The sequence below is a fragment of the Melitaea cinxia genome, chromosome 26 (assembly GCF_905220565.1).
Source record: "Melitaea cinxia chromosome 26, ilMelCinx1.1, whole genome shotgun sequence".
NCBI classification, from domain to species: domain Eukaryota; kingdom Metazoa; phylum Arthropoda; class Insecta; order Lepidoptera; family Nymphalidae; genus Melitaea; species Melitaea cinxia.
Window position 1 is genome coordinate 7,472,312 of NC_059419.1, and position 144,179 is coordinate 7,616,490.

Here is a 144,179-nt window from a genome sequence, read left to right on the forward strand (position 1 = left end):
TGTTTATTATTTGTAGGACTTTGAACTTTAATGCTCAGAAATAAAAGCTATTTTCATATATTTATTTTTTGTGTTTACGACTATTTGTTTAAATAACAGTAGTAATTAATGTTAACCATTTACTATTGTACTTTGAAAGTTCTCTCAAAGAATCACGATAAAGAGGACCACAGCTAAATAATCCTGCTCCCAAGTAGTGTTCTGTTAATTATTACAAAAACTCATTGATCTGTATATAAATATAGTGGTCTTAATTGTACATGCGCACGATTCTATCGCGGTCTGCGCATCGCAGAGCGTGAAAACTGTACGATTTTTATCTATATGTAGTTAGCACTAATGTATAAAAGATGATTTGTTATAATTGTTACCTTTCGATTTAGATTTATCCGGAATGAAATATTTAAAAAAGAATTTGTAATGACAACCGATGGTAAGTGATTACCGTAGCTTATAGACGCCTGCAACACCAGAAGCATCGCAAGCGCGTTGCCGACCCTACCCTCAATTCCCCCGGGAGCTCTGGTAGCCTTACTAACCAATAGGAATACAACACTGCTTGAAAGCAGTATTATTTAGCTGTGATCATCTGTAAGGTTGAGTTACCTAACCAGTCGGGCTGCTCCAGCTTTTGAGCAGGATATTTTCTGCTCTGCTCTACCTTATATGATCGAATATATTTTATAATTTCTGGCTTTAAACAAAATCAATAACTTTGTAATACTTGCATATGAGTATGTTAAAATATCTGATATTGTATGTGTATGTATATTTACTTCTATTTGTGTTTTAACATTTAAAACATTTATAGTATTTATAGCTGTTTATCATTAGTTATGATATTATAATAAATAGTGATAATATATGTACATCATCTATACATCTTTGATTAACATTTATCGGAAGGATAAAAACCTTTTTAAGAATTTCAGTTGGGACTTTAATATTTCATTTCTATGTTTTTCTTTACTAATGAAACGATTTTTTGTCCAAATTCTAATTTGTAAACTCTATTCTTAAAAAAACAGATTTATAATTTGAGCTTATGGAGAGGTTATCTAAAATAAATTATTAAAGAATTCTCAAAAAAATATATAATATAATTTATATCTAAAAAAATTAAGATATAGCAACAAACAACTTTTCATATCAAATTAATTATTTAAACTCCACTTAATCGATACCGCAACCTTTTAGTATTTATAAAAAAGATAAAAAAAACTAATACTGTACCTACACACCTACAAATACGCTGCATTTGCATTGCATGCAAATTATTTCTTATTTTAAATTTTGTATACGACCTTGTCAAAAGCAATTATGTCTCGATCTTTCTAGACCTATCGTGTATTGTAGGGGTGTGTGATTTAAATATCACTTCCTTTAACAAACGTTATTATTATTTTAAAATAAAAGTTTGTATTAAAAGTTAAATTAATATAAATTGACTTGTCCATTGACGCAGTTTCAAGTGATTCTGTCTTCCGATTCGATGAATTAATCGGAATTTTACTTATTTGTAAAATGGCAATTTGAAAGTGATTTTGAAGATTACACGAATTAAGTAAATTTTGATTTTTGTTTTGAGTGTAATATTTATAAACGTATAATGTAACTATTACATCGAAAAAAAAAAGTATTAATTGGTATATCACTCAGCGGTTATATTATATAAAAACAAACATTATGTAGCTCACCTTAGGTATAACACAGTCGTCGTGTGTGCATGGTAGCATAATTAATTTTTTATATGATACAATAAATTTTTATGCTTCTTTCTTCTCTATATCTAAATATTTTTTATTTGACATGTACAAACTCCTTTGAGTTTTTTTAAATTAAATATTTGTAAGTTTTGCTTCGTAACAATTTATAATGTATAAAAATTATTTTAAACATTAAGAATCACTCAAATATACTCTCATGAATTATTATTACCATTAAAGAAAAAAACTATCAAACCAATTATTTGAGTTATAACTCAGAAATGAAACCAGAATAATAGTTGATCTAATTTCTGTCAGTCAACTGCGATCGTGCGCACGCGCAACGGGACAAGGTGATTTGGTATCGACGTTATAATTCTAGATTCTAGAATTACTAGTGTCTGGAATTTACTGTTTTATCATTTACCACTATTAACTTACCTAGTCCGTCGACGAGCTGCCCGACTTGGGAAGTACTTCGCTTGCAGAAGATCACACCTAAATAAGACTTATTTCAAGCAGTGTGTGTGTGAGTAAGGTGTCCAGAGCTCCTGGGATAAGGGGTAAGGTTGGCAACGCGCTTGCGGAGCTTCCGGTGTTGCAGGGGTATATGAGCTACGGTAATCGCTTACCATTAGGTGAGTTGCTTGTTTGCTGATTGCTGATGCTAGTTGTTTAAACAAAAAATTCTATTTATAAATTGAAATTGATTTAAGATATACTGAGATGTAATATTATTTAGTAAAATTAAGTTAATAGCATATCGGAACAATATAATTATTGTTATAGTGAAAAAAATGATTTCGCACATATAAATATGATTATAATTTTGACAAATAGAAATAAAGAAAAAACAATTCTTGGTATGTCTTGATACAACAATAATACACATAAAATAATACCAAATTCTGCAATAAAATATAATACAAATACACAAAGCTGTATAAAACAATAAACGATATAGTGGTAGTAAGCAATTTATGGTAAAGAATATAATAAAAAATGTCACTTGCAGTGTAATAGGCATTCCATCGCTAGCCAGATGGCATTTCTAAGCACGCGCGGCGCAACGGGACAAAATGAGTTTTTCATTATTCTTTGATACTGTCACGCTAGGAATGCCTGGCTATAATTACATGAAGTACTTATGTGAATAAATAAAATGTATTTTTTATACAAATGCATATGTTATTGATTAACATTTCAATCAATATTTATTGTAACTATCAATGTCTGTAATTTAAATTTATGTTAAATGTTATAAATAGGAATTATTTATTTGTCATCGACTAACTCTGTAGTAACTGACTTTAATGTTTGTTTTAATATTAAAAGTTTTATTATATAGTAACATAGCCATGAGGTATATCAAAGGCATCATTTGCTATAATTGAAATTAATTTCATAATACAGTTCCAATTAAGTTTTACTGTCTTGCACGATACACTATAGTGATGCCTTTGGAATACATGATGGTGGTTTGAATATCATAATATATATATTTCTATCTCTTGATGCTACTTTAAAAATATTTTGTGAAATCTATTCAAGCACTCTGACTCAGTCATGTGAATATGGTTTAGACAGAGATATATCTATGTCGTATATTTCTTTCATTCTTTAGAGTTAATTATTAAGATTAACTGTTACGATGTAACTTTGTTATTGAAAGTAACTGTGGAGTTTCTTGCAAATTCTTATCTTTAGGATCTACCTTCCAAAACGGTTGTAGTTATATATTAACTTTTATTAATTTGTTAATAATACCTATGAGCCAACTCTAAGTTCCGAGTTTCTCCTACATGACGAAAGAGGCCCACGTCCAGCAGTGGGATGTTACAGGCTGAATCATCATCATCCATTTATTAAAAATGAATACCACTTATATTTGTCATTTTAATGACCAATTTTTGCTTTTGATGAAGTTTATTTCATCAGAAATCAGGAAAACTCTAAAATAAAATTAAAATTACAACAGACTTATAAATGACCAGAGCAAAACGCTAATCCGAGTTAACTGTACGCAACGGTAACACAACGTAACACTTATTACGGTAAATATTACGTTTTAACGTAACAGACATTTTCGTTCTGATAACACGCGATGATATTGATCAACAACTGGACACAACCAATATACAACTATTTTAATATAATAAGATCCTATCAGTCCTTTTGGGTTCTCCACTGTTCCCTGGAGATCACTTTAGCCTATCGCAGTCTACTGCTGGACATAGGCTTCCACAAGTTCGCGCCAAAAATGGCTTGTGAACTCACGTGTGTTGCCCATAGTCATCACGCTGGGCAGGTAACCGCAGGGCTGGCTTTGTCGCACCGAAGACGCTGCCCGTCTTCGGCCTGTGTGTTTCAAAGCCAGCAGTTGGATAGTTATCCCGCAATCGGTTAACTTTAGTTCAAATAGTAACCATAGACAACAGGTAGCATCGTTAGTGATAGTAGAACATGTATCCGATAACCCGTAGTAGAGCAACGTGGTGGAATAAGCTCTGACACTTTTCCTACAAGGAGAAATAGGCCCAGTAGTAGGACGTTATAGGCTTAATCAATCAAAGAGATTATATCAATCTTGGTTAATTGAGTTATAGCAAAGGTAAAATATCTTGCTCGTAATCTGGGACAACCTAACTGGGAGTGTACTCCTCCTCCTTTTCCTCATAGAAGATCACAGCCAAATATTACTCTTCGCAAGCAGTATTGTGTGTTGGTAGTCAGAGCTCCTGGTGTTGCAGGCCCTTTGGATACGGAAACCGCTTACCGTCAAGCGGGTCATACCCTTATTGGCTTATCGCCACCCTATTAGTAAAAAAAAAGCTTTCAAATTTTCAGATTTATCTTCGAGGTAGAAAAGCAGAAAGAATATTATTTTAGTCGAACCTACACACGTAATTATATACCTGAATGCAGTTCTAATGCTTAACATACTCAAAAACTAATTTACACAAATGGTTTTTTTCGCATTGTAGTATTATTTATGTGTGATCTTTATCTATATTTTTATTGCAGCTTCACGCGTATTGAGATAGTAATCACTTACTCAAATAATAATTACTGCTTCAAAAGCCATCCTATTTCTTTATATTATCTAACTATCGGACATAGAATATATATTTAAAACTAAGTTGTAATTTAATAATAATATATAAAATTAAGTTAATTTACAAAGATTAATTATGTATGATGAGTTTGCAATAATCCCAAGCAGATGTTATTTGAAAAGATACACTAAAACTAATGATAAGCACGAGATACGAGGACAACGAAAAGTCGTTAACTAGAGTTGAATACATTATCGATAATAATTTATGAAATTAACACTAGTTATGTAGGTAGATGTTAAATAATCGGTGGAGCAGGAAACTCGATTGAGACCAGTCCGAACAGAAAGTAAGGCCGATTCGAGGTCAAGCGAATGTATATAACAATTGTATTTATTTAATATAATACATGTACTTGGTACCGAGTTTGCTTAAAATGTAATTCTCTTATCGCGGGAAATGAACATCGCGTAAAATTTCACAACACTATCGCAGAGTCACATTTTTTGATTAGCCCGTTGGCGCAGTTTGTTCCGTTGTTCTTTCTGCTCCGCGGGTTGTGGGTGCGATTACCGTATTTAGCTATTACAGTCGGCTATTACCTATAACAAGAATTAAGTAGCTTACAATGTTTGAATAATTACCAGTAAACGTAATGATAAGGTTATCAGATTTTTCTTAATACATTAGATCATAGACATCCACAAGCATTTATAGTAACAATGCAGTACAAGCTAAAGTTAGTTGATCCGAAACAGTCTGTGAACTATACATTAATAGAAAAATTCTACTATGTTTCTGGTCATACAGGAAAAAGTTGACAGCTAAAGTAAGGACTTTGCTAGGCAAAAGTCGTTTTACAATTTGTTTTTATGCAACTAGGTTGACAAACAAGCTTACGCTTCACCTCGTAAGCGATTACCCTAGTCTATAGATGCCTACAACACTACAAGCATCGCGAACGCGTTGCCGACCCCCAATCCCCAGGAGCTCTGGATCACAGGAACACAACACTGCTTAAAATGCTGCTTTGTATTATTTAGCTGTGATCTTCTGTAAGGTTAAGTTACCTAACCAGTCGGGCTGTTCCAGCTTTTGAGCAGGATATTTCCTGCTGTGCTTTACCTCAGTTGTAACCATAAAGGAAAGGTACTAGGAAAAATAATAGGTTGATAGGATGCTTAAGATTCTTAACGGTAATTTATAAAAAAAGTTAAGTCTAAGTATTTTCAAACGTTCTGGTGAAACGATCGATGTATATTTAAGAGATTTATTTGTTAAAAGAGTTGAAACTTCATAAAGGTTCGCATGTCCAAATCGGTCAAAGAATAACTAATGAATTCTGACAAATATTTAATATTATAATATGAAAGTTTTTGTTTGTCCTGCTTTCTCGTACCTACGCCTCTGGCTATTTTAGTGAAACTTGACATATAGTTCGAGATGTAGGCTTTTTATGTTGAATGATTTAGTGGAAATTTCACTAGAATGATGTTTGGAATGTTTCTACTGTTCTTATTGTTACTGCATGAACTTTTATACCCTTATAATAAGCCTATTGACGAGATTGGCAGTGACTGTGCATTTCGCTATAAGATTTTTGAATTAATTTTCGCTCCAAGTACCACAAAAATGGCGTGTACTCATGTGTTTTGCTCAAAGTCACCACGCTGGGCAGGCGGGTTGGTGACCGCAGGGCTGGCTTTGTCGCCCTAAGACGCTGCTGCCCGTCTTCGGTCTGTGTATTTCAAAACCAGCAGTTGGATGGTTATCCCGCTATCGGTCGGCTTCATAAGTTCCAAGGTGGTAGTGGAAATGTGTTATCCCTTAGTTGCCTCTTACGACACCCACCGGAAGAGAGGGTGTGGCTATATTCTTTAATGCCGTAGCCACACAGCATAGTGAAAAAAAATGTAGTATGTATGTAAATGGAAATATAGTATGTATAGTATACAATTACAATTTTGTGTACAAATACGGACTTATCTCTAGAAATCTCTTCTAGCTCACTTGCGGCAGTGTGATATAATGTGACAAAACAGGCTAATAAGTGCAGTAGTGCTGTTTTAGTAGTTATTGAATAGATAGTACATAATAAAATATATAGTATGGATATGTTATACGTATATTTGACACACACACATACGATTTTTAAAGGTATTTAGTTTTAGGTATTTTTTTCCTTTCCTTACACGTGTATGTACCTATGGACTTGATAAAATATAATCATATCGAGTAATTTCATTATAATTTGTAAAACAAATTATATTTTTATCGACTTTAATTAAAATTTTACATTTATATTTGTATTTATTTATATGTTATGTTAATATTTATTATTTATAATTGATATTGATTGGTTAAGAAATTAACCATTTCAATGACAATATTTTCTTGTTTACGTGTTTGTTATTAAAATGAATTATATAGTAATCACAAAAAAATACATATATACAAATTTGTACTGCGGTACATTTATTTTTTATCACAAATTTGTAATATGGCAGCCAACTTATCAATAATTTAACTCGAGGGCAATTTTATTACAATAATGTCAAGGCTACTTCATTAACACGATATTTTTTTTTATCCGTGTGTGTGCTTGTGTCAAAAAATATATACTGGTGTGTGTATGTCAATGCCGGTGAAAACGGTGTCCAAATTTTGAATTAAGAACCTGTTCGATTTTCACCCGACCTCGATTTGAATGCGTCAACGAATTTTTGCTCGATTCGCGCGTTGTTCACTTTCGGTTTTGATGGCTTGAGATTATCTGTCTCTTTTTAAATAAAGAACGTTGTGTTCTGAACAAATAGGTTTTACTTTTTATTACGCTATTGACGGCCAGTTATTTTTATGTATTTTTATATAAGATATTTATCTAGTATTTTTTATTTAAATTATTGGAACTGATATAGGTATATTGAAAATTACACGTTTAATTTATATATTTTAAATAAAAACAAACAAGATAAAGAGATTAATAGAAATGAAAATACTTTTTTTGTAACAATATAAAACAATGGTCGTTATTTAAAAAAATATAATGAAACGAATTTCTGAGCATCTGCCAAATAAAGTGTGGGTCGGGGAATGTCAAGTGTCCATATGACATCATTTTACGTTTTATTTAAAAAAATGTAAGTGGATTTTCTTATTTGATTAGAAAAATAAATACAAAAACTCACTAAACCACAAACTGCAATAATTTTAATTATAATTACACTTTCTATATAAAATAGAACGCTTAGGAAATTAATTAATGCAGGTCAACCCGCGTGGCTTAACTTGGTTTGAGTTTCAATATTAGAGTAACATAATTATAATATTATTTCTGCATTGCTATATTCTGTAACAAAACATTATAATTATATAATGTGGTCTTTTCGCAAAATAATTTTAATCTGTATCTTAACTTTCAATATTTGCATGCTTAAACACCACATCAATTAAAATCTCAATTAATTATTACCGTATAAATTATTAAGTTTATAAAAACAATCTCTGTTATTATAATCTTTAATCAATTTATAATCTATATCGTAAAAATTATTATTTATCTGTGTCCTAACTTCAAAAGTTGGCGTAAACATTATATTATTTACTTATTATATAGATTATTAAATCAATTTATGAATACTAATAGTAATACACATTCATCTGTATTCTTCTGAGGACACCTAATACGAAATGCTAATAATCTTTCACCGGTGCTAACGACCTCCATTGGAAAGTGTCCTAAAAATTATTCTATAATCGATTTCATGTACTTGACATTCGAGTCACCTGTCATAGTATCGATAAATGACGTTTAAATTTCAACTTTAAACTATTAGGTGTAAAATTCAAAATCAATTGAATGTTTTTCTGATAAAACAATGCATCAGTTTTGACTTTGATCCGTTTTTTCTTCATTTCGGATTTCGATCTCGCCTTCGAAGCGTCTCTTGAATTCGAATATTGAACTTTCTTTTGCGAATTCGTTTTCTAATTAAATAAAAGAAAATGAATAATCTTAAACATGAAATCCGGATAAGAAAATCATTGCGTATTACAAAAACTTTTATTGAGGTAGGCCTAATTTCGAGCAGGATACATCCTGATTAAAATCTGTACCAACCTGTCTGGGGAAGTACCTTAATCTTACAGATGATGTCATGCTAAATGACACTGCTCTCAACAAGTGTATTGTTCTTGTGGTGAGTAAGGTGGCCAGAGCTCTTGGGGAGGGTCGGGGGTAGAGTCTGCAACGCGCTAGCGCTGCTAAAACTGCGCTAATCTGGTGAACCGTACTCTTGTTTACCGACCTAGTCGTACCTATTATTCTAGATCTTTAAGGACCTACGTACTTAGTTTAATTACAATCGTCTCAATAGCTTTTGCGTGAAAGAGACAGACAACCATAAACCCATTCTTTCGGCTTTAAAAAACTAGTTGTATTACGAAGAAAAACATATTAATTTAATAGATATGGTTGTGCAATTTATTTGTACGAAGCTCAACCAAGATAATAGAAAGTACGCGCACGTAATACAGTGATTTTTTTAAACAAATAGTCTAACTGCTTTAGAAATACGGTTCAAAATGGGTAAAAAAAGTTTACGATGATTTTGTATGACAACATATTTGTAACAAAAGGCAATTTACGCTTGTTATACCGTGAACACATTGACGAATTATCACATTAGCCGTGTGAACATCGCTGAACATGGCTTAGCCGAAGGTGAACTTCCATTTTTAAAATTCAACATAGACTTTCACTGTTGCTTTCTTGGTTTATGTGAATGGTTTAGGAATTTGAATTTTATCTGTGGAATGTTTTGTATTATTTATGGCGGCATTTCTTATTGTAGTCAAGGCTATTAAATTTTTAATTAATGAAATAATTAGTTTTATGCTTACTAAGATGCTGTCATTTTTTATATGTTCTCATTTACCATACAAAATATTTATTTAGGATTAATACAACAGTAAAACTTAATTTACATTTAAAAAAAGATCTATAGGTTGAAATGCATATATTTCCAAACTTAACTTTGATACTTTAAGTTTCATTGCATAGAAATATATTCAATATATTAATTATACAACATATATAATAAAATCGTTAACATCGCTTAAAGTTTCATGAATAAATTCAATTTGTACAAAAAAAGTCGAGTTATAGAAGTCGACCTAATAAAGAAAATGGGTCTTTACTTAAATAAATAATATCTATTGTATATCTGTAAATAGAACCTAACAGCACTATGAAGTTTGACCTAATAAAAAATAGGTCTTTATTAAGACACATATAAGTACTATTGAATCGTATTAAAACGTTTTAGGAAGTGAAAATATAATAGCTCATTATATGCATAGAAGAACATCACAGTTCCCAGCTGTTACCCATGAGATAGCATTGTCAAGAGAATTAGCATACATAGTATTTACAGGGACAATGACCGTAGTACTGGCCATTGTTTTAACCTAATGTACCGAAGGAGGTTATGCGTTTATACATTTTTTTTGTTCCTGTGTATTCGATAAAGTTACCTTAAGTCTTGATCTAAAATAAGTTGTTTGTTACTATTAAAACCAATCCTTTACAAATGATAAACATTTTAAGGATATTATGAAAGTAGAAAAAGCCTTAAGAGTCTGACCATATGCTAGCTTTTCTAGGCGAGACTTAGGACTATTGGTTTGAAGTACCACTATAATAATGAATGCGGTATTGTTAAAAAAAAAATGCATGTTGTTCAAAAATACGTATAACTATGAACCCTAAAGTGGATGTTGCGTCATTAAATAGAATAAAAAAGACAATAAAAATAGGTAAAAAAACTTTTTAAGTTAAACGGTTTTATGTTAAACATACATTGCAATGTTTAAGATAAATGTACTAAAAACCAAAAAATAATAAAATAGATACAGTCGTGGGAATTATAAACATATGCATAGACTAGACTAAAATAAAACCGTGGGGCACGTCAATTGTCTACAATCGTTGATTAAAATGTTTGTTTTGTAATGTTACACTATAATTAGGCAGTTGTTCAACCGACAACGATGGACGTGTGATAAGTAGGGCTAGAATGCGGAAACAAGCTAGCAAGCTCGATTATAAGCGAGTTTTAGGGTTTCATAGTGGTGAGCGAGTAGTACTTTTATCATATGTTTTGTCGATTAAAGACAAACTACGAGCAGTGAAACGATTCCTCGCCAGCCAGCAGTGTGATTGTCCAACGATAAACTAGTTGAAACATCTCTTTTATTTACATGGAGTGTATAACTATTGGAATTTCCATGAGCAAGAAAATAGTAAGTAATTTCCTCATCGTCTGCGGGCCAACTGCCTATTTTAACGACGAATTAAACGATTCTTCTATCGCACATTAAGTCGATAATTTGTAGACAATTGACGTGCCCCACGGTTTTATTTTAGTCTAGTCTATGCATATGTTTATAATTCCCACGACTGTATCTATTTTATTATTTTTTGGTTTTTAGTACATTTATCTTAAACATTGCAATGTATGTTTAACATAAAACCGTTTAACTTAAAAAGTTTTTTTACCTATTTTTATTTTCTAGTTTTTAGTTTTTATTTCGCATTCTGTTTGATTCATTTAGTGCTTCATTATTGCAAGGCCCATCTTAAATATTGAGGTTGTATAGTGCACTGTATTCTTCTTGTCAAGCCCTTTTATTTGATACCCATATTGGTGGGACTGATAAAAAATTGTTATCGGACATTTGGTAGCGGCGGCCAGCTTAGATTTCAATTTTGCATAGTAAATTGTATTCTACTTGTTGAGACCTTTCATTTGATACCCATGTTGATGGGATTGATAAAACCTAAGTTATCCGCCATTTTGTAGAGGCCGCCATCTTGGATTTTAATTTTATATAGTACATTGATTATACTGGTTGAGCACTTTCATTTGATACCCATATTGATGGGATCGATAAAACCTACGTTATCCGCCATTTTGTAGCGGCCGCCATCTTGTATTTCAATTTTTTATAGTATATTGTATTCTGCTTGTTGAGCCCTTTCATTTGATACCCATATTGATGGGATTAATAAAACATAAATTATCCGCCATTTTGTAGCGGCGGCCATCTTGAATTTATAATGATAATGAATAAACATAATTGTATTGTCACCAAAATCCAAAGTGTATACAAAATTTCAGATTAATCGGTTGACAGGAAGAGGGTGAAATTCGAATTACTAAATTTGACCCAAGAATAAATAATGAAAAATAAATAAAACAAACGGGGTGAGCTAAATAAAACCGTTTAAAAAAGACATTGTGACAGTCAGTCACTGTAAACGTAGATCACATCTTTTCTCACGATCAAAACCACCTAAACGAAAAACCATTCAAAACTGTCAAATCATTTAAACCTCCTTAATTAGCCATTAACAAATAGTGTTGTAATGCTTTTTTTCGTAACATAATTCGTCTTGCACATCACTACGTTACGATTTTTTTTTTAATTGTGAGATTTCGTTTCGTAAAATACGGCTTAGACTTACAAGTCTTTTTACTAAGTTAATTGTAACGATTTCATACAGTGTTTATATTATGTACATATGTATAATTGAAATTCTTACGAAAATCGTAAATTTTCCTATCGTTTTAAATAAGGATATGAGTAATTTATACTAATAATATAAAGTTAAAGAGTTTGTTTGTTTGAACGCGTTAAACTGAGTAACGATTGGTTCGAATTAAAAAAAAGGATATAATCTTTTGGTAGGTGAAACCGCAGAGCGCAGCTAGTAAATATATATTTAAGAAGTGTTTTAGATGTGTTAGTTAATTTAGAAAGTAATTAGGTTGTTCGTCATAGTACGTGAGTGTTATGAGATTAGTATTTCAAAATGGGTCCAGTTTTGTTGTGCAAACCGATCCGGTGTATACCGGTGTTAACTGGTTCTGATAGGCTTTCTAGTGACCGTAGGTCTTGGACGACCTTGCTGTTGATAAGTGGACTCGGCTTGCGGATATATTTGCTTATTTATTTAATATAATTGTAAAACAACAGTTTTTTTAATGTTTAACTGCGTAGTTTCTTGCCGATTTTTTTCTCCAAAATGTACATTCCGAATCAGTGGTTGCTTTAGATATCACTACAATCAATTAATTAAAACTGATATAATTTTAATTTGTAAAATGACGATTCAAAAGTGGAACTTAAATAATAATTTAAGTTATCCTGAATATAGTAATAAAATATATTTAATATATAAGTAATAATAATAATACCAATTGAGAAGTGATTTAACTATTCAATACGTTATTTTGTGATGGCGGAAAAAATTATAGCTTAAACCCCATCTAATGGTAAACGGCTCGTGTAGCTTATAGACTTGTGCAACACCAGAAGCATCGTAAACGCTTTACCGACCCTACCCCTGACCCCTCGCAGTAGCTCTGGCCACCTTATTCGCCACAGGACCACAATACTGATGAGACCAGTATTATTTAGCTATGATCTACAGTTGAAGTACTTCTCCAGTCGGGCTGTTCTAAATTCTGGGCAGGATTTTTTACCGCTGTGTTCTATCTCAATAGAAAACAATATAAATTATTCAAACATTAATTATAACTTTTTTAACCGACTTCAAAAAAAGGAGGAGGTTACTCAGTTCGACCGAGACTCGAGTTTTAATTTAATCGAAAGTCGATGTTTATCATGTGGTCACATTTAAATTTCATTGAGATCTGATTACAAATTTTGGAGTAATCTTTGATATTGCGTATTTACTTGACAATTTTTTTGTCTACCTACGTTGTATTACTTGTCGATATAATTGAAGGCGGTTTTTCTTCGTTTGCCTGCAAACACAATTATAAATTATTATTCCGTTCTTGTTTATTGTCAAATGTTAATGTTTGTCACGGCAAATTGAACAGTCTAATCGCTAAACGAGATGTTGTTTAGCGATCGGAAATGTTTGAAATTGCATCTATTGTTCCAAGATCTTATATAACTACGATTAATTTCCTGCCATTCATTGATGTTTGAACCTCTAAATCCGTTTTATTACTATTAAATTTGTATTTTACTATTAAAAGAACTTTAGTAGTGGTTTTTGATTGCAGGTTAGTTTATTTTTTTGATCGACTTCAAAAAAGGAGACGTGTGGTCCCATTTTAATTGGATCGAGATTTGACGCGTACTTTTTTGGTTATGCTTAATAATGCGTATTTAATTGTTAAAAAAAATCGAAGGTGGCTTTTTTTCATTTGCGAGCAAATACAGTTATTCAAAGTGTATACGTCGCATATAATATTTCTAAACAAACAAATTTTAGACAATAACAAAAAGTTTAAATTGTAATAACATTAAATAAAAAAGCTGTAACTAAAATTGAGTCTTAAAACTGATAATTTTGCAAATGAATACAATGTTGTGTTTATATCTTTTACCTTTAAAAATAGTTTTTACTTTTGGAAGTAACAAAATATATATCAAAAATTAATTAACAGTTATGTAAATGTTAATTTGGTTGTTTTAGATGAAGCTCAACATTTATTTCTGCACTATAAACTCTAAAACCATGACGATACGAAATTGTTTGACCAACAATTAGCGAATCGTTTAAAGCAATTATTGCAAAAAATGCAATTATGTATTGTTTAATTCATATATAGCGATTTCATCACAAAATATGTAATTTTGAAATCTATTCCAAATGCATAAAGTTTATTATTAAATGTACTTTCATATAAAAAAATGTTTTTATTGATATACCCTACACATTCTTCTAGCGATTTTGAACTATAATTCCAGGTATTTAAGTTTAAAATATATCAAATTTATCAGCTGTCGGCAGTAACGCAACTTGCAACTGCAAAAGTGCATTGACTCACCCACTGACATAGATACTTATCTCTGTCGTACTTGCAGAAACTCCATATGTTGTCCTTGTCATTTTTACGACTTAGCTATAAAGTTTGACATACAAAGATATTTTACACAGAATATGGTAAGTATGAGTGTTTAAATTCTTAAGAGTGTACCCTACCTCAAATTGCTTATTTTCCACTCGGCAGGATGTCCATATCTTCCAAACTACTGAATATTTAAGTTTGAAATTTATGTATGGTAAAGTTCAGGACATAAACTATCTTTCATATGTTTCGAAAACACGATTCCATAAAATTTTCTCGATAGAAAAAAATCGCAAAGTTACCTCTATTTTTGTATTAAAACCTTAATATCTCAATAAATATAGAAGTTATGGACTTGAGATTAAGCATGGTAATTGAAATAAGTATGACGAACATTTTATATGTTGCGTTTTTAAAAAAATAACTATTGATAATGTTTGTGGGGAGAAAATACATATAATTCGCGTGATGAACAACCAAGCGCTCTCAATTCTCATGTGTATTTAGTACGGGTGAAATCTGAATTCGAGCTGAGGTAGGGTAGACCCTTAATATCCATTCTTCAAAAATGGCGTTTGACATATACGTGACATATCTTAAAACTACAGACTAAAAATGGCGCTAAAAATGCTAAAAGTAAATTCAATTAAATGTTGATACTTTTTAATAAAGTATCGAAATATATCTATACTAATATTGTCAAGATGAGGAATTCGTTTGCCTGTTTGAACGCCCTAATTTCAAGACATACTGATTCAAATTAAAAAAAAAAAACTTTCTGCGTTTGATAGGCCATTTACTGAGGAAGGCTATAGAGTATAGACTATATAATATTTTAGACGGTTTTTCTCAAAATATCTCGGATAAAACCACGCGGTACAGCTGGTACTTTCATATTTATAAAACCAAATAGTTACTATTGCAAAAAAAGTCTACAGAGTATTGAATTTGTTAAGGTGTTATTCGACACTCGATCTAAAAAACCCATTCACTTTCATTTCAAGCGAGTTGGTAAAAGTGAAACCAATCAAAAAATAAATAAAAGCGATATGAAAGATAACCTTAAAAATCTAAATTTAAACATAAAATTGCATGTATTTCTTTATCTGTATTTGGTTCAATGTTAGATCTTTTTTTAACTTCCAGAAGAAGACAAGGAGATTGTATTTTTTTTACTTTTTATGTATAAAAATTACCTCAGAACTTTTGACTGGGTGGACCGATTTTGATGATTTTTATTTTAATCGAAAGGTGGTGCGTATTATGGACCACTCATTCAAATTTAATTGCGATCTAAAATTTACTTTTCAAGTTATATCTAATAATACGCATTTACTTGACTATTTTTTTCTTCGACCTACGTTGTATTATATCGCATAACTTTTCACTGAGTATACTGATTTTAATGATTCTTGTTTTATTCAAAAGCTGATACTTGTTTTGTATTTCAACTTAATTGAGATCTGATCAATACTTTTTGAGTAATCACGCGTATTTACTTGACTATTATGTCGGCTACTTACGTTGTACATTTCGGCTATATATGTTGTACTTGTCGATGCATTTGAAGTCGGCTTTTTTTTTCGTTTGCAATTAAACACAATTATCTCTATTGATAGAAATGGGGTTGCCTGTCAGAGACCACAATGAGTAATAAGACCGTCTTTGCAGTTTTGTAAGTTAGAATATTATTACTATTCTCAATTTAATAAAAAAATGTACAATAAATATTAAGTAAGTATTAAATAAATTAATTAATAAATCGCTAAATGTAGTTGTTATTCCATAGTTTTCATTGTCATCACATCATCACAGCAGCCTTTCGCAGTCCACTACTGGACATAGGCCTCCATAAGTTCACGACAAAAATGGCGTGAATTCATGTGTTTTGGCCATAGTCACCACGCTGAGCAGGCGGGTTGGTGACCGCAGGGCTGGCTTTGTCGCACCGAAGACGCTTGTTATTCCATAGTTTTCATTGTCATCACATCATCACAGCAGCCTTTCGCAGTCCACTACTGGACATAGACCTCCATAAGTTCACGCCAAAAATGGCGTGAATTCATGTGTTTTGGCCATAGTCACCACGCTGAGCAGGCGGGTTGGTAAACGCAGGGCTGGCTTTGTCGCACCGAAGACGCTGCTGCCCGTTTTCGGCCTGTGTATTTCAAAGCCAGCAGTTGTATGGTTATCCCGCCATCGGTCGGCTTTTTAAGTTCCAAGGTAGTAGTGGAACTGTGTTATCCCTTAGTCGACTCTTACGACACCCGCGGGAAGAGAGGGGGTGCCTATATTCTTTAATGCCGTAATCACACAGCAGTTTTTATTGTAATAACTTTCAATTCAATAAAAGCTATATAACTGACAAATTCTCGTAATTCTTCTTATTACAACTTCATTTAAATTTAGAACATGATTCATTTCTTACAAATAAAATTGTAAGTAGTATCATCATAGAATAAAAATGAGACCGTGCGAAATATCAACTGTAGATTTAACTCATACATATCAGTGTAAGTGATTAACTGCTTTAATTAACTGGTAATAAAGATTATATTAGCATGATTACTTTGTAATTAGATGCCGAATATTCGAGCAATAACGGATAAGACATTAATGTCAACAATGAGTGACTACTTTTTTTACAGTTACTTTTTTTATAAAAAAAGTTAACGGACAAAGTTTTGTAAAACATATTTTACAATTCCGATCGCGTTTTAAATTAAATAAATGAAGAATGAAATTAATTTTGTATTAATTTGCATTCTCGCGAAATATAGATATATAAAAAAAATTATTTATCTAAAAAAATTGTCAAAATTGAATTTATTATCATTTAGTATTATTAAATTATTTTACTGTTGTTTGTTATTTATTGCGGAAAAAAGAATAATTTATAACATTTATTTTTGTTTTGTTTTTAAAAGGAATTTTTACCCGATAAGTAATTCTCCTAACATTACGACAATGTTTTTCATAATAAATAACGCAGCTGCGACTGACTCAGTCGTGGTCGCTGAAGCCTTATTTAATGCTAAATCTATATGAATTTGGTTTAGTCACGATTCAGTAATAATACAAATATTACATACTTGTATTTATTCTCAAACAAAAAGAAACCGACTTCAATCTATATCGACAAGTATGATACACATAATTAGGGATACCTTAATAACTACACGTCAGATATTTAAATGGTAACCCACGACAACCAGCTTTCGAATAAAAAAAAGAATCAAAAACAATCAGAATCAAGCATATCCAGTAAAAAATAATGAGAACCTCCTCCTGTTTAGCAAGTTGGTTCAAATTGAAATGTATAGTATATACTTACGGTTACGCGCTACGTTTCAGCCTGTTATATCCCACAGCTGGGCAAAGGCCTCTTTCCCTATGTAGGAGAAGGATCAGAGCCTAATCCACCACGTTTCTCCAATGCGGATAGACAAATCTACATACTTAATCAACAATTAATAATAATTTATTGAACGGGTCAGTGAACCCGTAATAACGACACTTGTAGTAGTGCTAAATTATAGGGAACTCAAAATGACCAACAAAAATTATGGTTTATATCCCATTTTATATAGGTACAAATCATAGTGCTAGACCACGAAAGCTTAAAAAATTAGCTTTTGTCACACTATGTCGCTTGAGGTAATTGTCAATTAGTATATGTCTGTATTTTTATCACCACGGTCTTTCAAATTTTTATATACTTTTGTTACTATGGCTAATTATGGAGACATGATTCAGCTTGTAACATCCCACTGTAATAGGCCTCTTTCTTCATGTAGGAAATAGATTTGGCGGATATATTCCCTTATATAAGTAACGATCGCAATCAGGTATAAGGTATGATAACAACCGGGAGCGACAGCTTAACGTTCTCATTGTTGAGTTATTATTTATTAAATAACTGTGAAAGAATTATTAAAATACGTCCCGTAACATGAAATAAAGAAAACTATACTTTTTATAATAATATAAATACGATTGCATTGTTGGCCAACCAAGTTGGTCGTAGTGCATATAAAATCGGTTTTGCGCCAAAAAAGACTGGTCAACCAACTTCCAACTTTTTGTCTAAATTTCTAATTCAATCAAAGACATCTTTACACGAACGAAGTTTCACAAATATCCACGGGTGCGACAGCCAAAGATGTCTGTGAAACGTATTTTGTATTCATTTGACGAAGTTTCCGGATGCCTTGTGTGTAAGTGAAATTCTGTGCTATAAACACGGACCTAGATATAGTCTTAGCATAATACAATCGTAAAATTTATGTTAGCCAATAGTCCACTCGATAGGTAAATTTTTAATCGATGTACAGGCACAACTTTTTTTGATCTTATCGCAGTTTATTAAGTTTTTTGAAACCATGGGACACATCCAGGGGAGGACATCCATTGACCATGGTTCCTATAAAGTATCGGAAACGTCGGGAATTTAGAAAACTTAATAAGCTGCGATAAAATTTTAACAAGTTGTTTCATTATAACGATGTTACAGGTTTCAGTCTGGGCTACGACTGAATGTAGTGCAATTGTGCTTAAAACAAATTTCGTATAATACAATATAAAGCACGAAAACATTTTTGTGGTAACACTAAGAGAAAGGAAAAATATTTGGGTAATTATGTACAATCGAGGAGTGTAATTTAACCCTAACCTATCTAACTTAAAAAGTACAACGTTTGACAGTTTCGTTATTAAAAAAAAAATCCTAACCTATCCATACACTCCTCGATTGTACATAATATCCAATATTTGTATGTAGTGGAATCATGAAACACATTAACGATAGTGTTCATTTTTTATACCACCCGAATGGCAAACATAGGTACAATTCACCTGATGGTAAGCGGATGTTGTAGCCTATAGCCTGTTACACTAGGGTCGTTGCTGGCGCATTACTGACTCTAACCCCGATCCTCCCCAGGAGCGATGGACACCTGATATACATCAGGCATACAAACACTGCTGGAAACTAGTACCCGTAAAAGTTGTTATTTAGGTTTAAAGAATTTATTCTCAAAAAGAAAATTTACTTACGTGAGAACAACATAGTAAATGTATAATAGAAATATTCCGCCAACGCCGCGTTGGCACAACGGTCACAGCCATGGATTGTACCTGTTGCGCTGGCGGTTGCGGGTTGACAAACATTTGTATTGGCCATACAGGTGTTTGCCGTGGTCTGGGTGTTTGTGCAGTCCTTATGGATCTCCCTACCGTGCCTCGGAGAGCACGTTAAGCCGTCGGTCCCGGTTGTTATCATATACACCTGATAGCGATCGTTACTCATAGTAGGGAATATATCCGTCAACCCGCATTGGAGCAGCGTGGTGGATTAAGCTCTGATCCTTCTCCTACATGGGGGAAAGAGGCCTATGACCAGTAGTGGGATATTACAGGCTGAAGCAAGAGAAATATTCGCCTTATAAGTAGGTACTTAGTTAACGGAATATAGTATAATTAACACTTTTTTTTTTTCAATCACTATAAAAATGGCTATTCTCTAAAATATGTTTTGATAGTTGAGACTTAAATCCATTAACTGAGCTTACATTTTTTAATTTAATAAGTTGTGCTCCTCGAAAGTAATATTTTTTTGCAAATTTGGTTCTTATTTTTGGGAGAACTAGTAAGCTTGGTCTACGGGTGCTGCGTTTACTGCTTTGTTTTATAAATATCAAACAGTTAATAATACATTATAGGCAGGCTCAAGGCTCTGTCTGTACAGAAGTAGATAATAATTTGGAATAACTTGTTATTTCTTAAATCCCATTTAAGAACCAAAATAAACTATAAACTAAGTAATATAAGAGTATTAAGTTAATGAGGCTTATATTTCTCACATTTAGCATATCTTTCACCCAACTGTACATCAATGAAACTTGTACGACGACCCACATGAGTAAGTGTGTCATAATTACTATGCGTTCAGCGACTGAGCTTCCGGAGACTAAATGTGTGTGCACGAGTGTGTCAGTGAAATTGTTTCTAGGGCTGTCCGTGACTAAATAGGTTTACCTACTAACTAATAACAATAACTATAGAAAAAAAGAATATGTACAATACAAATCATATCTATACTTAGTATATAGGTGTAGTATATATATATAGGTGTGCACGTATATGATTTAGAAAAAGAAAAAAAAATTTTTTTTTGCACGTTAGTACTCTTAGTATAGAATAGTGTTGGTCAGTGGACTCGCGTCGATTTTTAGAGACTATAAGGCTAGTTCTTAAGTTTTCTAAATTTGCAGTGAAGTACCGATGCATGTTTAAAAAAAATATGGAATAGCAAAAGCACGGGCATTATAAGCCTGTGGATATATCACTTACATTAAAAAAGGTTTACCTTTACGTGTGTTTTACTAATTTACTTAAACTTTACTTTAATGAGTATGATTTAAAAATACAGCTTAATAGTGTTTTTCTTTGAATTGACGTATACTCAAGAGTTGATTTTATGTTTTATGTGTAAATATCACCAGTGACTAGCCCGTTGACGCAGTTAAAAGTGACCCTGCTTTCTGCTCCGAGGGTTGTGGGTTCGATTCCCACCCCGAGTCTGGGTGTAATATAAATACTTATTTATATATTTATTAAACACATGAGTTCATGCCATATTTGGCGCGAAGTTGTAGAGGGCTATGTCCAACAGTGGCCTGTGATAGGCTGAAATGATGATGATGAATGTTGATGATATGTATTATAAGTATGTTTATCAAAAGAAAACAAATATATGTAGCTATTCCAGTCGGCTGTTATCTATAACACAACGACCGTGTGTGTATTATGTAGATATTATATGTATATTTATATTAACTTAATTGCTATTGATGTAATATTGTTCTACAGCTGTGGAATCTTGCTCTAACTCTTAGGAAGAAGGAGGATACAAAATTAAGACGTATACATAATAAATAATTAACAAAATTACTTTTCTCTGTCATAATTATAACTGTTTTTGGTAATATATTATTAATATTCTTTATTGCACCTAAAATTTGGTACAGTAATTATATTTGTGTTAACAATGGTAAACTTACATCTAGAAGAGATCTCCTTCAGCAAACCTGTGATAGTCTAACTAATGGTAAAAATAAGGCATTTAAAAAACGGGGAGTTACATAGAGAGAACCATATTTTCTCAATATTTCAAAGTTCCTAATGTTGTTTTGATTTGAGAAACGAAGTAGTAAGTTTTAAATTCTTTAACATAGACAGGATCTTGTTATAAAAAAATGTGTCCATTTGTAGTGCAACACAGTAATCTTGATACTTACGAACTAGTGGGTCAACGGATGCAACACGAATACACATTACGTTGGCATGAATACCGCGTATCCGATACGACGGTCACATCCGAATTAAACTGGCTTATAAGCATACGATTTGATATTTAAATAAGTAATTAATTAAATTATGAAAGAGTCTTTAACTTCAAATTGTAATCATCGATAGCCGACTAGCCGAACCATAACACCTTGTTATGCACAAATTTGGTTGAAGAATTGAATGGAGTATAATTGTAATTTGATACCTTTATTGTATCAAACCTAATTGCTAGAATTATTGTGAATTATTATAAATTATAATCAATCAATAATTCCCTTTAATTTACCTTGGTGGCCAATTTAAAATTTTAAGAGTATTTCAAAAAAGTTCCCACAGTATCTTTGATAGAATTATTTTTTGTAATATTAATTATATAATATTTGCGAAATAAGCATGGTGTAATACCCTTTGAGAAAAAAAATATCTTGCGTAAAATAAATGAACAACGATGGCGATCAAACAATGCGTGAAAACAGTGAACTTTTCTCACGATTTGAGGATGTTTCCGCAAAAGTCTTACAAAATACGAAGTTGCTTTTGATGTTGACATTGTTGAGATTCTAGCAGTTTCTTTTTAGGAAAATCCAAATTATTATTTCTGTGGTAGATATTCACAGAAATTAATGAATTTTTATTTCGATTTGTAATATGACGATTAAAAAGAGCTTGATTACTCGAAATAAGAAAAATTTAAACTAAAACATATTGAAACTTTTTTCACTAATCGGTGCGATTAGCTACATACCTATCAGTCTTTTTGACGATGTCGTTTAGTTTATATGTATAACAAGCTGTGTTCGTGACTTCGTCCGCGTGAAATAGTGACTTTACATGTTCAACGTGATTCTTTAAATTGGCATCACTTTTTATTTATAAACCGATTGACACGATACAAACATTAAATGTTAAGCTAAGCTTGCCACAATATATTAGTAAAAACTGAATTTAAATCGGATAAGCCGATATCTGAGACAAACAGACAAACATTCTGACAGTCATTGTTTTGGGTGCTATCAGCGTTGATAAAGGTCCCAATAATATTTTTTCTCATATATCTTAAATGTACAGACAGCAACCCATTATATTTTTTTATATGTATTGATTAAGTACAAGCGAATCAACGAATATAGATGGAGAAATAATATTTTTGCTTAATAAGGAACGTTTTAGGCTACCTATAATACATCACTAGGCAGCTTATATCCACATATTTAAACCAATAATGTTCTTAAAGATGGTTTAATAGAGTTAGTTAGAGTTTAGAGTTAGTTTGTGATAATAACACTAAAGAAAGCTATCTTTTTTTTAAATTAATAATTTATCTAACTTAAATACGTAAGACATTGTCACGAATTTTTAATCACATTTTTACTAAGTGATTTCATAATTCTTACGTATGACCTTCGTCTGATACTTTCTACAAAACATCTGGGTTATTTTGATTACGAAATTAAATCGATAGAATGATATGAATTAGTTCATTTTTTATACAATGGCAGTTCAAGTTGTCGAAGGTTTTACGTATTTATTGTTATTTATTATATCATATAAAAGTAGATTTATGTGCAAAGCTATTTCGTGTTCCAAATTACGAAGAGCCTAAGTTGCTTAAGTTAGAACATAGAACTACTATGATTAGATCCTATTAATTAATTTTTAACTCATATATTTGATACTGTTCAATACAAGAATTAAGTATTATCACCTTTTTAATCACAAACAAAGCATAGTTTCATTTTTATTTACGTATATATTTATTTTTGTCATAAAAGAAGCAATTTACAGACATTTTTCAGATCTTCATTAAAAGGAACGTGAGCGTTCTAATGCTAATTCAGAAACCTTCAACCTTCTGCAGATGTTCTGTTATGAAAGCTAATAGAAGGTTTTATTTTGTTACAGATATAATTGAAAATGAATCAATCGATGCATCGAGAATAAAAAGAGAGGGTGTCCTGGATAACAGGGGTGAGTAATTAACGAAACTTATTATCGTATTTATTGTAAATTATATGCCTGCATTTAAATCTAAACTTCGTTTTCTTTAGTTTTGTCTTTTTTATATTATTTTATGTATTTCGATTTCGTTTCTACTAAAATATAATACTTTCAAATATATTCTGTCTTTACTTCATTCTCATTAACATTTCTCTTTTTTAAATTATATTTATGTAAAATAACAATGTTGATTTAAGTTGTTGATTTGTTTTTTATAAAGTTGCCCAAAAAAACTTTAACCATTATACTTAAAAAAGTACAAATCAACGGCTTTGACATTGAAATGAAAGTTGTACAAAATTTAGTGCTAACACATTTGCAAATATACTGTCTCTTTTAGCATCTAAGTATTCTATTCTATCTGTATTGCGTAATTAATTGTATGTTTTTTTCTTTTTCTTTCAAATCTAATCCCCGGGTCGTGGTCAACTCCGAACTCAATGGACCTTGTAAAATATAACGCACCTCCTCCTATCCACGACATGACGGAAAACGACTGAACTATGACATTAGACCTGACTGTGCTGCTCGTGAACGATCAAAAACGAAACGACTATAACACGAAGATTGGCCGATACCACAGCGTCAAACCAGTAATCGGCCTATTGACTTCAACTGCAAGGACGTTTATTCAAGATGGTGTTACGACTGAGTTTGCTACTCAAATCCTCGGCACCACCTTAGACAATGGACGAATTTATGCTCAACTTCTGACTAAATCATCTCTTGTGCTTTATAACAAGCCGTCAAATGTTGAAGAGGCTTTCATTGTTAATCCAACTCGAGTACATTCTGCTTTCGATGGTAAATGGAACGTAAAACAAGATTTAGGTATTATAGATCCGGACAAATTTGTTCTTAAAAATACCGACTATTTAGAACCTAGTAGTAAAATGGAAATCGTTTATGCAAGCAAACCAGCTCAAGATATATTTAAATTTTGGAACCCTTCTGGCTCAACAGAAAATCAGGCCGATAATCAAATTTTAGACGAACCAGTGGCGCGCAAGGTTCCACTTCATAATAATGAACCTAAATTCGAAGTGTACAATTATCTAGATGGACCTTACATTGAAAGCGAGAAAAAAAATGAATTAATTAACCCAAATATCTTAGAAAATGTACATACATTACATCGACAAAGTAAAGCATATGAATCACACATCGAACCTTTTAAAGAAGAAGTAAAAGAAGATATTATTAAGGAATCAGATATTGTTAAAGTTAAACCTAATTATGATTTGCCCACTTTTACTATTAAGAACGAATTTTCACCAATATTTTATTATATTGACAATGTTGAATCTCATCGTTCTCCGCAAAATTCTTTACCTCAAACTAAATCGCCTAAAAAGTTATTCGGACAAAAAAGTGAACCTCGGCCTAAAAAAACTTTTACTTATGCCGGATTCGCTGATTTTACCACTGTAGTTGGTGATACGGTAATAATTTTTACACCTAACACAGAAACAATTCGTCCTCCTAATCCAGACGAGGTAAACGTTTTCCCATCCGCTAAACCAGTAGATAAACTAGCTACCAAAATTACTTTTTTGTCAGCTGACATCCCTGTTGCCACATCAACCTATAAAGCTCATCAAGTTAATGCTGTTACTAAACTCCCAGATACGGTTAGCACTAGTTCGGAAAATCCTATTAATAATGACGAAGAAAATTTGAAAAAAGTTATGTATCAAGTAGATGATAAAATTCCAGATAATGTTAGCGTTCAATATAATAATGGTTTCGATCTCAATCTTGATGTCATACAACCCTCAGAACCCGTTTACACAACGACGGAAAGTACGAGATATACTGAAGATTTAGATAATGCACAAATGAATGATTTTAGTTCTCAAGCAACGGATCCTTTAATTACGTTAAAGCCCTCTGCCACCACTGTTGATGAACCAACTGAATCTACAGTAATAGAAAACAAGGTTAAGGAACCATTTACAAATTCCGAAGAAGAAGCTGACAATACTGCTGCAGAAGTGACTGAAACACCTGAAGAAGAAGAAGAGGAGGAAGAGGAAGAACCAGAGGACGATGAAAGCACACAAGAAACGGAGCATGAAATACTTACTACTACTGAAAGTGGTCACAGTGATGAATCTTATGAGATTGAAACCACAACAGAAAACAAATATAATAAACACGAAGAGGTATTTTGTACTGATGGTCTTGAAACTCAGTCCACTATGACAATGGAGTATAAAACTCTAACGTACTTGACAACTTATTTCATACCATTAGAAAGTACAGAAACAACAACTTCAGTGAAGTCGAATATTGTGGTAGAAAGTAATTTAGGTTATATTACAAATTATATTTGTAAGACGAATCTTAATATAGAACCAACTTCTGTTATATCATCTGAAGTTCAAAGTACTGAACAAAGCAATATTGAATCGCCAGAAATTGTAACCACAATTGTATTGAATACTTCTGTCGACGTAGAAATTAACTCTGAAAGTCCTGCTAAAACTACCCCAATGGAAAAAGAAGTACCTGTCACGTTTACAGAACAGGAAAAACCACCTTCTCCTCAAGAAACTAAAACTGAACATTTAGACGAATCTATTACAGATAAAGCACCTGTAGTTACTACTACTGAGGGTACTGTTACTAGTCAAAGCCACATTGAAGTTTCTGTCAGTACGGAACACACCCCAACAGATAATCCGATAAAGAATGAAGACGATATAAGAGACTCTGAAAATGAAATAGATCTTATATATAAGACACTTTATACCACTTACACATATTTTACTACGTTCTTTGGAGATCAAACTTCTAGCATTGAAAGTCATAAGTCCGTTGTTACAAATATCATTACTTCTACAGTAGATTTGTCGAATCTCGATCCCTCTTTACTGGGTGCCTTTGATGACGGTGAAATTGCACCGACTGGTGTGGGTATAGGAAGACCGACCGAATCATTTGCTATCAACAGTATTATTGATCTTGTTAAAAAGAAAGATGTAATCGAGTCTGTTGAAATCAATAAATCTTATAGCTCTCAGACACCCACACCTAAATTAGATGATGATGTCATAGCTAGTATAAAACCAGATTCTGTGAAAACATATTATACAACATACACATTCTTTACGACTATTTACGTAGGTTCTGATGCTAATGTGTGTAGTAGAAATGAAGTATATACTAATTATGTGGGTCCTGATGAACTGATTCCTACAAAAACTAATCCACTATCTGTTAAAAATACACGAGCCCAATTTGATTTTAGAAATTGTAAGCAAGTGAAAGGAATGACAAAACAAAACTTAGATGACGATAATTCATCTGTTGAAAGCAGTATATCAATAGATCAAAACCAATCTAAAGAAAATAAACAAAAAGAAGGTGTACCACAACCAACACCAATTGAAGTTGATATGTTATTTAGCGTGGAATCAAACCCTCTTGTATCAGAAAATTCTTACGTCACCGATGTTAAGTCATCGTTTTCAAAGGGTGAGTCTAAATATTTAGACAATAACAATATACTTGATGATCAAATAAGCTCTGAGAGTAATATTGATGAAATTCTGCCTTCACCAACGCTCCTATTGCAAACAAGCTATACGACATTTACTTACTTTACAACAATGTATATAGGAAAAGATTCTAGTAAAGTAAAAAGTCATTTGGAGACAATAACCAATGTTGTTACAGAAACAATCACACCTAAAACGGAACCTGAAGATGATAGTAATTTACCAATTACTTATTATACAACCTTTACATATTGGACGACCCTTTACAAAGATAAATCCACGACGATAACCAGTCGTGAAGAAATCGTATCAAATGTAGTTACACCATCAGTTCAGTCTGTACCAACAGTAAGTCCTATCGACACTACACCTATAGATGTAGTAAGTGCTTTACCACCAAAAGACATAGAAGTGGTGTTAAAACCTTCCGCAGTAGACGATAATTTAGAACAAGATGACGGAAAAGCTACATTTTACACAACCTATACTTATTTCACCACATATTACGCTGGGAATACATCTCTAATTAGAAGCAGTTTAGAAACTATAACAAACATCGTTGATAACACAAAAGTCGTTGAAGATAATCAATTAGGAAGAAAGGTTCCGAGTGGTCCAGTTGATAAAAATTTAATTCAAGATGATAAGCCTCATATTATTCCAACAAAATTAAAGGAAGAAATTTTAGCAACTGCTCAACCTAGCCCTTCTAGTGTGACATCAACATTGTTACAAGGAACATATATTGACAACTTATTTGCTGATGTCAAGCCAGTTGAAAACAGTACTTCTAGTGAAAATACGGAGAAAAAGATCCTATTTTCACAAGTTGCTGTAATTTCTGGTGACTCTACTATAGTAACAAGTGACAACAAAACTTTGAGCGAAGAGTTTACAACTACGTCAACTACAACAACAACAGAAAGGTCTATAATTAATACTACACCAGAAGTAATAGAAAGTTCTGTAGCTGATGCTGAAACAACAACAGAGTTGCAATCTGAGGTAGAAGAGGACGAAGATGAATCTAGTTCGAAAAAGAGAGGCCGACTTACCTTTACTACTAAGAAACCATCCTTTACACCTGTTATAATTCCGTTTGCTTCAAGAAATAGGCCAACATTTAGTCCTAAGCGGTTACCTATTCCTAATAGTGCAACAACAATTACTAGAGCAGATTTTACGCCTACTATTACTGCTACTCCAACACTTAAATCAGTCAGGCCTACAGGTGCTTTTAATGGTAATAGAAAACCAGCTGCATTACCTGTCATATCCAGCTCAGGAAGAAGATTTGTTGGTCGTAGTAGTGCTTCTAATACTTTATCAGGAAATATTCCAGCTTCAAGATCTGGAGGTTTTCCTAGAGGCAGCATTACACCTACATCCCGAAGGACTGGTTTTAGGTCGAGTTCTATCCGAAGCAATAGTTTAGACTTCGCAAGTAGATCAGCGATTCCTAGGATTCGACCTACTGCATCATCAAGGTTACGAGGTGGTAGACAATCTAGCACTATTAACTATCCACCAAGTGATCAAAATGAGTCAGAAACTTTTGCAACTCAACAAGAAGAGAGCGTAACTGAATCCTTGGATGAATTTTCTGACACATCTTTGAAACAAACCACTTATAATCCGTTACTTAAATTTAGAAGACCATCTGTGGGCAGGCAACCGGGAACGGCTATTACGCCTAGATTTACGACACCTTCATCTAGACGAAGTTTGACAACTAGGGGTCGTACCACAACAACAAGACGTACAACTACGACGCGTACAACTTCCAATCCGTTACTTGCATTACGCAGACAGAGACCTAATTCTTTGTTTCCTAGAAGAAATCTATTTAAGCAACCAGAACCTGAGCCCGAAGAAGAAAATCAAGAAAACGAAGAGAAGTTTGAAAGTGAAGAAATCTTAGACGAAGAGGGATTCGAAGAAGATAATGATTACGAATCTTCTGATAGAAAGGAACAGCAAGTGGCTTCTCCCTTACCACCGAGAAAAACCTCAAATATAGTTCAAATAAGACCGTTTGCTTTTAAGCGACGGGTTAGGCGACAAGTAGACTACGGAAATAGAAAGTTTACAAATTTCAGAAGACCTGGAATAAAATCTGGTACTACTAAAAGACCTGAGCCAGAACCAGAGACAGAACAACCGGCTCCTTCTATCCAGAAGCAAAAATCTGGACGATATAACTCACGTACAAATACACGAACTACAGTAGCTCCAGCATCCAAGGCATCTTCGAGACAACCGTTCATTATTAGAGGAGAAAGCAGGTCAACAACGACTGCAGCACCAGCTTATAGACGAGGTGCAAAATCAAGAACTTCTTCTAGAACTACAACCCTTTCATCTAGACCAAAAGCTCCTCGTTTATCTGGAAAAACTACTCAGTCTTCAAGGCCTAGCTCCGCACGAACAACTGGTAGATCTCGTTCACGAACCACAACTAGCAGAGCATCAAGTAGACAAAGGACCTCCTTTGAAAATTTGAGTGGTGAAAGATACAACAAATACGATAATATTTTAAATGACGGTAAAATAACTATTACGCACCAGATACCATTGGAGGTTACAATACCAATAGTAAATGGAAAGATCACCGAGTACAAAAACGTACTATCAGCTAAACCCAGCATTGAAACATTATTACTTAATCAAGTGTCAACATCAATTGGTCCTATTGGTAATCAACAATTAGTATTAGTGGTTGATTCAACGGAATTAGCTGAAAACGGTGCTACCAAAATAACAAAATTTGTTTTACATGAAACACCTACAACTACAGTAATCTTTACACCGACAACTATAAGAGGTCGTAAAACATCTTTTGCTCACATTTTACCAAGTACTGTTTACAACGTGGAACCTGTAGTACAAACTATTGCTCCGGAAATTAATGCAAATGTGCCATTAGCTAATTTATTGCTATCACAACTTTTATTAGGTAATCAGCAACCTGCAATAAATCCTCTTCTTGCACTGCAAGGGCAGGGACTGTTACCGCAACAACCAGTAGTACAAACGCCTGTAACAGAGTACAAAACTAAAACAACTACATACGTAACGACAGTAACTGATGCAAGAGAAACCGTTTTACCAATCACATTTAGAGGCACGCCGATATTGACTACGATTGTAGATCCAACTACGAATGTTATAACAGCTACTGAGTTCATCACTGAAACAGTCGTTACTACACCAACTATTTTGGCACCTCCTCCACAGTTTAATTCTTTGTTATTACCACTGCTTCTTCAACAACAACAACAACAACAACAGCAACAAGCACTGGCTTTACAGACAGCAAATCCATTACTTGGATTAGCTCAACCTGATTTTAATCTATTACCAAATAATCTGGTATCGAACAATAATTTGAACAATGATATTTATAGTAACAGCCCTAAACCTAATATATTGTCAGACTTTAGTAGCAATGAAGATTTTTCTGAAGATGTTCAGGACAGCGGGGAAGATGTTCCACCACCTTCACCACCTCCCGCGCGAAAGAAGAATAAACAACGAGCTCATAAGCCTACTCCACCGAAACACACAAGTATAGTTACATTATACGTTTCTGGTAGACATCCAGGAGAATTCAGTACAGTATTGTCTACTGTAATCTCAGATGACACACAGACGGTTAGAAAACGAGAAGCTATATATTATGAGGATGTTAAAATATTGCCATCTTTATTGCCATCTATAGATCGACTTGTAAGTTCACAAGGTGATAATGCGTTAGAAAACTCAATGATTTCAGACATGGACAAATATTTAGCGAATTCTGACATTGTCTCACAAACAGAAACGCAAAGCTTAGAAAGTATAGTAGGTAAAATCAGTGATCATGTGAATTACAATGCCTCACCAACTTATGTTGTAAAATTAGACGTTCCGTCGACTCTTAGAAATTCAGTACAAAGATCTGTCGATGACGTCTCTTGAAATCCGAACAACTGGTTAGGTGTGTAAAGTAATGATTTAGTTATTTATTTACTTTGTATCATAGTAAGTTAACTATGAATAGTGCCTTATAGTTTTAGCATTTAGTTTTAAGATACAAATACTCTTTTGTACTTGAATTTGTAGATAGGACTCACGTTTTAAGAGGTTTATGTGTAAGATCACCAAAAATGTTTTGACGTGTTACCATATATTGAGTTGTAATGTCAAAAGTAAACAAATATTTTTAGGTGAAAATTATCTAATCACTGCCTAAGAATAACTCATAAAATCTTAGAATAAAACTTTAATATAAATACTACCTATAGTAATACTCGATCTGCTTCATTTGTAAATTGCAAATTACGACTTAAAATATTATTATAATAATAAAAATATAATTAAAACAAAGCTTGTTTTATTGATAAATTTTTATTATCGTTAATTTTTTTATCAAATTTTCATTATGAAAATTCCATATTTGTGGCTTCCAAACATGTGAGAAGAAACGAAAAATTGTGTGATTAAAGTTTTCATTTTTGTATAGAAGAAATAATAACAATAATAATTTAAAAAATCCATTTTTTAAAATCATATTCTACTATATATATATATATATATATATATATATATATATATATATATATATATATATATATATATATATTCTAATTACATTCAATATTTATAAAGAAAATAATAATTTACAACATTAAAAGATATAATCCGCCAACCCGCATTAGAGCAGCGTGGTGGATTAATTTCTGATTGTTGTCCCACATAGAGAAAGAGGCCTACGCCCAGCAGTGGGATATTACAGGCTGAGGCGTGAGCGTAAAACATGTTGCAATATAAAAGTTGTGAAGTAAATAAGGAACAAGATATTGAGGTATACTAGACTTGAGCTACACAATCAACTGACTATTCTGACGTAACTGGTGACTGAATGATGACTTGAACAGCCTTTGAAGATCCAAGAATCCAGATGGTTCTATCCCACAATCCGCGTCACCATCCGTCAAAGGAGGTGAGTTTTAATACAATAATAAGATAAAAGTAATCATAAAAATGTATTCCGAAATATAGCCAAACAATTTGATCAGAACTAATGAATCTATAATCAAAATTGAATAATTGCGATTGACTTTATTCTTAAGATTTTAGATGTCATCTACACTGACCAGTTGTTGTACATTGTATTTCGGAACACACTGAAAAAATTTACGCATCTAGATGTAAATTATTGATAATAAAATGGATTTGAATATTAATATATTTTTTTTTACTCAAGTCGACATGAAATCAAAATAAAAATATAATATTTTACTTTATAAATACATCAAGATGATTAAATTAGCTGTAAAAAATATCATTAATATTTAGAAACACGTGTAAATACTTAGTGTAATATTATGTCACATATCGCTATTAGACATTGCACATAGCTTAATATAATTAGTATAGTGTTTTCTAGTCTGTTTCTGAACTACTAACAACTAAATTATTATTACCAAAATTAAAAACTATTAACAAATAAGAACACAAAACATTTTAATTTTTTCCTTAAATTACTATACGTGTTGCATATAAATCCAGTTGTTAGATAATTTTGATAATAATAAAGTATAATAGTATATTTTTAATCTAATACTAGTGTAGATCTAGTACTAAATATATTGCACAGAAAATAAAACTTTTGTTGTTAAATCTAGTATTTTACATGTATTAAAATATATGCACAAATGGGTATTAGTTGTAGAAAAGAAATACTAACATAGTTATAGTCATATAACATAGTTCTATATTCAATTATTATTTTTTATAATAGATATTTCTGTATTTAAAATTTTATTTTGAAAGTTTTACAATGATTTATCGGTGATTAATTCTCAAGGAATAAAAATAAAAAATATATAATAGTTGTAACAGCCTTATGGTCACGTAATAAAGGTCTAACAAGTAAAGTTTACATGCTAACTACTTAAAACATTTTTTGTTAGAAATTTTGCTAAGCATTTAATGAAACAAATTTAACTGTTATCTTATAATATAGGTGATCATTTATTTAAAATCCTAAGGGGGGTGATGATTCAAAAATATATTACTAGCAACACGTATAAAATTTTATTTCGATTTCAGCGTTTAATACAAACGCCATAGTATTTGATAATACTCCATGGAGACCAGGAAGAGATATAGATATCAATAATGGAGCTGAAGATGAGAGAAAGTTGAAGAACTTAGCTACAAGAATTATGTCTAACGGCGTTGAGGTTTTAGTTAGAGATAAAAGTTCAGACGGAAAACAAGAGCAGGTAACCAGATTAAAATACATATTACAAATTTAATTTACACAGGTGTTAATAAATTAACATTTATTATATGCTAATTAATTTGTGTCTCTAATCTTATATTTTTTGTAATTGTTGCTAAGATCATGAGATTTACTCCAACATAAATATGTCTAACAAGTATTTTCTTATTATAGTAATCTCTTTTCTCAGCGAAAAAATAAAGTTATGCAATTATATTCATCGAAAACATCAAAACTTCACGAGAGTTCAACGCTACCAAATAAATCGCTATTATCTTCAGCCGTCGCCACTGTTGTAAATCGTCAACAAATGAGTGCTTTTTTTCCACTGCATCAACTAATGCACCATAACTACATTATAAAAACGTGTATGACCACATACACTTATTTAACTACTGTAGTTCAAAACAAAAGGAGCGCTATATCAACGTTTGAAACAATAGTTTCAGTGGTTACTACAGAATCACTTACAAATCTTTACGCTACCGATGTTTTAGCTGACTTGCAACCAACAAAAGTAAGATTTATAGTTATGGAACCCGATCCAATGGCACACGATGGTCCTGGGTTTTATGGAACCTTTACAGAAATTGCCCGAAACCCGTAAACAATTTACCCAGGTTCACCTGTACGGCGTCTAAATTTCTCTTGAAAACCTATTATTGCTTTTAACATGTTTCCTATGTAATCTACAAAACTCTAACCATTTAAATCCACCAAGTTAATAATATTGACCTTTCTTAATTGTTTTCCAAAACTATCATACGTACACCTAGTTAAAATTTATTTTTTCTTCACGAAAAGCTACTTCAATACAAAATATTAATAATATTTTTCTTTATAATTTCAGACAAAATACATGGAAGTAAAAACTATTCATCCCTCAGCAGTCAGTAATATGTTTTTAAATAATATGCCAAAAATAGAAAAACGAATTGACAATCAAGAAGAGCATAGTTTTGATCTCATACAACCATCTGAAATAAGTCATGCTCCGTGTACAACCTCTTGTCCTTGCAGCCATTCAAAAACAGAAGGTCTAAAAACTAAGTACACAAACTTGAAGCAATCTTCAAGTTACGCCCCGGATAAATATGTTTTAAAAAACACTAAATATGGTGGTACAAAAATTGACGTGAGACCAACTCAAAAAGAATCTATAGATCAAACAGTATATCACCCTTACGAATACGAGACTAGTTCTCACACACCACCCACAGATAAAATTGTCGAGAAATATACTCAGGTCACTGATTATTCTGATGAAAAAGATTCTAATTCAGTAGAAACAAGTGAACTTTTGACAAACGAACAAGCTCCTCCACCAAAAATGAATAGTGTATCTGGAAATAATACTTCTATAAAAAATAAACCAGATAAAACACAGAAAGTAAACAAAAATAAATTTGTTATGGCTGAACTTATAAAATTAGGTTCATTAGGTATTAAAAGTTTATCACAATTAGCACCTGTTTTTGAGAAAATGACTGGTGGCTTCATGAAGCGCCAAGAATCAAATAAGACTGCAACTACTACAACAACTATTAAACCAAATAAACTTTCCTCGTTTATTGCAAGCAAGAGGGTAGATAACGATTTAGAAACAAAAGGAGGAAATTTTCCAATATATATTCCTGTCGATGACATGGAAACTTCTGAATCTCAAATATACTTTAAAAATGTTACTTTACAACAAAATTTTGCATGGGGAACAGAAAACAAACATTCTAAAGCGCATCTTGTGAAGCCTAAAATAGTTTATGAAAGTCCTCTCGTCAATGGTGGTATACCTATTAGCCCAGGTGAAATTATAACAGCTAACTCAGATGTGATCGTCGGTAAACCTGCAGTTGGAGGACCATTAACTTTAGCTGCTAGTGGAATTAAATTACAAAATCCTGTACATCCACCTATAATAGACAATGTTGTTGTAAATAATAATCAATATATAGTAAAAGAGAAACCCATGAATGATCAATCTACGCTAGGTATAAATACTGATGATTCATTTGATTTAAGGCCACCAGAACTGCCTAAATTAAAATCAAAACCAAATAAAAATCTGATTCGTCCTGCTGGAGGTCACTCAATTCAGCAAAATGCTCAACAGTGGCTACCACCTACTTCACATATAACTAATGAACCCATTAAATATTCAGGAATAGTAAAAAATAAACAACCTCTTCTTGTTAACCATGGTAGACCAGCATTTTTAGATTTCATTCCTTCTTTAAACAAGGCTCCACATAATGTTCCCAAAGAACATCAAGCTAATTATAAACCTATTTCTGATGGAATTCAGGAACAAGAAATTCCAGATAATAATCCAAGTTCATCCGAAATAGTGAGTTCTAAAATAACAACAGACGGAGAATATGCTGATATTCAAATTCCTAATTCTGAAAATAAACCGTTTTTAGTCGATATACAACCCTCGAGAGTAGCTAATGTATTAATTCCTCATGGAAGTTCAACAGCTTTAGTCTTTGCTGGCTCTACAGAGCCTCATAAAACCGGAGATTATATTGATGACCCTTTACCATATCCAGAACCTGGATATTTTGGAAGCTTTAGTATTGATGCACCACATATGACCAACGTACATAATGTAATTCTTAATAAAAACCAATTTTTCGTAAAACAAGGCGTAAAATCCACATCTGAATCATATGTAAAAAATGTAACCCCACGCCCATTAACTCAGAAAGAAACGGGAGTTAATATCGACCAAAAACTAAAATGGAATGAAAATAAACGTCCCAAAGACTTCGTGGATATTCCTCCTCCAACAAGCAATCAAGAAACTCATATTCAAATTGGCCCACAAATTACAGCTTATAATCCAGAAATATATAAAGCAGACTTTGAAAAAAATAATAAAATGAATAAAAAACCAAAAGAGGGAAAAGATGTGATTGATAGAGAATATGAGAATTATCTTGCCGTTCCACCACCACCCCCTAAAATGCATTTTAATCAAGACATACGTTACGATAAAAAAAGGTATCAACAACGACCTGCAGTTCATACAAAACCTGTTCAAGATAGTAATACCTTTTTAAACATTCAGCATCCAATACCCAATCAGTTGCCCCCGAAAGTTACATCAGAAATTTATTTCGCTTCTCAGCTACCAAATAATCAAGCAAGTCCAACATATACATTTAAGATACCTCAGTCTTCGACGAGTGGAACTAATACTCAAGCGAAATATCCAAAAACCCCTAATAACCAGATACATAAGCAAGTAACTTCTTCAAACACAGCTGATAAGTCTATAATAACGGGCAATAATAAGGATAATACTTATACAGTGACATTAAATACTGCAACTAATGTGGCAAGTGCAAGTAATACTGGGCATATTGTAGGGTCGAGTATAACGGTACCGATAACCACTACGTCTCTAAATGGACAAATAAATGCAAATATACCTATTGGGACAAACTTTGCTATAAGAGTAGAAGATGACCCAGCTAAGTATGAAAGTGTAGCCTTACACGGTAAAAGACATCCATCACTTACATTTGATAATCACGAAAATGTGGCTAGCGAAAATAATTATGTCTATAAAGGAAATAATTTTGAGTTTAAATCTAATCTAACTCAACCTCAGACTTCTACAAGTGAGATTAAGACTAACATCAATAAAAATATTAGGGACAAAACAATACATAAAGGGCATAGTAACGTACTAGCGCCGTCATTAAACAGTCATGCCAATTTCCCTATGATCAACGAAGATAGAAATTATTATGATAATGTCGATTATGCTATCAGTAAAGAGATTGATTTTGATAATAGACCTTCATCATTTGTTCCGGAATTCGCAAGTAATTCTCATGGATGGTATGCTAGCGTTCTCAATGATGATAATATTAAAAATATTAAAGTTGAAGCAACTACTCGAAAAATAATACCTCTGAACTTTGACAATAGTTCTAATAATTTGCCAGAATTCGGAGAAAAGATCGCAACGGTTGGAAAGCCACCAGCGGAGTTTTGGAATGAAAAGAATAAACAAACAGTTAATAATTTCAGTGTAGGAAAACCATTTTCTAAACCAGATGAAGGATCAAAACCAAACATTTTGCCTTTTACGATTCGACCCAACTATATACCCTCTATTTTCAGCAACACGCAACCTGTATATGATATTCCCGTAAGAGATAATAGTGAGGAAACCTCTACTACAAAAAATAATAATTCGCAATCAAAACCAGTTTATGAAACAGCTGAAGAAATATACGATGGCGAAGAAGAATCTGAAAGTAATAGTGAAGTTGATGGTGAAGTAAGTTCAGAATCTATGAAAATACCAATTATTACCCCATCTTCTGATAAAATAAACTTCTCAAACAGCAATTCTGTATCAATTTCCGAATCAAACCCAAGTCATAATAAGCCGACTGAAGTTGTACAGTTAGTTGACTTTAATCCTGGAACGCAAACAGAAAAGCCATTCAATTCCATTAATAAAACTACATTCCATTCAAACAATATGGTACCTATTTTTGAACATAATTCTTATATGAAACCAAGACCATTTACTGTAAATACAGGGATTCCGTTGGATCATCAATTACAACAGCCACATTGGCAAATCAATCAACTAATGGAAAACAGTACTAATTCATCTTATGAAGATATGGAATTCAATATGGGTGAAGAAAAATATACTCGTACGTCTAGTACTAATCTTCCATACTTTACAAACAAGTCAAAAATTTTCAATGTAATAAGAAATAAACATAATAACCTACAAAACTTTAAAAATTCGACTCAGTCAAATAATACTCGTTTATCAAACGAAAGTAATATAATAACATCTACAATTCAAATTCAAGACAAAAAACCGCTCATTGTTGACGTAGAGGAGAAATCCACTCTTCCGACATTTACAATAAAGACGGAACCGGACATATTGAATAATTCTTCTAGTGAAATAATTGATTTATCACCACCTCCACCATCCATGAATTATAACTTTAAGCCATCGGTTACTGATGAGATAATGGGAATGAGTCCACCTCCACCAAGAAACCCATTACAAAGAATTCCTTCCAGGGCACCTCAAACCCCAAGACCAATTTTACCAATACGAACTCCAGCTCCACATAGGCCTGTGCCTCCAAAGACGTTACCGCCTAGGCAGTCAACACAACGACCTCTGAGGAAGCCAATTAGAGATGAAGTTTCAACATACAGGCCAACTTACGACATTGTTAACAAGGTTAAAAGGCCCAGTTATAACGTGGATCAACCATCTTCACATTTACTTCCCCCTCCAAGAGAACTTCCTACAAAAGTACTATTAATACAAAATAATCCCAAGCCAACAAGTACAGTTTCTTCTGTAGTTGACGGAAACGTAGAAAAAGTTATTTTCCCAACACTAGTTTCTTCAAGTTGGCTCACTTCATCAAACTTCGACTTTTCGTCAAGCTTTAACTTTGGACCAACACCTGTATTTTTCCCAGATAGTGTGCCTACCTCAGTTTCTGAAGATTCCAATAAAGTATTGGAGTCTTCATCTGAATATTCAAATGAATATGAAACATCAAGCGAGACAGTAGACTATAGTGACGAAAAACCTATTAAACAAGACACAATTCCAAAACAGGGTAACAAAACAAAAGAGGAAGACACTCAATTTTCTAATGAAAACACCGAGTCTAGTAAGGAAGAGAGTAGTAAGGAAGATATAAACAAAGATAAAATGAAAGTGATTCCTATTGGAAACAAAAATCGTACACGCAAACCTTATCCAGTGCGCAACGATGATAAGAAACTTAATACTAATAAATTTAAGCTTCCGTCTAAATCTGCACCTGTAATTAGACCTACTCGAACGTTGTATCGACCGGAATTTGCACATTCAACCAGATCAACTTCAATCAAAAAAATTGCACGACCGCTTCCTTCAAGACCACTAGCGGTATTCCCTACAAGTATTATAGAAAGTTCTGAATCTTCTATTGACGAAGAATATATTAAGCCTACTGAAGTTCTCAAAGAAGTTGAAGTGTCAAAAATTGCGTCAGAATTACCAACTGTTATTGAAAAGACGGTCACAACGACCTTTACTATAAGTAAAGATCCAATTGAGTCAAACGTACATAAAACTCATCACGGTGGAAATGAAATAAAGATATCAGATGAAATTATTCCAACAAAGACGGAATTCAAAACAACCATTATCACTCTTACAAAAACGTTATCAGAACCTCCTCAAATAATTTCAAGTATCGGTTACGTAAATTTAACTCACACGTTGACCGTAACTCATACGGAAACTAGTCTAGTCAGTCAATCTGAAGGGGCCATCACAGAAACATTGATATTGACCAATACACAAACGTCTACAATAGTCGACGTCGTGACTGAGGTGTACACAGAAGTGCAACCAACTACCATTGTTGAAACTGTTACTAAACACATTCCTATTGTTCAAATAGAATCAACACCGGTTATCGAGTCTACGTTACCTACAAATATAGCCCTGGACGACATTACTATGTCGTCAGAAGAAAAAGAAAACTTTATTATAAGAGATAATGATGTTACTGAAAATATTCAAAAGATTGAAACAGAAGAAGACAAAGATAATGATACATTCTTTGTCGTTGTGAATAAGTCACAAAACGGTGGCAAATCCCCACCCATTCACACAGACATTGAGACTGGTGATTATGATGGTATTACTAGAACTGAGCAAGTTAACAACAATGGAGTGTCACAAGTATTATTTGGAGAAATATTACTAGCTGGCACGCCATATTTAGAAACTACTAATGTTGGACACCCCACTGGTAAACATTGTTCTTTAATGCATACAAATTAATAACATTATTTTAAAAATTATTTCTACAAGAAAGAAATATTTAATACAATTTATAACATCAGCACTAAATAAATAAATTGTTAATAATGAAACTTAAAATAATTTCTATTCAAGGCACTGGATATGGAAAGGAATGTCAACCAGACTGTAAGGCTTCAAGAAACGAACGATGTCAAAGAATAGACGGCATTATGAAATGTGTATGCAGACCCGGTTTTGCTAGAATGTTCCCAGACAGGCCTTGTAAACGTAAGATTAGAGCTGGTGAAATAGTTTCAAAGGTTTATTATATTTCGACGCTAACCATTTTTATATACTTCTTGTTTTTCAGCTACTTACACATATTCAGTAAGACTAGCTTTGGGATCACAAGGAAATGAACGTTTGAGGTTCCACACAAGCTTATCTGATAACTCAAGCAAGGAATACCATAATTTAGCGGTCGCTACTCACGAAGGTATCAATAGGATGGTGATGCAGTCTGATCTGCGTGATGTTTATCATGGTGTTCATATAACTGGATTCCACCCAATCGAAATGAAGACTTCCCAAGGGGAACGCTATCAGGGCGTTATTAATGACTTCTATGTACAGGTAATGCTTACTACTTATAGTTTAAAAATTATGTTTGTTTTTTCATTTTACGAAACATAGTAGTCTAATTATTTTATATATTTTTTATTTCCAGCTGTCAGATAACGCTCACGAGAGTCGCCTCAAAGAAGTTATAGAAAAATATCTCCGGAACAATAATTACAGCCTTGGTGGCACAGAAGTACACGCAGCCGAAGAGTTTATAGACAGATTAAATGTTACCGGTACGTTTAACGATATGCGTATTATTTATAACACCACCATTATTTTATAATTATAATCTTAAGAAAAAAAATCAAAGGCTAAAATAGGCTTATTAGGCTCCAACCTACAAATTATTTATAGTTTATCAGTGTATTTTGTATTAAAACTTTTAAACAAATATTTATTATGTGTGTTAAAACAAAATTGGCATACAGTTTTCAAAATAATTGTTGACTGGGCATTCTATTCTACAGATTTATCTGATGAATTTGTAATTGTAAGTCACTTCCTAGTCACCTGATATTGATAATATACGTCAGTGGTTCAGTTCAAGTTAGATGTCTTACATGAGAGTTATAATGTTTTTTGTCAGATTTTGATGAGTGTACCAGCACACAGTTCCATGACTGTTCAGAACACGCTCGTTGTTTCAACCTCCGTGGTACTTACACTTGCAGCTGCTTAGAAGGATTTGCAGATCTCAGTGTTAATACTCTGTATCCAGGGCGAATATGTTCCTGTAAGTATAAATCATACTTACACCTATGTATGAGATAACTTGTCATAAATAGTTTAAAAATCATAATTAGTAATACAATATAATAAAAGTAGTATAATAAGTGGTAATACTTACCTAAAAAAATACTGTATTTCAATCTTATACATATTTCCAAAATAAAACTGAACAGATGAAAAAATACACATATTATGTAAGGAAGAAAGAATGAAAATATATTATCAAAATGAGATAACACTTACATTTTAATGTTGGTAAAACTATGATAGTAATCTTGACACTGACAATTTTAAAATAAAATTTAATATTCATTTAACAGTTTTGTATTTCAACTAATGTAAATTACGCAATATAAAACTTTCACGAAATGTAATTCGATTTTTTTTAAACAATATAATTATTATATTTATGAGTATTATATTATTCATTATTTTTTATGGAACGTTATTTAATTTTTATTAGTTTTGAAACTTTTTTTATTATTAGTTCATTGAACTCGTAGTCAGAAAAATTAAAGTAAATACATAAAAATTTGTAAGCACAGAAGGATAAATGTAGGTAATAACTATTCCTACTTATAACCTCTCTATACTTATAACTCTTGCGTTGGTCGCGTTGGTCCCTGTCATTATCATCTACATCTGATATCGATCGTTACTCATAGTAGGGAACATAGGGGGGAATATATCCGCAAACCCGTATTGGAGCAGCGTGGTGAATTAGGCTCTGATCCTTCTCCTACATGGAGAAAGAGGCATTTGCCCAGCAGTGGGATATTAAAGGCTGAAGCGATTGGCCTAATACATTGGCGTTACAGCTGTTTGTCATTGACTGAGCATTTGTGTTTCTATAGTATGTGTGTTTTGGACCCCACTCAGGATTTTATAATACTAGAGGCTATAAAGTGTCATACATTGAATGACTAACTTCATATTTTTTATTGTTAGCTGATGCAGTTGGCTGCTCTACCTGCAACTATCACGGTACCTGTTTCGAACGAGAAAATGCTATGATTTGCGAATGCTTTAAATGGTATGCTGGAAGGACTTGTCAAGTTAATCTTAAAGGTACGTGTGCCATTATATCATTAGTTAATAACGATTCGGTATACCGAATCCTTCATTTTCTTAGGGTAAATAATATTTATAATTGATTTATACATAATCCAAATTAGACAAATATATAACGGCTTAGTATGATGAGATTTTTGTACACTGTTGTCTCCAAAAATTCGTTATTTAATATATAATATGACAAGACAGAAATACCTCTCTATTTATATATAATTTGTAATAGTTAAAAAATCATTAAATTTGGAATTATGAATTCTTTGCATTATTGATTACACCGTTCCTTTTTACTTTATATTTTATGACGAAAAGTAACAAAATTTTAATTTACAGCGGTATTAATAACAGTGACGGTAATTGGATTGGTGATAATTGCTGCGGTGACCATATGGGCGTCGAAGAGATGTTGCTGTCAGAAAGGACCTACCACACAAACTTTTGTCATCGGTTGCATGCAAGGAATGCCTACCTTACATCAGGTAAAGTATATTTAAAATAGCCTATAATTTTATTATGATTTTATATTAATAGTCGAATAACATTAAAGATGTTCTGTAACATAACATATTTGACCTAATGACATTTCATATTATCATCATCAATACGTCGTAATATGTTTGTGCACGCTAATCTCAGAAACGGCTTATTTGATTTAGATGCAACTTTCATTAATATATTATGGCAAGCTTCACTTAATATTTAGTGTTTGTTTCATGTCAATCGGTTTATAAATAAAAAAAGTTATGCCAATTTAAAGAATCACGTTGAACATGTAAATACCCAAACAAGGGGGCTTATAATCCACAATAAACCAAAAGATATATCAAAAAAATGCTGTCCCAAGTCACTATTCCACGCGGATGAAGTCGTGGGCACAGCTAGTGTGTAATATGTTGTACGACGGGCATTACTTGCAACGTCTAAGGAATCTTTGAACATTATATTAGTGACTCAATAATGAACTATAATATTGTATTTAAAAATTAATTAATTAGTTATTAGTTCGGCTGAACCTCAACACTAAAGTGATAAATGCCACGCTATCACGTGCAATATTTCATTGTCAAAATAAACTATTTACTATAATCACTGTTCGAGAAGGGCAGTTTGATACGCAGCTATCGGATAAAATTGCATGAAAATTATTATAAAAAATATTTTTATTTACTATTTCAATATTTACTTCATATCCGTATATTAATCCGCATCCGTTTATCCGTATATTAAGCTGGGTGGTTACGGCAGTAAAGAATACAGCCACCTCTGTCTTCTCGTGGGTGTCGTAAGAGGCGACTAAAGGATAACACAGTTCCACTACCACCTTGGAACCTATAAGGCGGATCGATGTCGAGATAACCATTCAATTGCTGGCTTTCAAATACACAGACCGAAGACGGGCAGCAGTGTCTTCGGTGCGACAAAACCAGCCCTGCGGTCACGAACCCGCCCAACGTGGTGACTAAGGGCAAAACACATGAGAGCTTAGGGAGGCCTATGTCCAGCAGTGGACTGTGATAGGCTGAAGTAATCTGTAAATTTCTATAATGTAAATAATATTGATTACAGGGTAACTTACCTTCAAAGCAAAGAGCGGACAGGCGTGCATTAATAACAGAAAGAATCGAGACAGCTGAAACTTGTAGCGTGCAAAACACTTCTTTGCCTTACATACCTGCTAAGGTAAGTTATAATTATCGGATTAACAGATATATCAAAAGTTTAGGATCTCCGAGATTTAGGAGTCCCTGAGCTAGTGTGCTTTAGAGTCCTTGTATCTAAATGTTTTAGAGTTTTGATTTTGTTAATACTATATCTAGTATGCAAACCAAAAGTTAAGTTTGAATACACTATAGACACTACATTCTACATTAGACGGAAGGTCATTCCTATTTCCTTTTATAATTCACTGACATTTACTTCTATTTAAATCAAACAAAATTATCAATTGAGTAGTACGAGCGTTGTGTTCTATTTACTGAACCATTTCGGGTACGGTTTCTACTGATAAGCACGAAAATCTAATTGATATAAGTAACATTATTTGATTAGCCTGTTGGCGTAGTATGCAAGGATCCTGCTTTCTGCTTAATCAATTTCCGGCTAAATTCTGAGTGTAATATATGTTTTATTTCTATCTATATTTATGAATAGACGACCGGGACCGTATGGTGTATATCAAAGTAAAAAAATAAATAATTAAAAACTATTTTGCTTTAGATCACACGATTGAAGTAAAACTTCTTTAGCAATAGGCCTGGACAATAGGCCTGCACTGTGTATTAGATATACGAAACGTAACTGGCTATGAGAGAAAGAGAGTAAGAAAATGTGTGATCACACTTCTCTCACGACACGCAACATTCTCGTCACGCATTTACCAGCTTACTCCCCAAGGCAAGCGTGCGTAAAGAATTTTTACTTCAAAAATAAACAAATACCCCCGTCCTCAGTCGCGCTCCCGCTCGTGCAGCCGCCACGTGGCATCGCCGCCGCCCGCGCACGCGCCGCCGCCGCCGCCCGCGCCCGCGCTCATGATCCCTCGAGCTCGACTGCACCCACTGCACTCAGACAGGTATAACTGAAGTGATTTTAGCAGCCTATCGATGTAACATAAGAACATAATGATAACAGATGTAACATAACTGGTAACATTTCTCATATATCATATATATTGGAGTTATTGTTTTTCAGTCGATAGAGCCAGGGCCAGTAAAACTACCATATACCCGGAAAACGCATAGCAATTTATTAAAAATATTCTTAAACTATATGTAATTTAGAAAACGAAACGTTAGCGTGTTTAAATACAGGGCAGCGCCATCTAGGTTTACTTTATAGAACTATTCTAACAATTATAACTAAATAATATAATGATTTCCAAATTATACAGTTCTAAACACGCTTTTTATATATCCTATCCATTGAAGTTAAGGTAAGGACATTATCTTCTATAATCGAATGTGACTGATTACTGAGGTACAGTAGGGAATATCCTGCTCAATCTAGAGAAACCGGTATGAAGAAGTATCTCAAGCTTGCAGAAAATCATAGCTAAATAAGTAGTGTTGTGTTCTTGTAGTGGGTAAGGTGGTCAGAGCTCCTGGGGAGGGTCTAAGGTAGCATTTGCAACGCGCTGGTGATCTTGTAGACATAACCGCTTACCATTAGGTGAGCCGTGATTGCTGACCTAGTCGTATAAGAAATAAGCCTAAGCTTTCCATAATTGGTAGTCTTCACTTCGAAGATTCCGCAATGCTTGAAGACAAAAGTTTTCGAGCAATGCGTCCTGCCTGTGTTAACATACGGAGCCGAGACGTGGACACTGACGAAGGGACTGGTCCACAAGTTTAAAGTCGCTCAACGTGCAATGGAACGGGCTATGCTTGGGGTCTCTCTCAAAGACAGGATTAGAAATGAGACTATCCGCGAGAGAACGAAAGTAACCGACATAGCCCACAGAATTAGCAAGTTGAAGTGGCAGTGGGCTGGTCATCTGTGTCGCAGGACCGATGGCCGTTGGAGTAGACGGGTCCTAGAGTGGAGTGGAAAAAAAAAACAAATATCCAAAACTGATTTTATCAAAAACACTCTTTCAATGTTTCGAAACCTTTGGGACATTCAATTGATATATAACTGATGAATTTGTTTAATGTAATGATAAATAAATGTAATAAAAAAATGATGAGACTGCGTCTTGGCAAACGCAGTGTGGGACGTCCTCCGGCCCGATGGACCGACGATCTACGTAAGGTTGCCGGTGTAGGCTGGATGAGGATTGCGAAAGACCGGGATGTGTGGCGCGAACTTGGGGAGGCCTATGTCCAGCAGTGGACTGCGATAGGCTGAAGTGATGAGTGATGAATTGGTAGAAATACAAAACCTATCTAGGATATGTATAGAAAATAAGATAAGGACAAGTTTGTGGGAGATGTGTCCTTTACTAAGCATTGAGTTGTTCAAAACATTTTTTTAGCAAAATATCACTTTTCAATTTATTTATTTTTTGTTTGTTTTAAGAGCTGGCCATGTGACTTTTAATTTCTATTACTTAGATTAATTTATTATATTTAGCAAACACAGATTCACATTGACAACGGTTATATGTAACAGGCAAATAGCGACAGGGACATACATGTAGTATACTTACCGCTTATTCTTTGAATTTTGATAATAACGTGTTTTGTTTTATAGTCGCGATAATTTGTCGAGAAAGAAGAGTTCAGAAATATGTAGCGAAGCGAAGTTGATAAGTTATTTGGAGTCCGGAGCCATTAACACTACAGAAGAAGTAAGTTTTGATAGGGTTTTTGATTTAAACAGTGACAGTGATATTAAATTTAGCTTCATTTGCACTTCATATTTTAATTTTTTATCTTCAGATGCGGAGAAAGCATAGCGTGGAATCATCATATAGCGTTAACAAGGAGAGATCCAACAAACAAGGTAATATTTTTGTTATTGTTTTCTAACGAAGGTAGTGAAATTTATACAAAAATAAGAACGAAACTTAACCAGCTTTATTTGTTTATTTGAATGAGTCCCTATATTTCTAATAGAAAAAAAAAATAAGAAGCTCAAAGTTCAAACAATAATTAACAAAAAATTAATGACTAAAGATTTAACAATTTATTTTTAAATTTTCATCAAAATCTCATTTCAGGAGCATTAGTATCAGCGGGTTTCAAAGTATCAACCACAGTTCGTCCCGAAGAATCTGTGAAGGAAGACAGAGATGATGCGTCATCTATTAACAAGACCGACTTAGAAGCGGAGATGTCACGCTTCGACACGCTGAGGAAGACTTACAGGTAATTAAATATTGAATGAAAAACTTTTTTAATATTTATAGTCTGAAACAAAAACAAACGAAAAAGTGGATCTGAAAAAGCGCGAGAAGTTAAAAAAGAAGCTCTTCCTATCCCTATATCTATAATATTAAGTATTAATTTAAATTGATATTTGAAAAATAATGCTTGAACTTTTTTTTTAATTTCTTGTCTCTTTGATTGGTTGGATGAAATTATGCAATTAATAATGATTTTAATGATTTCATTTGATGTTTTTTTAGAGTTTGTAGCTTTTCACAATCATTATTATAGATTAGCAGTCTTGTTGATATTTTTATATTTCAATTACAGTCAAGAGGACATATCAGAATGGACAGATGCTGAAAGACGGATCGGTGAATTGTAAGTATATAAATGATTTTCATTTATATTGTCTAATATGTACATATTTTGTGCCGTTTAAGCAAGACTTTATTAGAAACATTTTAAAATTCTTTCTCATTTTCGTATATTATATATTTTCTTAGAATGTTGCTCATATCCTTGACCTGAATTGTTACTATGAAATAACTAGTAGCTGAGACTTTTAAAACATTAAATAAACTCGGACCACGTTATATTAATTAAGCATTTTATTTAACAGTTAAAAACTATGTAATTTAACTTAAAAGTTGTAGTTCTCTTGTCTCAATTTTATAAACTATAGACTATTAAACACGTGAAAATTTATTTAGACTATTTATTGTATTACCATGAATATGACTTAATGCGAAACACGATTTTTTTATTTCTTCCAGGACGCTATCAGAAGCTCGGTCGGTAGGTGGAACTCTACCTGCCAGTACAGGTAGAGCTGCTTCATCCACACGACTAACACATCAGGTATTTTGAATAAAATAATACTTTATTGAAACCTTTGCAATACATAAAATCTAATAAGGAACACCTCAATACTTGTCACTCCTTTAATAACCGAATCCCTGGGTTCGATTCCCTTTCATATTTAATACATGTCTTACATCTCGTATTGTTACAATGTCTTTATTTTTCAATGTTAATAAAAATTATGAGCACGTACTAATTCACATTTTATAAAACTATAAAATTTATCACTATTATCTGTTTCTGCGTCCATTCCTGGCACAAACTCGACATACATATAAAAAGAAATAAAGAATTCAGCAATGCATATGAAATATTTTTAAGGAGCTTTCAATTCAGTTGCCTGGTGGCAATTTTTTTATTTCAAAATTTATATATTTTGTTTCAAATCTACATAGATTCATCCAACCATCCAAAACAGACTACTTGCGTACTGTTATCACTAGAAGAATACTATGATGCGTCAAATTACTTATCCCACAGTAGTCGAAGAATTGAAATATGCTTTGTTAGCACCCTTATACGACATCAATCTATTTATACACATACATGACAATATTCTTAGTAATTTAGGAACACCTGTAAAAAAGTAGACAATTATCTAGATACCAATGTTTAATTTATTAACTTTGTATTTGTTGTTGTACTACTTGTTGGTGTTAACTTATGAATAAATAAAAATAAATAAATACTTATTTTTTGAACTTAAAATGTTGTCTAACGTGACTTAAGGTCGTGACAAAAAATTTGTCTTTCGTACGCGACAAACAGACGCGACGTACATATGTATGTCAGAAATAGAGTATGTGCGACAAGAGCGATATTTTTCCGAATGTATAATTTGATACAACGTGACAAGACAACGTGACCAGTCGGATCCGTAAGTCGCGATTGTAAGGCACGTATAATACTTCAAATTTAAATAAATACTTAATATATATTTTTTTGAATTTCGAACGCGACATGTTTATAATTTAACAGTTCTTAGCAAAAACTAATGTTTTTTGAAATGTAGGGACCAGTTTGAAGACGTGTCACTACTTTTTATCCAAGCCCACCACTTATTAACTACTTATTCACAACTTATCCAGGAGGCAAACACAATGGCTGAACGCGATCTCGGCTCCACTTTCCTTCTGCCCCACGTGCACCTCTATAAACCTGATCTTGTGGGTATTTGCACTTTTTAACTGTGTACTAATAAATAATAACATTATTTATTTTAGATGAAGTTGAGTACCTTATAGTCTAGTAATAGTTAATACGTACTGGTGACGGTTGACCCATACTTGTATATATGGGTAAGCTCATATAAGTGTTATGTATAGTTTGTTTCATTGAATTCTGTATTTTTTTAAAAATAACTAGGTCGGCAAACAAGCGTACGGTTCACCTGATGGTAAGCGATTACCGTAGCTTATAGACGCCTGCAATACCAGAAGCATCGCAAGCGCTTTGCCGACCCTATCCCCACTCTCCCAGGAGCTCTGGTTATCTTACTCATTAAAAGGAACACAAAACTACTCGAAAACAGTATTATTTAGCTGTGCTCTTCTGTAAGGTCGAGGTACTGTCCCAGCTGGGCTGCTCCATATTTTGAGCAGGAAATTTCCTGCTGTGCCCTACCTCTGATGATTATGGTCGAGTGCTTCATTTTTATTATTTCTACGTCTATTTTTAACTTATTGTTTGACATTGCCAGTGCTCTGTACATGTCAAACAATAAGTTAACATTATAAAAATAAATCTCATAAAATGTATCTATTAATAGTTCTTAGTAATCTTTAAGAATTTAGTCGCCAAGTGATTATATTTTAAATTATATTTTGCTCTTTTTTTTCAGACTAGCGACGTATCGGAATTCGATTCCCTGTGAAGACTGTTTTTATTAAAGGTTGTTTATTTTAATTAGCGAAAACATTTATTATAGAATGCAGAGGCTATTAAATAATTTATTTTTGATACAAACATTGAATTTGTGAGTTACCAAAATTTTACACAACATATAATTTATTATTGGTTTTCTAAAAATTAATATATAAAGTTGAAAATAAAAATATATTTTGAAGTAATCTAGTTAAAAAATAATATTAAATTGTCTTTATCCAGAAAGTGACGAAAAAGGCTCCATTAAATACTTTTTATTTTGGAAAAAAATCTTTATAAATGAATTTACAATGAAAATATGGTGCCTAAAATGGTGTCTTGAATGTAATATTTTAATAGGTATTAATTTTATACAAGCAAATTTTATTATAATTTAATATAAATCCTGAACATTTTAACAACATTCACCAAGATCAAAAATATATTTCACAAATTTTTAACAATTATAAAACTGCAATTATTTATTTATTATTAAAACGTTACTTATCAAGAAGTCAATTGTGTTAATGTGATATACAAACCAGCAATAAAACACCATTATATGAAAAGTTATATTTTAAAACTGTGTCCAGTCTTGTGTTAAAATAATATTTTTGGTCAGAAACTTTACTTTTTTCTTGGAATTTTATTTATTTATTTATTTTACTCAAAGTTGAATAATCTTTGAAAATATCCCAATACAAAATATGGAATGCCATAATATATGTAAGCGTATTTTTTAGATTTAGGTTTGATAATGAAAATAATTTGAATGGGAAATTAATTAAATGAAACAGATTTCTCGTTTGAAGAATTTTCGTTAATTTTATTTTTAAGAACTCATAAATTATTGTGCAAAATTGTGCCAATAAATATTTGTAGCAGAATTTTTTTCTTGTTAAATATTCTTTGATATAGATATGCTACAATAAATATATTTTGAATACATAGCATGTGAGTATCGTATCTGACAAACACAATTTTTATAATTATTGTAAGTAATTTATATACTTTTGTTAAATTAAATTTTATTATAAAATTTGTTGTTTTACTAACGTACTAAAAAGATATATTTGAACTACCCTACCCCATTTCTTTTATTTTTTTAATTCATGATTACATTTTAAAAAGAAGTTTGTAAGGGTTACCGCACATTCAGAAGTGCGATTGTCTTTGAAATCTAATAACTTTTATATAAATTAATTCAGGTTATTTCTTGTGAAATTACGAGTACTATTTTTCACATACCTTTGATTTCCATAGGATACATATTATGTCTGTACTTACCTATACATATACTCTAATTACCTTAATAAGCTTAGTGTTAGATCAACTTTCATTCGATTTGGTTTACCTCACGACGTTCCCTTACATGTCATCTCTCACTCACACAAACCGTACACCATACAGAGATAAAAATAAATAAAACACCAATATAAATATGAGACATAGCGTTTTTATTTAATATTCAATAATAATTTAGTTTATCGATAGAATATTCATCAATATTACAAATACAACGTGAAACAATTGTAGCAAATTAGTTTTAAACTTAATACAGCAACTAGCATTAAATAATTAACTTTAAGCACACCGATTCTTAAAAATAAATCAACTATTATCTAACAGCATCGATTCATATATTATTAATTAATAGAACGCCGATATGAAAACAATAGCTTTAAAAGACGTGCCATCAAGCTTTGAATCAGCACAATTATCTAAAGTTCTCTTCAGTCTCAAACCATTATAAAGAATTTATAACAAATTCCATATAATCCAAATCCTTACTTTTACAAGTATTCAAAATTCTTATCATTCATTTATAATACGTTTAAAATATTGGAAGTGAGCAAGCGCTGTATTTTTCTAATAATATTCACGATCAACTTTTTAACATCGAAATATATATAAATGTTTATTATATATAAATAAAGATAATGTTCTTAATTCTATCAAAAATTGCTTTACAGTATATGTTATGTAAATGACTAGACAAATTAATAATACAATGAAATTAAAGCGATTCGACTAGACTCGAATATTCATCGTGACCAAACTCTACTTGTACCTTACATTTTGTATTTCTATCTATCTAATTACTTCAGAAATTGTGCAAGAGTAGAAACCAATTTAACGTCCTGTGTTACTAAATGTTTTTCGTTATTAAGGACAGTTTTAGTTCCGTCATCCGATTCTGCTTCTATGATTTTAATATCAAAAACATCAGAAACGATCCTACCTATGCTACGTCTTATAAAATATTTGATATTTTCTACAATGTTAACATCATCGAGTAAGCGATTCTCAAGACTAATAAGCTAAGCGCTATCTATAAACGTTATATATAACGTATTAATAGTTCAAGTAACATGGACTGATGTCGATAAACGACGGTACAGTACAAAAGTTAGTACCAAAATACATCCAAAAAATTTCAATCTATATGTTCCTAAGTACAATCAAATTTTTGGTTATTCGAGTGCCCAGCACATCGTCAAATATTATTTATGGAATATCAGGCTATCTGATTCAACTATTGGAAAAATTTATCGTCATATTCATATTGATATAAAACAAGTTATTGTAGATTTCCATTTTAGTTCAGATGTGAGATGAAGTTGAAATCATCGGCTTAGTGAATAGAAATCTTTTTTAAAGATCGCAAATTTACTCATTGATATTTCCACAACTTAGCTGAGTTGCAGTGCATTTGCTAAGCCTAAGCTGACAAAGTTGAAAGAGTCGTGATACAATATAAAAATTAAAAAAAAAATTAGGTATACAACCTAATTAAAAATGATCTACTTTTTCGAGTCGTCTAAGCTTGATCGCGTTGGCTTCGGAATTATTGAAAGTGACCTGGAAAGAATATTATATTGGGCTATAATTTCACTATCATTAATCATATTTTTTATGGAAATTTTGATTTCTATTTCAATAAAATAAGTAAAAAATTATTTGATTTTTATAAAAAATCAAAATCTCCAAAAAGACAAATGACACGCTAAAACCCTTTCCATGCTAAATGTGATAACAGCAAACCACTCTTATATAAATAAAAAATAAAATTAAACTATATAATATCTAAAACTCACCAAAAAGCATATGATATAAATTAAATATATAATAAGTTTTCAGTTATAATATTGTTGATGTGAACGCAAAAGAACCCAGGAAGCAATACAATATAAACAGTGTACCTATTTGCCGAGTTTTTCTTGCGAGTGACTTAAACAATAGCAGCTGCAATGATAACATTTGCATTTTAGTTGGTATAAATTGAAAGTACACTAAATAACTTGATACTAAGCCGCGGAAAAAATAAAGGAACAAAAATAATGCTTAATGTATTCGAAGTAAATGATAGTTTAGCAACTGTAGTCGATATACTACACAGCAATGAATAAGAATCATATAGGTGAATAGTTTTGAGATACTATAAAAGTTTAGCTAATTCTATGATATTCATTATATAATCTAGGAAGGTACCTTCGCTGTGCGGGTATTGGAGCCGGTGGTTGAGTAGCAGGTGGTAGGGACGCTGGACAACTACCAGATAGCGTAGATGGCTGGCTTTCTTCCTTCTCGTCATCCTCTTTTCTATCTCCTAATCACAAGAAAATGTATAACAATCAATTTAACAAAATCATCAATTAATGATACGATTCAGCCTGTAACATCCTACTGCTGGGCATAGGTATCTCTCTCCTTCAGAAGGATTGGAGCTTAATTGACCACTCTGCTCCACTGCAGGTTGACGGATATGTTCCCTACTATGAGTAACGATCGCTATCAGGTACTTATGATAACAACCGCGACCGACGACTAACTAGCTCTTCGAGGCACGGCGCACACACGTACAAATGCCAATATCCGCCCCAAGCGGGTATCGAATCTACAAACCGTTGGTGTTTTAGGCAACTACACGGACTAGTACTAGATCGATTGTTATGGGTGTGGAAACACAAAATATACAAGCACAAACATGCCCAGGGCACGGCAAATATCTGTGCGGCCAATACAAATGTATGCTATATGCGGAGATCGAACCCGTAACCACCAGCGTAACAGCCATAAGCCAGTGCTGTGACCGTTCTGCTATCGCGTCTTCTTTATAGACTACAAACTAATGAATAAACAATTAAACAAATCTGTTGTTAACATAAATAGTTACTAATCTCCCAGTTTTATTACTTATGTTACTTTTAACATCTCCAAAAATATGTGCACAAAATTTCATGATGATCGGCTAAGTAGTTTTCGCGTAAAAGCGCAATAAACAACCCTACATTCACATTTATAATATTAGTAATTATAAATTATAATATCAAAATAATACCAGCTGTGCCCGCGACTTCGCCCGCGTGGAATTTAATAAATAAGTTATTGTTCAGTTCGCAGAGTTCAAAAATAAATAAATTTCTAAAATAAAAGTAGCCTAAGTAATTCCTTAGTATATTAGCTATCTGCCAGTGAAAGTCCCATTAAAATCGGTCCAACCGTTTCAGAGATTAGCCGGAACAAACAAACAAAATTTATAAAAAATATTTTGGTATATGTACCGTGTATATATGTATACCGTGTATGTGTATATACACATGAATTTAGTTAAAAGTGGTTATTTTAATATTACAAATAGATACTTCAATTTTATTTATTTGTGCAGATAATAATTAACATCGATATGTTAGGGATATGTGCTATGTGGCTACGGCACTAAAGAATTTAGCCACCTCCTCTCTTCTCGTGGGTGTCGTAAGAGGCGACTAAGGGATAACAAGGTTCCACAACCGCCTTGGAACTTAAGAAACCGACCGATGGCGGGATAACCATCCAACTGCTGGCTTTGAAATACACAGGCCGAAGACGGGCAGCAGCGTCTTCGGTGCGACAAAGCCCGTACTACGGTCACCAACCCACCTGCTCAGTGTGGTGACTATGGGCAAAACACATGAGTTCACGTTATTTTTGGCGTAAACTTGTGGAGGCCTATGTCCAGCAGTGGACTGTATAGGCTGAAATGATGATGATGAATGATGTTAGAGATAGGGATGCAGAAATGTACCTCGGACGATCGGTGTATCTCCAATGTAGAAAGTAGCAGCTGGTGCTTCAACAGTAGCCTCTTTAACGGAGCCATCTCCACTAACGGCGCTTAAAGTGTCTGTACTATCAAACATTATTGTGCGTTCCTTTGCTCGAGGGACGCGACTGTCTAATTCCTAAAAATCAAGTAAGTGAAGTGATGAAAATATGACAAATTAACGAATATATAAGTATTGCTAATTTAAAATAAGTACTAAATAATAAGTAATTTTAAAGATATAATAAAATATAATATATAAAAAGATAATAAAATAAGTAATAAGTAATTTTAAAGTAAGTAAGTAAATAGTATAAGTTTTAAATATGTACGTAAAAATAAGAGGCAATGAACTTTTACAACATTTTAAAATTAATAGCAATTACCAGAATGCTTTACTTCTTATATATCAATTTTAAAAATTCAGTCATTTCAATGTTATGTTTCAAGATGTTTTTAACTTAAATATTTTAATAGTGAACATTATAATAAATTTTTATATTTCACTAACCAGTCTTTCTGTGTCAGAATCTGGTTCATGTACTTCATAATCTTGAGAATAGTGTTCACTAGTAGACTGGTGTTCTAAGCTTTCCATCTGTACAGCCGTCACAGGATCCAAAGTGTCAAGCGAGGACACCATGGTGTTCGACCCTGGAGGGCGCGCTACGTTATCTTTCTGATTAGTATCAAGCTTGGCAGAAAGCAGTACAGAAGCTAATGGAATAATGTTTTAATCTTCTTAAAAGCCTTTCATTTAAATGTTATTATATACTTTTTTTCTATATTTTGGTTGTACTCGTAGGTACTTTGTTTTCCGTAATAGTAGTAAGTGATGATTAAAAGAACGAAAAAAAAAACTATTTCAAGTTTGTAATGTACACAATGTAACAAGTGTTACTTTTTTAAATTTACAAGGGTGAAATTGCGGTGTTAAAATTTCTTGTTGAAAGATTAATTCATTAATCCATATGTTTTTATTTATTGAGTGATCCTAAAGCAAGGATGGATATATCTGTAATAATAATGATTTAATTAATGCTAACAGATGAGTCATGCCAAATAGAAGTAAAAATAAAGAGTGATTTTGGATTTTGAATAACTAGTAAATAATAACTTACAATATTGAAGAAAACCACAAATGAAGATAAATTTATTTGAATGTAAAAAATATTGTTATGCTGAAAATATGGAAAGTTATCATCCTAATTAAACGAATTAGAAAAAAAAATGGACACAAATGATTTAAACGACTATTTAAAAATTTTAACATTAATCACTACTACATAAATATGTTCTGTAATTTTACAGGTTCATAATGCTTAGCTAAAAAGCTTTGTTGAATTGTGACCAATCTTATAAATTATAAAATTTATATATATGTGTATGTTATATAGTTAATATTAAGGTTTGTCAAATGGCTTACCTCCAGAAGTAAGGCTACCAGTCATAGGAGTATCCACTTCATAGTTATACGTTGCTCTCGTAGCGTTCGAACTTGTCGCTTCTAGGCTATCCGTACTGCCTAGCATTAGATCAGCACGAGCTCTATAAAATAAAATCCATATAAAAGAGGAATATAAAAAAGAGACAAGGCATTATTTCTTGATTTATTTAAGTTTTTGATTCAGAGTAGGTGACTACACATAACTGAATGTAAGTGATTTGTCTAAGATTAGTTGCGATGATTTTATTTTATAATATTGTTACTTCTAACTTACCGACTGAAACTTCCTGACGAACTTAACTCTTCGTCTTGACAACTCCAAGAACCGCTAGCTGGATCTGTGAAATGTTTTCCAGAGATAATACTGTGAGCCACCGACCTCCCAGAGGAGGGTGACAGCTCACGGACTGCACTTCCTTCTCTTGAGAAATCCAAATCGTCGGGTTTATCTTCAAATCTCTCAGAAGACGTAATTACAGTTTGCTTAGAAAAAGTTACCACTTCACTTTCTGATGGCTGTCTTTCAATTATAGTCATTAAACTGTCCATTTCTGAGGGCTGTGAGGCTAACGAAGAAGACATTTCAGAACTCATAGACATACCACTTTCATCATAAGGTTTAGATCTCGCTGGTATATCTATACCTCCTTCATTATCAAGGCTTGTTATAGTTTCGGATACCTTCTTTCCATCTACAAACTTTTGTTGAATAACTGTTTTAGTTCGTACAAGTTCTATAACACCGCCCGCAGATGTTGAGGTAGAAGTTGGCTTTTGTTCTTCTTCTTTTGTAGACTGTTCCTCTTGGTCTAAAAGTTTCATCATTTCTTCACAATCTCCTGGAATGGATTCTGCAGAACCATCGCTAGGGGCTGCCGCGCAAACGAAAGACGAGGTTTTTTTACATTCTTCAACTACTTCGGTGGTTTTAAGTTCTGATTTTCCAGGTTCCGGTTCAGGTACAAAAAATGATCCTCTTTCATCGAATTTTTTTACTGTTACAATTTTCGGCCGAAATTCTTGCATTTTTTGTTCTAAAGCCAATTGTTGATCAATAATTTTTCGGATTGCCACCGAATCAGCTAAAAGTTTTTGCGATGGACTACCGTAACTTCCTACTTTTTGTGACGGACTGCCACTTTTCTGTGAAGGGCTACCACTTTTTTGAGATGGACTGCCACTTTTATGTCCAGGACTCCCACTCTTAAATGGAGGGCTACTTTCAGAACTACTATCATAAGATCGTTTCTCTTGTTCTAAGAAACTGCTACTAACAACTTTGGGGTCTGCTAGTAATAAAGCTTCCTTTTGTTTTGCTAATAACTCAGCCTTTAAAGCTTCAAGGCAAGCAGTTTCGAGGCCTTCAAATTCTTTAAGGCTTGATACAGATATATCATCCCCTTGACTTTTACTTAAAATGTATCGGCGAGGTAAAGATCCATTTAAGGAATCTTGAGATGATGAAGAATGTTGTTGGTATTGTTCCATTAAAGCTCTTTCGAGGTTTTCGAATTCCTGTAAGGAACTAATAGATATATCATCATTGTCGCCTTTTAATCTAAATCTCATACGTGAGGCCATTTCTGACTCAGAAAGGCTTCCATAGGAATTCCTAAAACTGCCATAACTTCCAATTGATTCTTTCTGAGAACTCAAGCTCCCAATTCGACTGGCATCAAAATCTGTCATTTCTTCCTCTTTAATATCCTCTAAAGGAATCCTTTCATAGTCATACCTAGGATCTCCCTCAAACTGCATTTGTATCCAGCGCTTACCTGCTTCAATTTCAGCTAGTTCTTGAGCTTGCAATCGCTTTTGTTCTAACTCGTATTGTAAAATTTCTTCATCTGATAGTGATCCTGATCCGGAAGCACTACTGACGCTTTCTTGTTTTTTTGATGTTTTCGACAAATATTCTTCAACCTCTGTGTCATGGCGTTTTATATATTTTTGTGCTTTTATTTGCATACTTTTACCTTCAGGATCGGTTTCTTGAGCTTCTTTCGCAACTTCTTCGATAACAACAAAATCGTCCATTTCACTAGGTTTATCAACCATTTCAAATTCGTCACTAGTCGGAGATTCCTGTTCTTTCTCATATGTATGTAAGGTCTTCTCCTCAGTAGTAATGATGAGTTCAGATCTGCTTGTTTCAGTCATAAGTTCCGATTTTAGTTCTGGAGTTTCTGAAATATCATACATATCATCAAGGATATACTCCCGTCCATTATCTGTAGAAAGGGAACTTTGACTTGGTGCAGATAAAGGTGTATGTGGTGTAGAGATATGCTCATGAGATTTTAAGCTTGTTGTTGAGCTTTGCTTGCTTTCTAAATGGTCTTCTGGAGTTCTCAAACCCGATTTCTCTATTTTTGTTTTAGGAACGGATGAATCACTTTTTGATTTCAATATTTCTTCGTACTGTTTTGTACCTACGGGAATTATATCGTCTTCAACATCTACGAACTCTCTTTGACTAGGTGGTTTCTCCGTAAGAGGAAAAGGTATCGCACTTATTTCTGTAACAGTTTTTTTAATACATTCTTCTTGCACTTCTTCTAAAATTTCTGAAATAGAACTTGAAGGCAAGGTTTCATCCTTTTTTACGACAGTTTTTACTATCGGCGTATCATCTTGTAATAATTTGTCTTTTTTTGTGGTTGTACTACCAAATTTCTCAATTTCTTCATACTCTGCCGAGCCTACAGGAATGATTTCACTTTCAATATCAACAAATTCTCTTTGTTGTTTTTCAATTTTTGTAATAGAAAATGGTACTGCATGTTCACTATGCACGGACACTTTGGTAACAACTTCTTGTGTATCATCTTTATCTAAATCGAATTGAGATTGAGGTGACAAAATATCAATTTTTGAAATCGATGAGGATAGAATTTCATCTGTTTTAAGTTGACTGGATATAGTTGTATCCGAACATTCTTTATCTTTTAAGGAATCATCTTCGAATTCAGTACTTTCGGAAGTAGCTTCAAATGGAAAATGTTCGGGAATCATTTCTCTTGGCTGAAATCGCATTTCATGAGATCTTTTCATCTTACCTACAAGTTCAACTTTATCTGTTTTATATTCATCATCTTCACCCGATATTTCTTCATCACTTGTTTCTTTTACCTTTGATACTTGCCCTTTTTCGGGTTCATGAAGAAATTGTTCAACATAAGTACTGCTTTCCATTAATTCTTCTTTTAACTCATTTGCAGATGGAACCAGTGTTTCAGAAGCATCTGAAATGTCTATACTTGCTACATGACTCGAACCATCTGAATCAAGACTTTTCATGCTATCTCTTGAAGCAAGTGAACTACCAGCGGTGAAGTAGTCTTTCGACGTTCTTAATGACTGAGACGAAACATCATGACTAGTAAGTGCCGTTTCATATTCTGTACCACTTTGAGCTGTCATCATAACTTCAACATCCGATGAGAGTGGTCTGCTTTCAGAGTGTTCAAAACTATGATAGTGACTCTCACCTGAACTAGACCATCCTTCTATTTCTGATGCAGATCTTCTTTCTACAACGCCTAATTGTGATTTAACGTACTTTTGAGCTCGGAGCTTTACTTCAGGGCTACCTTTGGATGAACTATTTCTGTCAGATAAAACGAGATCACTCTCAGTTTCTAATATAGAATGAGGACCACTATCAGATTTTATCGATATATCTCCTTCTAAAGGTGGACTAGACTCTTTATGGTGAATTGTTTCTCTATCATCGTCTGAAAACGTTTCTTCTTCTTGTGAGCTTATCTTATGAGATAAGCTATCTGATTTCTGGCTATCTATTAGTTGATCTTCCTTATTTTTCACAACAGTCCTATCAGTATGATCATCAGCATGATGAGGTTCTTCCTTGATCACTTCAGGCATATCTGGGCTAATTAAAATTTTAAACTGAAATTCAGATGGAGATTGTTTATATTTAATACTTCCATCATTCTTTTCACTTATTATTTCAACTTGCGCTGCTTCGAGAGACTGCTTAACTTCATCTATAGTTTTTTCTAAAACTGATAAGTCAGCAAGAGGCTGAGCAGATATCAATGAATCCAAAGTAACCCTTTCAGACTCAAGTTTCATTCCATGAAACTCGGCAGAGGAGAAATCAGTATCATAACCACTACTACAAATATCTTCCGTGCTTTTTTCTTTAATTAACCTAATTTCTTCTCGTTTGTGTTCCGTTCCCGTAAGAAATGCTGAATCTGCTTCCGTTGAAAATTCTGAGGCATGTAATGTTTCGGCACTAACTGTTGAATCCATTGATTTTTGTAAAACTTCACCTTCATGTAACTCTAAAGATTTTAGCATGTATTCAGTATCAATACTCTCACCTGATTTCATCATAACATCTTTAGACGTCATACTTATTTCATCAGAAATTTCAAAAGTACCAGGAGATGTGTCACAGGTTTTTGTAGTTTTTACACTGCTGTCAATTTTGGTATCAATTACTTTAACTTCATCAACACTGTCCTTAGGCGAGTGTGGTGTAGCCGTAGATGTTGAATCAATAAGTTTTTCTTGTGATAAGTCATTAGTAATGCTAACACCATCTTTACAAACGGATACTTCTAATACCAAATCTTGGGATTGAAGGGGTAATTTAACTGGAGATTTGGTTAATTTATCTTTTTTTGGAGTGTCGTTTATTTTGTCATCATGTGGCAATTCTGGTACAACCTCGGATTCTGAGTGTGTATCTTGACTTCCAGTACGACTAAATGTACTTTTGACTGGCGATGTTGAAACTTTAATTTCCTTTATGAAATCGACTTCGTACACTTCGTCATCCTTTTTAAAAGATTTAGACTTACTTTTAGGACTAGTTTCAGTAGAGCCACGTCTATCAGTAGCTTCGCTTTTAAAGCTTGGTACATGAGAAGCATCAGAACTTAGATCGTCATGTTCCTTACTTTCAATAATTGATTCTTCTTTGTGATGTTCAACTTTTGAGCTTACGACTTGACCTTTTTCAGATACTTCAACACTTGAAACCCTTTCATCCTTTTCAACAATTTTTAAGTTAGATTCTAAAAATGCTGTTTTTGATTCATCGTCGTCCTTAACGTCTTCTAATTCTCCTGGTTCAGTGAAATATTCCTTACCCCATTGTTCATGGCACAAATCTCTTTCTGATATTTTCACCTCCTGCTTTTTCTTAATTGTTTCATCTTTGATAGCAGTCATTCTCTCCTCAGATTTAGTTTGCCTTCCAGAGTACAGACCTTGCTCAGAGAATTCCCTTTCCACTTTTACTATATCTGTGTCATCATTACTTTTAGAAACAGTTTTTGTTTCGATATCAGATCTCTTCGCTGTCGCTTCATGAGCCTTCTCCATTTTCTTTTGAGACGTTTCAGTTTGTTCACCATCTCTTTTAACTGTCATCTTTTCCTTAACTTCATGTTCTTGACCTCGCAACTCATGACTTGTTTCAGTCTTAATAATAAGAGAATCATCATCGGATGATGATACTTGCTTAGTTTCAGAGAAATATTCTTGACCTGATATTTTTCTTGTTTCTGTTTCTTTATGTGAAAGTACTGTGCTGTATTCACAAGTAGTTCCAAACTTAGCAATCATGTCCGACATAACAGCCTCAGGATCTATACTTGTAAACTTTAGTTGGGACCCTTCGACAGTTTTATGCACTGATGACGACGACGTAGAAGTTTCAATTCTAGATTCTGAGTAAAAAGTGTCTGAAGAAGTAGATTTTTCTGTCTCTTCTTGCATTTCTCTTTTAATTTGATCGATTACATCCATGCTTTTTTCGATTGTTCGATCAACAAGCTCAATAGCCCCAGTAGTTATTGTTGGTTTGTCAACGTTAATGAATGATAAGTTATCGGCTACGTGCTTTGTTGGTGATTTAGGTCTTGGAGCAGCGCTTAAGGCTTTTGATGCTTCAGTTAATAACTCTGAAAAGAAAATAAAAATGTATACACAGAGAAGATGGTAAATTAAATATTTGTGCATAATAGATTATATAAATATTGTGAGATCGAGTCTTAATTATATCATATATATTTTATTTAACATACTTGTTTCGTGTTAATGTAAACGAAGCGATCAAAACTATGAGTAGTATTTAAAAACGATGAAAGCACATTTTATTTAAAAAAATCAAATTTAGATTTATAATGATCAATAAATTATGATATGAATGTTGGTGAAGAAAGCTGATGTGATGGCATAATTTAAAGAAAAATCAGAAAAGATTCTTGAATCAAAGCGAAACTTTACTCAAAGGTGAACACTGATGTGAAGTGGAAAAAAAAATTGCTAATCAATAACAGAATAAAAAATTAATCTCATTAGAAAATTGAAAAAGCGACATCAATGATTTTTTTTCGTTTTGTGTTCACTTACCTAAGCAATGTGAGGACTCCGCAAGAAACAAAGTTAAAATTTACTGTGCGACAAATATTGGCATAACGTTTGTGACTATTGCAAAATAATCTTAATGTTTTGATTTCTATGATATCTTTATCCTGTATTTTATAATTTATGTATATATTTATTCTACTTTTCTAATCTAAGTGCTCATCGGAACGATAGCTCCATTTTACCGGCGGTGATACGCTTTAAATTTATAAAAAAATAAATTATAAATTACATGCAAGATTCGGCTTAAATAAAAATGTGGCACAAAAATATTTTACTATAATAATGTCTACTAGGTAAGGACTAAGTAATGTTTCGCTATGACTCTACTTTGCCACCATCTAATGCCATATGTCCAAATTAGTATTTATTAAATAATGTCGGTAATATCAAATAAAATACCAACATTAAAATTATAATGTTCTTTAATCTTTCTTTCCTATACTGAAATCTTCGGCTAAAATGAGATACATATAAAGAAAACAAAATGTAACTGTATATCTTTGTTGTACTAACCACTTTGATGTGCCTCTGTTTCACTAATAAAGCTGTCTCCAGCTGACGAAGCTCTTGGTGATTGCCTACTCGCATCAAGGAATGATGATTCGGAACCTAAATATTACTAACGATTAGAATCTACAAGCAAACACAAATTAATGATCATTCCGCATTTGAGGTGCAGCTTTGTCTATGGTTCAAACTTATATTAATTAAGTTTTTGGAACGAAAAATATGTTTAGCATGAAGATATGTACTAATAAATGTGCAGAAAAAGCAGTAAAATGTGTATACTTTGACTGTTTGTATGAATACCAAGACTGCAATATTTTCTTTTTTAGGGGAAATAAAATTTTATTAGTCTTTTTATACCAGTATATTTAAATTGTAAGTTTTTTAAAACGTACACTATATAAAGTACACTTACCCTTAGGTTGTAATCCAATTTGTTTTTCAGAAACACTTTCTTCGGCCTTTGCTCTTTCCTTCATTATTAAATCTACAGGCGATGGTGGTGGGGTTTTGGAAAATTTCGAAGAAAGGTCTACGGAAAATAAATATATAATAATTGTTTAGTAAGATGATTTAAAATTTATAACTTTTTCGCAATTGACAAGAAGAAATAAGTAATACAAAAATATTAGTCTTACGATTTTAACTACGATCTAAGTAAATTTTCCAAAAATAGTTACCGTGAGTTACATGACTAGAATCAATTCTGATTAAAGCACCTTGCGAAGAAATGTCTTCCAGCAAATTTGAACATCTTCTATTCAACTCTGACATATCTGGGGCTTCAATTTCATCTTCTTTTTCACTTTTTTCGTCTCCAGTTATGTCAATTTCTTGAGCGTCATCTCTAAAAGTAATCTTTTTGGTTTCTACTAGTGAATCATCAAATTTCTGTTTAATTTCTCTTGTATCACCGTCTCTGATACTTCCGTCTACTTTTTGCGATAACTTTCCTTTCTCTAAAGATTTGTCGTCCAGTTCACTAAATACCTTACTTTCCGTCATTACTGACGTCCCTTGCGAGGAACTAGTCGAGGTATGAATCATTCTCGAAAGAGATCTTTCTTCTTCTAAAAACTCTCTACTTTTTGTAATAGCGTCAGAAGCGTCTGATGCTAAAGTCTTAGAAACATCAAACGACGAATGTTCTTCAGAAAATGTTTTTTCATCAATTGATCTTGAAGTTTCTTTGACACTATCTATTGATACTTTTGAGAAATCTTTAGTTAAATCGACTGTCGAGTCTTTAGATAGTTCGTTTGTGGCAAAATCACGAGAGGTGTCTTTGCTGTCTATAGATGACTTGGAATAATCTTTCGTTAAATCAATAGACTTTTTTGATAAATCAGGAGTGCCTCGATCTTCCGTTTGATCTTCAGTCCTAGATTCATCTTTAGTATCTATCGATGTTTTGGACAAATCTTTGGCTAAGTCAGCTCCACTGATTTTAGACAAATCAGCTGATGTTCCATCTTCTACAACTGACTTCGGTTCATCATCTGATGATTTTGTTAACGTTGATATTACTGTTGTGACTGATGATTCAGTTGTTGATTTTGATACTAAATCAGAGCGCAAAATACTGTCTACAAAGTTAGTCTTTTTAACAAATTTATCTTCTAACTTATTATTATCGAATTCTTGTTGCGTAAGTGAAGTTGAGCCAGTTACATCATTGAATTCTTTATGTTTCAAATCAGAAGTGGTAAGCGATACTTCTGCATATTTAGTGTCTTCTTCAAAAAACTCGGCCTGAAATAATGAAATGCATTTACAATCGGCTGCACTAATCAATAGTATTGTGTTGTATTAATTTTATAACTAATTTGCAAAGAGTACAATTAGCAAAGAGTTTTTACCATATTCAAAAATTAAATACCTCTTTTTCTGGAAAATCGTCAGCATCATCAAGTGAATCCGTCCGAATTTTTTTAATATCAAAACTAGATGTCGGAAGTTTCCCGTCGATATCCGAAGATGGTTCAATTATTTCCAATACCTTAGCTTTGTCCATGTCTGGATTAAAAATTCAATAGTTTAAGATACAAATAAAATTTTATATTTTATACAGCACGTCGTTAGATTTATGAGTAACTACTGATAACAATAACAGAATACTATAATATAAATTTTATGATTGAAAATTGCAGCTAGTAAGTATTTATGTATGAATATATGCAAAAAAAGTTATATTGAACATTCAACTCTTTACCTGACTCCGAATCTGTATATATTTGTTCTTCAACTTCGTCCGGTGAACTTTGAACTGAAAAAGTTCTTACTTGTTTTTTCTTGGGCATTATAACAATTTCGCCACTGTCTCTAGAAAGTGATTTTATTAAACCTGGTCTTTCCTTTGTTACTTTTGTATCTTCAGAGATAATTACTTCAAGTTCAGTATCAGTAATATCAGATTTAATATCTGTAGTTTTGTCTAAATAGCCCTCTACAGTATGAACGGCTTCTTCAATAATCGAATCTACAGAAACTTCACCTTGTAGATCCTTTTGATCTTCTTTTTCTACTAGAAGTTCTTCCGAAATATCCAAATCTTCAGATGCCTGTTTAATGATAATTTCAATATTATCAGCCATTTGTTTCATAGTGGAATCCGATTTCTTTAATTCAATTTTTGTTTCATCTGTTCTAGGAATTACTTTTATTTCAGTTTCTATCTTAAAATCTTCTTCCGTATCTGCCTCTGCAATTCTTTCGAGTGAAATTGCAGGACTAATACAAGAATGCCTACGTTCTTCCTTTTGAGGTACTTTAGCGTCATAGGATCTTTTTTCAGTGTCAAGTATTTCTTTGCTAATTATTTTGATATCTTTTTCTAATATAGGACTTCGAGCTGCTGCGACAATCGTACTTTTCTGTAAAATATCTTCTATGACAGGTTCCACTTGTTCTTTTGTTATTTCTTGAGTTTCTTTTAAGCTTAGATCTTTCGATGTAGATATTTTAACTCCAGGTGTTTTATCGATTGATTCTGTAACAGTGACTATTTTTTCCTTTTCAACATCATGTTCAAGAGCAGATGCTTGTACTTTCATTGTTTTTTTGTCATGTGAATGTATATCTTTTTCATCGTGTTTTTTAACCTTGTCTTGTGATTCCGCAGCATGAGCTATTAGTTCATCCATTACCAGCTTATGAGTTGTATCTTTTCCCATAATTACTCCTTCATCCTTTTTTGTCACCTTTTTTGCATCACTATCAAGTTGTTTTTCATCAATAATTGTTGTTTTTGATTCTTTAGTGGAACTTATATGACTTTGCGATGATTTCATTGACTCAGATACCTTTGTAGAAATAGTTTCTTCACCAGATGGATATTTAGTAACTTCAGTTACAGTGACTCTTACTTTGGTATCCCCTCCAGGAGTTTTAGATGTTTCAGTGAGCGTTGTTATTATTATTTCTTCACCGCTGGGTCCCACTTCAGTTTTGGTTTCCGTGGATGAAGTTATATCCTTTTCGTCTCCAAGGTCACCTGATTTATGCAACATACTGTGAATCGTATCTTCTAAGGTAGTTTCACTTATTTCAGATGGCAAAGTAGTATATGATTCTTCTTTGAATGAAACAATACGTTCTGATGTTCTTTTTGATATAGTTTTTTTCCCAGATGGATATGTAGTAGTTTCAGTAACGGTAGTTTTTATGACTTCTTCGTTTGTTGGTAATTTATACGTCAAAGTTTCAGTCTCTATAACAATTTCTTCACCGGAAGGCCCAAAATTAGTTTCAACTGTAATTGAAGGCTTATGATCTTGAGGTAAACCTAAGTCAGGCGAAAATTTATAGTTTTGATCTTTGTTTTGAGTACTATTATCTTTTACTGAGGATACAGACTTAATGGATTCGGAAACTTTAGTAGATGTTTTTACTTCTCCTGAAGGGAAAGTCGTGGTTTCAGTTACAGTTACTCTAGTTACTTCTTCACCAATTTGGTTTTTGTAAGTCTCTGTAACGGTTGCTACCGTTATATTTTCGCCTTGTTCACCAATCTTAGTCTCAGTTTTTGACGTAGTTAATTTTTGTGAATTTTCTGCTTCAGTAGAGTCGTAACTACTATCTTTGATGATATCCGTTTCGTTAGACCTAACAGAAGGTACTTTTTCATCTAAGCGTTTTGTAGAATCTTCTGCAGATTTTATTATTTGTTGTCTATGTACTCGCACATTTTCTGAAACCTTCGTGGATACAGTTTCTCTTCCAGACGGATATTTAATAGTCTCAGTTACAGTTGTTCGTACTATTTCTTCACCTGGCAGCCCATCAATATGTTCGGTCACAGTCGTTATTGCAATATTTTCACCAGAATCACCAACCCTGTATTCTGTAGTAGAAGTCGCTTTATCACCTTTATAAGACTTATCTGCTACTTCTTTTGATTTTGGTATACCTTTTAAACTTCCTTTTTCATCAGTCTTAGCTGAAGAGGTTACTTCAACAATTTTCTCAGTTTTTGTTAAAACTTTTTCATCAACAGTTTCTCTTTTTAATTGTTCTTCACGTTCTCTTTGAAGAAAACTATTAGTAACATGTATATCCGGTAAAGAACTGAAACAAAACATATTTGTAAATAAAACTTTATGAACATATACTTTATATGATAAAAACTAAATACTTTAATTGAAAGTATATATTTTTACCCGACTTCAGCTATATGTGGTAATTTGTGCACGTAATCAGCAACATGGTCTTCGGGAAAACCTTCAACATCATCCAATGAATCACCATGAATTAATTTTGCGGTTTTGGAGGGCTCAGTAATTTTGTCTAAAGAACAACAAAAAGTGAAAGATTAAAACATTTACATCAAATACTTTATAGTTTAGTAATTTTTACTTAAAAATTTATGAAAATATTTTTATTCACCTGATGATTTAATTTTAGTTTCAGATTCTTGTTTGGTTTCTACTTTTTCTTTCGTTACATGAGTCCCTTGTGTTCCGATGTCATCTTCCGATTCTTCGAAAGTGTAATCTCTAGATTCAGTTAAACTATGAGCATCAGACAGGCGTTTTTCATCTAAACGTATTTCACTAACAGAACCAACTGACGTTACTGATTGACGTTTGTCTGCCTCCCCTTAAAAAATTTTTTTTTTTACCTTGCGTTTATTACATTTTTTACCGACTTCAAAAGGGAGGAGATTACTATGAGGAGGTATATATATATATATAATGTATGTTCGGGGATAACTTAGTCGTTTATGAACCAATTTTGATAATTCTTTTTTTTTTGGAAAATTGATATCCAAGTAAAAAAAAACCAGGATCTGATGATGGGAATTCAGAGAAATCGAGGGAAATCGTCTAAAATCCGCATAACTTTTTACTGGGTGTACCGATTTTGATGATTTTTAATTTAATCGAAAGCTGATGTTTATCATGTGGTCACATATAAATTTTATTGAGATCTGATAACTACTTTTTGTGTAATCTTTGATAACGCGTAATCGCTTGACTATTTTTTCGTCTTCCTACGTTGTATTATTTGTCGATGTTTTTGAAGTCGGTTTGTTTTTCGTTTGCCAGGTAACACAATTATTAGTATATACCTTGATTGTAATATTCTTTTTTACCTTTATATAATAGATCTTCTTTTGATGTTGTGTCTACCCTATCTAATTGTTTACAAACGGCTGGCATTATTTTGGTAACGTCTTTGGTTATTTCCTTTTCTAGTGTTAAGTCATCTTTTATATGTTCTTCTTCAGAAGAAGTTTTTTTGTCTGTGACAGCATCTTCTGAACTTATTCGGTCCGAAATACCTTCAGATGATTTTCGATCAGATATTTCAATTTCTCTGCTGCTTTCGGAAGAAATTTTATCTGAAGCTTCGTCTTTTTCAAATGATTTGTCTATTTCTTCAGCTTCGGTTACTACCATCTGGAATTCTTGTTTCGTAACAGGAGCTTTTATATCCGGTAAATCGCTTAGTTTTGTAATTGAAATGGATTCAGTTCGAGAATGACGTTTCGGTACCACTTTTTTAAATATGACTTCCGCATCATCAAGTTGGGTTGATGTTGAATCAGAATCTTGCTTTTGTGATTCTAAAACTTGTGGATCAATTTTAATTGAAGTAAAACCTATGCTTTCTTCAAATTTTTCGTCACCAAAACCGCTTCCAGAGTCTGCTGTACCTTCATATTCTGCTCTCTCGTCAAAATCTGAGGATGATATTTTAGCTTTCATGTCTGAATGATCTGATTTTAAAGAGTCCGCTTCAGAATGTCGCCTAGAATCAGTATGATCTGAATCCTCTAGTGAATCTGAATAAATTCGTTTTGAAAAGAAGCATTCTTGAACAGAATCATCTTCCGGGACAGTTTCTATAAATTGTCTTGCTTTAGCACTTATTACTGGAGATTCATTGGTAGTCACCTAAAAACATTTTAATTATAACCTCATTCAATTTGATACATTTTAGTTTTAATTAATGTAAGTAGATTAAAATACAATTATTTATAGGTTACCTTTTCAGATTCTTTTAAAACTAGAGTAGGTAAGTGCACTTGAGCACTGTGTTCACTTTCATATTTTAAAAATTGAAGGGTTTCGTTCACATTCTTTTCAGTAACAGTAGTAATTTTTTCGTCTACTTCAATAATTTTTCCTTCATCTACGGGTTTTTCCGCTACTGGCCTATGAGCAGGACTTAATCCAATTTGATCTTCTAAATCGGAGAACTGTGAAGCTTCGTCTAACGAATCACTTCTATGTTTGGAATCCTTTGAGTAGACCTATTAAAATAATTTGGTACTAAAAATACTATCCTTTATACAATTTGTTTTTAAAAACTTGAAGCCTTGGTAGTTGACACTCATTACTTGATTTTTAATTCAAACTAGCCGTATCCTGCGCGCGTTGCTACGCTTTTTTTGATCGTACCAACTCAGAAACCTTTTTGGACTCATGCACAACACTTTGCTGAAGAGCATGACATAATCAAATGCATAGTTTACGATTCTATAAAGGACATACAGACAAACATTCATTTCTATATAATATAATTACATAAAAATGGTGTAAGATCCGAACTAGACACGACCTTAACCGATCTGATTAATGGATAAAAATTGTTTTTTATCTACTTTAGTGTACTAAAAATAAATCACAAATGGGTTGGTCTAAATTGTTTATAGCATTAGCTATAAAACAGTGCTCATTTTAATGTATGATATATTTATTAAACATGTGAGATATAATAACTAGCATCAATATATTTATTTACACTTTTAATGTGTGCCAACCCAGTAGTTAAGTAGCAAGGAAAATAAATGACAACTTTACGTTTTTATTTTCTATCGGCTTCATACTGTCGTCATAGAAACAAAAGTAAGTGTTCAAATGTATATTAATTACAGCTTAGCCAGGAATGTTTCAGCCAAACAATTCGCGATTTATTTTTAATATACTAAAGTAAATATAAAACAATATCCATCCACCAAAAAAATGGCTAAAAATTGTCTCTTGTTCAGATATCCAACTAAAATTACATGACTACATGTATATATATGTATATATAAAATAAGCATTTCACTTTCTTTTGATCCATAATAAGAAACCTGTCGGAGATCTGGAAATATGTGTGCACGTCATTACCCCGACAAACTTTATTTTCATTACCGTTTCTCATTAGTTGAAATAACATCAATGTTAAATTAACATCAATGAGCAAATGTGTGTAATAGGTGAAGATGATGTAATAAAATTTGCATGTCTAATCATTAATTATTTACCTTAGACTCAGTTTGAGATACAAAACTGACGTCTCTTTCTGTGCTCTGTTGTAAGTCAGCTAATGAATCAGTTTTGTCGATACCAGACGGCAACGGAGATTCTTGAGAAATTTTTCGACTTGGAATATCTTGTATATCTGATCCAACTGAATCGGTTTTAGTATGTTTGCTTATATCAGATTTTGTGCTGGCCACTGAGTGTTGAGTTTCAACCTAAAATTTTAATAGTAAATAAAAGTTTTTACTAGTCTAAACAATTAAATCTGAGCGTACCCCAGTAGCTATTTAAAGTGTTTTCAATGAGTTTGTCCGAAATAATTAGTTAAACATAATGACGAAACTATCTTAATAATATTGTAATAGAGTTACCTTTTCTTTAAATTTATCATCAAATGGAATTTCTTTTTCTTTTACAGTTTTGGTCATTTGCTCATCGCTTATTTTCATGCTTAACTCATCTTTGATTGGTTTTCCAATTACTTGTTCTACTATTGGAACTATTTCAATAGTTTTTTTAACATCATCAGCTTTTTTTTGTTTATCCTTGTCATCTGGTTTAGACCTGGTATCAAATTGATCCCTAATATCTATTTTTCTTTCAAAGGTATGTTTCGTAATGTCAAATTTTGATATTTTATCTTTTTCAACTTTTATTGTCGTCTGTGACTCAGTTTCAGTTTCTGAATCCGTTGATTTTTTCAAAAATTCACTATCTTCTTCAGACGATACTTGAACTAAAGTGGAATCAGTTCTCATAGTTTTAGGGAACTGTTTTGGTTTTTCTTCGTGTTTAACTTTTGAATCAAATTGTTGTACTGTTTCTTTAACTGACTTGACAGATTCTATTTGTTTTTCCGATTCAGTAACAATTTTTTGACTTTCAATATTAGTTATCTGCTTTGACTGTTCTCGGACAAAGGCTTGAGTGTATTCCAAACTCTGTTCTTGTTCTTGTGTGTGCCTTTTTAAAGCTTCTTTGGTGAGTTTGATTTGTTTAGATGCTTCGGTTGGTTCCTTTGATATTTTCGTTTCAAATGCATTTATTTTATCTTTAAGAGTAGCTTCAGCAATGTCTTTATTTTCATCAGTTATTAATTCAGGTGATCTATCGCCATCGTCTAATTTTTCTTCTACCCTCGCACTATCTTTTTCTTTTTGTGATATCGCTTCCTTAGTAAATGTATCAATTTTTATTTCAGTAGTTTGTTTAGTTTCCGTCGTTTGGTGTGTTTCAACTAAGGTAGATTTCTTAGGAGTGATTGTGACATTTGAGAAATCACCAGAAGGAAATCTCATAGATTCGTTACGCATATGTCGTTGTAAATGCTTTGGTGTGGGCTTAGCGGGTGACGAAGGATCAAATTTTCTGAATTGTTCTTGTTTTATCTCTTCTTTCTTCTCTTTGACGGCTTGTTCCTTCTGTAAATCTTTGACATCTTCAACTTCAACAGTTTCCGCTGAAGCTTTTGTACGACTTTGTTCTAATCTTGATTCTGCTTTTACCTGTAATATTTTTTTTTTGTGTTAGAAATAAAATATTCGATTTGTAAATAGTTTGCATGTTCTTACTGTGAAATTTTAATATTACCTGTTGTTCAATATCTTGAAACTTCTTTATATCCGGTTTAATTTGAGTTTTTATCTCGATTATCTCTTCGCGTAACTCTTTCTTTTGTTTAGATGATGGTACCTTACTGCAACTGAGTTTTCTTGTTATCTGTTCTTTCCTCTCAGCTACACTACGTTTTATATCTGAAATATAATTATAGTCATGTTTAAATAATAATAAAAGAAAAAACAATAAAAATTAACTCAAAGAGTGGTAACTTATGCACCTTCGTCTTCCTCACTTTCTTCGCTGGGTGTAGGTGTTCTATCCATTTCGCTTTTGTCTAAAACAGATTTTTCTTCCGGAGAATATTTAGCTTCGTCTTGATCTAGATCCTCTGTACGAGTACGTTCTTCGATTTCGTTATCATCATAAACATTCTCCTTGAGCTTGTTATCCTCCTCAGCTGCAATGATACGTTATTACTTATTGACTGTTGACTTATATAAATGTATAGATTTAATGTTTTGTTTGTTAGGGGTGTGAATAATTTTCAAAAACAAATTCTGAGTACTCGACTACTCAGTAGTTACTGTTTTTGTTACATTATAAAGTTTTATAAAACTAGTATAAAACTTTATAATGTAACAAAAACAGTAACTACTGAGTATATTAAAGTAAATTTAATGGTTATACCTTTATAAGCTTCAATTTCCTCTGATTCTTGTCTCTCTTGATATATATTTCTTTGAATACGTCTCTCATTTGTCAGTTCCGATTGCGGAGCAATAATATCGTCCCTTCCGATACGACATAATGCAAGCTCCAAGGAATTGTCTAAAATTTCAATACTAAAATTAGTAATTAATAATATATACTTTGTAACTGTACATTTTTTATGAGTCATAGAATTAAATGAAAATGTTTAAATAAATTAGTCATCATAAATATCGGATGTAATCTCTAACAATTAATAATCGCCCAGAAGTCGAAATTCGACAATAATTAATTTAAAATTGTAACTTTAAACATGATTTAGGTTCTGTTGTCAAAGACTATAGTCTATTTTAATAAAGAAAAGAATATATATGCGTATGATTGTCAAATACACGATAGTGTGTGTAGTGTTTTTTTTTATTGAAGTGAAACTTATTTAGGGTAAAATTTTCACGGATAAAACGGTAACGTTTTGATGAAACGGCAACGTTTTTGTCGATGGCGCTGGTACAGAAATCTAAAGCTTTAGATTTGTATAAATATACACGAGACTTAAAAATTAGTTTGCCAAAGAAGTTTCACTGCTGACATGTGTACTTTGTGCGCACGCACTTTTGGAAAGTAATTTTGTCCATAAGTTATAAAAAAATATTTGCATTGTGCACTCCTTCTCATCTCTATACTATTAACTATAAGTGTGCGAAATTTTATACTCCGTATAAATATATAGATTCAAATCAGTTACAATGTAATCTTAATTAAAAGTTCATTTGATCATAGTTTGAATGTTTGTGTTGTGTTGAAACAACTTATAGCATAATATACTTCTTGAATAAAAAAAAAATAGTTTTATAGAAAAAAACATTCTCATTCTAAAATATTAGGTTTTAAATTACACAGTTTAACAACTTATACTATCATTACTTTATCATGTATAAATCCTTTAACGTATTTAAGTTAGTATAAAACAAACGATTATTTTTAATAACAACGAATACAAAGCGGTAATGGAAAATCGTCTTTAAATCACCTTGTGCTTTAGTTCCAGATTGAGTCTTCCAGAGTTTAAGCATTAACTGAGCCTGTTCAGCTGCTGTTATTCTCTTCGCTTGTATTTGATTCACAGTCGCAACACTCACTCCTAACTCATAAGCCAAAGCCACCCAATCTTTACCGAGCAAATTACAAATATCTTCCAATCTAAAACCAAAATTATCAAATTTATAAAATTTAATTTACTATTTATAATAAAAAAAAAATAAAGAAAAATCGTGTCTGTATTCTCAGACAAGCACTAGAATAGAACACCACAGTTTAATTGCGTTCCACCCATTACGTTACTTCGGTCTATAAATTCCGACCCTTGGTAAATCGGGTTAATCCTATTATGGTGTTGGCCCAATCTTATTATAAAGTATAACCTTGCGTTTACATTTATTTTAACCTTGCTCACTGGATACACTTATGTACTACATATTTATTAACTGCCCTATATTTATTGATAGGTCTTCAATGTTTCATCGGATCTTATGAAGATAATCGTCTTAGAAAAAATCATGTTCAAACTAGTTTATATCAAAAAAACTGACCCGGTAAACTTCGAACCGCCATATTATTTTTCCTGAATAGGTTGATATTTTAAGTCTTCTGTCAAGTCATTTACTGAACAAAAAACGAACACAACAAAAATGATTATCCAATTTTGTGTTGGTTATTATTAAAACATATACAGTACCTTGGATCACTAAGCCGCTGTCGCCAAATTAATTCCTGTTCCTCTGTACGTCGAGGCATCATATCTGCAGGTAAAGGGGAAGTTCGTTCCACCAGTAAATCGTCTGGTACCATAATGTTTAGAACCGCAATCTAGGAAAAGAGCCACAAATACATAACATAGAAATACTTCATAAAAAGCATAAAGCAGATTAAAATTTACCGGCGTCGGTGAAGGCTCTCCTTTTGGAACTTTTGGATCTCTCATGAATTGACATCGGCACATTGGCTCTAAATCTTGCGTCTTAATCATTACTGGGAAAGCGACTCTATTCTCGCGGAACGCTCGGAAAGGTATTGACAGTTGCTCTCCAGATTTTGCCACTGGTACCAGGTTTCCACCAAATTCAAGATATACAGGCTTTCCTTCGTGCACCTACATTTCATAGGTAACAACCAATAATTGTCTCAATTTTAAATAACTATTTGATAAACAGCCAATAATTGCATTACTTTTATGAAAATTGAAATCATTAGTTTATTACTTTATTTCTGATAAAATCTGATAAAATGTATTTGATAAGTAAGATATAAAATTTTAAAAGGTTATAAGCTATAAAAAATCATAATTAATTAATTAAAGTAATTTAGTTCTTAAAGTAATTCTAACCTCAACATCGCGACTCTTGGCAACTTGTATGAATCTTTCGATTCTCTCCAAGGCCTTATCTTCTTTGTCATCAGTTACACAGAACATACGCAATTGAGCCTGACACTCATCTGTACGTTTAGCGTAAACCACGAAACGTGCCATGAAAGGTACATGGATAGCTTCCCTATAACAATATTAATTATTGATTAAAGCTGCTCGCTTGCCCTAATAGATGCCATTAGTATTACCATTTCTAGTACTCTTTTTTATTTTTTAATCTACTTGTAACAATAAAATACGTTAACAAAATATAGAAACGAAATCGAAAGTTAATCTTTTTTACAAATCGTTATCATGTTCAACAAAATGGTTTTCCTACGAGTCATCAACTTTAGTAGTTTCCAGACTAAATATATGTTACCTGTATAATTCAGTAGCCATTTTAGTCGCGTCTTCGATATGTCGGCAATCAATGAGCCAATACCGAGCGGATACAGTTGTCGTGAACGAAACACAATCGTTTACAAAGGTCAACGGAGTATTTTCAGTAACATCCTCCCAATGAGCGCGGTTAGTTCCTCCTGTTTGGAAGGCACGATGATTGAAGTAATTAAAACACAAGACTTTATTATACCTATTTAATTTTAAACATCAAGCTACAGAGGCAGTTTAGCTGTTACAGCGCCCTTTTTAGCTGCCGTTATTATTTCAACTATAATTAATTTATAACTGATAACGCATGCAGAAGCATTTATCTAAATACATTTATTACGAATAACAACGCTCCATTTTAATCTTTATACTAACTAATTTCAATATATCAAGAAGTGAACTAAAAGAAAAATTCTATAATACGAATATTTTTTACAACTATAAATATTAGTATTTACTGTAAAGTAGTTTTTATCAATTATGTAACAAAGTAACTTGGATAAGAAAGGTTAAAGAATAAAAAAATTAAAATAAAATGGTTCCAAAACGGCCTATAGCAAACACACAACAAGCAGGACAACATACCATAGAAAATAATAAATATAACGTACCGTGTTGTACTTAATTTAATGAAAAAAGTGATCTAGAACGTGAAACTCTTAATAAAGTTATTAAAGTTGACTTAAGCGTTGTGCTGTATTTTAAAAACAATGATATAATGTTTAATTGATTGACGATCTCTACAAATTTTGGTCTGATTTTGCGAAAAACAGATCTCTCGAAGGACAATCACTAAAAATAACCAAAAAATAAATAAATAAAATAAAAACAAATAATCCTAAAGAGTGAGGTAAAAATAAACGTGATTTTGAAAACAAAAGAATAGATGAGAAAGTAAATGAAACTGATAGGCCGTTTTGGAAAATAATTTGATCAGTCGAAGCAAAATAATAAAATATTCGAAACATTGACGCGGTTCATGAACTGTGATGTGGTGTACGACACCTGAACGATACGATTCTTATCACACTAATTAATAAAACCGTAAGATTTGTGCTCAGTTCTCATAATGTGGCGATACGGAATTGCAAAAACTATTCATCCTGAATCAAAGTCCACTAAACTGTTGTTATTTGGTGATATGTTATATATAAACAGCAGTGCATATTTTTGTTACCCCATGACTCATTGTATATGATACAGTGTAAGTGAAGTAAGAAAGCAAAAACTGTCAGCCCGTGCATAGAGGTAGAATGAATGTAAAGCAAGAAATGGAAAAAGCATTCAAAGTGACAGAGGGATAAATTAAAATGTAATATCGATGTCTATACTTATAGAAATGTTGTATACACATCGACATCGTGAGTAATGGATGAAAGAAAAATTTAAAAACCTTAAAGGACAAATCATAATAACGTAAATAACGTGAAACTTAACCGACGTATTGAGTTTTTTTTAAATAGTTATTTGTATATTCTAGTTTATTTTTTACCTTCGAGAGATCTTTTGCGAAATACCCCTGTTGGTGCGCGTTGAAAAGACGGGCAGCGTTTTATTTAACGCCGTACACGGTGAGCGTGCAACACACACAAACACACGAGAACAAAGACAATGTAGACACGCACAAAACGCACACATAGGGACATATCCCTTTAGCTGCTCTGTGTATTTGCTATAAGCGTATTTTGATAATGATATGTATTCGTCTAATGTAACCCTGCCTAATATGAATGTATTCTCTGACATTTTAGTATATTCGAATAGAAAAGTAAAGCTATTTACTAAATTCTTCGATAAACATGCTTATCCCCTCGTCTAGAATTTTGGGACAGTGTTTTTATCTAATAAAATATTAATTTTCATAACTACGATTATACTTTAATTATATTCATACGAAAGAAGTACTATGAATAACAATTTTACTAACTGGTCTATTGTTTTTAAATTATCAAATCTATGTAACTTGTAATGAATGTACTATCTACCGATATATTTTAACTAGCCAGTTTACGTATAATGTATCTTTCATAAAATTTAGTAAAAGTATCAACTAAACTATTGTGTTGTAATGGAATATTGGTATAAACACGTATCAAGCATCACTGCTGAGCCTTATTCAATAGCATTACTTACCTTTTGCGAAGCTTATAAGAAATATATAAATTTTATAGAGCCAATTTAATAAGCCATACTCCATTGCAACACTTCACAAAACTATTAACGATTACTGGAAACAATATCTATAAACTAAAAATAAAATATTCAATATTAAAACAAAATTTTTCAATTGATTTTCAAATAATCTAGAATCTTCATTTCCAGTAACTCAAAACAGTTATTTTGGGTTATGTAGTAAGCAAAAATCCCATAAGCTTACCTGATATGGAACAGAGGAGTCTAAGAGTTGGGGCTGATGATGTACTGTATTGGTTCGTCATCCCCTGTGTGTGGGGACGAGGAGCTGGCATACTGAGGGTTATGGCTTTATGGAATTTCCTTCTTCTGGGTTCTACAGTTACTACAGGTGATACCGCCACACCACGACCTAACAGCTTCGCGGTCAGTTCCGAGTCTATTATCTGAGCCTGCAAAATTTATATTCATGAACAGTGAAGCTTTTGATGAAAATACAATAGCTAAAGACCAAACGATCGATGATCAAATAAATGTACCAAAAACTTACTCACCCCAAAAGTTTGGCGTTTGTTGTTTTACATATAAAGCTCACAGTTTTAAATGGTGTTTGATAATAGAAGGTGAAAGTGCATAAATAAGCGATAATGAATACGAAACCACATGAAAAGCATAAATCAAATAACATTTACATCACATTTCTCACACATGCGCATCAAAATCAAAATGCAAAAAACATTATTTATAAAGCTCGAACATTAAAATATAATGCAAATAAAATAAATCATGCAAATCTCACGTTTGGTCTTTAGGAAATATATATAATAATATATAATTAACATTCACATAAAATGTATATAATTTAAGCGTAAGTCGAACCCAATAAATTTAGCAATTTCTTAAAAATAGAAACACCTATAACGTCACTCCAAATATTTGACCACACAACAGATTGTACTAATTTAAATGTATATTAAGATACATATGACATAATAAATCTTATGTAAATAACTATTTCCAAACTTATAACAATGTTATTACATGCTAATAACTAACCTAAAGACCAACAAGAGAACAGTAATGCATTTCAATTTTTCGGTACAGAACACGCCGTGTGAGTTTCAAGTGATTTCACATTCAACATCGCTTATTTAAATTGAAAACAAACGGTTGAATATCATTTTTTATTTGTTTATTTTTTTCATCTACAGAATGTTTAAGTGACTACTAAATTTATTGGGTACAACATTATTATAAGGACTAACGTATAACTTAACTAAAGATGGTAACTTTCTGGTAACGATATGTGCCATATCATTTAATAATTATAAAATGCTCTAATTTTAATATGAACGTAAAAAATCTACATTCACAATACAAATATAAAATTTTATGACTGAAATATTATTTGCTTCATCGTTGCATAAGATTATCTAAAATTTAGAATAAAATACTTTTAAAGCAAACGAAGATTCAACTGTATGTATTGCCGTCAACTGTTCATAAAGTGTATAAACCCTGTCGCATGCTTCGAAATATATATCTATTCAATTCCTCTTCTAACAACCAAGCAATTATCCGCCTCTAAAACAATTTTGGTATTGATTTCACACATAAGACAATTAAGAGATACTGAAATTATCTTAAAAATTACTTATCACATATTCATTCCCATCTTTAGCCATTTAATGTAACCGTTCTGTAAATAATACTCCATCATATGCTTTCATAGTACTGATCATTATTATAACTACCTAAATTACAGTATTATCATTACGAAAAGAATCTTCGTTTGCTTACATTTATTGCTATGCAGAACAACTAATCCCGCGAATATACTTGCAAATCGTTGGTTTATAAAAACTATATACTGTTTATAAATATTATATTGATGTAAATAATCTGGCTCAATTAAAATAATACATAACAAAATAAACGGATATTGTTATGATAAGTTTCAAAAAACGAAATAGCAAAATTTGGCATCACTTTTTGTACTTCTGTAGAAAATAGCGTTTTCATTCGTTAATTTAGAGAACACAATGATTTTGGCATATAAGTGCACACAACACCTACTGCACGCACACATTTTTATGACGTCTTTCGGATCAACTACATACACTAATGAATTCCTTCTTGATACTACATTTCAAGACAGTCATACACAAAATAATGAGATCTGTCATTTGATTTGTCAGTATTATTCCTAACTTGACAATTCAGCTCTCTAAGCCGATCATCCAGCATCATTCGGACACAATCTGTTCTATCTATGACGTATTCGATTTATTCTTCTCAATATAAAAGAAGACATCGAATTACTAGCACTTATCACAATAGGTGTCAAATAATATATTATAATTGTTATTTTTAAACGTTGGATAATCGTTTTGGAGGTTCATATATCAGAAAAGATTAGTTTATAAGACTATTTTTAAAATTGCTTTTTGAGCAAAATATCCACATGTTTAAGGAGAAGAGAAAAAAAGTCTATAGACATATGTGATCTCAAGCAGGGAAGGAATTCGTTTCTTGATAATATATCTATATTTATATTATAATTACATATTAAGGTAAAAGCCTAATATTTAAAACACTATCCAAATAAACAAACCTATTTAAACTATTTCCATATTTAAAATAAATTTAATTTTAAATTGGAAAAAGTTTAAATCAGAAACATAAACGTCAACTTAAAAGAAAATTTACTACAAAATCTTCTTAAATCGATTCCCTTAAAATAAAGTCATTTCGACGACTTATAATAATAACACAATCATTTATACCATTTCTTACACTGTTGTATGCATACAAAATGTTATCAGGCTTTAACTTTAATATATTGTTATCACTAAGAATAATATCAACTAAGTACTTCGTTATAATTCATAAGCTTTTGTTATTACCGACTTAGTCGGATTTTAAAATTATTGTATACCGGATCACTATGAAAATACTGATATTTCTTATTGTTTAAATATACACATCAACTATATATGATATCTATTGTAAAAGTAACACTACCAAATCAAAGAGAAACGTTTCTTCTTAGAAACGTTGTTGACAGTGATCTTTTTTAAGTTCATATCCTTAACGCCTTTACGTGGTTTGAAAAGGTTTACCTGAAGGCCCACTTTGATCTTCTTAGTGAGAGCTCCTTGTGGAAATACGGCCTGGACTTGTGGAACAACGGAACTGGAGACCATGCCACCTTATAAAAGAAATAAGAAAATATAGGTTTTTCTGATACCAAACCAAATGTTATTGAAAATTTATATTTTTTATTACAAAATTATATACACAATTACACATATTAGTTACTAATTATCTTTACTTAAGCTATAAATATATATTTAAAAATAGATCATGATGTGAATAAATGAGATTAGTCAACGTAAAAAAAAAAACTTAATCGATAACGTACAATAACTAATATATACAATTTAATTGCGTTGGAACAAGACAGGACACAAATTGATCAATTTGGAGAAGCCTGACTGGTAAAGTACGTAAAGCTTACATAAGGTCATAGACAAATAATACTGCTTTCGAATAAGGTTGCGTTGCTGTGGTTAATAATGTCGCAGAGCACCTGGGAGCTCACTGTGTTGACAGCGGCGTTAGAGTTGGCAACGCGCTTGTGATATTCCCGATGTTTCCAATGTCCATAGCTTACGGTAACCGCTGACCGTTCACAAGCTTATTCGACGCCCTATTTCTATTAAACATACAGCAACAAATTAAATATTCAGTTCGTTACCTTCAGGTCCTATGGCATGCACTTCCTGTCTGATGCGGGATATCACCGCGAAGTATTGCGGGAAATCGTGTGTTAAAATACGCGTGACGCGAGGCGCGTCCCATCCTTTCTCATCTTCGTTTGTTTCTATTAAAAGATTGAAATTATTAATAACATATAGAAAGATATATGTAGATTATTTGTACGCTTCCTAACCGCTTTTCTATGCCCTATACCCAAAGGTTGTCTGGAAGAAATCGCTCTCTTAGCGATAAGACCGGCTTTGTACATCTTCTTCTAATTGTTCTACTTTTTTTGTATCTTTTAATGGTGTGCAATAAAGAACATTAATATTATTATAATTTGATATTTGATTATTGGTAAATTAAAGTTACATTTAGATGATCATACTTATGGAATAGTGCAATCATATTGTGGATAGCTTCTGTTTTAATTTATTATTGTTTAAGTTGAAAAGTAATGATTAGTTGATTCTAGAAGTTGTTTTTTTGTCATAGGTACGTATAGTTTTGACAAAATTATTCGTGTGACTGTGTTTAGGGAAACTCTGATTTCTCGTCAGCATTAATAATGATTAGTAAATATTTATTTATTGATTTTATTTATTTCTTTATTTAAATAAAGGTTGCTACCATAGCACACAATAAATCAATCACATATACAAGTAAACTCCTTTTTCATGACTAAACTGCTCTAATTAGAAGCAACATTATAATTATAATAATTATATTCATGTCAAGAAGCAAATTATTGTTAATAGTTTTACCTTCAATCTCCAGGGTCTCATGCAAAATATCCTGGACAACATCGTCAGTCGCGTCAGCGTTGTGTTCCCTCCAACTGGTGCCATTGTCTGAACGAAGAATAACGATTTCGCGCTCCTTACCCCTCAGAGATGCGTAGTGAGGTACTTCGAGAATAACTGGCCTGTTAAAGTTAAGTCAGATACCATTTTAATATGCTTATAATATATTATATATACAACTTTAAATTAAAGTTTATCATTTAGCTGCAGCTTAAGATGTCTAGTATAGTATCAAAAGGTGAAGTATTAGATTAGTATAGTTTGTTTATAAATTATCACATAGCAATTAGCGAATGTATAGAATAATGAATAAAGAAGGAATATATTCAGTTAAATTGAGACTGTCCTTTTTTTAAACCTTGTAATTATTTAAATTAAATGCTAGAACAGTAAGTAAATATATAACATAAATTAATAAGAAATTTTAGTAACACACCCCAAAAACTTTGCAGATACAGGACCCATTTCCAAAACCCGCGATGCCAAAGCTTCACCCTCCATCAATGGAGGCATATGATTGATACGGGATGGTTTTAAGTATCTGAAACGATATTTTTTCATTATAAATAAATGGTTTTTGGACTATTTTATTAGTAAAACATACAAATTATAGGTTTTATTATGTTAGCATTTATACCTACATTCCACATTGTTGCTTGTTACTTCTTCATCAACTAAGTTATAAATAGTACTTAAATATAGACTATAGGAAAAAAGTAACCGGGAAAATATACGGGGGAAAATATACATCCCTCTGGTGTAGTGGTGCGTGCACTGTGTGAGCGCTGCGATGTGAGTTTGATTCTCGCTCGGAGTGGACATTTGTATTTGTTCAAAGATTTATTTCCGATCTGGTTGTTTGTCCTTGTGGGTCTGCCCGTCGTGCCTTGGAGAGCACGTTAAGCTATCAGTCCCGGTTGTTATCATAGAGACCTGGCAGCGATCGTTACTCATATTAGGGAATATATCCTCCAACCCGCAGTGGAGCAGTGTGGTGGATTACTCCAATCTTTCTCCCATATTTAGAAAGAGACCTATTTTCGGTAGTGGGATGCTACAAGCTGAATGCAAAATTACTAAAAACGGGATATTTACTATGTTTTTTATTTTAATTCCCGATCCTTCTCCTACACGGAGAAAGAGGAGTATACACAACAGTGGGATGTTATTGGCTCATATCGTATCGTGTAATACCAACCTGACAATTAAAAAAAAAATGGAATACAAAACAAAATTAGAAATTAGCACTAGCGTAGATGGGAAGCCACCCAGTGTGTGAATGTGGAAGAATGAAAGAAAGAAAATTAGTATGCAGGATGAAAGTGCGAGAAGAATAAATGCGAGAACTGGTATGAACGAGTAGCTTAAGTAAGGACTCCGATCCCCATGTCGGAGGTGTAGAGAAAAGAAAAAAGGAGAAAGAAAGGAGGGAGGCGACCTTAGTGTTCGAGGGAGCCTCTCAGGAGTTACGAATCGCGTAGAGCTTGAAAGGCAACCGCTAGCGGTATCGCGGAAGTGCAACTGTGTCCCTGTGATTCCGTCCAGGCGTGTCCGTGGTTTTAGTCCGTGCGACTCGGACATACCCTCCAGCTCCCCCGGGCTGTAGGCATCCGTTAGGGATTTCCTCTGAATAAAAAAAAAAAAGGTGTAGAGAAAAAAAAAACAAATACCAACCTGCACGTGATCCTCGTGGGCTGCTGCGCGGACTGCGGCGGCACGATGACGCGCACGCCGCCGCCGCGACACCCGCGCAGCGCGCCCCCGCGCGCGTCCACGAGGAACGACACCAGGAAACTGGGGACATTGGGTGACGGTTGCTATTTGTGTACTAGAACGGCTTCAGATGTCAGATTCGATTGGATGACTGTGGTTATTTGTGTACTAGAATGGCTACAGATGTTTGATTAAATTGGATGACTGTGGTTATTTGTGTACTAGAATGGCTACTATAATTTTAATCTTAAGCATTCGGTCAATTTGCATGCAACTCCATAATAAACCAAGATTTATTGCAAACTTACTTCTTCCACTGAAGTTTTTTCCTATTGTTCCAAATCCAGAATCGCATGCGTAACAATTAATGTTAAATTATTAGCACGATAAATCTGAAATAAGTACGTTAACGCGGTTTATTAACTTTTTTAAATGCCCGACGTTTTGGATACTTTAGAGAAACCATGTTCACAGGAGGACTGCCACCGGAAAGAAATATTTGTAAATACAAATATCCATCCCGAGTTGAAATCGAACCCGCAAACTGACGGTGTTTAGTCGCCTCCACACACCACTACATCAGAGCAGTTGTTTATTTATATATAAATAAATGTTTAGTATTTTTAGAATGTGATGGTTAGAAAAACTCAGCCTGACTAAAAGTTTACGTAATAGGGATAATAATAGTGTTTGCTCGCAAACACAAACGATCTGAATTTACATCGACAAGTAATGAAAAATAAGTAGTCAAAAAAAAAATAGAATAATAAATATGAATTAGGGATAGCTGAAAAAGTATGGTTAGATCTCGATCAATTAAATTAAATGGGATCCACACGACAAGTATAAGGATTTGATCAAAAAAATAATCATTAAAATCACATTCAGTAAAAAAAATTGAGCTAACACTCGAAACACTAACAGCCGAATTGAAAATCTCCTCTTTTATGAATAATAATAGAATAGAGTAGAGTAGAGTAGAGTAGAATAGAGTAGAAAAGGAATAGAAATAGAACAGAAACGGAATAGAATCGGAATAGGACCGGAATAGAAACGGAATAGAAACGGAATAGAAACGGAATAGAAATGGAATAGAAATAAAATAGAAATAGAAGAAGAAAGAGAAGGAGAAGAAGGAGAAGGAGAAATAAGAGGAGGAGGGGGAGAGGGAGAAAGAGAAGGAGAGGGAGAAGAAGGAGAAGGAAAAGGGGAAAGTGAAGGAGCATAAGGAGAAGAAGAGGAAGAAGAATAGAATAAAACAATATAAAGTAGAACAGGGTAGAATTGAACATAACAGAGCAGGGCAGAGAAAAAATAGAATTAGAATAGAATTAGAATAGAAATAGAATAGAAATAGAATAGAAATAGAATAGAAATAGAATAGAAATAGAATAGAAATAGAATAGAATTAGAATAGAAATAGAATAGAAATAGAATAGAAATAGAATAGAAATAGAATAGAAATAGAATAGAAATAGAATAGAAATAGAATAGAAATAGAATAGAAATAGAATAGAAATAGAATAGAAATAGAATAGAAATAGAATAGAAATAGAATAGAAATAGAATAGAAATAGAATAGAAATAGAATAGAAATAGAATAGAAATAGAATAGAAATAGAATAGAAATAGAATAGAAATAGAATAGAAATAGAATAGAAATAGAATAGAAATAGAATAGAAATAGAATAGAAATAGAATAGAAATAGAATAGAAATAGAATAGAAATAGAATAGAAATAGAATAGAAATAGAATAGAAATAGAATAGAAATAGAATAGAAATAGAATAGAAATAGAATAGAAATAGAATAGAAATAGAATTAAAGTAGAATAGAAATAGAATTAAAGTAGAATAGAAATAGAATTAAAGTAGAATAGAACTAATTGTGTTTGCAGGCAAAAGAAGAAAAACTGACTTCAATTATATCGACAAGTAATACAACGTAGGTAGTACATACGCAATATCAAAGATTACTCCAAAAGTTGAGATGACTCAGATCTCAATGAAATTTAAATGTGACCACATGATAAACATCGGCTTTCGATTAAATTAAAAATCATCAAAATCGGTACACCCAGTAAAAAGTTATGCGGATTTTCGAGAGTTTCCCTCCATTTCTCTGGGATTCCATCATCAGATCCTGGTTATCTTATCATGGTACCAAACTAGGGATATCTTCTTTCTAACAAAAAAGAATTATAATCAATCAAGAATTATAATTATAATCAAAATCGGTTCATAAACGACGGAGTCATCCCCGAACATACATAAAAAATATATATATACGATCGAATTGAGTAACGTCCTCCTTTTTTTGAAGTCGGTTAATAAAAGAAGAAGGAGAAGAAAAAGGAAGATATGCTGTGTGGCTACGGCACTATAGAATTTAGCCACCCCCTCTCATCCCGTGGGTGTCGAAAGATGTGACTAGGAGATAGCGAAGTTCCAATACCACTATGGAACTAGTGAAGCCGACCGATGGTGGGGTAGCCATCCTACAGCTGGCTTTCTAAATACACAGACCGAGGACGGGCAGCAGCGTTTTCGGTGCGACAAATTCAGCCCTGCGGTCGCCAACCCACCAGCCCAGCGTGGTGACTATAGGCAAAAACCCCTATGAGTTCGCGTCAAAAGTTTCGGCCCTCAGTTCCCGGCAGCCTCACTATTCCCGGCTACGATAGCGGCCGCGGTAACGGTGCAGTAGGGTTCTAAGAATCACCGGGTTACGGGAGGCTACCAATCAAAAATACACCTGGCTACGTATAACGGACGCACGCTACGGCTGGACCATCACCTTACCGAGCTTGAAGTAGAACTGAGTCACATTAAGTGGAGCATACTGGGGTTGTCTGAAGTACTGAGGTGTATGTACGACGCGGCGACAATAACCGTTCATGTTCAGGACCAGAGAACAAGGCCCATTTCGCTCCGGATCGGGGTAATACAGGGTGGATGTAATATCACCGAAATTGTTTACCACTGCGCTGGAGAATGTCTTTAAGAGCTTGGATTGTGGAAACAAGGCATCGACGTCAACGGCGAATACATCTCTCACCTTCGTTTCGCCGATGCTATCGTCATCTTTGCGGAGACGTTAGATAAGTTAGGCCAAACGTTGTCCGGCCTAAACGAGTCCTCCCGACGTGTCAGTCTCTGTATGAACTTGGACAAAACGAAAGTTATGTTTAACAACCGAGTCATACCGAAACCGGTATCGGTCGAGAGACCTTCTCGAAGTTGTTCAGGATTATATTTACCTAGGCCATACTATCCAACTAGGCCGCAACAACTTCGAGAAGGAGGCTGATAGGAGGATTCGGTTGGGCTGGGCGACGTTTGACAGGCTTCGTCGAGTCTACACTTTGAAAATTCCGCAATGGTTGAAGACAAAAGTCTACGAGTAATGCGTTCTGCCTGTGTCAACCGACGGAGCCGATACGTGGACACTGACGAAGGGACTTATCCACAAGCTTAAAGTCGCTCAACGTGCAACGGAACGGGCTATGCTTGGGGTTTCTCTCAAAGATAGGGTTAGAAATAATACTCTCCGCTAGAGAACCAAAGTAACCGACATACATACGACAGCCCACAAAATTAGCAAGTTGAAGTGGCAGTGTAGTCATCTGTGTCGCAGGACCAATGCCGGTGTAGGCTGGATGAGGATTGCGGAAAACCGGGATGTCTGGCGCGAACTTGGGGAGACTGATAATAAAATAGAACAGAATAGAACAGAGTGGAATAGAATTGGAGGTAAAGGCATGCTATAAAATATAAAGTATCCGAAACGTCGGGAATTTTAAAACTTAATAATAAACCGCGATAAAATTCGAAAAAGTTATTGAAAATGAATTTATTATTATTAATAAGTATATTAACGTCTTCTAAAGTATCGGTTTCGTGATAAATATAAAATTAGACAAAATTATTTAGTATTTAATAGTTATTGTTTTGAAAATTTTAAAGTAATTAAAATAGACGATTTAGTTTTCAATAGTAATATTTTCACTATTGTTTATTCAACGCTTTCTATTTTCTTAATCCAATCATTATTTTAATCAACTGAAATTACTTTAGTTAGTTAAGCTAAAAATTGGTTTACTGACTTGGGTTGTGTTGGGTCGACATTATAGCAATAGCCTTCTGGCGCTTGCGCTGTGCTGTAACGACTTATACTTTTGACGACCACTTCTTGCTGAGGCTGGTATGGAATTCCGTTTACTGATGCTGTAAAAAAGGGGTTAAAATGATTTTTAGTAGCTGAAAATGTATTTAAAATATGAACTTTTATTTATTTTTTAACTTTTCAATGGTTGATTATGAATGATGATGAAGCTGTGTGGCTACAACATTAAATAAAATAGCCACCTCCTCTCTTCCCGTGGGTGTCGTAAGAGGCGACTAAGAGATAACACAGTTCCACCACCATTTTGGAACTTATAAAGCCGACCGATAACCATCCAACTGCTGGCTTTGAAATACACAGGCTGACGACGGGCAGTAGCGCTTTCGGTGCGAAAAAGCCAGCCAACCAACCAACCAAACGCCTGCCCAGCGTGGTGACTATGAGCAACACACATTAGTTAACGCCATTTTTGGTGCCAGCTTGTGGAGGCTTATGTCCAGCAGTGGACTGCAATAGGCTGAAGTGATGATGAATGGTTGATCACTTGAAAATTGCTTTTATTATTTCTTCATAGTTATTAAATAAGTAACTGTACAAATGCAGATTAAATTTTTGTAAATTAATTTTGTAATTATGTTTTTAATTTATCTATTTTGGCAAAGTTTAATAACAATATAATTCTATCTTCTTTATTCATTGAAGTAAAACTTCTTCAAGCACAATTGACTTGGGGAATAAGCTGATGGATACGTGACGATAGATTCACGAAAATTGTGATCGGTTGAGGCGAACGGAAGTTGAGAGGAAGATATAAGTGAAGATAGAAAGTTTCACTTCAGTGTTGTGGTCTAAAGTACACTCAACATTACAGCCTATACAGTCCACTGCTGGACATAGGCCTCCACAAGTTTACGCCAAAAATAACGTGAACTCATGTGTTTTGCCCATAGTCACCACGCTGGGCAGGCGGGTTGGTGACCGTACACTCGTTTCTATACAATTACTCATTTAATTTATCAATATAATTAGCGAGGAATAAATATTTTTGTGTATTGTTAAAACCTTGAGAAATTTCCATAATGTTCTTATGACTCATGGCAGATTCAGTTCTTTCGTCCTTTGTCACGTCAATCGGCAGCGAATCATCTCCTAAAGATTTCATATCATCAGCCGTCAGATATCGATATGGCTGATCATTGAGGATTGCGTCTTCACCTAAAAATATTCTCAATTTATTTTTTGCACCAACGATGAGTTGTATTTGAATGTGGTAAAGTTGAATGAAAAAATCAAAATTATTTTAGTCAAATAGGCTTCAAAAGCGATTTCGAATCGTCATTTGAACAAATTAAAATGATAATTGTCGTAATTATGTAATTATAGTTAAAAGTGAAGCTACCACCGACTCGAATTGTAGATTCTGCAGAAAAGAAACCTGAGAAACTGCACAGTTAAAAAGCTTCTAGGCTTAAAAAATTTGGTTCTATGTTTTTTTTTATTTAAATAACTCACCTCCTTCTTCTTCGGAATCAGACATGAACGTCTCTAACATAGTTTCAGGCGCCACAACCTTGTATTTGTCTTGAGAGGCTGGAGCGAGTGAAGGTTCGGAGACTTCCTTTAGAGTTTCCATGACAGTTACGTAGCCGAGCTTCGAGGCTATGTCCAAGGGTGTTTGGCCGTTCTGAATTTATAAAATCATATAATTGATTATGTTTTAATACTGAATTTGTAATTGAAAATTTTCTTTACTGATGTTCGTCTTGATGGATTTGACTTTTTTTTATTATTATTATATGACAATTTATTTTCATTATCCACAAATAATTTTGATGATGAATAATTTTTTTTACTTCAAAAGAACAATTGATTTTACTCAATATTTTCAACAGGCAAAAAGTAAATAGGCCTAAATAAGATTTCAGTGCGTGGAGTAGTTAAAATATGATTAACTTACGATAGTAGTAGCATTAGCATCAGCTTTGTGTTCAAGAAGTATGTTGACAATATTGATGTGCCCTTGTTGAGCTGCGTGATGTAGAGCGGTGTAACTAACAAACATCAAAGTTTTATTATTAGTATAAAACTTCATTAAATGATTAACTAATGCAAAGAAGTTTTATTTTACATTGTTATTAGAATATTATTAAATATTATTTTAGTCATCATTTGGTCTAAAACAAAAAAAAAAATGTAAATTTTACATAATCATAAATTTAGTGGTATAAAAGAAAATACAAGTATACCCGTGAGTTGTCTGAGCCTTAACCGAAGCACCATTCTCCAGTAGATAGCGCACCATGTTCGCTTGTCCGTAGTGACTTGCTATATGAAGCGGTGTGTAACCGCCCTTAGTGCAAATATCCATCTGGATGGAAAAGATGACCATTTTGTTTTGCTAATTCTAATTTTTTTATGGCTAATAATAATTTGTATTGCTAATTTAAATTTGCTAATTACAAGAAAAATCTGTAAAATTACTACAGTACCTTCGCAAACTAATATTTACTTTTTTGTTAGTAAAAATGAATTGCATAATGCAAATAATATTTAAGATTTTTTCTTTAATATCAATATTTTAAAAATTTAAACCACTTCTATTATACACTGAAATTAACACAATTGTGGATTGCATCATTAAGTAAATCATATGATTAAATCCTTACCTCAGCTCCATTCTTAACTAAAAGCTGAGCAACTGGAACGCGATCTTCTTGAGCAGCGAGATGTAGTGCTGCAAGACCATTCTTAGCTTGTTGATCTACTTCTGCTCCATGTTCCAAGAGAAGTGAACACATTTCCGTGTGACCCTAAAAACAAATTATAAAAATACCATTGATGTAAAACTATTGATAGCCTGTTGTTGATATTTCAAGATTTAATTTATTTTGCGTTAGTTCTTAAGACCGAAGTTCTGTTACATTTATCAAAGCAAATAACATTTCAATCTAACCTGTTGGGCTGCTAAATGTAATGGTGTAAATCCAGCCTTTGATTCGGCGTTGGTGAGAGCTCCGTACTCTAGCAACGTTGCTGCTGTCTCCATCTGGTTCTTACGAGCCGCTATATGGAGTGGAGTATGGCCGTTCTTTGCAATTGCCTACACAAATAGGACGTGAAATGAGTATGAAACTATAAAAGATGAAACAACAAACAACTATGATATATGAATAAATACCACACATGGACAAGTACAAGTACAAAATCATAATGATCATATAATTATATTAAGGGAAACGAAAGAAAAGACTAATTGTGTTAATGGGTTTGAAAACTTTACCTTGGCATCAGCTCCCTTTTCAAGTAATGTGTTAGCGACTGCTTGTTGGTCGTACTGAGCAGCAATGTGTAAAGGAGTCATGCCGTTCTTACCGGCTTGATCTGGTGAGGCTCCGTGAGCAAGGAGCAAGTTCGCTACCTAAAGATTGAACATACACCTTTAGCTTTCTTTAAAAAAATATAAGTGTGATAAATTTGTACTTTTTATACTTTGGTCAAAGCTAGAAATCAACTTAACCCCTCACAGACAAAAACGATGCGCTATTAAAAAGTACATTTTATTAGAATTGTTTCCAATCAAGAGATACGGATATTTAATACAGCCGATGAAATGAATAAACACGATGGTACTGTCTACCGAGAAACTAGAATTTAGTATTCATTAAATATTGTGACTAAGTTAAGGTTGCTGGATAACACAAGGTACATTACCTAAGTCTGCAATGCAACTAATGTTAAGATATAGAATTTCCAATATGATATTTGTTTTTACTACTTTGATTTTTCATATTTGTTTTCTTTTCTTTTTTTTGAGAATGTCGCTATATTTTTTTGACGTTCGTTAAATAAGTATAAATCACCGTATACGAACATGAACCGCAATTCCAATATCCCTTAAATTGTAATGCTATTCAAATTTTTAGCATCCGTTTAAAAAAAATCATTACACTACTTCTGAACATGACTTCAAAGACAGACCTATAGCCAGAAGACAGACAATATACGTGAATAAGTGGTCCAACGACGGTCACAGCACTGGTTTGTGGCTGTTGCGCTGGCGGTTGCGGGTTCAACCCCCGCACTGACAAACATTTGTATTGACCATACAGATGTTTGCCGTGTTCTGGGTGTTTGTGCAGTCATTGTGAGTCTAATCACCGTGTCTCCGAGAGTTAAGCCGTCGGTGCCGGTTGTTATCATGTACCAGGTGTAAAAAAAATTAAGCACAGAAGGATAAATAAATTTAGGTAATAACTGTTAACTGTAACATCTCTATACTTATAACACTTACGTTAGAATTATTTATTTATATTTGTCTAACGCGTTAACGTTAAGTCGTCCGCGTCGCGTCGGTCCCTGTTATTATCATGTACATCTGATAGCAATCGTTATTCATAGTAGGGAATATATCCGTCAACCCGCATTGGAGCAGCGTGGTGGATTAAGCTCTGATCCTTCTCCTACATGGGGCAAGATGCCTATGCGCAACAGTTGGATATTACAGGCTGAAGTGTAAGTGGTCAAAGGGAAACTAATTCTTTTAGATTCCGTAAGCGCTTTCTGTAATATTTACAATTTAGAACTTTTTTAAAAAAGTTTCTGAAAATAGTGCCTTTTGTTAAACTTTATTATTGTAATTGAAATTTAGAAATTCAAATCACATATTTTTTTCATTTTCTAAGAAATATAATATATAATATTTTTCACCTTGAGATTTCCGTATTTAGCGGCAAGATGGAGGGCTGTAAATCCCTTTTTAGTTGTAGCTGTCAATGGAGCATTGTGCTCAATGAGAGCAGCTGCCACCTGTTGGAAGATAAACATTTCACAAAATTGCAATAGAGTATTTGAGTTAGCATTTTCCTTAGACATATTTATCAGGCATGAAGCTGCATATCCATTTCAAACTTAAAATTCTATGTAAAATGTGTCGTAAGTTGATTTTACTAATAATACGCAGCTACCTTGTAATCCTAATTTATGTTTCTAATGTATAGGGTGACACATAAACAAGTAGACATAACATAATCTTATCGTCTTTTTATAGACATATCCTTTTTCTAAATATAAAGCCCCAATAAACTGACTGAGTGATTAATATAACTTCAATAATTCAATATTGACGTATGAAATTAGGCGCGTAGAATCCTATTACAAAAATCTTATTTTAAATCATCATCAAAAATTACTTTGTATAAATATTTCATTTTATTTGTATTTTTCAAATGAAATAATCTATAAACAGTAACTAACACAGCAAGAAATATCCTGCTCAAAATCTGGAGCAGCCCGACTGGGGAAATACCTTGGCCTTACAGAAGATCACAGCTAAATATAATACTGCTTTCAAGCAGTGTTGTGTTCCTGTAATGAGTAAGGTGACCAGAGTTCCTGAGGGGGATTAGACGTAAGGTCGCCAATACGCTTGTGATGCTTCTGGTATTGCAGGCTTTTTTTAGCTACGGTAATTGCTTACCGTCAGATGAGCACTCTTGTTTGTCGACCAAGTTGTATAATATAATTGTGTTTGCAGACAAACGAAAAAAAACCGACTTCAATCACATCGACAAGTAATACAACGTAGATCGACGAAAAAATAGTCAAGTAACTACGCGTTATCAAAGATTACTCAAAAAGTAGTTATCAGGTCTCGATAAAATTTAAATGTGATCACATGATGAACATCAGCTTTTCATTAAATTAAAAATTATCAAAATCGGTACACCCAGTAAAAAGTTATTGCGGATTTTCGGGAGTTTCCCTCGATTTCTCTGGGATCCTATCATCAGATCCTGGTTTCCTTATCATGGTACTAAACTAGGGATATCCCCTTTCTAACAAAAAAAGAATTATTCAAATCGGTGTATCCAGTAGAAAGTTATGCGGTATAATACAACGTAGGTCGACGATAAAAGCGTCAAGTAAAAACGCATTATTAGATATAACTCAAAAAGTAGTTGTTAGATCTCAAATAAATTTAAATGGGACCAATTGGCACACACCACCTTTCGATTAAAACAAAATTTGTCGAAATCGGTCCACCCGGTCAAAAGTTCTGATGTAACATACATAAAAAAAAAAAAAAAAAAAAAATACAGTCGAATTGAGAACCTCCTCCTTTTTTGGAAGTCGGTTAAAAATTGTGTAGGTGCGTTTAATAAACACTTAAAAATATTTTTTTAAGTTAATTAAGTAATTAATTAGTTTATGCTCTATTTAATCAAGAAGTTAGTTTTTTGATTCATGAATTTATGTTATTTAGATGTAAAAAGGGATATTTGTTGTGTTTGTTATTGGTCATTTTGAGTTTCCGATATTTTAATTCTATTACTCTTGAAAATCATAGTATGATCAAGGAAGTAATTTTTTTTCTAAAATGAGGTGTTTCTATAAACTAAATTCATTGGATATGACAATTATCGAGAATCGAGTCGTACTCCTGTTTGCCGACCTAGTTGTATAAAAAAAATAACACTTACGTCGTGCATCAGAATAGTTGTTGGCACGATTACCGGCCACATGGCACTTAATCACCACCTATTCATCATGAATGCAACAGACAGCCCTCTTTGCAGGGGGCTGTCTTGCCGCTGAAGAAACAGCCGCCCACGTAATCCTGGAATGCGAGGGAGTGGCCGCACACCGGGCTACCATCCTTAAGGAAATAAGGACGCTCCGAGAAGCCTGTGAACGCCCCAGGAGGCTTCTGAGCTTCTGGAAGGAGCTGGGCTGGCTGAACTAGTCAGCCCACTTTTCACGCATAATGGACCACCTTTGCGTCTAAATGCGGGAAACCGAGCCCGATACAATACACTTACGTCGTGATTGTGCTGCTTAGCGGCGATGTGCAGCGCGTTGTAGTGGTCGGCGGTGGGCGCGCGCACGTCGGCGCCGTGCTGCAGCAGCAGCTCGGCGATGTCGACGTTGCCGAGCCCGATACAATACACTTACGTCGTGATTGTGCTGCTTAGCGGCGATGTGCAGCGCGTTGTAGTGGTCGGCGGTGGGCGCGCGCACGTCGGCGCCGTGCTGCAGCAGCAGCTCGGCGATGTCGACGTTGCCGAGCCCGATACAATACACTTACGTCGTGATTGTGCTGCTTAGCGGCGATGTGCAGCGCGTTGTAGTGGTCGGCGGTGGGCGCGCGCACGTCGGCGCCGTGCTGCAGCAGCAGCTCGGCGATGTCGACGTTGCCGAGCCCGATACAATACACTTACGTCGTGATTGTGCTGCTTAGCGGCGATGTGCAGCGCGTTGTAGTGGTCGGCGGTGGGCGCGCGCACGTCGGCGCCGTGCTGCAGCAGCAGCTCGGCGATGTCGACGTTGCCGAGCCCGATACAATACACTTACGTCGTGATTGTGCTGCTTAGCGGCGATGTGCAGCGCGTTGTAGTGGTCGGCGGTGGGCGCGCGCACGTCGGCGCCGTGCTGCAGCAGCAGCTCGGCGATGTCGACGTTGCCGAGCCCGATACAATACACTTACGTCGTGATTGTGCTGCTTAGCGGCGATGTGCAGCGCGTTGTAGTGGTCGGCGGTGGGCGCGCGCACGTCGGCGCCGTGCTGCAGCAGCAGCTCGGCGATGTCGACGTTGCCGAGCCCGATACAATACACTTACGTCGTGATTGTGCTGCTTAGCGGCGATGTGCAGCGCGTTGTAGTGGTCGGCGGTGGGCGCGCGCACGTCGGCGCCGTGCTGCAGCAGCAGCTCGGCGATGTCGACGTTGCCGAGCCCGATACAATACACTTACGTCGTGATTGTGCTGCTTAGCGGCGATGTGCAGCGCGTTGTAGTGGTCGGCGGTGGGCGCGCGCACGTCGGCGCCGTGCTGCAGCAGCAGCTCGGCGATGTCGACGTTGCCGAGCCCGATACAATACACTTACGTCGTGATTGTGCTGCTTAGCGGCGATGTGCAGCGCGTTGTAGTGGTCGGCGGTGGGCGCGCGCACGTCGGCGCCGTGCTGCAGCAGCAGCTCGGCGATGTCGACGTTGCCGAGCCGCGCCGCCACGTGCAGCGGCGTCTGCCGCTCGCGCGCCTTCGCGTCCACCGCCGCGCCGTTGCGGAGCAGGATGCGTATGATGTCTGTCTGTTGACACAAATGGGGCTTTCGTGAAAAATATTTTTGACCGCTTCGTTACGTAACTCGTTATGGTGCTAGTCTGTCTGGCTTCCCTTTCTCTCACGCTCTCTCACTCTAACCCACAGTGCTTGCCGTATTTCGACCAAACGCTTCCCCCTCACTCTAAGTTATCACTTCTGTTGGGCGTCCCGCGACGCACACACTTTTTTTATTACGTGACAACATCCACGGGCTCTTAGTTGCACTTGTCTTTATTGTACATCATGAAAATTTGGTTCATGTCATTGTTTTAGTATTCACATGCAGGAAAGTCACAGAGGGAGTAAGCTGGTGAGTGCGTGACAGGAGAGTTACGAAAAGTGTGATCAGGTGAGACGAACGGAGCAAAAGAGCATATTTTCTTTCTCTCTTTCTCTCCAGCCAGTTACGTTTTGTATATCTAAGATACAGTGCAGGATTATTGTGCGGGTCTATTGCTAAAGAAGATTTACTTCAGTCGTGTGATCTAAGCACACTCGTATTTTTTAAATAATTCTTTATCTTTTTTTTTTTGACTACTAGAATTTAAGAGCCATTTCACAATTTTACGCTCTCCAAGTTTAGGTAAATTTGGTCGCATCGCGCGAGTCGTACGAGCCGCGCGATCTTTGTGCTAGTAAGTAATAAAGATTAATAACTAAATATAATAAAAATTAATAACTATGGTATAAAATGTTTTTTACATAATTAATTTGTTAAAAATTTCAAGTATGTTATATAACAACAGTCAATAAATTTAAAATAAAAATAATAAATCAATTTTATGAAACAATTTTTTTAATTGATTTAGTTTTTTTCAGTTTACGAATGAATCTAATATTTACGATATAATAAAATAGCATTTTATTATGCCCCAGAAAATCTGTGTATGAATGTGAGTTGCATGGTTTTGGATGAAAGTAGACCAACAAATTTTGGCCGTTTTAATTTTTTTTACCGACTTCCAAAAAAGGAGGGGATTCGACTGTATTTTTTTATGTATGTTACTTCAGAACTTTTGACTGGGTGGACCGATTTCGACAAAAAAATTTTAATCGAAAGGAAAGGCTTGAATTTATTTGAGATCTAACAACTACTTTTCAAGTTATATCTAATAATGCGTTTTTACTTGACTATTTTTTCGTCGACTTACGTTGTATTATAGCGCATAACTTTTTACTGGGTGTACCGATTTTGATAATTCTTTTTTTGTTAGAAAGGAGATATCCCTAGTTTGAGATAGTGTTGTAGATAAAGAAACCAGGATCTGATGATAGGACCCTAGAGAAATCGAGGAAACTCTCGAAAATCCGCAATAACTTTTTACTGGGTGTACCGAATTAGATAATTTTTAATTTAATCATATATATATAATCATATAAATTTTATCGAGATCTGATAACTACTTTTTGAGTAATCTTTGATAACGCGTAGTTACTTGATACTCGGCGATGTAATTGAATTCCCCCCCGGTTGTTGTCATGTACACCTGATAGCGATCGTTACTCATAGTAGGAAATACATCCGCCAACCCGCATTGGAGCAGCGTGGTGGATTAAGCTCTGATCCTTCTCCTACATGGAGATAGAGGCCTATACCCAACAGTGGGATATTACAGGCTGAAGCGAAGCGAGAACCCCCTCCTTTTTTTGAAGTCGGTTAAAAACATGAACTATAAAATATATATATAATTCAATTTTTTTTTCCAATCTGTGTTGCTTTTATACTATCCGAAGGATCTTCGTTCCTACCTGGTGTCCCATGACACCACATAATTTTTTTTTTTTGATAACGCGTATTTACTTGACTATTTTTTCGTCTACCTACGTTGGATTACTTGTCGATGTAATTGAAGTCGGTTTTTTTCGTTTGCGAGCAAATACAATTGTTTAACTCAATGACACCGACAAACATATTAATTAACAAATAACAAGACAAACAGATTGAAATGCCTATTTGTATGAGAAAAGAAAATTAAATTATACATTTGTTTACAGAAATTATCATTATATTATTTTACAGTCATTTTCGTAATATGTTTATTTTATTTATATTTTATTACGAAAGTATCAAATACGGTTTATCCGCTATAACAACAGGCGCTTGGCGCGTGTGAGCGAAAGAGACGGCTGCGCAGAATTTGGCGTGGACCTTACCTCTAAGAGCGCTAGTGCCCGACTGAATTACTGGGCTTGATGCGTAGTAATATATACTATCTTTTTATTATTTAATATAAAATGTATTTAAAATGATTACATCTTTTAATTAATTTTTTTTTGTATTCCTTAATGATGTAAGTTTACTTTGATGAAGATAGTTCGTTAAAATTTCTTAGTTTTCTAAGAAAAATATCGCTTTTAAAATTATACTTATTTGGTAAATATTCGTAACTTTAATTTTTTTTTATCGATTAATAGAGATACAAATGGAATAAAACTCTGTTCTATTATTCGACAAAATTATATTCCACATATTACGATATATTTTTTAAATGGTTTCAATGTAGAGGTTATTGAAAAGTAGGACTTCAAAGTATACATTGCGACCGTTTACCCAGGAAGGAGGCTGATGAAAAGGTTAATTTTATACACATAATATAAATCAAAATTCTGACTATCGACTACAACAAAGGTTGCTCTATTATATTTCAAGAATATAGATTACATTATTGCATCCAATACTGAGATTTACGACGTCAAAATATTACAATTTCGCGGATTGTTACTGATTTTTGTGAAATGGCTCTTAAGGCATTTTGCTTATATTTTCTAATATAGCACAAAATTTAAAAATTATACACATATTTCTTAACATTTTGTAGTTGATTTTCGTTATAACGTTTTTACTTTTTTATTATTTTACCTGGTTAGCTCTAGCTGCAAGATGTAGGGGAGTCTCGCCCCTGACAGTTGGTACGTCAGGGTTGGCCTCATGTTGCAAAAGATATATGACGATGTTCATACAACCCATAAAGGATGCGACATGAAGTGGCGTCAGCCCTGACTCCGTTGTTGCTTGGATACCTGTTAAAAACAACAACAAAAATTAAATCACTGTACTCACTTATAGAATCATAAGGAGTTAAAAACGCACTGATAATAAAAGTATAGGTAATGTGAATCTAAAGGAGTAATGTAAGTAAATTAGCTTAGATTAATCCAAAACTATCATTTAGATTCACCTTGAATTTGGAAAAGGCAATTATCGTAAAGAAACCTGCAGCTGTTGGATTGGCAACCTTTAAAGTATTTTTTCTTTTTTTACTTTTCATTTTTTCTTTTTTTACTTTTCGTAGCTTTAGATTTTTTTTCGATGTTTTAGTTCATAATTGAGAACTTACTTGCTCCATATTTAAGGAGTAGTTCCACAACCTTGATCCTGTTCTTCTTGCAGGCGATGTGTAGTGGTGTAAAGCCGTTTAAAGCGCGTGCATTAGCGTCTGCGTTTCTGTTTCAAAACATTTCTTATGTTAGGTATGATTAAAAACTTTCAAAGAATAATTCATTTAAATAATTTTTATCAACATTTCGAGTACAAAATGCTTTTTAACCAACTTCAAGAAAAGGAGGAGGTTACTCAATTCGACCGTCTATATATTTTTTCTTTTTTTATGTATGTTCAGGGATAACTCCGTCGCTTATGAACCGATTTTGATAATTCCTTTTTTGTTGAAAAGGAGATATCTCTAGTTTGGTACCATGATAAGGAAACCAGAATCTAATGATGAAATCCCAGAAAAATCGAGGGGAAACTCTCGAAAATCCGCATAACTTTTTACTGGGTGTATCGATTTTGATGATTTTTAATTTAATCAAAAGCTGATGTTTATCATGTGGTCACATTTAAATTTCATCGAGATCTGATTAGAACTTTTGGAGTAATCTTTGATAATGCGTATTTACTTGAATATTTTTTCGTCTACCTACGTTGTTTTACTTGTCAATATAATTGAAGTCGGTTTTTCTTCGTTTGCCTGCAAACACAATTATCCTTCTTACTTATTAAAAAAATGAGTGTGCTTTAGACCACATGACTGAAGTAAAACTTCTTTAGCTCCATCTATAGCACGGACGCGGAGCACGAAGAATTTCCTACAATGACCTTTTTGCCTACGGCCAGTGGTTCTCAAAATTTTTATATAAAGTACGAAGCTTTAAAAAATCAGTAGAGTTTAGAATTTGGGATGTCTTAGAACTCGTTTTTTGCACACTACACTAAATACTACTGCGCTGTCTGTCCGTGGATTGGTCTAGTCACAGAATAAAATATTTTTAGTTTAATCATAGAAAAGAACTTATATACGAGTATATATACAATTTGGTGGTTATACTTTGTATAGGCAAAAAAATCTTAGATCTGTTGCTGTGTGAAAAAAGACACCAATAAACACACATTCGCATTAAATATAAGTATTGTTAACTTTTGAATTAAATTAAAAATATAAAACGATGAATCTTGTGACTTAAATTTGGTAAAAAATAAAAGTAAAAAGGTTGACAATCTGTGAATACGGCTGTCACTACACCTATGTGAGCGCAACGTTAATATGTTTATATGCGAGCGACAAAGACAAAAGATGAGGGGTCAATGTACGAAATTCTTCGTGCTCCGCGTCCGTGCTATAACTTATATCTCCCTCTCGAGTTCCATTCGCCTCGCCCGATCACACTTTTCGTCACACTTTCGTCACGCATTCACCAGCTTATACCGCAAGTCAAACGTTAAAAAAGTTTAACTTCAATGACTTTTTTAAATGTTACAAATACGTAACAAGTAAGTTAGATATCGCAGTAGACAAAGGGCTAACACGTGCATTGTTTATCGAGTCAATCTCACCTGTCCAGGAGCAGTTTGGCAACTTTATCGTGTCCACAACGCTAAAGAAGTTTAACTTCAATTACTTTTTTAAATGTTACAAATACGTAACAAGTTAGGTATCGCAGTAGACAAAGGGCTAACACGCGCATTGTTTATCGAGTCAGTCTCACCTATCCAAGAGCAGTTTAGCAACTTTATCGTGTCCACAACGTTAAAGAAGTTTAACTTCAATTACTTTTTTAAATGTTACAAATACGTAAGAAGTAAGGTAGGTATCGCAGTAGACAAAGGGCTAACACGCGCATTGTTTATCGAGTCAGTCTCACCTGTCCAGGAGCAGTTTGGCAACTTTATCGTGTCCACAACGCTAAAGAAGTTTAACTTCAATTACTTTTTTAAATGTTACAAATACGTAACAAGTTAGGTATCGCAGTAGACAAAGGGCTAACACGCGCATTGTTTATCGAGTCAGTCTCACCTGTCCAGGAGCAGTTTGGCAACTTTATCGTGTCCACAACACTAAAGAAGTTTAACTTCAATTACTTTTTTAAATGTTACAAATACGTAACAAGTTAGGTATCGCAGTAGACAAAGGGCTAACACGCGCATTGTTTATCGAGTCAGTCTCACCGATCCAGGAGCTGTTTAGCAACTTTAGCGTGTCCACGACGTTAAAGAAGTTTAACTTCAATTACATTTTTAAATGTTACAAATACGTAACAAAGTAAGTTAGGTATCGCAGTAGACAAAGGGCTAACACGCGCATTGTTTATCGAGTCAGTCTCACCGGTCCAGAAGCAGTTTGGCAACTTTAGCGTGCCCGCAGTGGGCAGCCACGTGCAGGGCGGTCAGGTAGTCCACGGTGACGTCATCGACGGGCGCTCGTCGCGACAGAAGAACCCGCGCTGCCTCGGAATGGTCTCCTTGCGCCGCCATATGAAGAGGCGCTAGTCCATTCTAGGAATGGTGTTTTTTATTAATGCCTTTTATATAAAAATATGCCTCGGAGAGCACGTTAAGCCGTCGGTCCCGGTTGTTATCATGTACACCTGATAGCGATCGTTACTCGTACATAGTAGGGAACATATCCGCCAACCCGCATTGGAGCAGCGTGGTGGATTAAGCTCTGATCCTTCTCCTACGTGGGGAAAGAGGCCTATGCCCAGTAGTGGGATGTTACAGGCTGAAGCGGCATATAAAAATACACTTACTACAACTATTACTTACAACAACTATTACTTACTACTTACTCTACAATTAGTACTTACTTTTCGATTGTAGTATTGTTTAGTTCGTTGGTAGTATTGTTAAATTAGTAACACAAAACTTTGTTTAACAAAAATTGTTTAAGCTTAGTGTAAATGTGTTTTTGTAACTATTGTTATAAAAAATGTATGAGACTGTTACTTGTGGACAATCCGAAGGGCTTTTGCAAGTAAATGTCGTGTAGTGTAATAAACGCTTTTCTTAATGTTACAAATAATTTAAGAAAAAAAATAATAGTTAGTAACTGTCTTTTATAGTAAGTAGTTTTGTAAGAATAAGTTTCTAAAAAACTTTATAAGCTGATTTATTTATTTATATAAGTAATTATAATAATTTAAATAAAGCCCTTTATTCTGGGATTAGAGATGATATACGCATTTGCATCATTTATTACATATATAATGTCTCTAATCACAGTGTGCCTCTTTTCATAGGCCTCCTCTAATAATTAATTATGTTAGAAATCACTAAATTTATTGCTAAGTTCAAAACTCGAGCACGTCTTGACTAATTCGGGTAATTATTTCAAAGGCTTCTAATACTTTGTAGTGTGTTGTTTTCATGAAAAAATTTAAGTAAATTGCGCTGAAAGTATACAACAGAAATATTTCAATTCCTCGCGTTTGATAGTACTTAAGATAGGACAAAAAAATTCAAAAAGTGCTACAATGTATCCAAAATCTTCAAGATTAGTATGTTTTAAATGTTTTATATTTCGATTACCTACTTTAATGTTTCTTTTTAATTGGAAAACGGTGTAAAACAGCGCTAAGATAAAAATTAAAAGATTTATTAATGACGTAGATATATTACTCGAATTCATAATGTTTTAACAGCTTACATAAATGTATGTTTCATATATTTTCTCTACACTTAAAATTTATTTAACTGAGCATGAAGATAGATTGTACTAATTTATCAGCGCGAGTCTTTATTCCGTTTTACACATCTTTACATTTATCGCTTTGTCAGAACAGACAGCTTGAAATATTTTACACGTAATTCATGAATTGTAAATACTCAATTGTAAGTCACTTTTGTATTATTATTTAAGAGATCGTTTTTTCCATTTTTATCATTTCTGAAACGGTTTCAGAACACAAACTTAAATCTAATTAGAGCTTATTATTTGATCTCCTTTCTAATTTCCTTTATTTCTACATGTTCACTATTAATACATTTGTGGCATTTCTATTAATGTACAAGTTCATCAATGACCGTCAAAACTTATAAGTGGGTGCTATCTATTTTTCCTTTTTATGGCATATCTGTCCTTACCTTACTTTTGCTGGTAATAGGCGCGCCCCTGTCTAGTAGAGCTTCTACAACACGCTCGTGACCAGATCGCGCTGCACAGTGCAGTGGAGTGAGGCCGTCCCTAGTTCTAGCCTCCACATTAGCTCCACTATCACACAGTAGAGATACCATGTTCTCTTTACCTGATTAAAGATGAGAACATTTTATTTACGTAAAATCAAAAAATATCGCTGAATTATTCAAACTAATCTACTTGGTAGTTTTTAGATACTATTCTATTATTCTTACTAATATTTTATTTTTACATATTTGAAAGATCTTGAAATTTATGAATATTTCTTTTTGTACTGTAACTATTTTTCATTCGAATAGCAGTCTCCCAATACAGGAACAAAATGCTTAAAAAGAGGCATCAAGTGCTTTTTAAACTATTTTTATGAAAATAAGTACATATTTTTAATGAGCATTTGTATTTAAAAGGTAGGTCAGGTAGAACCTAGTTATCTGCAGTGTACAAACTTGTAATATAAATGCTGTTAGATTTAATCAAATATACGCTCCTTTTCAAATAGTTTTTATTAAGCACATAATAAGTAAGATAGACGAAATGTAATGAAATAAAGATAAATTTTACCCACCCCATTTAGCAGCGACGTGTAATGGACAGATATTGTGCTTCGCAGCGCAATTGACGTCAGCACCTTTAGCCAGCAACAGTCGAGCGACGGACTCGTTGCCGTAGTGGGCCGCGATGTGGAGCGGAGTGAATCCAGACTTTGATGTTACATCTGGGTTATGCTCATTCTAAAATATAAATTAATTTTTTAGTTTTTCGTAAAAAAAATTGTACCATTTGAATATAAAATTGTGGAAGTACATTTATAAGACTGTTCGCGATACAATATAAAATCATAAAAATTTGTAGAAAGAAATTTGTATGTAAAAAGATTGAAAATAACCGAAGAAATCCATCATATTTTGTTACTATCATTAGGTTATATTTTCTGGAATTCAAAATACCTCAAGCAACAGGTTAGCAGCTTTCACATCATCCTTCTTAGCAGCTATGTGTAAAGCAGGCAGGCGGACCCTTCCTCGAGTGTCAGCTTCTAGAAGTACTGCTACAACCTTCTCGTGACCTTGCTGCATTGCCACTGCGAGGGGTGTGAACCCATCCTAAGAAATAAAGAAGGTTAAATAAACAAGAACTATGTGCATTCCTTGTGGTATTCCTTTGGTACAAACAAATATTATTAGCATCGTATTTGATGTTTCATTTTCAAAGCGATAATCCCAAACTACTTCATTTAACAAATTCGAGAATTTATATTAGCTATTACAGTAAACAGATTCTATCGTAAAGAGTAAAACAGTTGTATACGATAAGGCAGAAAAATCTATGAATTTTTCAAAAATCATTAATCATTATTTACGCATTATCATTATTTTATAATAATTGTATTTTAAGATTTCCATTTTAGTTTCATTTATATAATACAAAACTTACCTCAGTGGCTAAGCTTTGGTTAGCTCCATTAGAAAGCAAGAACTTGACAACTCCGTCGTGGTTCTCCTGAGCTGCCATATATAAGGGTGTAAAGCCATTCTGAGATTGAATATTAACCTGCAACAAAGTATATATTTTATTTTTAAGTCAAGTGACAAACACGTGGATATTGAAAAGTACTCAGTAAACATTTGTCCAATAAAGGTTATTACGTCTGCACCCTTTTTACCTCTATGGTATGCTAATTTATTTACATAGGTAATAATATAAAATTCGCATTAAATGTACCGTGTTTTTATTCGTCCGGTATTATTGGACATGAAAAAGCTATAAAAGGAAGTGTTCGCAATAAACCGCATTCGTTATGATTGATGTTGAAACGCTTCAGTCCTGAAAGATTGAGGTCAACGACATTGTTTGCGATATATTTTGTACACCAACAGGACTTGACGGGTGTTGAAGATGTGCATTAATCCAATGTGCTTTAATTTCATAAGGTATCGATTGAAAAACAAAACTTGCAATTCAATTTGTGATATGACATTGGTATGAAATATCTGTTTTGATATTAAAATATCAAGACTATAAACGTTGTATAAAATTAAAGTTAGTTAAAAAATCTTAAGTAAATACTCTTTACTTTGTGATTGGCTTAATTATTAAAATATGTGAATTCAAAAACACCATTAATGTTTAATTTTAAATCAAATAATGTAGACAGTCTTAAATAAGTGGTAAGAAATATTAAAAAAAAAAATTGAAAAAATATTTGTTCTAATAATACTTACTTGAGCTCCATTCTGTACCAGTAGTTTGACAACAGCTTCCTGACCAGCAAGGGAAGCAATGTGCAGAGCTGTATTGCCCTTTTTAGTCGCAGCATCGATTGCTGCACCACGATCTAGAAGTTCCCGTACAACTTCTACGTGCCCATCTTTAGAAGCAAGATGGATGGCATTCAAACCGTTCTGTAAAATAAATAGTTTTTACAATATTTTAAAAACTAACTGATCCGGCAGATTTCATATAGCCATGTTTTTTTTTCGTGAATACCTTGCCCGTATAGGCGTAGTTCTTCGCAAGTCATGGGCTTTCATGTATTTTGACTATTCATTTATATTTTATATAGTTGTTTTTGAAATTAGAATAACCTAATCGTACTTTCTTTGAGTACCTATTCAAACAGGATTCTGATTCTGATCCGAACGAAAATTGTAAAAATATGAGATGGATAAAAAAATACAATAAATTTTTTATTTGTTATAAAAATTAAACAAATAAAAATCTTCTCTATCATTACGATGAAGATCATAATAAAATTTGCTCTTATATAACTAAACGTTCTCTCTTGTAACCATCGCAATTAAAAGACAGAATTAAACCGCTTTGTTTTAAAGTCGAGTACGTTTTATCACCGCTGAAATGTTTTGAGGTCAGAACCAAGCATAAATAATTATAACTCGCATCGCCGTTTTAATGTCCCTGCGTTACTCTTTTGTGGATTTGTATTTTAAAAAAAAGTGTTAGGATTTATTTTCATTTCGTGTAGTACTTTAAAAGGACGTTTTATGCAAAAAAGTAGGGCAGCAGGAAGTAACAATTTGTAAAAGTTGAACAAGTTGTAAGACCTCTTCAAGTGTACTGTATACTTATTTCTTAGTGACCCAGTAATTCATTATTTTCCCCTGAAATACCCACTCATGTGATTTAATTTATCTTATAAAATTCTATCCGACCAAAGGTATCAGCCAAATTGTCCAACCAAACGAAAGTAAGCCAATCAATCACATCCCAGTCATTCAACGTCATGATTGTTATGAGTAGTACCATTACTGTGCAACTATTGAGCATACGAACTGAACTCTTATTAAGGTCAGTATTGTACATTCTATTAACATATTGGCAGTTTTCATCGGAACAAATCTGCTGCCAAAATTGGAAACTATGACAAGAACAAAGCAGGAAAGTCATCTGCAACCGAACAGTACTTGGCTTTAGTCCAAGTATTACAACTGACATTGTACATACGTAAACCTTCGATTTCAATTTAATCGTTTGGTTAGAGTTTTTAACCTTACCCAAAAGTAAAACCTTTGGTTAAAAAACTGTTAATATAAATAAAAATTGTTGTTTATTTAAAAGTTACGGGAACAGTAAAATTTGTGCCTTGAAGCTATGTTTGCATATTTCATTTATTTACAACTTGATTGATTGACTTGATTCTCAAGTTATAATACTTTTAACGATATGTGTTGTTTCAACAAAAAAAGCAACACATAAAACAAATAATATATGATATCACCGCTACTAACGTTTTAATAGGATTGGGGATAGGGTCGGTAACGCGCTTGCGATGCTTCGCACGCGTCTTTAAGCTACGGTAATCGCTTACCATCAGGTGAACCGTGCGCTTGTGGCCGACCTAGTTATATAAAAAAAAAATCTTCCCCATGATATAATGCTAAATATGTCAGTATTCTGCCATCCCTGATATTAATACATCTGAGATCTATTGTATATCGTATGAGTTAGTGATAAACTAAAGGAAATCTAATTACTACTGGGCAATATACTCCCTTTTCAATATTATAACTGGCTCTCACAAAATCGTGGAAAACTCTTAGTAGGAAGGAATTAAGTAGACAGTAGCCATTTCTTTAACACATGCTGCATTTAAGTCCGCATTATTTACGTAATACCGATAGAAAACCTTCCTTCGTGACTAAATCGCGTGTCAACTTCGCATACCCGTTAAATTCTGCTTTAGTAAAAAGTACTTTATTACTATAATCATAAAACTCATTTCGTTTGACGTAGTTTCGAATGAAATATACGAAAATTAAGCTACAATGTTTTTATGATGGTCAATATTGACATGAATTATGTTGATAATTCATTTATTAGATGTAGTGTAACGACTATTTATCAGAATCGGAAATCATCAAATAGACACAAATCATATTTGATAGCTATTTATTCTTTATTAAATATCTATTAGCTAAAATGAGTTTTTACTAAATAACAGGCACAGCTAAAACGTCTAAATAAAGGCTGTATAGTTCTTATTAAGACAAAAAAGTTTCGTACACGTTTACAAAGATCGTTCTTTGAATATTTTTTTTAAGTAAAACTTATTTAGAATCACTGTGATTTGAAACTCGATAAAATAAAAATGCGTCACGATAAATTAACAAAGACATAATTGTACAGATGATAATGAAATAGAATACGTTACTACTCAAAACGCGTAAGTTTGGCATGGCAAAGCATTTTGCATTTTTACGAGACCGTGATCATCGGCGATAGAACAACTCGCAACGGCCTGCCGTTTTTCGACTTTTCAGAAGTCTTCTGCCGTGTGAGAATTGCACACACACTTTTTTATTTATTATAAATACTTAAATTTGCAAAGACAGATATGAGATTTGATTTTATTATGAAATACTATCTTGACTAGGCAAGCATTTTGTCTTGCAAAAGCAAGATTTGTTTTTAGATAATGCGATACAACATTTATCAAATGACAAGATGTTATGATTACTGTTTCTGTTACGGATATCATTCCTTCATCGCTATAGTGGTAGGTGATATTGACATTCACCCTCAACCAACTCCTTAAGTCCAGTCAATAAACTAATATTGATTTAATTATTTTAAAAGTACACGACTATTTTGATTACTTTCACATCATCATATTAAAAGAGGTGTTAAATTGTACTACTAGCATTGATACTGTCCTTATTCTCAAAATAAAGCAATTAGTGCAGTGGTTCTTAATCTTTTGGTAGTCCCTGGAAGCACCCGAAATGGTCCGCGAAAGCGAGGTGCATAGTAAGTTTCACTAGAACATGCGTAATTACTCCAATCATTTCTAATTAAGATTAACTAAGTACTCGATATTTTCCAAAAAATATTTGGTGGTCCGTCGCAAAACACAAATGTTGAGAAATAGTCCCTCATTATTTATTTAAAATACAAAGAATCTTAACTAAAAAACATTAGCGGAAACTTATTAAACGGTGTGACAAAAATCATGGTTCATATATCCGCACACCGGCATAATTACTAAAAGGTTTAGAACCACTGCATTAGTGAATAAATATTACCCCATGTATGTTCGTATGTTTTTTTAAGTCCTGAAGTTTTTTCTTAAATCATTAAAACTAGAACAAGTTTCAAGTAGTAACTTAAAAATATTTTTCTATTGATGAAATTACATTAAAAAACTACAATTTTAAACGTAATTTGTGTGATTGAGCGCGGTTAAATAGTAAGGTCGCATGTGTAGGTTCTGTTTAAAACGAAGAATGAACTAGATGGCGTGTCTAAAAAATATGAAGAAAATATGCTCAAAATGTTAATCTATGCATTTTATTTCAAATTGTAAAAAAATAATAAACGATTCACACTCAATGGACTTCCTTACGTAAGATTTACTCATTTAACTCAAACATCTGTAAGTATCTGAAAAGCGGTTATATAGGTAATTTGATATAGGCTATTGTAGGCTATACATAGGCTCAAGCGTGACAGCTAGTGGTGCAACCACTGGGCCACTGTGCCGTTGTAAACGTTACTCTGTTTTCGGGTAAATCTTTGTTAGTTACGAAAGTGTGTTTATATTTTTGGAGATGCGGAGGAACGAGGTGTTGAGTTCTTCGTCCGCCATTGCAAAGGGAGGATCCTCCAGCCAGACGGTTATTGTGTCTGGCGGGCTACCGGGCCCAACGGTTGTTGTCGGGATCTTGTATATATACTAAATCACTGTGATAACTTTTGATAGCGCGATGTAGGATACGTCAGTTTTCTCTAGTTTCTGTATGTCGCGAGATAGATGTTGCCTATATATTAAACATACTTAAATAAATATTATAATACTCACAGCATTGCTAACGTTGATATCTACTCCTTGTTCGAGGAGGCTGATGATCTTTTCAATCTGCCCCGCGCGCGCTGCCCGCAGGAATGCGGTGCTGGCGTCCGCCTGAGAACAATTATAATGTAAAATGTTGATTAAACGTGACATTGAAAAGCACTTTTAATCATTTTCATAACCAAAATAACTCTATATTTGACCAAAAGTAATATGGAAATTGCATTATTGTGCAATTTAGCAGCAACCATTGTTAGGCAAATAGATAATCATCTTTTTTTTAGTTCGACTTAAAAATCATAAAAAAATAATTAAAGATTATTGTTCACATAATACTCGTACTAAAATTATCACAATTCAATTAGAGAAAAGGAGAATATAGCTAACGTTAGTACGAATACAAATACAGACAAAAATACTTTTTAGGTAATGTAAGATATCAAAATTAAAAAGTTTAATTCAATCCTTGAAAGAGCTTTTAAAAATACCATTTAATTACTTTAAGAAATGACATGTTCTCTATATAAATTTGTAACCCCTATATATAACTAAGTCAACAAACAAACATACGGCTCACCTGACGGTAAGCGATTGCCGTAGCTTATTGACGTTTGCAAGACCAGAAGCATTGCAAGCGCGTTGCCGACCCTACCCACAATTCCTCCCAAGAGCACTATTCAATATTGTTTCGCAATAAAAGTCTCTACATCATTTGCAAAGATCTCAATTTTAAAAAAATGCACCAAATTTTACTTAACATCTCAGCAGTACAATTGGACCAATTTGTTTATATTTACGATTTTAGTATGGTCTCTGTATTTCGAATATAAATTATCTTAATGAACAAAGGGTAGCGTTACTAAATTGCTAATTATCCTAACAGCTCTCGACGCATACAAAATGGGCTTGACGCGAGACAAATTAGAGAATATTCAACCTTATTTCTAAGGTTTTAGAGCTTATTATCTATGTATTTAGCGTCTTTTGATTTATTGTATATTAGTCATATAAGTAATGCATAATAAGGAAATAAATCCTATTAAATCTATCAATATTATTAATATTTGTTACTCTTTCACACAAAATTTTTTGAACTGTTCCAACAGTACTAGATAGTACTAGTATAGAACTTGGTACATAAACTTATTAGAAACCCACAAATATAAGGAGAGATAGGCTACTTTTATCGCAATATTTCTACGGGAACAGAAATAACTAGGCTTCCACTATAATCGAACAATCCAAATAATTCAAAAGATCGTAACAACGCACACTAGTCAGACGCTGTAACCACTGCGGTAACGGTCGAATGCAAGTAATTTCGATCAACGTTTGTAACAAATATTTGAACAAGCAGCTTGCTAATCCAGTCCGGTCCTGTGGTCCGGATCACGTGTTTGTATTTGTTGTGTGTGTGTCGGTAAACTACATGAATAAGTTTTTTTCAACAACTTTTCTGTATAAAAATGCAGTATGCATTGACTAAATTTTTTTTATCTAATATGTTTAAAGTCGGTTCACGTTAAAGAAGTTTTTTTTAAAGTTTATTTGTAACCTCAGTTTGTAACATTAAGAAAAGCATGGATTACATTACACTACATTTACTTGCAAAAGCCCTTAGGCTTGTCCGCAAGTAACAGTCTCAAATATTTTATATAACACATACATATTGCTATAACATTTATAACTACTATACTTACAAAAACACATTTATACTTAGCTTAGACAATTTATTGTTAAACAAAGTTTCGCGTCTACTTATTAAAAATCGCTTCTCCTTTATCAATTAAACAATGCTATCATCACAAGTCACAAAGACGATTACAAAAAAACATACGGGTGTAAGCGAGATAGTAATGACTTATGGCTGTCACTAAGCTTAGCCATGTCCCTTAACCAATTTAATCGTAGTAAATTAGCACGTCGCGTTCTAATTGGCCAGGTGAAGTAAGCCAGCCGGGAGATATGTTACTGTGCCCTACCTCAGTTAAAATATCTTGTGCCCTAACTATGCAACTACTTGACTATTTTTTTGGAAATACAAGTAGAAATAATTTGTAGCACGTAAATAGTTTACCCTGTCTCTCGCTTGTATCCAACTGTTACATATATATAACTTAAAATAATTCATTTGTTTATTTTTTTTGTGACGTACTTCATTTCATGAGCATCCCTTTACGAGTGTGACCCAAAGGGCACTCTGTCCTCCCCTGTGCTTCAAGTTACTTCAAGTGGAATTCTTTGAAAGAGGTATTAAGAAGGGCTTAGACAAAGGGCGCTTGTTATGCCCTTTGTCGATTGACAGATTAATGATCTTCGAATTACATAGTTATTTATTTTACTTTTAAGTTTTACATATAGTAAAATAAATAGGCATCTACTGAAAATATATACAGTGAGGTAAGATCAGCGATTGTAGAACGAAATCTATATAAATAAAAATTAGTCGCCAAAATGTACGCACAAAGTTTCCGAACTTCTGCATCAAATTGGATAATTTTTGTGATCGTTTTAATAAAAATAAAAAGACTATCTTATGTAATATCGTAAAGAAAAAAATGGTTTCCAAAGAGTACTTTTAGTGAAATATGAGTAAGTAATAGAAATATTTTAAAAGTTAAATTTATGGATAACTCCATAAATTCGTGTAGCTGAATACAAATATTAAAACATATACGGGTGCCGGGTGAACGTGCACCTCTGCGGCGTCTTATGCAATCATATAATAATAGATTCGCAAGAGTTGATATATTCCGTTTGTCTTCTTTTAAGAAAAATATTATTGGCACGCTACAGTGATAAATCTTAATATATATAAATTACGCGTCACGTTGTTTATCTGCGATGGACTCCTAAGCTGCTTAACCGATTTTAATCAAATTTTCACAGCGTGTGTTGTTTATCCAACTTTAAAGATAGGCTATATCTTATTTTGATATATGTAATTATTATATTTAAGAAAGAAAAAAATAAGGTGGTACTAAGTTCTTCAGGTCGGCTAGTTTACTATAATTTGTGAAACCTTTTTATTCTATTATTTAAACTTTTGTATATGACTGTAACTCGTAACGTGTAACTGTAGTCGCTGCGTTGGCGCAACGCTCACAGCCATGAATTGTACCTGTTGCGCTGGTGGTTGCGGGTTCGATCCCCGCACATGACAAACATTTGTATTGGCCATACAGGTGTTTGCCGTGGTCTGGGTGTTTGTGCAGTCCTTGTGGGTCTCCCCACCGTGCCTCGGAGAGCACGTTAAGTCGTCGGTCCCGGTTGTTATCATATACACCTGATAGCGATCGTTACTCATAGTTGGGAATATATCCGCCGACTCGCATTGGAGCAGCGTGGTGGATTAAGCTCTGATCCTTCTCCTACATTGGGAAAGAGGCCTATGCCCAGTAGTGGGATATTACAGGCTGAAGCGTATATGACTGTAACTACTTCTACCTTAATACTTTGGTGCTGCAATTACTGTATTAAGATAAGAGTAATCTGAGGATAATGGTGCTGATTGTACAACAATACATATGTTTTAGTTATAATACTTGTTATTTTATCTACTGTACAATTGTTTTTTGTCCCAAATTAATAAAAAATTTAAGTCAACACTTAGTTTTTTTAATCAAAAGTAAGAATAATTCCAATAGCACCGTAAAAATAATTCAGATAGCAATTTTTCAAATAGCACTCGCCAAAGTACCGTTCTCAGCAGACGTCGCGTGAAAAGTGAGCCAACAAAATGGTGTCCTCCCACCATGTTGCTTTCTTTACAATGGTTTTTAATTAATGGTTTTAATACGAATATTTCGTCTCAGTAATTCGTGAAATAAATTATAAGATTATTTAAACACTTACAAACGCAAATCTCTTCAAAAAATTACATGTGGCCTTAATCACTCATCGTTCAAAACAATCTCCAACGAACGGTCAAAAAGCGATTATTGAAAATCAACCTAAAGAATTATTAATGATTAAATTTTGAACGCGTTTTGTAAATCAAAGATTTGATTTATAATTAATTTTGAACCTAACTTAGTAATTAAAAGTTTTTGAATGTTCGTAACTTCTAAGGAAGTAATAAAAAATGTTGACAAGAGACATTTCAAAAATTATTCGATTTGGGTTTAAAAATGAAGCTTACCTATTTCATTGGTTATAAAATAGATTATGAGAATGAATTTTATATCGATGATTTGAGCTTTTTTTTTGAGTTTTTGATGTTGATTAATTTATTAAAGCTTATCATTACTTTGGAGTGCTTTTATGAAATAATAATTGGTGGAAACTTTGCTGGATTTTGTAAAATTAATTTGTGTTAATATTTTTTATTATGTATAGCTGTTTGTTTCCCAAATATTAAATAAATAAATAAATAAATAAATAAATAAAATAAATTATCATCATTAACTAGAGGTTAAGTAATCACTAATAACTTGAAATCTAAAATAAAAGATTATGTTTAGTGTTTTGCGTCGACACATATACCTATATATTGAATATCTAGAATTTAAATGTGCATGTTGAAATAACTGACACAGTGCTTAACTGAAGGACAAAATTAAAAATTGTAAATAACAAAAGTTAAATATTAAAACACATAAAACTAGTAATGGCTCTGGTTTTGCACGGCTGTAAACATTAGGTAGGTCGCAGCGTCATGCCAGCTACCGCTTCGTTCTGAACTGTTTTTTGTTACGTGTTATTTTGAAAAATTAATATTCTTCATAATATTTTACATATAATATAAAGAGAAGTTTTACTTGAAATACAACCCAAAGTAACTAGCTGAGTTATCTGAGTGAACTATATTTGTATATAGTACATATGTATGTATATAAGTTCGTGTTAAATATTCAAACTTTTCGCGTGTCGTAGAAATTACAATTGCCTACATTTTTTACCTTTCTTAATTTTCATATAAATATAAAATTAAATGAAACGATTAGTGACAATTACAACTATACAAAAAAAACAGTCAAATATATAACAAGAAAAAAAAAATGAACAGATCATAAAAGTAACAAACATCAATTTTCCAATCATTCTAACATGTTACAACTATTTTATAAAACCACCCCATTTAAAGGGGTGTAAAAGTCAATAGAACAATTTTTCTATGCCACATTTAAAATAATATTATTAATAATATAATACGAGGGTAGCTAATATGACATGAAACACGTTTTTTGGAGGCGATGAAATTGGTTTTAAATATTTTTGTAGGAAAATGTACCTATTGAACAAAGTAAGTATAATATATATAAATCACGAATTAAGTTTAATTGTATATTATTAATAATTTTTTAGCTTTAGTTATGCTTTAGTTATAATATACTAATGTTTTCTTTAAATAATATCGAAAAAGTTCATTTATTGTCATTACGTGGTCAATAATAAATTATACAGTTGCTCTTTTGGTATTTTTGATATTTTTATAGTTGTATAGTATAATAATAATTATATTAATAGTTGTACGTAGTTAATCGATAGTTAAAAGTTTTAATTAAGTATAAAATAATACAAATCAAAATAAATTTGTGATGTAATACTTTTAAGTAAAATAAAATCTTAAAAAAAACTTTAGATTTTTAAAAGCTGTGTTTTATTTCCGTCTCGTTAATTGCAAACACTTGTGTGAACTTTTAATGATTCTCTTTCACCAACATTTCTGCACACTGTAGTTTAAACTAGAAACAACAACAAACTTTTATTCTAGTTTTAACCGGATAACAATGATGAAGAATTGGTTTCAAGTTGAAAATACATTTCAATTTATTTCAAATTATTCTTAAATGAAAACATCCATATTTTAAAAAGTAGTCGTAACTGTAAAATAAGTTTAATGAATTAGTTTAAAGAGTTATTATTATTTTTAATGTTCACGTGTAAAATAAACAAACATTTAAAACAGGCAGAATTATTCAGGCATATACGTGGTTTTGAGCTCATGCATGCTCACTAAGAAAGACGTAGGGTACACCACGAGCAATTATTTCAACCCCTCTTAAGGGTTACTCACCCTCGCATACATAAATATGAGTCTGTCTGGGGTGCAACGTGAGTTACGGTAAGATAAATAGTGAGTTACTATTTATAATAAAATAACTTCTAAATTGTTTGAGTGAACTTAGTTACTAAAGTTCTCTACTTTATTTTTACGATTCTTTAAAAAAGGTGAAAGATTTCTTTGAAATATCATATAAAAATATTTGCATACGTATTTGTACGTGCTTACTTATTACTGCCCCTCATTTTAATTTAAAAGCCTCGATTGTATCACATTAGTGATATTATTATTAATTAAGGCTGGTTGCTTTTACTGGCCCCTCAAAAACGTTAGGGAATTATTAAGCTAGACACTAGGTCAAATATGAATCATTACATGCCATTTACATATGAATAAAAAAATATTAAAATAGTTTAAAAAATAAATAAACAAATAGTCTCAGAATTGTTGTCGGTCTCCGGTTGTTTCCAGCAGAATCCGCTTGAAGTTAGATTGATTTTTTCGGACTACGCGAACTTTTCTGCAATAAGAGTACAGGTAGGTTTTCCCACTACGGTTTCCTAAATGATACCAAAAAAAAAGCTCTTCCCAATATCGACGTTCCTGCACCTATCGAGCCTACTGGAATTGGTCACGATGATGGTAAGAGACCCGATGGATTAACGTTGGTTCCCTGGGAAAGGGGTAGGTGTTTTTGTGGGACACAACTTGCGGTGACACACTTGCTCCGCCTCATGTCAGGGAAATAGCTTTAAGAGCGGGAGCCACTGCGTGAAAAGCTAAAACGACTAAATGGCACAAATATTCGTCACTAATGGAATTAAATCTTTGTGCCGTTTGCAGTCGTAATTTTTTTTTAGTAGTACTAATTTTTTTTTAAAGAGCCTTATTGCCTCTATTGCGGTGTCAAGAGAGCTGGTGCATTTTTTCCCAGAGAATCGGCATAGCGATTCAATTAGGAAATGCTGCCAGCATTCTTGGCACAATTCCACACAGGGATGATTTGTAACCATACCTATCTGTAAATATTTATTTCTTAAGTTGTGAATTGTAAATATGTATAATGTTTAATAAACTATTGTTATCAAAAAAAAAGTTTTAGTTTTGACTTGTAAATATGTGTAATATTTCTAAAAAAATTGAATCAGTATCAAATCTGATAGATAAAATCAAACGGATGTCTAGTTTTACTTTCGGTCGTCTAAATAAATTAACGTTCCACACTGCTAATCCCCATCTGAATGGAAATTCTGTCGGAAATCCCGGAAACACATACAATGAAAATGCTAAGAATAAAACATACGTCCGTATTGCTCATATAGACATGATTTGGTTATCAAACCCACGACAATCAGTCTTACATAAATTATTAACAAAATATGTTTATAGTATTTTCGCAGTTCTAGATTTATTAAATGCTTTTAAAACTTTTTGCGACTACTCTGTATAAAATACAGGAAACGAAAGTGATGTATCTTTTGATTAAGTGCTTCTGACAGTGATTGATTAACAGTTGCCTGATCGAAAATTAAGTTAATTGACAAATCCTTGATTGTGGTTAGTCGAGGGAATCTGAGTGTTGGATGTAAATGGAATCGTTTTCGAAAAGCAGTTAATTTTGTAGTTAGCTAAAAATATTGTTATATAGAATATTTTAATTTGATATAATAATAGTGAAGATAAAATATAAGATTGTACATATGTTTAGGTAAGATTAGTCTTAAGTAAAAAAAAATTAAAACATAATAAATAATCTGTAAACCTGTCTCCCAATCATTTACTTGTGTTCATAATGGAAATAAAATATAATGATAAAGCCTAGAGTAGTTGGAAATCCAGCCAGAGAATGAAAGATGATGAATGAAATATAGATTAGACACAGTATGAAGAATGAAAGTACGAGAAGTATAATTGATAGAACTGGAATAAGTTAGTTATCTCCTTCCCAGAGTCGTGAGTTGGAGGCCAAGTACATATAATAAAAACATCCTTTTGTATAAACGTTATTTTTATCTAATTATAACTCAAAATAGTACTTTTAAACGATCAAATAACAGGTTCAAAAGTAAATCAAAAGTTTTAATAAGATTACTTAACAATAAATTAATATTTGTGCCTAAAACAATGATTGCTGAAATTTTTTCAATTCAAATAAATAAAAAAAGTCTAATCCTATTTATATTGCGTCACCAAAAAACAATCAAGGATAAGTGACAACCCTACCGTATACCATAAACACATAATTATAAAAAAGTAGGATCGACAAGCTCCCTTTTTAAATCGGCTACATTAAATACTCCTGTCAAAAAAAATATTTAATGACAAATCTTGCTTTACACACATTTTGTGTCAATATTAAATCTGTACACATGTGTGCTACTTTTTTTCGAATCATATAATCTAAAATTCTATACACACTTCTGTTTTTTTTTTTTTGAATCACGTGATCTAAATTAGTCGAATCATGTCCCTCTCCCCATGACGGATGGGTGACGATAACAAACAGTAAGGGTGGATTCGGGGGCTGTTGCACCCCAAAAACTCATCGATATTTTAGCCTTTTAGCGTTCCCTACAACGATCGAATGACCATACATTACTTTGCTTTATTTTGACTTCTTGTTACACGAATTAGGATTTTTCTTGTCTTTATTTTATTGCCAATTGGATTTACAACTAACGTAAGTTTTCCTAAATGTAAAATTCCTGTTACGGCCATTCTCCGATTAGCAAATTTTTCATGTCCGGGCTTGTTTAAACCGTAATATTATCATATTCAATCATGCACTTTTTTATATATTTTAGATAGCATCCGTACCTAGCTGTAAAAAAAATATTGGCTTCTGTTTTAAGTAATTAAGACTAAATTAATTTAACTTATGTTCAAAAAACCTCTGTTCTCTAATTACCGTGGCGTGTCCGCACACCAACTTAATCTTAAAACTTGCTTGTAATTTTTATAGCGTATAGATTTACTTTGATCAATTCAACGTTTTAAACGATATTAAGCAGCATGTATCGCATAACAAAATATCAACTCAATAGAACCAGTCTACAAATAATTATTACGAAGTAATCGTATGTCCAATGGAAACTTCTAATTACCGTAACATCTGCTGTTCTCGAGTGCACATCCCTAAATAAAAGTATTTGGCACATCACTACCGTACGCATCGCGTCTCCTCAGTGTGTACCGAGGTCCATCAGCAGTTGTATGACTCTCATGTTAGTGTACCGCCAATGGAGCACGTGAGTATATAATTACCGTAGCCTTGGTTAAAAACTTTTCTAATTACCGTTGTTCTTATTTTAATACTAGATTTTTAAGGTAGACCCAAGTTGATCATGTAAATGGAGACAGTACTTTGGCCTCCGTACGTTGTAATAAGCTAGAATTTGTATACTGTGTCGGCTTTAAACATTTTTATGAAAATTTATCGTTTTCTAATTACCGTATACTAATTACCATATGTTTATAATTACCGTTGTATGAAAAAGTAATACTAGTTTACCGCGGTTTTCGTCGATTATTGTTATTATTGTCCGTAAATATGTCTATATTATATGCTGACCATTCATCAAATTATTTAATTTATAGGATAGGAAAACCTAAAAAGACCAAAGAGGAAGTTAAAGAAAATAGAAGGCTTGCCGCGCGACAATGCCGAGAACGAATTAAAAATGCCCCTTTTTGTATTAGCAATCAAAAAAAAAAATAAAGGAGAAAGAAGGGTACAATAAAAAAAATAAAAAAATACTGCCTATCTGCGAAATGTCACCAAAAGTCGGAAGAAAACTCAAAAAAGAAGTAGAGAAAATTTCAGAGCTTACTATAAAAGACAAAAGGAAAAGGGAAAATTGAAAACAATCGAGGAAGAAGTGACCTTAGATATAGAGGTGCTTGATAACAATATAACAGATCCTCTTGAAACTTTGTCACACCACATCTGAATGATTTATCATACTCGCTGCGCTAAAAAGTACACTAAAAGAGTACAAAATTGTCCCGAAAATCCCAAATCAAACAAAGAAGATAATCAGCAAGACGAAATTTTTCTGCAGTCGACTTTTTTTGAAAAAGAATTAGTTCCCTTGAAAAAGACACCAAATTTTAAACCTTCTTTAACCACATCAACGCCGCGTCCATCTAGTACTCTGTCATCATCTTCTACTGAAAGTATGTTATTTTATTATTAATCAATAATGAGCATTTGACCGAAAATAAAGATACAAGTGTGAATATTACGGAACGAGCGTCTTCCTTGTGTTCAACACCAACTTCACCAACTTCACCATCTTCAAAGATAACTGTCGAGAAACCGATACGTAAAAAATCTCACTCTTATTGTTATTTAGAAGGCATGTATAGAAAACAAATAAAAAAATGTCATATTTGAGACAAAACAATAGAGGAGCTAAGAAGAGCAAAAGAAAAGTACAGGAAGCAAGCATTAAGACTGAAATATAAAACACGCTACATCCAAAACCAAAACAAAGTCATGATAAAGAAATAGAACCAAAGTATTTACATAATAATAATATAGGGACTACTTAAGAGAAAACCAAACAAGATGTCCAAATTTTTGTAGAGCAAGCTGAGATCAGCCGCATTTGTCCTGGCAAGAGAGAATATATTTCAAGAAAAACGTGGCGTGAACTCATGTGTCTTGTCTTGTCTTGCTCATAGTCACCACGCTGGGCAGGCGGGTTGGAGACCGCAGGGCTGGCTTAGTTGCACCTAAGACGCTGCTGCCCGTCTTCGGCCTGTGTATTTCAAAACCAGTAGTTGGATAATTATCCCGCCATCGGTCGGCACTTTCAAGTTCCAGGGTGGTAGTGGAACTGTGTAATCCCTTAGTCGCCTCTTACGATACTCACGGGAAGAGAGGGAGTGGCTATATTCTTACTGCCGTAACCACACAGCATATTTTCTAATTACCGTTACATTAAATATAAAAAATTTCTAATTACCATACCCATAAATTTTTTAAGTCTCATTATCTAGAAAACCACAATTAACTGTCACGTGCCAAATTAATTATTGAATTCGTATTTTTGATTTGTTTTATATTTTAATGTGTTTAAGTCAAATCAGTGAAAAATAAAAAACGTCACGGTAATTAGGCAAAGAACGCCGAATTGGAGAATGACCGTTATAATAAAAATAGTCAAGTACTTTATTTTAAAGTGTTTATTTTAGAAATCGACGAAATAATCGAAACACAATTTACAAAAATCTTTTAAATAATTACACCCTAGATAAATTTTTGCGAAAATAACGTAATATAAAAATCAACCTACAAGAGCTACTTAATTTGTAAACCACGCTTATATTATCGTATAATGAAGTTAAAAAAAAAATTCGAGTAGTTTTAACACTCGCAGATCCAAAACCGACAGATACTCGGAACGAGAGCGTCTGGGAGCCAGACGGCTTTTGTTGTCTCCGCAATTGTACACGAATTCTTTGTGCCCTGAATGAATTTTATAGTCAGTGAAATAGTGGCTGTAACGATTTTTTAAACTAATTTTGCTAACGTGGAACTAAAATTTTTCGTATAATTCGAACGTAGCTCGTACTGTTTGGCGTATATCCTTCCTTGAATCCATTACAATTTCAAAAGTGTTTTTAATGAAAGATAACTTCCTTACACGGGAACTTCCACATATACATTTGTACGCTTAGTATTATCTTGCGTATTTAAAGTAACTTTAAATTATCCAAGAAGGAAAATATATCACTACATAGTATAAAACAAAGTCACTTTCCGCTGTCTGTATGCTTATACCTTTAAAACTACGCGACGGATTTTGATGTGGTTTTCTTTAGTACCTAAATAGAGTAATTTCAGAGAAAGATTTATATGTGTGATACATGCATAATATACTAGAGGAACATTAATAGTTTTTGCAACCGTGCGTTGCCGAGGCGGGTCGCTAGTGTAATTTCCATAATACTATGTAAATTCATGAAAATTAATTGAAATCATAATGGAAACAATTATTGCATATTATACTTAACTATGTAGAAACAAAAGTAGTACGTACTATCTTCAGCAAAACCACATGCTTTTAAAGTACTTTTCTCATGCTTAATGAAAATGAAAAGTGAAAATCAGACAGGCTTTCAAAAGACCCTTCAAGATTTGAGAACCTTCACTATTAAGAGTTTCCTGCTTGTGTACGTCGTTTGAAGGGTGGTGGTCTGTTCCCCTAGTGAAAGTTATACGCAAACTAACACATTCCTTCTTACAAAAAAAAAAAAAAACCATTTAACTCCGCTAGCGAATAACTCTTGTAACAAATGACTTCTTTCATTCTCTCTGAGTTTTCTAATTGTCGACAAACGTTTACTATTCTTCTACATTAATCTAACTAATATGGTCACCACGAACAAGGGTATCTTAAGGGTATCTATGTATTTTTAGGTCGCCACTCCGTATAGTGGTTTTGGTCTGTCTCGTCTAATAATTTTACATTTGTAAATATTACCGCCGTTCTATGACTAGGCTTCCGATCTCAAGGAAGCTTTTCATCTATTTATGTATATAATTATAAAAAAATTTCATGTCACGATGTATGTTCCAGATAAACTCCGAAACTACTGAACCAATTTATGTCAAATCTTGTAAGTATATGTAATTTGGTCTAACTTGGGAGATAGGGTTATTTTAATCTCAATTGGACCCGGTAGGTGGTGTTGTTAATGGTATGTAACTCCGAAACTACTGAACCAATTTTTATCAAATATTATAAACATTTGGTCCAACTTGGGAGATAGGGTAGTTTTTTATCTCATTTGGACCCGGTAAGTGGCCCTGCTATCGGTATGTAGCTATGGCTATCAAATTTGGTAGCTGTTTGCCGGGTCCGCTAGTATATAATAAATATGTCTATTTAGAAACAGAAATTTAAACAAATAAAGCGAGGACTTAAATTTAATTAGTATTTAAAATTGAATTATCATATTGATGAAACTTAAAATGAGATAAAAATGAATGAATGTATTTCGTCGTGTATTTCAAACGAAATATGAAAAGTTCACGACTAATTAAGTACTGAACATTGCAGTAATGAGAAGCGATTTTGAGTTAATTGGCGAGCATGAAGATGAAATTAAAAATGATGTTCGGTATTTTCGTTTAATTAAAGTCATTTTGATGGATGAAATGTGGTTATTGTATGTCATGTTTGACAGTGATTCCTTATCAATTAGTTAAAGTTTATGTCACACGAACGATTATGATAATAACAGATGAGTTATCCATGTTTCATCACAGCAGCCTTTCGCACTCCACTATTGGACATAGGCCTCCGCCAAAAATGGCGTGAACTCATGTGTTTTGCCTATAGTCATCACACTGGGCAGGCGGGTTGGTGACCGCAGATATCCATGTTTATCAATGTATAAAGGATAAATTATATTCTATTGATTGATTGATTTAATGTCCCATTGCTAGGTATAGGTATATTTCTCTATGTAACAGCCAGGTCGATGTTTGCATAAACCTTTTAATAGTTTCAAAACGCTGTTCCACTGCGGCTTGGCGGATGTATTTCCTACTACAAGTAGCGATAGCTTTTTTCTATCGTGACCGCTTTACGTGCTCTTCAAGACACGGTGAGGAAACCCGTGATCTGTGATAAATAGAGTAAAATCCACTATTTGAGATACAAGGGATTATGAATACCAAAGAAAAAGTGACATTCCCTACGATGAAGTTATTTCTAAAACCCTATTGTGTGCAAAACTTCGCAGCTACTACTTCACTCGACCCTATTGTTCGTATTCCCAAAACTTTGCAAGTTATGACTCACGACCATTACAGTGTAACTGAATATTTTTTGCTGCTTTTTAAATAATAGGGGAAGAAATTAATACGGTATTTTACTTTTATAGATAGTCTAAAGACCTACTAGTTCTCTAGAAAGATCTAAATTTTTTAAACTAGTCTCTTAAATTTACAATAAAAGGTAGACGCGTCTACTTTCTTAACCGACTTCAAAAGAGGAGGAGGTTACTCAATTCGACCGTATATATACCCGGTTAATAACGTATTATAATATAAAAGACTCCGAAAGACTGCTTTAGCATAATGTCCGATACCTACATCTTTTTTGATCGCTATATTAAAGTTATCCCATACGTCAGCAGTTGCGAGATTAATAATTAATATCTAGCGTGATATCATGTAACATGTATACCTTCACCTTTCCCCTTTAACCTTTCTGAATGAACAACTTTCTATCACGAAGCATCTATTTAAATCGGATTCTTATAATTTTCTATAAACTTTTGGGCTTTATAACATAACTATACATAAATATTTCCATTTATAAACATGCTTAAGCTTTATAATATCATTAAACATAAAATGTTTATAAAGAATCTAATGGAAAACTATAAATAGCAAGGCAATCTTACTGACATCACATCTCTTACTGAAGGATATAACTCGGAACAATACGAGATATGAGGAAATGTCATTTCCACGATGAAGTGGGTCGATCGGAACGTCATGACCGTTCAAGCATCGTCGACAGAAACGTTTGACTTTTTATAACTTTAGTATAAAAATGTGATACTGAAAGTTTTTATATTTAAGTATGTGTGTGTGTGTGCCTGTGCGTGTATGTCTGTGTTTGTCAAGTGTGAGAGTTCATTTTCATTTTGAAGCATAATAACGAAATGTTTTTTTATAAAACCGTATTGTGCGACATTGTATGCTTATTATGTAGATTTTGGGACCTACTTATGACACAAAATAAAAAACAAATTAGAAAATTGCTCCTGAAATCCTCAAGTATAAAAGTATAAAGTAAACCATAAAAAGAAAGTGTCTTTTAGAAAATAAAGTATTTAAGCCTAAATCCAGCTTAGATGCTTATAGTGCACTTAGAATTTCCTCAAAATAAAATATCTCGAAAATATCCACGTATCTCAGAAAATCCCAAACACATTACATAATCAGTTCATAGTGGAGCATTGCGGCGAATAAAGTTATTTTGCACATGAAGCCATATCAGTAACGTTACAGACCGTGAAACTATTAGAAAAATCTATAATCCAGTTTCATTTGGAGAAACTACTATGTTGTCATTCATCCTTAAACGACGATTAAAATTGTTGTGGATTTGGATGTATTAAGACTGTTTACGATGTTTTTTTTATATTAATTGGGCCTACTAAGACGTATTTTTAGTTCTAAATTATATACATATTAAAAGGTAATTGCATAAAAATTTAGTAGAGTTGTCAATTCTATACGTTTTTAAATTGTTTTTTTTTTTTAAATAACAGTAAATAACACAAATTTATATTTCATTTTTATTTCCGACTGTATTGTCATTACTAAATTGATCTGTAATTATATTAACAATATAAATATTAAAATAACTATGGTTTTGGGCACTTAAATTTTCTCTCAACTCTACAAATACAAGGCTATGTATTTTGTAAACTATTTCCAATAACGAATATTACATATACTCGTATAAGTGCGAATATCTATGTGATGATGTCTTTACTGAACTTATAAAAAGGAACATAACTATTTTCTATTGCCATTTATAATTTTTTTTTCATGACCCTCTCCTCTCCCCACCCCTCACCTTACCTGAGTATCACCCCAGGTATTTGACAAATACTAAAAAGACAGATAAATAACTTATAAACAAAGAAAACTATATATAGCTTTATATACAGAATAAAAAAAGTAAAAAAGTATTCTAAAGTAAATCGAATAATATGTACATATATTGAAATATGCGGATTGCTTTTTCATTACTTTTATATTACATAATATTATCGTAATGAGAAATATGGTAATCATATATATCCTCAATCAAATTACGTCAATCAAACTCCGACGTGATTTGAATCATACCAGCCATCTTGTAATCCCTTTTGCACCCTACAACCCAATCATATGAACACTGCTTAAAATACACACAAATATTCATGGCGGAAATATTGATTTTTTATTTGATTTTATATTTTGCCTCAAAAAATATGATCACATTGCTACCGTCCGTAAAAATCCGCACACATCATCATCCACAATCCGCCTTCGCTGAAGTACTCACATTTTTCTTACTACTTGACTTCAAAATTATCTTAAATAACGATTTGAGTCAATTTTTGTATTTTTACCCACATAATATGTTGATAGTTTCTCATGTGACTGTGTGTTTTCAATGAGAAAATAAATATTCTTTAAACCTAAGAGACGCACATGAACGCACTTTGCGCTCGGATAAAAATCATCTCCTCAAAACTCCCTCCCATTCATCCTCTTTCTATAAACCTTTTTCTGTTGAAACCTTTCGTATTCGAATTCTAAATTCCTTCTCTAAATTACTTCTTCAAAGTAGAGTTTCGTGCTTATAATACAGTTAGCAATTCATTTAAATTCATAAAAAACTTGACGAAGTATATTTTAATTGTATACCATAACCATTAAAATACAATACAAAATTATTTCAGTCCCTTTTCGTTGCTCGCTTTGGCAATTAAATATTTAAAGAGTAACCTATTTTAAGTAGCCACTAAATATTCCCCGCTGTCTATACATAATTTAAAGGAAATATTGATTGATTTAGGAGGGGTTCAGAGATTGCTACATTATTCAAACGATCTTCAAGCACTAATTAAATATATTGATATTCATTTTGTGCTTGAAATTATTTCGTCAAAAACATGAGACCATCAAATAATTTTGTTACTCAACGTGCTACTAGCTGTGCCCGCATCTTCGTCCGTGTAGAATTAAAAATAATGTTTAGTTCACAGAGTTACATGATAAATAAATTTCTAAAACAAAAGTAGCCTAAGTTACTCTTTATTACATTAGCTATCTGCCAGTGAAAGTCTCGTCAAAATCAATCCAGCCGTTTCAGAGATTAGCCGGAACGAATAGACAGATAGACAGACAGACAAAAATTGTAAAAAATGTTATTTTGATATATATCATGTATCATCATCATATGCATGTAGTAAAAAATGCTTATTTTAATATTACAAACAGACACTTCAATTTTATTTATTTGTATAGATGAATCCCTTCACCATCCTTGTAGCATATTTTTTTTCTCGAGTTTAAATTTAGAAATTGCTGCATGCCTACCAACTCACGGCTTTCGGTTCAATTAATTCATCAAAAAATAAAAAGAGGTTATCAAAAAAATAATGAAAGAGAAGATTAAGATGTCTGATTTTTTATTTCTTGAGAATAAATTGATTTTTTATAATCTTGCACATGGTATATTCATTAAATTGTATGAAAAATGCAGAAACAATTTTGCACTCTTCATAGGAAAATACTATTAAAAAAATCATCATCATCATCTTCGTCAGTGTCTACGTCTCGGCTCCGTATGTTAACACAGGCAGGACGCATTGCTCGAAGACTTTTGTCTTCAAGCATTGCGGACTCTTCGAAGTGAAGACGAAAACAGAAGAAACCGTGAACACTGACGAAGGGACTGGTCCACAAGTTTAAAGTCGCTCAACGTGCAATGGAACGGGCTATGCTTGGTGTCTCTCTCAAAGATAGGATTAGAAATGAGACTATCCGCGAGAAAACGAAACCGACATAGCCCACAGAATTAGCAAGTTGAAGTGGCAGTGGGCTGGCCATCTGTGTCGCAGGACCGATGGTCGTTGGAGTAGACGGGTTCTGGAGTGGAGATCGCGTCTTGGCAAACGCAGTGTGGGACGTCCTCCGGCCCGTTGGACCGACGATCTACATAAGATTGCCGGAGTAAGCTGGATGAGGATTGCGAAAAACCGGGATGTTTGGCGATATATAACTCGAAAAGTAGTTGTTTAAATGGGACGAAATGACACGCACTACCTTTCGATAAAAAATTTTTTGTTGAAATTGGTCCACCCAGTCAAGTTCAACCCAGAATCGATTTGAGAACCTCCTCCTTTTTTAAAAGTCGGTTAAAATACAAAAAAAAAAACAAAAATAGATTTATTTCATTTTTACTATTAACTTTTGACAGAATGAAGTCTGTTCGGGTAGCTAGTGTTAGATAAAATGAAGAAATAACAGACACTAATTTCTTACAAAATTTAATCTTGAATGTTTTACAATTGTGTATTATGTTATGCACTAAAGCCGGTCTTGTAAATAGACAAGAGTAAATACACATAAATCGATAAATCGCTTAACCCAATTTTGTTTCGTATGAATGCGTTTTCGGTGAACCATCGTGATATAATTCATTGAACAATTAACCTGAACCAATGACTCAGTAAACCACTATAGACTAAAACTCACATCTTCAATTATCTCAAAGATATTGTAACTAGAATATATAAATGGTAGTGAACTGCTGATCTTCTGCTTGGAAAATCTTAAGTGGGTGTTTTCCCCCATAAGAAGAAAACACCTTTATTGTGAGAGGGTACGGATGAGGTATATATTCCAAAATATAAGAGTTTCCTCAAAATTATTGCAGATAATATAATCAAAGTTACTCCTCTCATCTAAGTAGCTGAAAATATGTTATTCGCGCGCCATTCAATATGAAGAAAGCAAAAGAAATTGTATTTGATTATTGTGTTGTTTGCCGACAAACTTTATGTTATTGAGGTATTATTATGTGACATTATTTTCTCATCTAGTATATTTCTAACAGTATATATAAATATGTGCAATTGTTTGTTTGATCCAATCTTCGACATTATCAAAACCAACAAAAATATGCTATAGCTTCTGGAGCTAGCTCTTGAGATCATATTTTGGTACCTGCTTAAAAACTTATAAGTAACAAGTCCTAGTGTGTAGTAAAATCTCGTTATTAGCTTTCGACTAAGGGTAATAAAATAAGTTCTTCGTCGAAGTATGTATATTCCAGTTTTTATTACCTTTGCCATGAAACGGTTCTTCCTTTCTAATGAATTCCATCACACAACACATTTCCTATTTTTATGAGTCATCTGCACTATAACTATTTCCCTTGACGGGAAATAAGCTCCGTAAAGTTATTTTCTACGTGTCTGTGTTTTGTAAGTATCTGTACAGGTTGCATGTAGCCCTACAGGCTCTCTCAGCATGTTTCCACCAACAGTTGGGGTTTACTGCCATTTGTAATATACACTGGACCAACTTGATCCTAATTTCAATTGTATACAATTAGTTTTTCCATGACAAAAAACCAATGCAATATTTATAAAGAATCTTTCCTTAGTAATTGAGATAACAAAAACCTCTTCAAACAAAAAAGATTCCACAAACCAAAGAAACCACTACTCATTTGACATGGTACATGTCACAAAAATCGAGTTACAAAAGATTTATTACGACCCCATTATGTTTACGCTACATTAATTAAGGTAACAAGGTTAAGTGAAATTTAATATTTTTGTCTACAGGCGGGAATGGAAAGGGTTACCAAGCAAGCACGCCCTTCCTAAAATTTATACTACTTTTTGGTTAAAACTTTTATTTAAGGCTTTATGTATAAAAAGTACCATCTCTGTTGTGTACTGAATGCGTCCAAAATGAATATACCAGAAATTATTAGCTGCAAATAATCCAACGTTACAGAAAAAACTACATGGAGCGTCTTTCTGCACATCCTAACCCACTAGCCTACCAGCTGACGACCTCAAGGCCTGTAAAACGACTGAAGAGAGCTGATGTGCTCCCTACCTAAAACAGGGCTGCAGCACAATCCTGCACCCACTCTAATCGCCATTCTCCTTTTAACAATTTTACTTATAGTCTGGCGACTAATTGTAAATTACAAAAAAAATCCAAATTTTTAAAAAACTTGGAGGTTGTCATTTAATTATGGCGTATCCTGTCTCAGAACCTTCTAAGGTGTTTTACAAGATTGTAAACATTGGTATGCGACGAGGACTTAATTAATTAAATTTTTAATTAATTTTGTTGTATGTTACATATGTAATGTTTCTATGGAGTGGCGTAGCCCTTATGGATTAACACTCATTAAATAAAGAAAAATCTTTAACAAAAGAAATAAGATCATACAACTGGAACATGCTTCATCAAGGCGTTGCCCTCTACAGCTTAGCCCAGAAAAGTTGCTGGCTTAGCTCATTGTCATTTTTAAAGATGTCATAGTTACGAACGTCACATTCGTGCTAAACAAATATAAAATGTGGCAATGACACAACCAGTACAACCGCACCCCGTTGTTCCAATTAATCAGTAATTGGATTAAAAGAGGTCTATTTAGAATGATGTCATCATCCCAAAAGAATACCTTTTCAAAATTTTTAATTTTTTGTTGTTAATTTACTTCAAAACATTGCAAGATCTTATTTAATTATGTCCAGTATAACAAACCTGTAGAAATATTGAGATATAAAACGTCCAGTTCCATTGGCGATCCTGAGCTATCTTGATTGGAAATGCCCAGATAAAAATTGTATTTTAACGTACCAAATTTGAATAAAAAATATATTGAAAAAATATCACATTTCTGTTAAAAAATAGTCCACTACATTTTAGATTTGACCTCTAATTAAAATCCTATAGAAGCTAATAGCATTTCAAGACGTACTCCCTAAATTATATCAAAAAGTTAATAACAATGGGACTGACGAAACCCTGATCAAATTAGAGTGATGAAAATCCTTGACTAATTCATTAACGTATGCTGATTTTTATCTTAATCTTATAATCTTTTCTCCACTTTCTTTTTGTATACACTATTCTTTCTCATTTTGTAAAAAATCTTCTTTAACATTATATTACCTAATACTTAGATGACATAGTAGAGGCAGTAATCTTCTATTCAAATCCACAGTGGCATCACTAAATTTCAATCAATAAGTTCAGTTTTTATTTTATTCAAGAATTCATCTTGTGTTCAGGAATAAGGAAAATATTATAAAAATATGTTTCAGAATAAGTAGGATTAAGTTCTGAGACATGTATCGATCTAAAGTGAATTTTCGTGTCATAAACGAGACTTCTCCCCAGCAGTGGAACAGTTGTAGATTTTTCACAGTAATAAAGAACAAAAAGAAAAATAAAAGTTCTGATACGATCATATTCAACAAATGAAACTTTAAAACACTATAATAATTACAGTTAAAAGTAAAAAAAAGAAGTGAGTTAAGCTGTAACTAAGCATTGGAACGTAGTGCGATGCCATAATCTAGGGAGACATTCAAGGGATTACGGAAGCCCTACAGACATAAACAAAGTCAAGGACATTTGAAACTGAACCAGGATAAGTGCTCTTCGGTATGTTCTTAGAACAGGGGTATTCTTAGAATATTAGTGTCATTAACACTTGTCTAATGGTTAGGTCTCTTAAATTCAACAACAACTAGACGTAATTCATATCATGGTGTTTTGTTCTAAAAAAAAAATCTTTTCACTATTTTCCTTTTAAATTTCTTTATTAAGTAATCTTTAAAAACACTTTTGAAATGTCTTTTGATAGCATACAATATTTTTTAGCAAATTAATTATTATTAATGTCAAGTAACCACCAACTCAGAATTAAAATTATCTTGAAAATAGTTTGCAAGAAACCCAACTTTTAAGGTTTACTTCTATTCCACGTACGATGCACTTATTCAAAACTTTAAAAAATCCTGTCTATTGAATTTTTCGAAAAAAATTACGTTGTTGCACTGTACGAGATATTTTTCCAAAAATAATACGACGACATGACAATATCATGACATAATAATATCATGATATAATAATATCATGACATAATAATATCATGACATAATAATATCATGACATGATATTAATTAAAAAGTTATATAGCACTGTATATATATAATTTCTTCCATACACGGTTAAAATTTACCACCTGAGACGGTAGTACATAGATATACCTGCATAATCCACATATATGCCACAGTTTACACGAGCACGAAAAGTTCAAAAACCTCATTTCCATATTCAATGTCTATATATAAAGACGCAAACGTAGGCCAAAAAAAGTTACTGTAGAAAATTTTAACTGTAGGTGAAGGGTTTATTTAAGAGCTTATATATATTTCAGTTGTGGTAGTACCAAAGTTTAATCACCCTTGCTTGGTTTTTATAGTTTTTCAGAAAATCAAGTACTGCACGTATTTTTATTTATTCCTATTATTTAGCTTAATAATATTGCATGCATAATGTTTTATTTACAAATAATATAGCTAATTGCGCTGTTACATCTACCTTTTTAATCCATATTTTTCTATTTTGAACGGTTGTCTGGAAGAGATCGCTACTAAGCGATAAGACCGCCTTTGTACATTACTACCTCTATGTGTAAATAGCTGTTTTATGTAAAAAAAATCTGAGTGGTGTGCAATAAAGTATATTCTATCTATCTATATTCTATTTTTAATAAATGTATTTCGGCCTGTGTCCATCAGTGAACTGGAATAGGCTGAACTGATTCACTGACTACTATTTCTCTTGGATAACTTAGGTCTCAATAATTGTGACGACAATTCGAACATTTCAAATAAGGAAATAGCTAACCTTACATTAATATTTTCTGGTAATAAATATTAGATTTTAATTACCTAATTTTTTAAATTCCAATTAAAATTTAATGCAGGCCATAAAACTTTACCCTTCGACTTAGAGCAGTACAGTAGTAATAATTATAAATGTAAGCGAAACCTGTTATTATATCTAGTGTTAAAATACATATAACATACTAATGCACATCTGCATCAGCTCTGCGTATATTTTTTTTGCTACGCAGTTTTCTTTTTTGCTTTATTCCAGTGCGATTAGTGTTATTTCAGAAATAAAAATTGTACCAATTTGTGTTTCATAATCTTTATGCCTACTAAACTAGATGTAATTTTTCTTCTATTGCAAAATAAATTATAATACTAAAAAGAAACATTTTTTATGTTATTATTGGTATAAAAAGTTTAGATTTTCTAAGAAAACGCTATTAGTATGATTGAATAATCAAATCTGGCTCTCGAAGCGACGACAGATTCAATCGTGCTTCATAATAAACTCAATTACTATTTCAGAGAGAATTTTGAGAAAAAAATATTATTTTACGTAAAATATTAAATTATTAATATAATATAATAAAAATGTAGCAAAGAAAGGCTATTTTGTGTTAAATAAGCAATAATAAAAAAATCATATCGCATCAATCTAAAAAAAAATAGAGAAATGATTTTGTATAAATTAAAATTCAACGTAACAGATAAATAATGCTATGGCCAAGCGCAGCAACAAAAAAGTTATCATGTCAAACTATTACAGCAAAATTAATAAAACTATAGTTTGAAAGCACGAGTTATTTAGGAAAATAAGAATATGTACCATTATTTTTTAAGTTATTAAAAATTTGCTATAAATATTATATAAGTCGAGTCTATTTTCGGAGGTGACTGTCCTTGACACAAGCGCTGCCGTTGCGACAAATATTGGGTTCTTTAACATACCTGGTTTGGCGTCGCCGTTTCCGTAGTCATGTCGTCGAAGGACGCTAATCTAATCCTTTTCTTTCTTCGCTGACATGAACAGCAGTCTTTAAGCTTTACCAGCTTAAAACCAACTTAGTTGGTTTCCGAACTCAAATAAACTAAAGCCCAGTCGACATCGCCGACGAATTATCGATTTTGCTGTGTCCTTGCACTGGCACACGAGTACCGGGTTTTAGTCCTCTCAAGCAAAAAGAACCGTTTATATAAAAAAATTATCTCATCGAATTTAAATTAGGATCGAACGCGAACGTTCCGCCATTTTCCTTTCGAATTTCGAGTCCTTTTTACACTATACGAAAAACTAGTAACTACTACCGTAGAAAAACACTAAGCAACAATTAAAGCTGAAGCGATACACAGATACAGAGTATTAGGGACATTTTTATTATTTATTTTAATTTAATATTCGAAGTGTTTCGAACTAGTTGTTGCGTTTGGAACGTCACCTCGGGGGTGTAAAAGAATTTTGCCGGCTCCGGACAAGTGAGTTGGGTGGGGTGGGTTAGTGCGCTTGCGCGGAATTTCTCCTTGGTGTGCGTAGTTTGCGTGTATGTTATTATTTCAGCAAGTATAACTTGGTCTACCCGCGTCCCTCTGCGGCATATATCGTTATGAAAACCGGGGTGGACTTGCTAGGTACCAGGGTTTAGGGTACGTTGGTTTTATTCACAAATACAATCGATAATGCAGAGCTCAGAGGAAGCATCAGACACGGTGTCGGTCGGACAAAGCGGTGGCTAGGTTAGCGAGCGACGAACAATTATCATTTCTGAAAAACAATTATACGAATGTTAGAAATATATTTATTACACTTAATTTAAATAAAAAGCAGTATTTACTATAACATCTTTGTTAGATGTAAACGAAAAAAAAAAATTAAATATTCTAAACAATAAAAGTTAGGAATAAAGAGTTTAGACGATATTTTAAAAATTCAAAAGACTCAAATCTTTTGTTAAGACTTATTGATATGGAAATTAAAAAAAAAACGTAAACTTACAAGTTGCAATGACGGTTCCGCACGTGTACTGAACGACTATTTCTAATACAGTTGCGAAAAAATGAAGCAATTTAATAAAAAACTATTTGCTTTTTTCTCTTCTCTCCACGCAATAAATTTGTCGTATGTAGATATGTAGCGACTTTTTGACTTTTTCGGTAAAATGTTTTACTGAGTTCCGGTGGTGTTAATTCAAAAAAACTAGGCTCGAAATTACTCATTTTGTGCAATAAACAACTAAACTCGCAAAGAAAATTTCTGAAAAATGGCGCCAACCGTAGAATATAAGCAGAGTTTTTTTTTCTTCACCCATTCTGGTAGGCAAAGGGAACTAACTATGCCCATACAGCCAAGTCTTCAGTAGAAGTTTTTTATTTATATGAAATGAAAATGAAATTTAATGAGATGAAATGAAATGAAACCTAACCAAACTCATTCAATCAAATCATTAAATCTGATATTGAAACAAATTGGGAGCTTCTTTTTAGAAATATACGTATTTGCATGAATCATAAAAACTTCTATGAATTTTTTTGTAAAAACTTCATGATTGGTTTTTTTTTAATAGACATTATTTTGAGTGCTGTGTGGCTACGGCACTAAAGAATTTAGCCACCCCCTCTCATCCCGTGGGTGTCGTAAGAGGCGACTAAGGGATAACAAGGTTCCACAACCACCTTGGAACTTAAGAAGCCGACCGATGGCGGGATAACCATCCAACTGCTGGCTTTGAAATACACAGGCCGAAGACGGGCAGCAGCGTCTTCGGTGCGACAAAGCCAGTACTGCGGTCACCAACCCGCCTGCCCAGCGTGGTGACTATGGGCAAAACACATGAGTTCACGTTATTTTTGGCGTAAACTTGTGGAGGCCTATGTCCAGCAGTGGACTGTCTGTATAGGCTGTAATGATGATGATGATAATGATGATTTTGACAGTTGGGAAAGAGAACGCACGAGTTCGGGAAAGGTAAAAAAGGACGAGTATGTAATAGCCCAGATCCCGAACGCTATACGTCCCTGCAATACGCCACTTTTTGAGCAACTGTATTAAAAAAATATTTTTCATAACAGTTTTAAAGACAGTTTTTGAAACCCTTCAACTTTTAAAATACTATAAAATATAAGTCAATTTGTACTACAAATTTACAATCAAGGGATTTTATCGCTAAACTAGCTTCTGCGCGCGACTTCGTCCGCGTGGAACAGAGGCGCGCGCAATACTTGATCATTATTTTGTTGCGATGTTATTTTAAAACTGCGATATCTCCTGAGATATTCATTGAAATCGAATTATGTAAAGGGCTATCTTGTTTTAAATTAAATACTTGTGATGAATAACGTATGTATTTAGATAAGGATTAATATAGTGTTTATAAAAACATCTTCGCAAATAATGCATTATTTTAGTTAGATTTGTGTTTTATCATCATGTTTTAACTTTAAAACACTTGAGATGCTCCTGGTTTTTCAGGCCTCCTTGGGGCAGGCATCCATAACTACTTACCGTAAAACAGACTAACGCTTATTTATGACCTTTGTAGTATAAAAAACCGTAAAATATCGAAAATGAAGAAAAACAAAATTGATAAAAATATAATTAACAGATTGATCGATATTAATACACATCACAGTGATGTGACAACTGTCAATTTTCTGGTTATCAATGTATCATCATGGGTCATCTTTGTTGTATTTATTCCAGCGTAAAATCTTATGCCGTTCTTAATATTTTAAGCTAGCTAGCTTAAGTTGGCTAGTGCTAGCTCAGACGTAAGTCTTATGTAAAAATCTTTTTAAATCACACGCAGCAGTTCTCAATATATCATAGTGTTTCTTTTTGTTTCTATAATTAAATCTGTGCCTTTCGTGGCTTTTTTGAAAACATACCTAAGACTTTATATTCTTGGCATTTGTCTGTTTGTCAATTTAATAAGCAACAAGAATAAATCAGAATAATCCACTGAATAAAAAAGAAGAATTATATCCCTAAAGCTGTTCTCTTCTATGCTAATATGGACAACGAACACACCGTTGGTTTCCTATTTCGATGCGATGCTTATTCAACATAACAAATATAAAATTTCGAATTTCGAAAAAAGAAAGAAACCGCCAAATTAAGTTAAGCTTGTTAGCATACGAGAAATATTTAGGTAACACCGGGATTAGCATTCCTGTAACATATCAACGGACAACGTCCATTCTACGTGACATTGGCGAAATCATCTATGCTCTTTTGGTACTATTGAAAGCTTTTAACCAACTAAAATGTCAGCATTGCAAGGTTTAAAAACTCATGCAGGAAGGATAATGTCCACAATAACAGTGGATGATCATAAGCTGATAACCTCGATAAGGACAGTGTTGCAAAACATCTTATAGACGGAATAACAATTGCCTTAAAGCCATCTAGCGTCTGTTTCATATTTAATAATTAATGCAAGGAATAGAAAAAGAAATATTTTAAACACAATATTAAAACATACTTTTAAAGATTCTTACTTCAAGTTACAAAGCTATCATACATATTTCTTTAAGACTCGGGTAAATTTTATAATTCAATTTTCAACCTTAAGCAGTTACGATAAAGTCGTCTTATGAATAGCAAAAATTAATAGTTTCGGTAAAGCAAACATGACCTTTCCGCTAGCAGTGGGTGTTCAGTTCGGAAATGTCAATTCAGGAACATTGAATCAAAAAATATAGTATGCCCGTTATTAACTTTGAACATTCCAGATTGTGACAGAACCTTTTACCTTTTCAGTTGTCATGATTTTATTTACTTTTCCTTTACAAGTTGTTTGTTGCCATCTTAACCTTATATATAATATCTTGTTTAATTCTTTGATTCGAAAATCTTTTTTTCTTGATATGTTGTTTGCTTACGATAAGTATTTTTATACCAACAGTTTGGTAAATTCCATAGCGAATTTCATAACAGAAGAAAAGACCTTTTACAGACAAAGTCGGAACGCCATATTTTTAAAATCAATATGTTCAATATAAGATTACGTCGAATTGTGTAGTATAATTTTAACAACATAAATTACTTTTACAAAAAAAAAAATGGTTCTGACATTTTGCGTAAGAGGCATCGATATAGTATTGACGTACGTCTGTTCCGGTATTGATGACGTAGGTCCCATTAAAACTAGAGGTTGCGGTTTCGATTTCTGCTCAGAACAAATATTTGTTCACGGTCTGAGTGCTTGCCCTTCTAGATTACTTAATATATAGAACAAAACAATTTAAACAATTACACTTAATAAACTAATTTTTGGGGAAGACACTGAGGCCTGTAACAAAGCTTTTTTAAGCTAGCACGGGTCGCAGGGCTTCTTGATAATGTAAGATAAGTAAAGTAAACTACTTAATTTGAGCGAAATAAAAACTATTTATTATTATTATTATTACTTAATATATAAAACAAAAGCAATAACAAATTTTTAGTTGTGAATGCCAGTAGAGCAAGCAATTATCTATAAAATAATATATAATTTATGTGGAGTTATTGTGACGTTTTTTCTTCAAAAGGAGGCAAACATCTTGACCTTAGCATATTAATATATACAATATATTAGTCCCCATTCACAAGCTACGAAATATAATGTACAAAATCACTTCCAAACCGCTGCTACTTTATCATATCCTATAACCAAAGTTTATCTGGGATAAATCGCTCATCAGTGATTTGATCGCCTTTGTACATTTTTGTTTTCGTTACTCTGTTTATTTTATATTGGTGTAGAAATTAACAATAGAGAATATTATCTGTCTATCTAGAACACATTATCAATCTTATTTGTTATCATATATGATAAATAATAAAAATATGATATGAGTTTGTTTGTTTGCTTAAACGCTCTAATCTCAGGAACTACTGGTCCGATTTAAAAAATTCTTTCAGTTTTAGGTAGCCTATTTATCGAGAAAGGCTTTAAGCTATATATCAGCACGCCAAGACTAATAGGAGCGGAGCCCACGCTGGCGAAGTCGCGGGCAGAAGCTAGTGAGATAATATGCACAAAATAACGATCTTTTTAAAGACTTTTATTTGAGAACCATTCTGACAACTTATAGTAGACCAAAGTAGTAAATAATAGATTATGTAACTTACCTTTTCATGTAAAAAAAAATTGTCCAACACTCAAAAATTACAGTCTATTTCGGTTTACTTAGTAGTTAATATTTTAAAAATATTCACTTACGATATTTCATGCATAAAACTCCAGTAGAACATAATTATGCAAATATTTTAAATTAGGAAATTCTCGCTAAGTATTTAAATGCATATTTCTAATGCTTTTAGTAAACCGCTTTAGATTTAATGCCCAGTACAGCTTCATATTACGAAGTAAAATATAACTTACTACAATTTAATTTTATTAAACGTTTCTAGATGAATATTTCCATGAAACCTTACATAGTATAAAACAAAGTCGCTTCTCGCTGTCTGTATGCTTAGATCTTTGAAACTACGCAACGGATTTTGATGCAGTTTTCTTTGGTAAATAGAGTGATTCCAGGGGAAGGTTTATATGTATAATACATGCATAATATAGTAGAGGAACACTAATAGTTTTAGAGGTTTCTAATGTGATGTCGTAAATAAGTTTTTTAATTTTTTTTAATACATTTTTTTGCGCTTACATTTAAATATTTATTTTTTAACCGACTTCAAAAAAGGAGGAAGTTACTCAATTCGACCGTGTATATATATGTATGTGGCAAGTGTAAATTGGACATTATTATTAGGAAACATTTTTATAGTTGCACGGGATCATATTTAAGATTATAGGATTATATTTAAGATTTTTTTAGTGTCTTAATCTCATAATAAAAATACTGTGGTGAGTAAGGTAGGCTCCTGGATAGGAACTGGGGTAGGATGGCGACGCACTTGCGATGCTTCTAGTGTTGCAGACGTCTATAACCTACGCTAATCGCTAATCGCTAGTTGTATAAAAAAATACAGACTATTTACATTTGAGATTTTCCAAGTATCGTACCATGATAAGAAAACCAGGATCTGATGATGGAATCCCAGAGAAATCGATGGGAACCCTCAAAAATCTTAGTGAAGACTAGTGCGTTTGTTAATTTTTTAACCGACTTCCAAAAAAGGAGGAGGTTCTCAATTCGACTGTATTTTTTTTTTTTTTTTTTTTTTTTTTTTTTTTATGTATGTTACATCAGAACTTTTGACTGGGTGGAGCGATTTCGACAAATTTTCTTTTAATCGAAAGGTGGTGTGTGCCAATTGGTCCCATTTAAATTTATTTGAGATCTAACAACTACTTTTCGAGCTATATCTAATAATGCGTTTTTACTTGACGCTTTTTTCGTCGACCTGCGTTGTATTATACCGCATAACTTTCTACTGGATGTACCGATTTGAATAATTCTTTTTTTGTTAGAAAGGGGATATACCTAGTTTAGTATCATGATATGGAAACCAGGATCTGATGATGGGATTCCAGAGAAATCGAGGGAAACTCTTGAAAATCCGCAATAACTTTTTACTGGGTGTACCGATTTTGATAATTCTTTTTTTTTTGTTGGAAAGGGGATATCCCTAGTTTGGTACCATGATAAGGAAACCAGGATCTGATGATGGGATCTCAGAGAAATCGAGGGAAACTCTCGAAAATCCGCAATAACTTTTTACTGGGTGTACCGATTTTAATAATTTTTAATTTAATCGAAAGCTGATGTTTGTCATGTGGTCACATATAAATTTCATTGAGATCTGATAACTACTTTTTGAGTAATCTTTGATAACGCGCAGTTACTTGAGTATTTTTTCGTCGATCTACGTTGTATTATTCGTCGATGTAATTGAAGTCGGTTTTTTTTCGTTTGCGAGCAAACACAATTATTTTCGCCTACTTACGTTGTATAATTACTTGTCGATGTAACTGAAGTCGGATATTTCGTTTGCGAGCAAACGCAATTACATATTTTATATTTAGTATCAGCATTGCATCGGTGCGAGCCGGGGCGGGTCGCTAGTGTTTTATAAATATTTGTAAGAACATTTAATAATATATTTTTTAATTAATTATTATATATATTTGCAAATAAGCTAGATAATCGTCTTGGTTTTATGTGAGATTTGTGGTAGTTTATAGCTCATACTTATAGCTTCTCTTTTCTTTCTCCTGGTTAATGTAGAAGAAATAAAGCCTTATTTGTTAAGTTATAAGACAGCCGCATTTTTCATGTATGGGATTCTTTTTTCATTATTATTTATATTAAACGCCATAATTGTAAATACGTTTATTCCAGACGTAATTCTCAAAACACAAGACTTAACATTTTTGTCTCACAGCGATAAAGAATCATAAGAAAATGAGTTTTAAAGTATCCAATATAATCTCAAAGGCGTAGCGAAGAAAAGCTACTTAAAACAACCGTACCCTTGACTCGGTCTTTTGTTCGTCTGAAGACGCACTTAAATCTAATAGAGATTGACATCCAGGAAATACCTTGCGCTTTGAAACTATTTTGTCTATCGCTAATACATTTTGCAATTCTGTGTATTATGTCTTTTAAAAAGGTTTTGGAGTTTTTTTCTTAAAAACCATACACAACCGTATGTGTGAAAAATATATGAGGAGTGAAGTCGTGTGAAACAACTGACGCTGACACTCAGTGACGCTGGAGTAAGAGTAGCGTTTTACGACGTTAACTGTTTACGCTTTCAGCATGTAATATCCCTCTTTATCCGTGTAGGAGAATGATCAGAGCTTAATCCACCACGCTGCTTTCTACGGGTTGGCGGGTATATTGTCTAATATGAGCAACGATCGCTATCAGGTGTAAATGATAACAACTGGAACCAGACTGGAAATAAATATTTGTATAAGCACAAATATCCACTCTGACCGGAAATCGAACCCCCGACCGTCGGTATTTAAGCGCCGCCGACACGGTACACGCACCATTACACCAGAGTGGTCGTCTGGGTCGCTAGTTGTTTATCTAAGGTATAGGTATGTAAATAGTATGCCAGCATTGACATAACCGATACGAATAGCACAAGTCAATTTATTTATATACACACACGCATAGCTTAATCAGTTCACATTTCGAGAATATATCATCATAAGCAATAACATTAAAATAGAAACAATTGAATAGCTTTTTGCTTTTTTATTTCATTTGCAGTTGCGGATTAAATTTGCCGCAAGTGGTTTATTCAATTTTTGCCGCCCATTCTGACTTCTTACACTCGATACCCTATTTACTAAACGGTTACAAGCAGGTTGTTTTTTGTTATAGTTATCCGTTTCTGTACAAAAGTCATATTAATACACCTTTATTATGGTTGGTTTTGGGCATTCCCATTCATTTTCTGGAGGTATAGAACAATCTTTCAAAAATAAAATGTAGGTAAAATTTACCGCGCCCTAAAATATACCGCCCTCAGCCTACTGGTAAATCCGCCACTGGTTATTTGTAATTTCTAATTGATAATTACAATCAAAACATGCATTGAGTGAAAAATCTCTGCTACGAGCTAACTACAATAGTGGACGCTCAGCTTTATTCATACCGTGCTTCAGTAATTGTCTGCTTTGTGAAGCGTCTCTTTCTATTTCCTACACGTCCTATTCAAAAGCAATCCGTTCTCTTATTCAAACTTCGCTTTTCTCTCTTGGTTAAAGATTATTCTGGAAAAAATAGAAGTTAGTTCTTCATTGTGTATCTGCTCCGTACAAAAGACAGTAGATATAATAAAATCATAGCAATATTAGTATTTTATTATCATTTATCGATTATAAATTAAGAAAACTATTCTTTTTTTCTTTCTAATATTGTAAAAACTGTTAATGTAATATTATAATCATATGAATGGCCATAATGTTGCGTTTTTGTTCTTGTATTATAACTTTAAATTTTAAAAGAGTGCCGAGAATTTATTTCTCCGGCTTTTTTTTTCACGGCCTACACATTAATTTATTGTATTACTTAGTAAAGCCGATGATGTAATAGGGAAGGTGATGTCTACCGAGACAATGGGATAGTGTGTATTAAATATTGTGACTAAGTTAAGATTGCTGGATAACACTAGATACATTACCTAATCCTGTAATGTACCTAATATTAAGATGTAGTAATTTTTAAATCAAATTGATTGTTGTTTGCTACGTTTATATTTTTGTGTTTTTTTTTTTTGAGAATGTAGATAATATTATGACATTCATTAGGTGTTTATAATATCCTTATAGTGAATTAATTTTTTCATTTTATTTTATTTGACTGAACAGAGTAAGTTTAAGTTCGTACAAAAATATACGCTTCAGCCTGTAATATCCCACTACTGGGCATATAGGCCTCTTTTTCCACCACGCTGCTCCAATGCGGGTTGGCGGATATACTCCCTACTATGAGTAACGATCGCTATCAGGTGTACATGATAACAACCGGGACCGACGGCTTAACGTGCTCTCCAAGGCACGGCGGGGAGACCCACAAGGACTGTACAAACACCCAGACCACGGCAAACACCTGTATGGACAATACAAATGTTTATCATGTGCGGGG

General features: G+C 33.1%; 3 protein-coding genes across 3 annotated transcripts; 1 reads left to right on the top strand and 2 right to left on the bottom strand.

Annotated features, from left to right (window-relative positions):
* Positions 1-23,831: 23,831 nt before the first annotated feature.
* On the top strand, positions 23,832-50,551 carry LOC123666446. The gene is made up of 19 exons (XM_045600538.1): positions 23,832-23,973; positions 33,603-33,778; positions 33,968-34,294; positions 34,628-40,589; positions 40,736-40,870; positions 40,953-41,215; positions 41,310-41,439; positions 41,793-41,939; positions 42,884-43,003; positions 43,340-43,485; positions 44,573-44,686; positions 45,457-45,578; positions 47,198-47,294; positions 47,386-47,449; positions 47,667-47,814; positions 48,145-48,195; positions 48,591-48,675; positions 49,767-49,844; positions 50,519-50,551. Exons 1-19 carry the CDS (start codon positions 23,832-23,834, stop codon positions 50,549-50,551), a joined length of 8,340 nt encoding a protein of 2,779 aa, XP_045456494.1.
* Positions 50,552-53,345: 2,794 nt separating this feature from the next.
* On the bottom strand, positions 53,346-80,257 carry LOC123666447 (titin homolog). Its single transcript, XM_045600539.1, has 27 exons — positions 80,210-80,257; positions 79,189-79,396; positions 76,801-76,960; positions 76,398-76,563; positions 75,951-76,163; positions 75,750-75,880; positions 75,045-75,214; positions 73,994-74,134; positions 73,584-73,763; positions 73,337-73,500; positions 72,163-73,251; positions 71,749-71,961; positions 70,483-70,749; positions 69,586-70,390; positions 68,877-69,089; positions 68,651-68,777; positions 66,205-68,558; positions 65,872-66,008; positions 64,673-65,744; positions 64,408-64,524; positions 63,999-64,094; positions 57,349-63,016; positions 57,054-57,175; positions 56,139-56,293; positions 55,610-55,766; positions 54,034-54,151; positions 53,346-53,403 (listed from the first exon to the last, which is right to left on the bottom strand). Exons 1-27 carry the CDS (start codon positions 80,255-80,257, stop codon positions 53,346-53,348), a joined length of 14,349 nt encoding a protein of 4,782 aa, XP_045456495.1.
* A 1,707-nt stretch (positions 80,258-81,964) lies between these two features.
* Positions 81,965-106,386, bottom strand: LOC123666449 (ankyrin-3). The gene is made up of 22 exons (XM_045600540.1): positions 106,294-106,386; positions 105,807-105,962; positions 105,425-105,590; positions 104,808-104,968; positions 103,051-103,220; positions 100,786-100,892; positions 100,308-100,468; positions 97,230-97,433; positions 94,055-94,153; positions 92,628-92,765; positions 92,301-92,447; positions 92,014-92,157; positions 91,594-91,715; positions 91,305-91,398; positions 90,860-91,031; positions 90,410-90,562; positions 89,328-89,448; positions 85,184-85,303; positions 83,946-84,050; positions 83,471-83,631; positions 82,705-82,830; positions 81,965-82,155 (listed from the first exon to the last, which is right to left on the bottom strand). Exons 1-22 carry the CDS (start codon positions 106,369-106,371, stop codon positions 81,965-81,967), a joined length of 3,096 nt encoding a protein of 1,031 aa, XP_045456496.1. The 5' UTR covers positions 106,372-106,386.
* Between the last annotated feature and the right edge of the window lie 37,793 nt (positions 106,387-144,179).

Bases quoted from the DNA above. Each gene is read 5' to 3' on its own strand.
- LOC123666446 (XM_045600538.1), top strand. From the start codon at position 23,832: ATGCTAATTCAGAAACCTTCAACCTTCTGCAGATGTTCTGTTATGAAA. The intron at 34,295-34,627 runs GTAAGATTTATA...TTATAATTTCAG, and splicing joins CTGACTTGCAACCAACAAAA to ACAAAATACATGGAAGTAAA. The intron at 40,590-40,735 runs GTAAACATTGTT...TTTCTATTCAAG, and splicing joins TAATGTTGGACACCCCACTG to GCACTGGATATGGAAAGGAA.
- LOC123666447 (XM_045600539.1), bottom strand. From the start codon at position 80,257: ATGGCACATATCGTTACCAGAAAGTTACCATCTTTAGTTAAGTTATAC. The intron at 73,252-73,336 runs GTAATATTAAAA...AAAATATTACAG, and splicing joins TTCAAGATATTGAACAACAG to GTAAAAGCAGAATCAAGATT. The intron at 64,095-64,407 runs GTAAGTGTACTT...AGTAATATTTAG, and splicing joins AATTGGATTACAACCTAAGG to GTTCCGAATCATCATTCCTT.
- LOC123666449 (XM_045600540.1), bottom strand. From the start codon at position 106,371: ATGGCAGCTCAGGAGAACCACGACGGAGTTGTCAAGTTCTTGCTTTCT. The intron at 104,969-105,424 runs GTGGGTAAAATT...ATCTTTAATCAG, and splicing joins ACACGTCGCTGCTAAATGGG to GTAAAGAGAACATGGTATCT. The intron at 90,563-90,859 runs GTGAGTTATTTA...GAATATTTTTAG, and splicing joins TGATTCCGAAGAAGAAGGAG to GTGAAGACGCAATCCTCAAT.